The sequence below is a fragment of the Lampris incognitus genome, chromosome 20 (assembly GCF_029633865.1).
Source record: "Lampris incognitus isolate fLamInc1 chromosome 20, fLamInc1.hap2, whole genome shotgun sequence".
Taxonomy (NCBI): Eukaryota; Metazoa; Chordata; class Actinopteri; order Lampriformes; family Lampridae; genus Lampris; species Lampris incognitus.
This window is the reverse complement of record NC_079230.1, coordinates 15768385-15890280: the sequence shown is the minus strand read 5'-3', so window position 1 is coordinate 15890280 and position 121896 is coordinate 15768385. Positions and strand designations below refer to the sequence as shown.

At 43.5% G+C, this 121896-nt stretch overlaps 2 protein-coding genes across 2 annotated transcripts; one reads left to right on the top strand and one right to left on the bottom strand.

Annotated features, from left to right (window-relative positions):
- Positions 1-6145: 6145 nt before the first annotated feature.
- On the top strand, positions 6146-47626 carry LOC130130447 (uncharacterized). Its single transcript, XM_056300156.1, has 29 exons — positions 6146-7057; positions 7919-8173; positions 10146-10207; positions 11055-11093; positions 11511-11771; positions 12796-12914; positions 14818-15164; positions 17480-17514; positions 17944-18866; positions 18997-19139; positions 19744-19905; positions 22159-22284; positions 24033-24159; positions 24387-24536; positions 25636-25684; positions 29032-29149; positions 31848-31886; positions 32532-32672; positions 33560-33684; positions 34822-34857; positions 35202-35577; positions 35983-36216; positions 38830-41361; positions 43008-43113; positions 43973-44077; positions 44524-44673; positions 46061-46177; positions 46336-46457; positions 47331-47626. Exons 1-29 carry the CDS (start codon positions 6146-6148, stop codon positions 47361-47363), a joined length of 7944 nt encoding a protein of 2647 aa, XP_056156131.1. The 3' UTR covers positions 47364-47626.
- Positions 47627-56547: 8921 nt separating this feature from the next.
- LOC130130564 (uncharacterized) lies at positions 56548-104426 on the bottom strand. The gene is made up of 36 exons (XM_056300273.1): positions 104334-104426; positions 95733-97995; positions 93350-93411; positions 91641-91679; positions 90899-91126; positions 90485-90619; positions 90218-90334; positions 89254-89426; positions 88399-89054; positions 87791-87928; positions 86895-86993; positions 86680-86714; positions 85126-86366; positions 84829-85020; positions 84585-84619; positions 84105-84266; positions 81890-82018; positions 81735-81773; positions 81340-81465; positions 80932-81058; positions 80569-80721; positions 80058-80092; positions 77748-77909; positions 74691-74828; positions 72317-72355; positions 71783-71923; positions 70107-70222; positions 68947-68982; positions 67312-67693; positions 65020-65235; positions 63730-63786; positions 62740-62853; positions 59683-62649; positions 58990-59086; positions 58383-58487; positions 56548-57262 (listed from the first exon to the last, which is right to left on the bottom strand). Exons 2-36 carry the CDS (start codon positions 97692-97694, stop codon positions 57207-57209), a joined length of 10509 nt encoding a protein of 3502 aa, XP_056156248.1. The 5' UTR covers positions 97695-97995; positions 104334-104426; the 3' UTR covers positions 56548-57206.
- Positions 104427-121896: the final 17470 nt, after the last annotated feature.

Genomic DNA, 121896 nt, shown 5'->3' with positions numbered 1-121896 from the left:
TCATAGGAATCTATATGCCAAATATAGCTTGGTCCTTGGGAAAAATACTACCTCCTGTTCAGTCGCCGTCTCCAATGGGCAGTACAACTCACAGGGTCGAGCTCTGCCAGAATCAATCGCACGTCCTCTTTCCTTACATGAATACCATGTTCCAAACACTTCACATATACATCCACCTTTAACCACGAAGTCTCCCAGGGCCTCTTAATTGATCCACAATGAAGTCTATTACTTCCTGTAGCTCAGAATACTGGCCATGAAAACATCCATAACTTCTAAGAATTCTTTTCAGGTGTCTCTTGCTTATAATGAAACCATGTAACGCTATGCTTGCGAGTATGTCTTGATGACTCAAACCCAAACTGAAATAGAATACAATGAGTTTATCTTGATCCATGATGAAGACACTGGTTATTTCCAGTCAGGTCCAGAGGTCCGAAATCCTGCGTTGCCACAAATACGACAGGGAGAAGACTAGTTAGGAAATGTCATTCTGTTGAAGTGAGTCCATAGTTATACAGTACTTATATACACATTTTATTTACACTGAGCTAAAACGTTACCAGTCCAGCTTCATTAGGCCTAGCCTACAATGAATGTTGCTTTACATAGGCTACAATCAGTAGCGCTGGGCAGACACCAACCACCACTTGCCATACACTGCCTGCAAGTGTGCACATCTCCGAAAGTGTTGTGTGTTAAAACATACTCGTCGGCTAGGACAGCAGCCTCTGCAGCAGTCTTAACTTTATGCTCATTAATGTGGGTGGCTATGTAGCCAGGGACTGAGTATTTGAACTGTTCTAACGCAGTAAGATCGGCCAAGCCCTCAAACGTTTCCACTTCCAAAATGGCACACCACCGGTGAAAATGAGTGGCTAGATCCCTAGTGAACTCACCATGCGTCTGCTTATTTCCCTTTCTCCATGACCTAAACTGCTGCCGGTAAGCCTCGGGCACCAGTTGATACAGCCTTAACACAGCGGACTTAACTTTATCATAGCTACGACTATCGACTGAACTGAGAGCAGCATATGCCTCTTGCGCCTTACCAGTCATGATGCACTGCAATAACAATGTGCGCTCCGCATCAGGCCACTGCCTAGCATCAGCAATGCGCTCAAACAAAGAAAAAAGGTGTCTGGATCCCGTTCACTGAATGTGGGGACAATATGCAAATTGCTGGCATCAAACCGGTCTGGAGAATCACAAGGAGATATATGAAATATATGAAAGTCCATACTTGAATCACCTGTCATTCTGCCCGTCTTAATTAAATCCAGCTTAGCATGTTGCAGCCGTAACTTTGCTTGCTCCAATTTCAACTTGGCTTCATGTTTTTCACTATCATACTCTAGCTGCAACAAGAGCAACTGTTTCTGCTGCTCAAACGTGAGATTACTACCTACGGGTGGCTGGAGAAGCAGACCAGGCCTCTTCTCTGCCTTACTTAACAAGACCTTCCAATCCAGCTGGGGCTTCACTGTGGCCCTAACAGCATCTCTACTTTGCCTTCTATCACCAATATCCAAAGAATAATAATCTGCTATTTTAGGCAACTGCACCACTCTATCCACTCCGAGGGACTATGGACAAACTCATCAATATCTTCCATGCTGGATCAAACTATGCAAATTTACACAAGGACAGACAAAAATGGGGAAAACATGTACAAAACAAATTCCAGAACTCCCCCTCTAACTGCCTAACCATGAAGCTATCCAACTCTCCCCTAGTCTTCAGGTGCTTTTGCATCTGGGCTCTTTAAACACGAAGCCCCATACCCTGTGAAGGCAACCAGTATCTGGCTTCCCCAGCAGCTATGGAGTGTCCCCGAGACAACTGCTACAAACCGCATCCACACCACACTACCGGTTGTGTATATATATATATATATATATATATATATATATATATATATATATGTGTGTGTGTGTGTGTATGTATGTATATATATGTATGTATTAAAATCTTTTTTCCTGTATCAGTGTTGATATATATATATCGATCGACATGCCCCAAAGGAGACACGCCAGGCGAGAGGTCTGAAATGTATTTACACACAGGCGTAATTACATTTCCCTTATCTACCTTGATCAAATTTGCATAGCGCACAATATAGCTACCAGCAACAATACACCCACCAGCAACTGGATTTCTTACTGTCACCCGTAAGAAATCCAGTTACAGACTTATAAAGTTGATCAGCCACAGCATGAAGATATGGGAAAGAGTAATAGAAGCTAAGTTAAGAGGAGAGGTGACGATTAGCGAGCAGCAGTATGGTTTCATGCCACGAAAGAGCACTACAGATGTGATGTTTGCTTTGAGAGTGTTGATGGAGAAGTATAGAGAAGGCCAGAGGGAGTTACATTGTGTCTTTGTAGATTTAGAGAAAGCAAACGACAGGGTGCCGAGAGAGGAGGTGTGGTATTGTATGAGGAAGTCGGGAGTTACAGAGAAGTATGTAGGAGTGGTGCATGATATGTATGAGGGAGGTGTGACAATAGTGAGGTGTGTGGTTGGAATGACAGATGGGTTCAAGGTGGAGGTGGGATTACATCAAGGATCAGCCCTGAGCCCTTTCTTGTTTGCAATGGTGATGGACAGGTTGATGGACAAGATCAGGCAGGAGTCTCCATGGACTATGATGTTCGCGGATGACATCGGGTTCTATAGCGAGAGTAGGGTAGTCAGAGGATGCCAGAGGAGTGGAGAAGAAGCATACTGGTACCGATTTTCAAGAACAAGGGCAATGTGCAGAACTGTAGCAACTACAGATTTATAAAGTTGATCAGCCACAGCATGACAATATGGGAAAGTGATGGAAGCTAGGTTAAGAAGAGAGGTGACGATTAGCAAGCAGCAGTATGGTTTCATGCCACGAAAGCGCACTACGGATGCGATGTTTGCTTTGAGAATGTCGATTTGAGAAGTATAGAGAAGGCCAGAAGGAGTTACATTGTGTCTTTGTGGATTTAGAGAAAGCATATGACAGGGTGCCGAGAGAGGTGTGGTATTGTGTGAGGAAGTCGGGAGTTGCAGAGAAGTATGTAGGAGTGGTGCAGGATATGTATGAGGGAATTGTGACAATGGTGAGGTGTGCAGCTGGAATGACAGATGGGTTCAAGGTGGAGGTGGGATTACATCAAGGATCGGCTCTGAGCCTTCTTGTTTGCAATGGTGATGGACAGGTTGACGGATGAGATCAGGCAGGAGTCTCCGTGGACGATGATGTTCACGGATGACATTGTGATCTGTAGCAAGAGTAGGGTGCAGGTTGAGGAGAGCCTGGAGAGGTGGAGCCATGGAAGTGTGCACTGGAGAGAAGAGGAATGAAAGTCAGTAGGAGCAGAAGGAGGGAGGACAGTGGAATGGCCAGGATGCAAAGAGTGGAGGTGATCAGGGCAAATGAGTTTAAATACTTGGGGTCAACTGTCCAAAGTAACAGGGAGTGCAGTAGAGAGGTGAAGAAGAGAGTGCAGGCAGGGTGGAGTGGGTGGAGAAGAGTGTCAGGAATGATTTGTGACAGAAGGGTACCAGCAAGAGTTAAAGGGAAGGTTTACAAGATGGTTGTGAGACCAGCTATGTTATGGGATTTGGAGACAGTGGCACTGACGAAAAGACAGGAGGAGCTGGAGGTGGCAGAGTTGAAGATACTAAGATTTTCCCTGGGAGTGACGAAGAAGGACAGGATTAGGAATTATTATATTAGAGGGACAGCTCAAGTTGGACGGTTTGGAGACAAAGCAAAAGAGGCAAGATTGAGATGGCTTGGACATGTGTGGAGGAGAGATGCTGGGTACATTGGGAGAAGTATGTTGAATATGGAGCTGCCAGGGAAGAGGAAAAGAGGAAGGCCAAAGAGGAGGTTTATGGATGTGGTGAGGGAGGACATGCAGGTGGCTGGTGTGACAGAGGAAGATGCAGAGGACAGGAAGAAATGGAAACGGATGATCCGCTGTGGCAACCCCTAACGGGAGCAGCACAAAGTAGTAGTAGTAATAGACCAATAAGAAATCCAGTCCATGGTGGTGGAAAAGTCATGGAGAATAAAAGCCTTATTGGATAAGGATTTTACGTTGAACAGAGCCACTTTGACCAGGATAGCTGTATAATCCGACAACGGCTCCCACACCAGAGGCCAGAGATTCTGGACGACTACACCACCCGGCTTCGCAGTTAGGCTGGGAGGGAGACCGCAGGGCAGCAGTCCTGTGTCCAGGTCTGTGTCTGGAATAATTATAATCGGTTGGAGAAAGGCGTACCGGTTCTCGAGGGAGCGTCGAGGAATGAAGCGACGTGCTCGACCAGGTCCTGACTGCATACCTGCAGTTAGCTGAGACTGAACAGGGCACTTAGATGGGTGATGAAACGTTGTGTCCAGATGAACTGATTCAACTTTGTGTGAACGAGAATGATGTGAGACAAGAATCTAAGGGAGACAAGTCAGCCAGGAAACATGCGGAAATTTGCTTTTGGAAGAACCAGATGATGTTTTTGGCCTTTTTAGCAATGGCATTAACTGTGACGCTGAAGTAGAAAGAAAATCTGAGAGAGAACTTTATGCAAGTGGACGCGCTGGTCCGCGCTCCAGTCCAGTTGGTGGCGGTAAAGTGACCAATCGTCCTAAATAAGAGGAAGAAGAAACGCTTTCAGGGTAGTAGACAAAGTGTTATTGAATGACGGAAAACAGTTTTGCTAATCAAGAAACGACGCTATCGTTGCTTTTTTTCATGTTTTTAATATTGGAAACCGCGTTTGTTGCATGTCGACAGCGAATGTTTGGTTAAAGGTCGCTGTGTCGTGCTTCGTCCGATGACGCTTGCCTGTTAGCTGGAGCAGGACGACAGTGCCCCCATATATATTATTTATCTTTTTGCAGCGTTGTAGTGAAGGGTTCCTAATGTGACAGGCTAGTGGTTAAGCGCACATGTTATTTAAGCGTGGACTTTATTTGACTGTTAAATGTATACCCAAATTTTCGACCCCACTCAAAAGTTGTCGACCAACGCGCACGACCGGACAAGAAGCTAAGTAGCGCTAGCATGCGATGGTTTTGTGTTTGCTTGGAGTTTTATCCGAAAGGTTTAACACGGGATGAGTATCCAGGACTTTTTTATTTTGCTTATAAAGGGTCAAATCGGTCAACTTTGGACACAGGCGTGCTCTTCGGAAACAGGGTCGTGGTGACTCGGAAATAAAATGTCGACGCTGCGGATCCGTGCCAGCCGGTGAGTAGACAGGCTGTTAACAGTTGTTATTTGGTACAGTACAATGTTTCCCTATCGGACAAGATCACAAAAGGGATATGAGTAGCACGATTTTGATGGAGTTTTTTCTCTCATAACTGTTAAAAACTACGTTTAATGGAAGTTCAAAGTCGAGAAATTTTGCTCGATTTACTGTTGTTATCAAGTTGCTCAGCACGCCTTCTGAGACAGCAGCTGACAGCTCTAAGCGCACCGTCCCAACCGGTTTGTGCGGCGCGGCGCGCCGTTCATTATATTCCCCGTGAAGGGTCGTCAAGACAGCGGCTTTGGGAACTACACCAGCAAAGCGCAAGACACCTACCCACAGTGGGCCTGCACGGGCATGTTTGCTGGGTGCTTTTGTCTGCTCCATGCTCTGTCACCAATGGAAGCAAGAAGTGCTCTGAAACAAATGACTGATCTGGGCATTGTAATCAAGATAGGAATTACTGGACTGGACCAATATGTCAAATAGCTTCCATGATGATGGTGGTGATGATGATGATGATGTTGTTTTCATGCTTCTCAAATGCTGAGGTCCAGTCTTATTGAATAACAGTTTTTCCCTTTTTTGTGTTTGCTAACTTTTTCAGCTTTGTGTTGCTAGTGGACCGTTGTGCACCTTCACCTGCCCCCTGGCCACAAACGAGCCCCCTGATTGGATGGTGTACGGGGAGCTCACTCCTGATTCGCCAGCAGGCTGCTCTTCTGTAACTGGTTCAGATCAAAGCTCAGCTCTCCCTTGTGCAGATAAACAACTTTATCATCGCTGGTATCTAAGCTGTTGCCTCGACTACCAACCCTAACCCTTCCACCCCTTTTATACCAACAATACCTGCCTCTCCTACTGCTGCAGCCATCAATCTCCTAACCTTTTGAAGGTTGCAAACACAATGGCCCATCCTCTGTACAACCCTTATACTTCAGGGACACAGAGATCAGCACAGGGGCAGTATGGACTCACTAGTGCTAAGGCAGGGATAGAAACTCAGGGGACGTCCAGGTACTTGGGCCCTGGGTCTAGCCTAGGATCATCCAGGGCCTATTCTGGGGCTTTCAGTAATTCTGGGGAGCGGCACTGTTCCATGCTTTCTCAGTCAATGGCTTACAGGTCTGAGCAGAGTACATCAATGTTGCACACAGAAATGGAACACACCATACACGGTGATATCAGCAGAGCTATAGAGGAGGTTGGACATCTTACCCAGTCAAAGCAGCAGAAAGAGCTGCAGACCACACACCAGGACTCTCACCTAACTTCCAGAGATGAGATGTACGTCTTTGCCACAGGGATAAAACCCTATCCTGTGTCTTCATCCTCTGCCTCCAAAAAGTATTTGGATGGACGCTCAGATGAGCAAATTACTAGTGGCTCCTCGGACTGGTTGGAGAGCCACCAGACACCATCCAGTGTTGCCACCTCAAATTTCTATTCATCCTCATCCTCCTCTTCAATGCAAAACATGCCCCGATCCTACTCCTCCCAACCTTCCAGCTTTGTAAGTGGTAGTAATGACAGCAGTAGTGCTTCCAGTGCAAGAGAACATGGTATGAGTTCTATTCCCGGGTTAGGGGATTATTCAAAATCCAGACAGCCCTACTCATCAACCACCACCAACTCTAGCCAACCCAAATATACCTCTAAATCTGCTACAGACATCCTTCAGCGCTTTGGCCTCTCCAAGGAAGACATGGAGTTTTTCTGTGCTTATCCTGAGGATCAGATTACCCCGGCCAATTTACCGTTCCTGCTACGTGACATCCGCATCCAAAAGACCAAGAGAGCAGCAGCAGCCCACAAGACAGTTATGTGTCTCCAGCCTTCCACTAGAGGGAGCATTAGTGGTTCTGATCAATTGGGTGTTTCTGGAGGGGTAATGAAACATCAAGAAGAAGTAGCCCATACCATTCGCCAACCAAGTAAAGTGATTGACTATGGACATAGTAGTAAATACATTAGAGGGTTTGGAGATGAGATAAATGGAAGAAATAGTAGTGTTGGAGCTGGTAATAATAAAAGTGAGAGCATATTGGATAGTTACTTGAGTAGCAGTCATAACCAAGAAACCCTGCCAAAAAAAACAGGATTGGAATCTCGCACTGTGGCTTCTCGAAATCAGACAAGCTCTACAACAGGTCCTCATTTTTCTTTCACTTCAATGCTGAGCTCTATCACCCCTCTAAGCCAAGACCAAATCACTCGAATCCAGATACCGAGCCAAGACCAAACCACACAAACTCGAAGACAGGACCAGACCAACCATCCGACCTTGAGTCCCATTCTGAAGAAAGACTCAAACATGAGAAATATAGAGCTCAAAACTTCTGTTCCGGGGAAGAAACCTGGAACTGACCACCTGGCACAGACAGTGAAGTCAACTCGTCCAATCTGCATTCTTGTCAGTGGAGTGAAACCTAGTCGAACCGGACCAGGAGTGAAACCTAGCCAAACTGGACCAGGCAGTAAAGAGGACAATGCAGCCAATAATCAAACCCAGGGTAAAGGGTCTCTGGTCGGACATAAGGTACAGCAGCAGCATCAACAGCAGCAGTATCTGCCTCAGCAGCAGATATGGCCTCCAGTTTTTGCTGTTCCTCCTCCCTCTCTTCCTCCTCCTCTTCCTCCCCCTGCTCTTCCTCCTCCTCCTCTTCATCCTCCTCCTCAGGTCCTTGGTCTCTCTGGCACTACTGCTAGCGTCCAGCCACCAATGATTTTCCCCAGGCCTCCCATGGTTCCACCTCCATTCTTTCCAGGACAGATGCCCCCTTTCACACTGCAGCCTACCCTGTTGCCCCCAGAAAAGATGATGATTACCAACAAGTTTCCAACACAGACCATGATTAATGACTATACAGCGGCCACACCAAGGATCTTTCCCCATAACTGTTCTTTGTGTAACAAAGAATGTGCTCACATGAAGGTGAGTAGAAGGCTGCACTCTGTTATTCCTCTAGGAATTTGTGGGGTTTTTTTTTTGGTCTCCAAATGTGATTTAATTTTCCCGAATTAAAATTGCAAATTTTTGTTAGTTTTTCCAGTTTACTTGTAGATCAGGATATTTTTTTGATGCTGCTTCAAAATTGATCTAGTAATTTTGTTAATGAGTCGTTAATGAGTCATTTTGTGATACACAGAGAACGGAGTGCAAATTCTTGAAAGGATTATTGAACGTTGATTGCGTAAGTTTTATACAAGACCAGATGTCCAACACGAGACTACATGTAATGTATCAAAATGTTTCAGTGGGTCCACACATCTGGCTGTATGCCACATCTGCTGTATGTTATGTGCATGTTTTTTTTAAATTAAAAACAGGATTTTGTGTTATTTTAAGCAGCAGTGTGTCATTTGACTGAAGTGAAAACTAACAGATTCTGAATTTAAAATTTAGGCTGTTGAAGATCACTCTGATGTTGGCCACTGCTCGACTGACAAGTGTTGTATTTGAACAGTTTCGTGTGAAATAAAAATAAAATTGAAAAATAATTCAAGAGAGACCTTTTTTGGAAATGTCAGCAAAAGCATGAAGAAAATTCAAATCTTACATTTGCAATATTCAATTTTTCAGTGTTATTACATTAGGTTTTTGAGACCATTATTGTCTCTTTTTTACATTTACAGCTTTTGTATTTTGTAAATTTAGTCATTTATATTCCATTTTGATAAAATGAATATTCATTTGCTTTAATTGATATTTTCCATTTTCAGGTTTTCATTAAGGGCTACTTATTAATCTGTTTTTGTATTTTCTTTTAGTCTATATTGCTCTAATGTGCATTTATTGTGGGTAGGTGGAGTCATTCATTCATGCTCAAGTTTAATATTATATCATGTTAAACGTTGATAATCCATTTTGTGAAAGTGATGCTCATATATCAACGAGGAACCTCTGTTGCCCACTGTATTTAAAAGAAAATGTAATTGCCTTTGATTTTTATTTTTGGTTCATATTCATTTTTTCAAATCTTTGTGTAATTCGATTTTTTATTTTTTTATTTTTGCCACAAAATGTTTGTTCAAAAAGAAGCTCTTCATGTTGAAAATAATCTATAAACTTCGTTAGAGTCACCAGGAAACATCACCACCCTACAACCTTTTTCTTTTCTTTTTTTTTAATTCATTTGTCGTTTTTGGAGATTTTTGTCCCCATCCCACACTTTACAGCGAATTTAGCTGAGACGAAATTAACCAGAACACAGTATACATCAACTGTAGAACTACATGTAATAGGATTGAGAACCTAAAGACCCCCCCCCCCATTTATTTGCCTGTTTTCACAATTATTGACCATGATTGTTGAATTAGCCGCTTCACAGGTATCTTGCATGACTGTAAGTGGACCTGCATTTCCCATGACCAACGAGGGGGAGGTAGAGGGATCAAATATGGTTGAATGTGTTATCAGGTGCATTTTTGGCCTGCTGGTCAGATGTGACTGATTAATTGTAAACCATAAGAAAAGCATGGCGTCCTAAACCTCGATGGATTGTCACAACTGCCCCTACACTTTTTCCCCGGATGATCACCTGACAAAGTTTTGCTGTACAACAATTTGTTCTCAGCAGATGTTTGTTTTAAAATGTCTGAGGAATTTGAGAAGAAAAGATGAAAGTCAAAATGTTTTTTTGTCATCGGTTTTACAAATATGTTTCACATGGATTTTTTTGGACTTTATCCATCTGCTGAAAATGAAACACTTTATGTTAAACTGATCTTGGAAAGCCATCACTTAAAAGGAAAAACTAAGAAGACTTGGGAAATTTTGAAGATGCTTGATGTATGGTAAAAGTTAACCATGTTTTCGCTGATTTGTGATAGTGATGCTTGTATTGGTGAGGATGATTATCATGATGAATGCCTGCCATAATGCTTTATTTATGTTTGGTTACTAGGATTGGGTCACCCATCAGAACACCAGCCTCCACATCGTGAGCTGCAGACTCCTCCGAAAAAAGTCAGTTGTTTTGTCATTGTTTTGATTGTATTTGTTCATTAATTTATTTTTTATTTTGGGGGCATCCGGGTGGCGTAGTGGTCTATTCTGTTGCCTACCAACAAGGGGAGAGCTGGTTCGAATCCCCATGTTACCGCCAGCTTGGTCGAGTGTCCCTACAGACAGAATTGGCCGTGTCTGCGGGTGGGAAGCTGGATGTGGGCATGTGTCCTGGTCGCTGCTCTAGCACCTCCTCTGGTCGGTTGGGGCGCCTGTTCAGGGAGGAGGGGGAACTGGGGGAAATAGCGTCATCCTCCCATGCGCTACATCCCCCTGACGAAACTCCTCACTGTCAGGTGAAAAGAAGGGGCTGGCGACTCCACGTGTATTGGAAGAGACGTGGTAATTTGCAGCCTTCCCCGGATCAGCAGAGGGGCTGGAGCAATGACCAGGACAACTCGGACGAGTGGAGTAATTGGCCAGATACAATTGGGGAGAAAGGGGGGGTGGGGGAGAGAGACAAATCTGGCCAAGGTTAATGTAGAAATGTTTTTTAAATGTTTAGTCGTTTTCCTACTTTAGTTTTTTTTTCTTGCCAACCTGCAAACAGGATTTAAAAAAAAATCTAAACTAAGGTTTTTTTTTTTTTCTTTGAATGTTCCTTTTTATTACTTTGGCTCAGACTGTTGTACACACTTGAAGATAAATCAAAGGACAAAAGCACAAAACTAGTTTTGGCTGTGATGTGGTAAAGATTTTCAGTGTTCACTTGAGAAAATGTTGACTTTCTAACATTGTGCCACTCTTATGGAGCCAAAGGTATGATGAACTGTTGACATGACATTTATTGGGGTTTTTTGCCTCCCAGGTACCCAGGCTGGGATGGTACGGAGGCACATTTGCCAAGGTGAGTTCATATCAGATTAGCAAAGTCAGATTACATTACATTTTGCTCACTGGGAAAATTTGTGATCGCAGCAGTCAATAAAAGAATACAGATGAAATAGGTTGTCAAAAGAAAGGTAGCAATGGGGGGCATTAAACATAATACAATACCTGAACCACTGAATAAATTTCATAAATGAAGGTGAGAATTTGAATTGGAATCTTTTCTAAGTCAAATAATTATACACAAAATAAATTTGACTTGGTAGTGGGCAAGGAACTAGGAACTAAAGTACATTTAGGGATTTACTGTCTTCTACATACAAGATTATCAATGCATTACTAACCTATGATTTTGCATACATAGGCTTGGCAACAAAATCACATCCTGCTGTTCAACTGTTTTTTTTAGCCCAAGTTTCTCTCCTCTCTCCCACAGTGCTGTTTCATCTTCAGCAGGTAGAGACACCCAATCCTCCACTTCTTCCTCCCAGAATTTCAAGCAACGTTACCAGGACAGCAGCCACAGAAGCCATTCCCGTTCTCGGTCCCGTTCTCGGTCCTGTTCTCGGTCTCGCTCTCGGTCCCGCTCTCCAAGTCCTCGCCGCTACCGTGGCAGCTTCTCATCATCAAGCAGGACATCAAGGGACTCCCGAAGGACCCGTTCACGATCACCCCGCAGCTCCAGACACAGGCGCAGGTCTGCGAGATACACAAACACCCAGACACTCACTCTTCTATAAACATCTTACTTGTGTGCAGTTGTGTTGACAAGCAGCTTAGCACCATCAAAAAAATTACTTCAAAGAAAACATTCTAGGCTTTGAGCATTATCTGTCTATACGTTGTGTTAATAACTCTCCCTTAGCAACCATGATAGTGAGCAGTCTTCTGTGTGTCTCTGAAACATGGCTCAGAGTGCTGTTGTAGTGTGGTGACTGAAAACTTAATTCCAGGTTTACTGATAAGCTGCATTGTATAAGAAAATGTGAATATCGCGACTGTACACAGCTGTATAATGGTAGTGTTGTAAATTCACATTTTCTTATAAAATGCAGGAAGTAAGTTTATTATAAAATGCAGGAAGTACAGTCATGGATGGTCCACCAGTGACGTTAGTGGCAGACAGTTCTCCACATAATTTCGCCACCGTTTCAGAGACGCGGAAGACTATGTAGTATTATGGCTGCTAACTGTCGAAGTGTTATTTCTACAGCATGTAATTGAGATAATGTTAAATCATGATGCTTCCCTTTATACTTAACTACTACTACTACCTTCGGCTGCTCCCGTTAGGAGTCGCCACAGTGGATCATCCGTTTCCATTTCTTCCTGTCTTCTGCATCTTCCTCTGTCACACCAGCCACCTGCATGTCTTCCCTCACCACATCCATAAACCTCCTCTTTGGCCTTCCTCTTTTCCTCGTCTCTGGAAGCAACTTTATACTTAACTCACTCACCAAAATCACCTATCTCCCTTAATCATAACCTCCAGCATTTTACATACAAGATTTTTCAACTCAGTCAGTCAGTCAGTCAGCTGACTTGCTTGCTTGAGCACACCCAGAGCGCTATATACAGACCCTTGGTGCCTCAGCATAAGAAGAGAATGTAAAGGAAATGCAAGAATAATTAACTTAATCGATCAGCTGATTTTATAACCACACCAGACTGTGATTTCGATCCCCTCAACGTGCGCCCTCTTCCTCCTCCCCCTCCTCCAGTCGCCGTCGCTCCCGATCGAGGAGCCATGAGAGACGCTCATCATCAGAGAGATCGTCAAGCTACAAACATAAGGAGACCAGCGCAGAGAGACTTGCCAAGAAACGGCTGGAGACATCAGGTTAGAGAGTGAAAAGAAGATCAGTCAACCAAGTTGCATTTTCTATAGTGCTTTTCTAGCTGCAACAGCCACTCAAAGCGCTTTACAAGGGAGGGTATGCGGGTGATGTCACAGATGCGGCACTCACAGCAGTAACGCGGCACTGAGTGGCAAAAAGACTGAGTGGCAGCATTAACGTCCAGCTTGAATACAGCAAAAATGCATCTAAAATGGGAAAGAGCTGTTGTGCGATAGACTGCACTAATAGATTTCACAAGAAATCGGGAGTTATCTTTTTACAGACTACCGGGAGACCAGCGCAGAGAGACTTGCCAAGAAACGGCTGGAGACATCAGGTTAGAGAGTGAAAAGAAGATCAGTCAACCAAGTTGCATTTTCTATAGTGCTTTTCTAGCTGCAACAGCCACTCAAAGCGCTTTACAAGGGAGGGTATGCGGGTGATGTCACAGATGCGGCACTCACAGCAGTAACGCGGCACTGAGTGGCAAAAAGACTGAGTGGCAGCATTAACGTCCAGCTTGAATACAGCAAAAATGCATCTAAAATGGGAAAGAGCTGTTGTGCGATAGACTGCACTAATAGATTTCACAAGAAATCGGGAGTTATCTTTTTACAGACTACCGAAAGATAAGGTAAAGAGAAACAAATGGATCGCTGCAATTCGCAGAAACAACTGGAATCCAGGCACCGAATCGTGGATTTGCGGTTCCCATTTTGTGTCAGGTAGGCTAACGTTAGGCTATGTTGGATTTCTGAGTAACGTTAAATGGTAAAATCATAAAGTCATATACTGTATTGACTACTCCTCAATTACATATTTAGCATCTTTCATAAGTTTTTGTCAGCATATTTTTTTAAAAATATCCTTGTGTTGTGTTCTACAAAAAAGGGGAGAATGGTTGGCTTAACATTAAAGTTTTCACAGTTGTAACTTAATAAAATAAAATAAATATTTGTACAAACCTGTCCACATACAACCAGAATGTCCATCGGTGTCCTCATCACTTTAATTTTGCCAACAAATCCCGCCTTGAAGTACAACCAAGCGTCAAGACTTTTGTCTACCTTCAGGCTTTGCTTTGTGTATTTCTCTGGCGTAGAAATCAAGTACATATAAATATCAGGAAACTCGATTTGTGGCCAAATGTTAATGTCCATGGACCACTGGTTATTTGGTAAACTTTAAGGGTCACTGTCAAGTCCAACTTCCTTTAATTTAAACAGATAATCTTGCGTTATAATCCCAGTTTCACTGTTTCCCCTACTAGAAGCAGCCATGTTGCGGGATGCTTTGCCACTCACTGCGACTGATGAGGAGGCGTGTTCCAGTTGGAAAGTGACATCAATGCATACCCTCTATTAATTAATTCACACACACACACACACACACACACACACACACACACACACACACACACACACACACAGGTTTGGCCCTGCAGGGACGGGGGTGGGGGAGAGGCTGTGGTTAGCATGGGCTGATGCTAATGAATGGGGAGAGCCTGCAGGTTCTCCACTGTACACTTCTCCAGTGTAGTTCAAAAGTGCACTCCTTCTGAAAGGTCTGATTGACAATAGCAGCTGCTAACAATTTAACACCACATCTGATATTTTGGTTCTGTTCTGAGATGTCCGTACTTAGAGTTGTGTGTAAGTTGGGGAACTCTATTTCAGCTATGTATTTCATTTCATTTCAGCTTTTCAGAAGATGCTAGGGGTGGTGGTGGGGTGTTTGCGGACTCATCGTACAGTACCTGATCTTTCTGATAAGAAATTCTTGGAAATATCTGGTTTGAAAAGTTGAAATTTAAAAAATAAATAAATTCAAAGAGGTAGTTGGGCACCCGAAGAGTTTGTCTAATATCGCTTCTTCGTTTCCCGTCTCCCTCTCTCATCCCTGCAGCTGTCCATTCCAAATCTGACAAGTCAGAACTGGAAGCCATGGTTCAGTCACTGGCCCCCACCTTACTAGCTAAGATAGCCAAGTTGAAGTCTTCCTCTTTGTCTCCTTCCACTATAGGAGGAAGATGCTCCTCCACTCCCCATATAGGAGGAAATCATGCTTCTACTGCCTCCTCCAAAGAAGGCAGGGAAGGAAAGAGTTCCTCCTCTATCTCCTCAAGAGAAGAAAAGAGCACCGCCGCTCAATCCACTGAAGAAGAAAAGAGCTCCTTCTCTGTCTACTCCAAAGAAGGAAAGAGACCTGCCCCTCTGGCCTCCTCATCATCCACACCCTGTTTATCAGCAGAGGTTTGTCTTTGAGTTTCCTCATGTTGAGTGTTTGTGTGAATATTTGTCTCATAACCAGGTGTGTGTGTGTGTGTGTGTGTGTGTGTGTGTGTGTGTGTGTGTGTGTGTGTGTGTGTGTGTTTTATATGGGTGTAATTTTTTAAGTATGCCTGTGTTTGTTGTTTACATAATGAAGCTGATGATTTTTTTGCAACTACCAGCCAGGAGTTAGATGAGTTTTCTCACCATCTTTTTTTTTTCTTTTTTCTTTTGTCTTCTTGTTCTGCCCATCCATCTCTCCTATTTCCCTCTGAAAAGTTCCTCTGCTGATTTCTTATTTTATTCCTCCTGTCACCGTTCATCGTTCCCGAGTTTTCCTCCTTGTGTGCCCATCCATCCTCCATCTTTTTCACCTCTCTATGCCTCTTACCATTTCTGGGGTCCATCCTCATTGTTTTTCCCTCTGTTTTTTCCCCACACTTCACTCTAACCCTTTCACGCTCGATGGTGTTTTAAGCCGCAAATGTACTCTTCAAGGCAGCGCTGCATGGAAGGCACTCCCCGCCCCCTACAGTTTCAGCCAATCACAGCACTGGCGCTAACCCTAAACCTAACCCTAACCCTAACCAGTGCTGTGATTGGGTGAAACTGTTGGGGGCGGGGAGTGCCTTCCATGCAGCGCTGCCAGAGCCCTAGAAAGAGTGAGTTACGTCAACTCCGTAGACATCAATGGGCCAGTTATTTAACAGCAATGGCGGATCATGGGCGCCCCGGATAGTTCCAAACAGTGCGACCCGGGGCAATAGGATTTCTATGGCGAAGGTATGTTTCTCGCATTAATCAAAGGTTAATTTACACGTAAGAAGCTACAGTTGACATTTTAATGTTGACCATTTTACAAGCACGTTTGAATCAAATTAACGATGTAATTTAAAGCGTGATAGCTCATCAATTTCAAACAAAATATTAGTTTTAATGGTCCTACACATGCACATAGAATATGTATCACGTTGGAATATATCTATATCTATATATAAAGGTAAAAATCTGAAAATATTGGTTAGTAGTTACCAGAAATCGCGGCTAAGCAGTTCATTTAAATGACCTGCCAAGCTTCGTTTGGAACTATTCGGCAGCTGCATGAACCACATGACCCTCTCGCGTTCTGACCCCTCATTGACGTAACTCTCTCTTTCTAGGGCTCTGAGCGCTGCCTTGAAGAGTACGTTGGGGGCTTAAAACACCATCGAAGCCCTTTCACCCTTCATTGCCCCATCCATTGTTACATCGTTCTGCTTTTTCATTCTTCTGCTTCCTAGGTTTGTAGCGCCCCCCCCCCCCCCCCAAGCCATGTTGAGACTGAAAGGGATTCCAACATTTGACACCTATGTCCTATCGGACTTGAACCTGTTTTTTTGGCACTTAGTTGTGTTGTCGCCCCCTGACTAGATCCTTGCTTGGTTGTATGAACTCTCAGATGTCTGCTAAATGAAATTGTAATTATAATATAACAACAATGAGCAACTGCTTGCTGCCCTGGAGTGCTATGGCAAAACCACCATGGCTTTATTGCTCACTTCCCTGGGGGAAGTAGGCCAAGTGTGTGTGCGTATGTTTGTGCTCTCCAACTAGCAACACGTTCATTTGCTTGATAGGAAAGTTCCACCCTGAAAATGGTGTTACACTTCAAGAAAATATAACTATGCAAAATGTCATGCATACCAGGCTTTCTCTTTTGGTTTTTGGTCTTGTAATCTCCTTTTTGGCTGTGTTCCTTTTTCTCTCATCTGTCCTAACACATCTAGGGACATTTTGGTTTGCCACTTCACAAAATGCCCAGAATGACCACACATAATGCAGTCTTCTCACCATGTGAGCTGCACTACCTATTGGGATCATGAGGGTATTGTTGGTTGAAAAAAATCCAGGCTACCCCTTGTTCTGTTGATTTCTCTGAGGAATGTCCTGTGGCATTTCTTTTGAATGTAGTTATTAGAAGGTCCTCACAATAAGCAAAGAATAAATGTGATGTACGAATGTAATTCTGTGTGTTTAGGCATCTGTGTGTTTTGGGAGAACAGAGGATGCTAACACTTTGCTCAAATGCAAAAACTTCATCAATGGCGCTCCAATCAAGGTTGTTACAGAGGAGGTCAAAGACTGTGTTACTTTTTCTTGTTTTTCCTTTCTCCTGCACGTTTTCTCAAACTCTTAATATTCCCCCTCTTTTTGGTAGTTCTCCCTTTTCCTGTTTTCCACTATCACTCTGGTTTTATGGCAATATTAAAACATTAAGAGTGATGTCTTACAATGTCTAATTGCCTGTCTGTCTGCAGGAGAACTTCACTGAAGAGCAAAAGATGCTTTCAAAGTAAGTTCTTGTTTTTCTTTTGACTCAGCGTATTCTCTGGTGGCTTCTGTAACATTGGAGAGCTGAAACCGAAGCTCATCTTACTGTCGTACTCATGTTCGCTCACTCTGTTACTTCAGCCATACACTAGAAATGTAAATGCAAGTCAGATGAGTGAATGATTTGTATGTGAAAATGACAAAAATATGTCTAAAGAAGAGAAGTTTGCATCATATGATAACTAGTTTAAACTGTGATCTTGGAAAATATGTATCTACTTTTCTCCTCACTGTGGTTTCTTTGCCTCAACTCTCTGTATCTCGCTATACCATCCAGTCCACTCAAACCAAACGCCAGCATAGTCACCACTAAAAAAAACAAACAAAACATTGCTCCCAATTCCCAACATTACCACAAAAACCAACACCTCTATCTTCTATTTCTTCAAAGGAACCTTTTACCTGTACCCATTGGCAATAAAAATGTGACCTTGCCCAGGATCAAGGGTGGATCTGGATCTACCATCGCCAAGGCGAAAGTTTTGCTTTCAAAAGCAAAGACTTTTGCCAACAAGAATAAAAATAAAACACAGGCAAAGAATCTTGTCAAGATGCCTGTAAAGATGCCTGCTAAATCACCTACAAAGACCTCGATAAAAGGGACTCTGAAGAAGACCAAGGCTAAAGGAGGGACTACCAAGATGAAGTTCTTAGTCAGGGTCCCACAAATTCAACTAGACTATTCTGCTCCTATTGCCAAAAAATCAAAGAATCCCATACCAGATGAATCAGAAACCCAGGTTCAGGATTCCCTGGTGCCAGTGATGACTGGTAGTCAATCAGGAGGGGAGGCCGTGTACGAGACAATTGCTGACACACCTACCACACAGGAACCTCAAGTCAAACATGATAACAATGTCAACATGGACACAATTCTCAGCGAAGCATTTGCAGTATTGGACAGTGCTGAAAAGCAAATGCTACTTAAAGAAATGGACCACAAGAAAGCTGAACTTAGAAGGATGGATCTTGACAAGATTGAAGTTAGGGCCCCAGATGTTAAGGAATTGGAAATTGACGAGACAAAGAACATTGAAAGCGCTCTCAAGGGTGAGGAGTCAAATTCAGAAAGTATGGAAATTACACCTGCGACTCTTGCCATGAAGTCCAGTGACAATCCACTTCTAACAAGCATAGATGAGTCCAAATCCACTGCACCGGAGTGTCCCATACCTCCCCCCAAGGCTGTAGAATCTACACCCACAGGTTTGGACATTAGTCACCAGAGCAGTCAGACGTCCGCCAAAAGTTTGCTAAGCACCTCACAAGAGGTATCCACTGTAGCAGGGTCAGAAACAACCGTGTCGTCAGAAGGTACGTTTCAGGCAATTTATTGAATGGTGATGTAACTTAGTTATAACTTTGAAATAAGCTAAATAACTATATGACTGTTTTTACACTTGTTGAATTTTTTGCCCTTAATTCAATAAATGTCGCTTTTCAGTTGTCACAAACAAGAAGGCCTCCAAAAAGGTGTGCCAAGACTTGACAGAGTTTGCCAAGTCTGCATCTGCTGAAACCAAACAAACTGCAGTACAACCTGGAACCACCCAGCAACCAGACACCACCACAGCAGCTTCTCACACAGTTGATACAGCATCAAAACCTGAAGCCCAAAAACTACACTTACGAAGACTAAGTGAGAAATTTGTGTGTGTGCGTGTGTGTGCACGTATGAAATATATACACTGGAGAGCATGACAATAGATTTATTTCACATATGTATTCATGAAACAAGCTACAATAGTTCTCTCTCTCTCTCTCTCTCTCTCTCTCTCTCTGAACAACCCCCTTCCCTTTTGCTTGCACAGAATGCTTGAAAACAACAGGATGGAGCAAGTTTCGGGTAAGTGTCATTAAATCACACTTGTAAATCAATAATTCATGCTGATAATATCTCTTTTAGCACTGAATTTTATTGAAGTTTTGCTAATCAAATAATTTACTAAGCTTATTCCATTGTATTCACAATAAATGTGTCTTGATAAGTCTGGTAAATAGAATGTAAATCAATACCAATGTTGTGTTTTTCGCAGTAACATGGTTTGGATTGGGACCTCAATTTATATCACAGGTGTTACTCTGATAGACACCCTTCCAAATAAAGTTTCGTGCTGGTAATGACAATTTTTGTGCCCAATACGCGCACACTCTCACTCATTCTAGCTCCCTCTCTCGCCCTTTTTTCTAGTTCAAACGTTACTTTAGCAAAAAGGGTACAAAGTTGCTGATGATTACACAGCTGCCCAAGTGGCCCAAACAGACCTACACAGAGGAGGACCTTATCAATCTGCTCAACAAGCATGGTTACACACACAAGGACTACCTCTACATCTTGCCACAAAAGCGAATTGTAAGTGGGGACCAGGGTGGAGGCTTCTGGTGGTCGCAAATTCACCTATGTACCCTGTGGACACTACTGCTGATGTCAGTTCATTTATTTGTTTATTCATCTGTCAGTTCTGTTCATCTGTGCACTGCCTGCCCATTTGGTTGTGTCTACTGGAACTTCCCTTCTTTATCTTTGACTGTGTTTAATGCGTCCATCTCCCCTAAATGATCTCTGTCCAGTTACAACAGACTTTAATGTTTGCTGTGGCTGTTTTTGTGTGTGTATACAAGTTGGAAGATATGTGTTTCAGTGTATTATTGGCCCGTAAACAATCCTGGCTATATCGCCCGTTCAGTTTGTGTTTGTCTGTCTGCCTGCTTGCCTTGTGTATCTCCTGTACGTTTCATCTTTCTGTCTGTTTCTGATTGGTGCCTGCCATATCCTTTCTGCATGTCTACTTTGAAAAAGAGTTGAGATGTTTGCACTCAAGGATTGATGGTGTAACAGCTACACATCTACTATCCATGAATGCTTACAGCACATAAAATATACAGTACATGCATCTGTCAATCCTTCATCCATTTATCTATCGATTCATCAATCTGTACAGAATTTGTAATAAATCCACTCGCATATTGGGCGGCATGGTGGCGCAGTGGTTAGCACTGTCGCCTCACAACAAGAAGGTCCTGGGTTCGAACCCCAGGGTTGTCCAACCTTGGGGGTCATCCCAGGTCTTCAGGTTGTCCTCTGCGTGGAGTTTGCATGTTCTCCCCGTGTCTGCGGTGGGTTTTCTCCGGGTGCTCTGGTTTCCCCCACCATCAAAAAAGACGTGCCCGTTAGGGTTAATACTCCTGTCTGTGCCCTTGACCAAGGCATGGCAAGACAAACTGGAGTTGATCCCCTGGTGCTGCACGGTGGCTGCCTACTGCCCGCAGCTACACAGCTAGGATGGGTTAAATGCAGAGCGTAATTTCCCTATGGGGATCAAAAGAGTATATATATATAAAAAAGAAAAATAATTTTTCTGTAATTTTTGCCTCATCCACCTGTCATCCATCTCTACCTGTCTATCAGTCTGTCTGTCCATCCTTCGATAAATGTTCATCTCATCTTGTCCATCTGTTCATATCTGTTCATATATATTCTCTGTCAGTCAGTTCACAAATCTATCCAGCCTTAGGCATAAAAAGTTCCTTAGTATTGATGGTTTGAATGGCTTATTTGTCAAGCTTACTGGTGGGGGACTCAATTGCAGACTGGAGTCAGGTGATGTTTCAAAATGTTCATGTTTAATGACATGCAAACATCCAAAGAAACATGGTCCAGATTACAGGCAGGGTCAGGGGTCAGTCAGAGACAAGTACAAATCCGGTGGCAAAAGTGAAATCAAAAATAGGCCGAGAACATTATCGTACAAATTAACAGACTAGAAACGACACTGGCTAGGACACAGAGACGATCTCATATACACACACTGCAAGAGCTGGGGTTAAATAGACAGGTAAGGATGATGGGAGACAGGTGTGCAGGTGAGGGCTAATAGGTAAGAAGATGACAACGTATCAATGAGCAATGGCGGAGAAAACAGGAGATGGAGCAGCAGGCTGAGTTCAGGAGATGCTGGACAAAACACACACAGGGCGACAGAAAAGGGAGCACAATTCAGGAAGGACAGGCAGGAGTTTTGACATTATTTTTTTATTCCAGGCCTTCGTTGGAATAAATTCACCCAAGAAGTTGTTGAACATGATAATGGACCACTGTCAAAATCCTTGGCACTTAAGAAACTGTAAACTCAAATTCCACATACTGCCGGAGGAGGTTCACATGGCGCAGGTAGGCATGCACACACATCTGGACAAGTATTTATTCAAATTCATAACATCTTTACCTAGCGTTTTTGTAGACATTTTCATTAAAGGAATCTTTTCTGACGTGTCCTCCTTCAGGATTGTTTATATGAGTCCCTGATGAGTCTGTCTAAGACTGTAAGTAACACACACACTGAAGTGTTGGTTCTTTAATATATATAATCAAGTTAAAACAAATATGTTTTAGTTTTTTCATTTATTAGTTGTAATGGCTAAGAATGACAGGGTCCAGAGAGAAGGTGACATGGAACAAAGGTCCCAAGCAGCCCTTAAGTGAGGCTGAACATTAATGAAAAAAGGGTGGCTGTAGAAGTACATTATAAAAAGCAATTTATGGCAATGTTATGAAATTGTCTTGACCTTTGTGACTTAAGCATTTGCATCCTTTCTGTTTGTTAAGCCTTTGGTTGAAGCACAACTGAAGGAGCGGATGGTTCTTGTGGACAATGTGGACAATGCTGAGGACCTTGTGACACAAATGGCTGAGTTTGTAGGCATCAGCAGCTACCTGCCTCTAATGAATAAGGTACACCTGCACATGCTGACCATATTCTCTCACACACACACACACACACTCTTTGGTTCTCTTGCTCCCTCTGTCTTGCTCTCTCTTCGCTCTCTCTCTCGCTCCTTCTGCCATGTTTTCTCTCTCTCTCGCTCCCTCTCACAAACACAGTTAACCGATGATGAGCCTGTTACAAGGCTGACATTCACAATTTGTGCATCAGTCAATTTGTGTCTTTTAAGCATGTGACTGTCTCTGTGTCCTATACATGTTTATCTGTTGTGTATGTGTCTTATGTGTCTGTATCCCTGGTAAAGTATTTTTTATGAGTTTGTTGAACCTGTGACTTTATCTTGCTTTTTTTAATAGATTTTATTGTAGAGTTGGGTCAGTTTCCATTTTGCCAGCTCAGTGTACGAACTTAAACTGGTTTGATTTCATGCCAGCCGACTGAACCGGCATTCGTTATAATGAGACGTTTTGACAAATAAAAAGTAGCCTACATCAGCAAGCTGTGCCGACGACGTCATGGCACGAAATACAATTTGTATTGCATTAGTAATAAGCAATATGACAACATGATTAACATATAATAGGCTTTGCCCCAATTTGTTGAATTGAGCCAGTACCATGCAATGGAAAAGCACCGTTAGTGCCAAGCCAAGGCAGGTGTTGTGCTGTAATATGCAGTCCCTTATTTAGCCATGTGAAACACTTTCAGCTTGCTAAAAAAAAAAAAAATCATTTTGTAGTTATAGCTGGTGTATATTTCCCCAGAATTTGGTGTTCCTTGTTTCTTTCAATGTTTCTGGGCTTGAAAAGCATTTTACAAATGCCTGTGAAAATGTAATGTGTTGTTTTACAGTGGTGAAATAATGAGCCTTTTTCCCTTCCTGCACATTTAACTCCTTTGCAGATACATGGTTTTTGCCCAGTATTTTTGATAATTACTACAGTGAAACTGATTGTAAACACAGCAGGTAACACCGGCTTGATTGACTTACTGAAATGATTGACGTGCATCAGGCACGCACTACAGTTGTTGAAAGAGGAGGCTCGCTCGCTGATGACAAGTGTGCACACAAATAGTTCTGTATCTTAGTAGCAGCTGGTAAAACAATATGTCTCAAAGAATAGAGATAACTTTCGTTGATTTGCTGATACTTTGCAGTTTTAATTTTGTTTGTTCAATTGGACAACTACCAGAAGTTTTCTACTTGTCCACTGATAAATTTGGCGTGTCCCAGATAAGCGGATCAGCGTTAATCTTGAGCCCTGGGGTCTGCGGTGGTGTAGCAGTCTAAGCATCGGCTTTGTGTCAATGCAGTTGCCCACTGGGGACCGGGGTTCGCGTCCTGGTCTCGTCAGATCCGACAGTGGCCGGACTCGACAAAGCAGCAATAATTGGCAACGCTGTCTTTGGGAGGGGGGCGGAGTCGGCTTGTGTTCGTCACATGAATGCGTCTCTGTGTGTGTCGGAAAAAGCAGTTGTTCGGCCTGGATTCGCCTTGTCACGAAAGTGGCGAGGCGCCTCCTTTGAGACTGCCGGCCGGAGAGATGCAGTTGGCGAACGTATGCAGTACGAGGGTGAGTGTTTGAACTAAAATAGGGATCGATTGGCCACTAAACTGAGAGAAAAAAGGGAAAAATCAGAAATAAATTCATAAAAAAAAATCTTAAGCCCTGTCTGGTATGTGACAACCTACATGGCATATGAAATGGTTTCAAATTCTGATTATGGGCATGCCATGTGTATGTGTTTTTTTCAGGTCTTTATCAAGTTTAAGACTGTGGAGGATGTCGATCAACTTGGTTATTTGGTATGCTGCTCTAGCTACTTTTCCCGCTGCCACTTCAAAAGACTAACAATACCATACAGCAGCCCTTCAGCATCTGGTAAGCTTGCTTGAATGCCATACATTATAAAAAAAAATGTTGGGATGTTTTTCTCATTTTAGTTTTCCCTGCTGGAAAAATCCCACCCTTCTGGTACTTTTTAGAGATGATCTAATGCCATAGCCACAAATTCACTGCTTGGGATATCTTAGTTAGAACGTACAGTTTCAGCCATTCTGTTATCACTATGTGATGTAGACCTATTACAATCTCTGCATCCCCAAAAGGCTCCCAGGGTGCACCTGGTAACGAGGATGCTGTCACAAATACAAATGTGATCGAGCCAGTTCTGCAAGGGGCCATCCCACCATTCTGGATGCCAATGAAAAATTCCCCATTCTGCTTCCCCACCGCCACTCCTCAGTTCAGCATCCCAGGTGAGGGGTGGGGAGAGAGGGAGCTAGTGAGTGAGCGAGCTGCTGAATGAGTCTGTTGTGAACTGATTGTCTAGTGCCATTTTTACGATTAAAATGCTAAACATATGGACAAATGTAGATTTAATGCGTAACATTAAAATGAGTTTTAGGTCAACTGCACAAAAAAAGAATTATAAGATCTACCTAAAATGACCATGACCGGTCAAAATGACCGCACATAATTGGCGCATGATCATGCGCGTCATGTCACTATTGATGACGTGTTTTGGTCGTTTCATTACCTTTGTGAAGTTCATTGCTCTGTCCTAGAAACACACTAGCGCTCTCCAGTGCAGTGTAATAGTCTAAACTTGATTTTTGATTATTGCCATCATGTCTGGGTACAGACGCCGTTTCAGACGCACCATGAGTACCACCGACGCGTTGCAGTATTTACAGGTGTTGGACAGCGGCGATTTTAAATTGTTTGAAAAATAGTATTAAAAGTTTAAAAATATTAATTTTGGTCTCAGTCATTTCTTAACAGACATACTAACATACGTAATGCATTAATATCTCAGTTGGGTATTTATCTTGACAGAATATAGAGTTTAAAAACTGTCGGCGGTCATTTTTGACCTCCCATGGTCGTTCTAGTAGTTTTTAAGTTCCAGTTATTGTGTGGGACTGTTTCAATATTTATTTTCTGTTCTTTTTTTACATTTCACGTTTTATGGGCCTTGGTACGTTTGTTAGATTAGCAATATGTGTTTTTCCGTTTTGTTTTTCAGGTAATATTTTCCCCTTTTCAATTTTGCTATTCAAGTTCGACCATGTCTCTCTGAAGTTTAAATTGTATAAAAATAGTATTATAGTTGTTAAAATGCATTAATATCTCAATTGGGTATTTATCTTGGCAGAATGTAGAGATTAAAAACCCACCATCATTTTGACCACCGGTTTTTGGTCATGGTCATGCCATGGCTGTTGCAGCTAGAAAAGCACTATATAAAATGCAACTTGATTGATTGATTGATTGTCATTTTAGGTCGGAGTGAAATCCCGGTCGTTCTAGTGTTAAGAATCCTCTTTATGTTTTACTCTTACATTTCTGTTTTAGGTGCCAAGCCAATGCCGTTTTGCCCTTTCGCCATTACTTCACAGTTTTGGTGAACATGATAATCCTCATACGTTTTTGTTAATCTTGACAAATTTTGATGGTACTTAGGCCACAAGTATCACTTACTAATGTGAATAATTTGAGGGACTAAGTTATATCCCCTGTTTTTTTACCGTCTTGCATTAACAGCTGGACTAGTGACAACAGAAGGCAGAATTGATATGAATCATTTCAATGCTGCTGAATTGTATAATGTACTGAGGTTGTGATGTACAACAGTATACTGTGTGTGTAGCCCTTGTAAGATATCTAATTATTTGTGTGTTCCGTTTTGGGCTGAATTTGCTAATATTCATGTATTTCTTTTTTAGCACACAAGACAATCAGAAGTTTGGATGATATTAGGGTAAGCTTATCTGTTTGCACTTCTTCCTTCCTGCCCTGGAATTCCACATTAAATATTTGTTAAATAGAGAGGATGGGGTGTCTGGGTAGCGTAGCAGTCTTGTCTGTTACCTACCAACACAGGGATCGCTAATTCAAATCCCCGTGTTGCCTCCAGCTTGGTTGGACATCCATAAAGACACAATTGGCCATGTCTGCGGGTGAGAAGCCGGATGTGGGTATGTGTCCTGGTTGCTGCACTAGCACCTCCTCTGGTTGGTTGGGGCGCCTGTTCAGGGGGCAGGGGGAATAGCGTGATCCTCCCACACATTATGTCCCCCTGGCGAAACTCCTCACCATCAGGTGAAAAGAAGCGGCTGGCGACTCCACGTGTATCGGAGGAGGCATGTGGTAGTCTGCAGCCCTCCCTGGATCGGCAGAGGGGGTGGAGCAGCGACCGGAATGGCTCGGAAGAGTGGGGTAATTAGCCAGATACAATTAGGAGAAAAGGGGGGGGGTAGAGAGAGGATCAAGTCTACCCATATGCTAAATAAACAGTAATTTGTGTTTGGTCTCTGAACATTTTCAACAAGTATTGGTGGATAGAAATTAAACTGCCGTGCCTCTTCTAGCATTTGGTGATGGTAGTTGTGGTCTCCATGGTGAGAGGATCTTATGCAATGTGACATCCATTTTGGCCTTTTGAAGCAGCCATTTAGTCCAACTGCCCAAAAATACTTGATGGTGTCAGCGATGTGACGGTGGTTGAAAAATTGTTGCTATAGTAACTGATGCTGCATGGCTAGCTTGCGTTGGAGCAGGCTACATTAGTACTATCAGATTCACACCTCATCTTCGATCATCTCTGTGACACTACCTAGATCTTAAAGGATTCTGTAGTTTGGGTGCGAATGTGAATATAGATTGATGTCAACATCACTTTTGCAGTTGACAATTTCAATGTTCTTGCTGACTGTTGTACGTAAACAGATACACTAGGCTTACAGTTCGGCATTCCTGTTCATTTTACCCATCAGCGCAATATTCTAAACAATGTGTCGCACAAGCTGCAGTTTTGTTGTTACTATGAAATTTTGTTTTTGCTTTTCTCACTCTTAATTTCATTATTGACTATCACTTTCAGATGTTCAACTTAACATTCTCATGTTATGTGCCCAATATGAGCAACCCACTGAATCAAATTTCCTTTAACTTGCAAATTTGCATTTCATTCTTGAGACTGATAATTATCCACGGCTGCCAATGCTGGGGTTTTTAGGAGCTAAAGCAAATGTAACCTGACAATGTTGTTTTTCCCTTTATGATACAGGCCCCAGATCTACATTCCAAACCCCACCCTTATTTCTTTTTGTAGTCCACCCATGTTTCCATGTCTTTTATTTGCCATAATTATGAAAGATATTGGCTGCAGTAGTGTGAAGTGCTGAACTTTTCCCCCCCTAACCACCATCTTGTTTATTCTTTTTTTCTGTAGGCAGTAACCAATTGCAATCCACCCCCCAAAATTGTCATGATAACTGGTTTACCAGTGGATGGATATACGCATGAAGACATAACTGTGTTGGCCTGGCCCTATCTTAATAAGACTGTTTACACCTATTTCTACTGTGTGGTGCCCTTGACTTTCCAGAGAAGGGTAAGAAAGACGAGATTACATTTTTAAACTTTTATTTTTACATACCAAGGTTTGTATTAGTCTGGGTTTCGAACTCTTCTGATATCTAATTTTCCTTGGTAGTAACGGGTCTTACAGTCGCCGCGTAGAAACAGCAGTTTTCTTCAGTAATGTGGTAGTCTGTGCTAGAAATGTCGAACGACATTTTTCTCCCTCCACAAATCCATGAGCCTTGCGATCAAATCTTGGGTCCAGTGATTAGTCAAACAACATTTGTTGGAAAACAACAAAGCTTGTTTGTATTCACACATCAACTCCAAGCATCTGAGTAGCTGCCTGGATCCATCTCGCGTCACTCACTCACTACGTTTCAAAAGCAGCTGAAAGCAATTTGGTCGGCAATAAGGCGGCGACTGCAATAGTTACCCAGTCTGAATCTGCCTTAAGAAAAACGACCAATATTTCTATTTGTGGAAGTTGGCAACCCTAGATGTAGGATGCTAGCAGAGCTGTTAGGCACTTAGTCTTGATAGTTTGATTTTCCTCTGAAAACAGTTGTGTCCAAATTTGGGATCATTAAAATTCAAATTTGGGATCCTTAAAAGGGTTATATGCTATTCCCTAATTAAATGAGAAATTATTTGGAATATGAGATTAGAGAATCTATTTAAGAACGAGAGAATACAACACAAACAACTTTATTAATCAACTTTATCAATCAAGGTTTACAAGATGGTTGTGAGACCAGCTACGTTATATGGTTTGGAGACAGTGGCAATGATGAAAAGACAGGAGGTGGAGCTGGAGGTGGCAGAGTTGAAGATGCTAAGGTTTTCACTGGGAGTGATGAAGACGGACAGGATTAGGAATGATTATATTAGAGGGACCGCTCAGTTTGGACGGTTTGGAGATAAAGCGAGAGAGGCAAGATTGAGATGGTTTGGACATGTGTGGAGGAGAGATGCTGGGTATATTGGGAGAAGGATGCTGAATATGGATCTGCCAGGGAAGAGGAAAAGAGGAAGGTCAAAGAGGAGGTTTATGGATGTGAGGAAGGACATACAGGTGGCTGGTGTGACAGAGGAAGATGCAGAGGACAGAAAGAAATGGAAATGGATGATCCGCTGTGGCGACCCCTAACGGGAGCAGCCAAAAGTAGTAGTAGTAGATTCATTGCATTGGTATAGGGGGCAAGAAATAATGTTTCAATCACTTTTAATCCATTACTTTTCAACTCTTTTTTTCTCCTCCCTTTCTCTTTTCATTCTCTTTCTCAACTCCTGTTTGTGTTTTCCTCTGCTTCATATACTCCTCTTCATTTCCTCTCCTCTCTTTCCCTCCCCTTTCTTCCTAAAGGCCTTTGTGTATTTCCCCAGTTGGTTGAAATGTGAAGAATTTGTCACAGCCCACGTTAAGAAGCCATTTTCCGTCAAGGGCTGTGAGCTCACCTTACACATTGTTGTTGAGGCTGGTATGTGGGTTAATACTGATGAGGTATGTAAACACACACACACACACACACACAAATATCTGTATGGTTAAGCATCTGTATATACACTCAACAAAAATATAAATGCAGCACTTTGTTATTTCCCCCATTTTTCATAGGTTGCCATAAAAATTCTATTGAAAACTGAATATGAAGGTGCTGATTAAACTGCATTAACACTTAACAGGTGTTTCGTTAGGATAAGGAAAGTACAAAGATACTGTACAAAGATAAGATGGGTAGTTTGTGTTGTGCAGCTTTTTGCCAGAGATACCATAAGTTATACAATGTGCCCTTGCCATGTTCGCTGCAGGAATGACCACTAGTGGGGTTTTTCTGTTGGTACTTTGCATCACACCAAGTCAAACCATGCCGTGTTGATTTGCATTTCCATTACCAGTTTAAACATGCCGAGTTGTGCCGAGCTGCGCCCGAGATGGACCATCTCCGGAGTTGGGCCAAAAGGTTGCAGATCCACCTCCAAGCGGGCTGCAATGACATCAGATGGGCATCTTCAAGCTGATAGCCCTGTTGTAATGGAAATGCAAATTCCAGCCTTGCTGAGATGATGCGCCGAGTCAAAAAAAAAAAGCCACTTTATTTTGTCATTGTACAGTTACAATGAAATTTGTTCTCTGCATTTAACTCATCATATTATATAGGAGCAGTGAGCAGCTGCAGCACCCGGGGACCAAATCCAGTTCTTCTTTCCATTGCCTTGGTCAGGGGCACAGACAGGAGTATGAACCTTAACATACATGTCTTTTCGATGGTGGGAGGAAACCCACACAGATAGGGGGAGAAAATGCAAACTCCACATAGAAGGGACCTGGGATGGCCTGGAGTTCGAACCCAGGGCCTTGTTGCTGTGAGGCAACAGTGCTAACCACTGGGCCACCGTGCCACCCCCAAAACAGAGTCAAGCCAAGCCAAGCCAGCACATGTGTATGGAAAAGTGGCTTAGAGCTGTTGCCAGAATGATGAATGTTCATTGCTCCACCATAAGCCGCCTCTAATGTCACTTCAGAGCTTTTGGCAGTTTGTCCAACTGCCAACCACGTGTGACCACCCCAGCCCAGGACCGCTACATCTGGCTAATACACCTGCATAATTGCAAAAAGACCGGTAACACTAACCACACATGAAACAGTTGGTTGCACAGCCAAAGAATTGAATTTGCAAACCCTCAGAAATTGCCTCAGGTAAGCTCATCTGCATATTTGGTGTCCTTACCGCGGCATTGATCTGAGTGCAGTTTAGCATCGTATCTGACATGCCTGGGCAAGAGTTGGACACTGGCACATTGGAGACAAGTGCTCTTCACAGGTGAATCCCGGTTTCAGCTGTACCGGGGAGATGGCAGGCAGCATTTATGGCATCGTGTGGGTGAGTGATTTGCTAATGTCAGCGTTGTAAACAAAGTGGCCCATGGTGGTGGTGGTCTTATGGTATGGTTTGGTATAGCTTATGGACAACAAACATAAGTGCATATTATCATTGGCAATTTGAATGCACAGAGATACTGTGATGAGATCCTGAGGCCCGTTGTCATGCTATTTATCCACCTGCATAACATCGTGTTTCAGCAAGACAGCGTATGGCCCCATGTTTCCTGGCTCGCTACACAATTTTTGGCAGCTTAAAATGCCCCAGTTCTTCCATGGCCTGCATACTCACTAGACATGTCACCCATTGAGCATCTTTGGGATGCTCTGGAATGGCACATACATGAGTGTACTCCGGTTCTTACCATGATCCAAGAACTTGGCAGAGCTGTTGTAAAGGAGTGGAACACCACTCCGCAGGTCCAAATTGACATTTTGATCAACTCTATAGTATATGAGAAGGAGGTGTGCTGCGCTGTGCCAGGCACACCAGATACTAATGTGTGAATTCTGTTCCATGACAGTACTTTGTTTTTTGTTTGTTTTGTTTTTATTCATCTCCCCCCCCCCATTTTCTTATCCCCAATTGCCAATTGTACCCGTCCAATTACCCCATCCTTCCGAGCCGTCCCGGTCACTGCTCCCTCCCCTCTGCCGAGCCGGGGAGGTCTGCAGACTACCACATGCCTCCTCTGATGCATGCCAGCCGCTTCTTTTCACTTTACAGTGAGGACTTTCGTCAGGGGGATGTAGCGCGTGGGAGGATCACGCTATTACCCCCCGAACAGGCGCCAACCGACCAGAGGAGGCGCTAGTGCAGCGACCAGGACACATACCCACATCCAGCTTCCCACCTGCAGACACAGACAATTGTGTTTGTAGGGATGCCCCACCAAGCCGCAGGTAACACGGGGATTCGAACCAGCGATCCCCGTGTTGGTAGGCAACGGAATAGACCGCTACACTACCCGGGCGCCCCGACCATACCTTGTTTTGAAGGAATTTGTTGTCCACAGAGCCAAATCTGTATCCCAAAAGCTAATGAAATTAATAGATGTGTCTAATGCATCTGTTTGAGTTGCATCTATTTAAGTTGACTGATTTTCATTTGTTAAATTTCAATCAAATTCTAATCAGTGAAATCTTTGACGTCTTTTGAGTGCTGCATTTATATTTTGGTTAAATGTGTGTGATATATTTTTTTGTGCAGAACATATTTCTTAATGTAAGCTAGGTATGCTCAGTGCTGAGAAACGCATGCAATTTCAAATGTATTCTTGAATCTATCTGTAGTAATATTTGACCCATCTGTTTGCAGGAACACTTGTACAGTGACATGTTGAAATGGCACAAAATGGTATGTTTGAGCTTATTCTCTGGGTCACAACCCCCCATGAGGACATTTTACATTCCTGTGATTCATCAAGTCATTGATGTCTTATTCATTCATCCAAACTTTTTAATGTACACCAGCTTTGAACATGGGAAATAAAGACATTTTTTACAACACACTCAAAAGGGGGCTTTTGGTGAACTCCTATCTTCCTGTTAACCATTTTCTCCACTTCTTAAACCTTTTTGTACAGTAATCTTAATGTTTCCTAGTCCATTGCTAGGATCTGCCTGAGTTTGCCTAGGCTTCCTCTGCAAGTCACTTATGTTGAGTTTTGAAATCTAATCATTGAGTATTAACCCTATGGCCCTAACAGCAACTGTAAGCCAACAGCAACTGTATTGTACTGTATTGTTTATAAGGGGTGGGGATACCTGCAGTCAGTTTAGACTGAAGAGGTCCCTTAGTTGAGTGATGAGATGTATCTGTCATTAAACATTCTATCCAGATGAACTGATTCAACCTTCTTTGATTTTCTTACCAGGATTATTGAGCATGCATCAAGACACCACAACAGTAATGTTGCATTTGGAAGCTTGGCCTTTGCTAGCAACTAATTTACAATCTGTGTGTTGTCCTCCTTTTTTTTCCCATTCTGTCTTCTTTTAGGATGTGATTAAGCCATGGACACTCTCAGAAAAGTTGCTCATCGTGTCACTGAAATGGAGTAGTGTGGACATTGTTGCTACGCTCATGGAGTTTGTATCTAATGTCACACCCCTCTTCTACTGCCTGCCATTGGCCAACAGGGTACGCAAACATAGAATTCAAACTATTGCATGTTAAGGCTGACTGTTTTTGCCATAATCTAGAGAAATTTGAAATTGCTGTTTACGTGTTGAAAACTGGTTGAAAATTTCTGCCCATGTTGGTGTTTTCAGGTCGTTTTTGAAAAGTTCAGCATCCACATTGGATTGCCAAAACAGTAAAAATAAATGCTTAAATACCATACAGGTATTTTTTTCAGGTTATAACCCATTTACAACAAATGGCAATACATTTACTACAAATTACCCAATTACTACAATAGCTTTACCTGAGATCACATGAGAATCTTACGTCATTGTTTTCAAAAAGCTCAATTTTTGCTGTCTTCACTACAACACAAGACCAGTGTCTTCAAATTAATCCACTTTGGAGAGCCCTTTCAAAAAGACATGTCTTTGTTGGTTGAAAATGCTGGCTTAGTGTGGATGGAAGGCCAAAACAGAAAAATTTGGGTTTTCAAATGTATCTGTTAAAGTGGACATCTCTCATCTGTGGGCATCTCTGGCCAGATTAAATTACAGGTGTGTGTGTGTGTGTGTCTGTCTGTCTGTCTACACAAATGCACTCTGCAGTTTAGTTTGTAACTCTCAGTCAGTTGCAACTGCTGGTTAATTAGTCTACTTAACAACTAGTTACTTTGACAGGTAACTAGGTTTTATAATGCAAAAATCCCTTTTACACACTTCTACATTCATACACAAATCATTCTAGTCTGTTTCTCAATTTTATTCATTGGTAAATCTGATTTCTCTTTTTTACCCCTTTTTCCCCCCTCTTCCTTTTCTGTCTTTTTTGTTCCATTTCCTTCTTTTTTATTCGTTGTCTCTTTGTGTCTTCGATAACTCTCTGTGTCTGTCGCTGTACACCAGGTATGCTTTGAGTTGCCCAGTCGTGATGCTGTGCAGCAAACAGTGATGGCATACCAATGCCAGCCAAATGTCAGAGGCCAGTGCCTCACCACAAAACAGTGTACCTTTTTCAAACTGAAACAAAGGTATGGGTGTGGGTTTTCTTGCTTCCTGCTGGATTTTTATAGTTTACTTGTGTGTGTGTTGGTTGTTTGTTTTTTTTTTTTAATGTGTGTTTTGTGTATGAGCTTTTTTTTTTCTAAGCTGTGTCTTTTGTTATGTGCTTCTTCGGGGGCTTTTACATTAAATACATGATTTTAATTTAAATTAGGAAAAAAGAGCATCTATTTCAGCGTTTTAAAATGGAAAGCTTTATTGATGATTTTCTTTTCCTTCTCACTCATGCACAGACAAATACACAAAACCACGCACACACACACCCTTCACTCAATTGTCGCTTTTCCATTGGACAAATTAACACATCTGTGCATCTGCCCAAGTTGTTGGAGGAGTGAGTGTGACACATACAGAGGTCAGGAGGTAGCTGGACTGCAGTTAAAACAAATAGGTTAACTAAGTAACAAAATGGCAGTTGCTGTGGATGAAGAGACAGCTTGAAAATCCTCCTCCTTTAAATCTGCAGTGTGGCAATATTTTGCTTTCCTTGTAAAAAGAGACATTAATGAGAAGTCAGCCTGATTTAACAGTGCTCTTACCGGGTTTTTTTATGTTTAAGTTCCAGTTGTCTCTACAGTTAAATTAATTGATTAATTTAGAAAACAAACAGCTGATTTTCTGTTTAATTCAAGACTCGGCGTGGAGCATAAAGAATCATAAATCAAAGGGAATCCTTCCCTCAAAATTGAAATTCAAATGGAATAATACAATATGCAGGTCATCACACCCCAAGACACAAAACGAATCTGAACTCCCCCAAATCCTCTAAACTGGAGGAGTACATGCACCCACATTTAACCTTGCCCATCTACTAAACTAGATTACTGCAGGGGATTTCTCATTAACCTAGGGTACTTACAGCAAAGTAAGCCAACAATGCACGACTCTCGTCTTCTCCTTTTTTTTTTGTCTTTGAAAACATGGCACATTTTGTGCACTTTCTCTACAGTAAAAGAGGAACATGACAAGTTGCACCTTTGACTATGTATTTTTTGTATGGTTTAGTATATTATGGATGGATGGACAGATATCTTAAATGGTTGCTCATGCAGTTTTTACAGCATAAAATGGATATCAGCAGACTTTTTTTTTCCTTCTCCCACCAGGCCTGGATTTATGGATGCGGTCATAGATTTTGAAGCGTGAGTTTAACACACAATCATGGCTATTATGCCTGCATAGTTTTTACTATACAGCCATAATATATAGCATGATATCAGTACTCTCACATTGTACTTTTTACAATGATCTGCACCAATAATTACGATAAATGAGTAACAGAATGTCATTAACGTTATAAGGATTATAATTTTGCAGTCCCATTCCTTTTGTGTATCTTGACGTATCAGTTGACTTTTTTTTCTTAATTGCACAACTGCATTTGAGAAAGAATTTAAGAAATTTGACATTTGTCCTAAGTTACTCAATAATGTCCTCTGAGCACGTGACTGCCTATTCGTAATTCTTGCATGTCCTGTTATTACAGTGTAAGAAATTATAGGAGACGTTTGCAACGACTAAAAAGTAAGGGTCCATTCCTGCCGGAGTCTCACCCCTTAATGGTTGAGATGACTGCCCAGCCCTCAGCCTTCATGAAACAAATTCAGCCTGATCCAACCCTCCGATTGGTCAAAGAGGGGTCAAAAGACTCAACACCTGCATCTGGGTCAGCCATAGGTTTGAAGTCTCCCTCTGTCAATGTCAGCAAAGGAAACGCTGTCGTTGCCACTTCCAGCACTGAACCAGCACAGCCTGAGCAGAGGGCAGAAGAGCAGATTCCTGTGAGTAAGGAGATGTTTAAGGTTTTGGCAGAGACAGTCCGCCAGCTCAGATTGGCCAAACAGAGCCAGACCCACAGCCAGGTGAGTGAGGTGAGGGCTGGCTTTACAGCTCTAATGCTTTATTTTGAATTAAATGCAGGGACCAAGATTTTTATGGTCTTTCTTTTTTCTTTTTTTTTGTGAGAACCATTTATTTTTGCATGTCTTGTTTTGCATGGTACGACAAACTAACCATATCAAAAACGATGTTAAAACGTGGACATTTCTGCTATTTTTGTGTTTTGTTTTTCTCAGAATGTTTGGTCAAAGTGGGAATGAAACCCCTAACCCTTGCAGCGTCTTAGTGCCATAGTTAGTTGTGTGTGGTCTGATAATGTGTAGAAATGGCATCTGTAAAGTAAATTATAAAATGATCGTTGAAGCTGTAAATTATATACTATGGCATAATTTAGCTTCTTGATTTCTTCAACCCTCCGTTCTTCCCAGAGCCCTGGAGCGAGGGACCAACAAGGGAAGCACTCAGCCATAAAGAAGGGCGGTGACTCCTCTGAACAGAGCAAATGCAACCATGCCCCATCTGTAGAGAACAAGTATCCTGGCCAGACCTCCTCAGCAAGAGTCGGATCTTCCAGATCCTCTCCTGGTTCCCACAGTAGCAGGAAGGATACCAGCCCTGCTCCTGCCAAGAGATCTAGGATGGAGGAGAACAAGAAGAGAGAGGTACAGTTGCTTTGGATAAAAGCATCTGCCAAAGGACTAAATGTAAATGTGGTAGTGTGGAATTTGGGAGAAAACAGAGATGGACAACTTCTCTCTGACCACCACCTTGTGTGTGTCATTTATTTCCTTATGTACACTACCCTGCCCTACCATATGACGTTGCGTCACAATGGCCACACCCTGAACCCTTAAAGTGAGCACGTCAACTTCATACAAACAAGTTATGGTGATTTATGTCCATAAGTCCACTGCAATAGATGCATAATCTGTAAATTTAAAAGATGTAAAGATGTAAAAAAAAGATTTAAAAGATATAAAGCATACGATGATTTAAAAGGTGCATAATCTGTAAATTTAAGGAGACTTGGTGGAATGAGGAAGTACAGCTAAATATACAGAGGAAGAGGTGGGCGAAGAAGAAGTGGGATAGAGAGATGAAGAAAGTAGACAGGAATACAAGGGGATGCAGAAAAGAGAGAGGTGGCAAAGGAAAAGGCGTATGGTGAGTTGTATGAGAGGTTAGACACTGAGGAAGGAGAAAGGGACTTGTACTAATTGACTAGACAGTGGGACCGAGTTGGGAAGGATGTGCCGCATGAAAGGACGATTAAGGATAGAGATGGAAATGTGCTGAAAGGTGAGGAGAGTGTGCTGAGAAGGTGGAAGGAGTACTTTGAGGAGCTGATGAATGAAGAAAATGAGAGAGAGAGAAGGTTGGATGATGTGGGGGTAGTGAATCAAGAAGTGCAGTGGATTAGCAAGGAGGAAGTGAGGGCAGCCATGAAGAGGATGAAGAGTGTAAAGGCAGTTAGTCCAGGTGACATACCTGTGTGGAGGAATGGAGATGTTTAGGAGAGATGGCATGGCACTGGAGTTTTTAACTAGATTGTTTAACACAATCTTGGAAAGTGAGAGTATGCCTGAGGAGTAGAGAAGAAGTATACTGTTACCGATTTTCAAGAATAAGGGCAATGTGCAGAACTGTATCAACTATAGAGGTATAAAGTTGGTCAGCCACAGCATGATGATATGGGAAAGAGTAATAGAAGCTAGGGTAAGAGGAGAGGTGATGATTAGCGAGCAGCAGTATGGTTTCATGCCATGAAAGAGTACCACAGATGCGATGTTTGCTTTGAGAAGTATAGAGAAGGCCAGAAGGAGTTGCGTTGTGTCTTTGTAGATTTAGAGAAAACATGACAGGATGCCGAGAGAGGAGGTGTGGTATTGTATGAGAAAGTCGGGTGTTGCAGGGAAGTATGTAGGAATGGTGCAGGATATGTATGAGGGAAGTGTGACAATGGTGAGATGTGCAGTTGGAATGACAGATGGGTTCAAGGTGGAGGTGGGATTACATCAAGGGTCAGCTCTGAGCCCTTTCTTGTTTGCAATGGTGATGGACAGGTTGACAGACAAGATCAGGCAGGAGTCTCCGTGGACTATGGTGTTTGCGGATGACATTGTGATCTGTAGCAAGAGTAGGGTGCAGGTGGAGGAGAGCCTGGAGAGGTGGAGGTATGCACTGGAGAGAAGTGGAATGAAAGTCAGTAGGAGCAAGACAGAATACATATGCGTGAATGAGAGGGAGGACAGTGGAATGGTAAGGATGCAAGGAGTAGAGGTGACGAAGGTGTATGAGTTTAAATACTTGGGGTCAACTGTCCAAAGTAATGGGGAGTGCAGAAGTGAGATGGAAGAAGAGAGTGCAGGCAGGGTGGAGTGGGTCAAGAAGAGTGTCAGGAGTGATTTGCGACACAAGGGTACCAGCAAGAGTTAAAGGGAAGGTTTACAAGATGGTTGTGAGACTAGCTATGTTATATGGTTTGGAGACAGTGGCACTGACGAAAGAACAGGAGTCAGATCTGGAGGTGGCAGAGTTGAAGATGCTAAGATTTTCATTGGGAGTGACAAAGGAGGACAGGATTAGGAACAAGTATATTAGACAGACCGCTCAGTTTGGACGGTTTGGAGACAAAGCAAGAGAGGCAAGATTGAGATGGCTTGGACATGTGTGGAGGAGAGATGCTAGGTACTATATTGGGAGAAGGATGCTGAATATAGAGCTGCCATGGACAAGGAAATGAGGAAGGCCAAAGAGGTGGTTTATGGATGTGGTGAGGGAGGACATGCACGTGGCTGATGTGACAGAGGAGGACGCAGAGGACAGGAAGAAATAGAAATGGATGATCCGCTGTGGTGACCCCTAACAGGAGCAGCCAAAAGTAGTAGTAGATAAGCTGTAAATTTAAAAGATTTAAAAGAAGCTGTAAAAAAAGCCGGATGTGGGTATGTGTCCTGGTTGTTGCATTAGCGCCTCCTCTGGTTGGTCGGGGCGCGTGTTCGGGGGGGAGGGAGAACTGGGAGGAATAGTGTGATCCTCCCATGCGTTACGTCCTTCTGGCGAAACTCCTCACTGTCAGGTGTAAAGAAGCAGCTGGCGACTCCACATGTATCGGCGGAGACATGTGGTAGTCTGCAGCACTCCCTGAATCGACAGAAGGGGTGGAGCAATGACTGGGCTCGGAATAGTGGGGTAATTGGCCGGATACAATTGGGGAGAAAAAGAGGGGAAAAAAATCCCCAAAAAAACAAAAAACTGCTTTGTCATCCAAACAGTCCTCAAAACAGAAGAGTACAGACAGAAGCTCCAGTTCTTCATCCAGCAGCAAACAGAGTGTAAAGGAGTCTGCCAAGGCCTCAAACACCTCCACTTCAAAAAGCAGCTCAGTTTCACACCCCTTGTCTCCATCATTCAGTCAGCTGGAAAAGTCCAAGAGCTTCTCTGTAACCACCCAATCCACTGCCATTCCCTCATCCTCCTCCACTTTATCCACCAGTAAGTCCTCCAACTCTTCTTCCCTATCTACTGAAATCCCATCCTCTCCTACTCATAAAAAACTACTGAAGAAGACAACCATTGATACCTGTGAATCTCCTACCAATGTATCATCGATCTTGCAGTCAACAGTGATATTTTGTGAGACGAGCTCTTCCATCATCACTACTGAAATGTCAAATATATGTCAGCCAGTTGCAGGTGACACAGGCAAAGTAAATCAACCCGCTGAGGATGTGTATGAAATGACAGACAAAAATTATGATAAACCTGCTGTTGAAGACCCCGTGTGTGGAGATGAAACATGTAAAGATTATGTCAAAATGTTGGACTTCGTTAGTATGCATTCTCCAAAGGACAAGGAAGGCAGAAGAACAAGAAAGATTAAAAGGGAAAATGAAAGCATAATAGCCTCAGCAGTATCCTCAGAAGATGCCAACAAAGCCACCAAAGATAATAAAGAAAACCAAGATGACCAGATCCTAAAGGACGTTCAGACTCTTAAAGTTAAGGATGGTAAACACCTAGCTGCCAGCCAAGATGGCGCCATAGCAGAGCAAGAAACTTTCCAGATATTGGATTCAGTTGATGGTGAAACCTCAACTAAGGATGATGGTGAGAATCTCTGCCCAGTTCATACCCAAGTCACTGAAGAACCTACTGGTCAGTTATTTGAAAAAGATGATAGGCAGATGGCAGAAGACAAAGAGGATAAAGTCATGTATCAAATAATTGATGATGTGGAAGATCAGCCAACTTCAGATCAATCAAGCCAAGATGAGAAGGAAAGCAGAACTAAGAAAGGGAAAAGGACTGTGACATCAGTAAACAAGCAGACCAAAAGGAGCAGCTCTATTGCTGTGACATTCAAAAACGAAGAAGAAAAACCGTTTAAGACTGAAAAAAGACCAGCAGGGAAGAACAACAGTGCCAGAGGAGCAGCTGGGAAAGGGGAAAATCTCGAAGAGTTGATGGAGGATGCTGATTATCAGATTGTGGATCCTGTAGAGGAAGAAGAGTATGTTGATAATGAGCCACCTGCCACAGGAATGTCTACCAGAAGACAGACGGACAGAACAACAAAGAAGGATACAAAAAATGAAAAGACAAAACCATCCAACAAGGAGGGGACACCATCAAGGAAGAGCCATACTCCTGTCAGAGATCCAGAGGAAGAAAACGGTGGAAAATCACTTAAGAGAGGCAAGACAACTAAAGTACACAACACACCAAAGAAGAGTTTAACCACTTCAGAAGTAACTGAAAACCTGGGTGAGCAGGGAGATGCCTATCAGATACTAGATTCTGTGGGTGATGAGCCAAACAGTGGAGATATTGCCACTTTAGAACCATCTGAGGGAAGAGAAGAGGACAGTGCTAGTATGGTAGAGGACAAATCGACTAAACTGGACAAACAAACAACGATTGAGACTCTTTCTGGCGTGTCTGGAAAAGAGGTTGGTGAGGAAGAGGAAGAGGTCACCTATGAAATACTGGATTCTGTGGCAGATGAACCATTAAAAGCTGGACCAATGTTCACAAGAGGGTCTGAAGGAAGAAAGGACAGAAAGAGAAGGCTCAAAATGCCTACAAAAAGCGACATGCTCCCTGAAGCATCTGAAAAAGAGGTAAGCAAAGAAGAGGAAGAACCCATGTATCAGATATTAGATGCTGTGGAGGAGGAGATGGTACATACTGACCCAACCTCAATAGAGGGTCCCAGCCGAGGACGGAGGAAAGGAACACAAAAGAGGGAGGCCAAAACAGAGGTCAAACTGACCAGGAAGACCCGCAGCAATGCCGCACTACTCGAAAATAACACAGAAGTTAAAACTAACAAAGAAGAGAAGACCATGGACACGGGAGATGCCGAAGTGACAATAGCAAGCGCCCCGGTGAATCTGGATGCGGTGACTGATGAAGGGAAAGATTATCTGGATGACACAGTTGAGGAGGAGGAGCTGAGGAAGAGGCAAGCTGCCATACAAGATAAACAGCAGTCCAAGGAGAGAGAGAGGGAGACGAGCAGAGGAGGGGAGGGAAGATGGAACAGGGGGAAGGCAAGAAATATGGAGGAGAAGGAGGTGTTGGTGACTTTGGATGACGTGGGGGCAGACGAGCCTGGAGATGGGGATGATGAGGAAGGAGTGGAGAGGAGCAGAAGACAGGACGCAGGAATTAGTGAGGGGGAGCTGCAGGCGCTGGTTACACTGGATGAGATTGTGGGAGAAGAGGAAAAGGTGGAGCCAAGCCCCCCGGAGGCCTACCTACCCAACCAGGAGAACGAGTCGGGAGGCACCATTAACCCTGAGGTGAGATGAAAATTTAAAAGGATGACAGTTCAACAAGTGCCACAGGGAAGTTTTACCACAGCTAGGGGCAGGATTATGTTGTATGTTTTTTTTTTCCTGCTTCTTTAGTTGACTGTTAATTATTTCTCCGTCATTCGTATCCCCTGCTTGGAAACTGTCTCCATTGCGTCTTTATGCATGCTCAGTAATCCAGGTAAGAACATTAAAGGAAGTTGAATCATTACATCCGGGCATGTTTATAGACGGATACGTTTCATATATGAAAATTGAAATTTCCCATGAAACCTTTGTCTATAAACATTGTATCCAGATAAACTGATTCAACTTTCTTTGATGTCTCCATTGCATTATGATCAACTTACTTATCAACAGTCACTCCAAATGGAGCAAAAGAATAAGCCAGTCCCACCAGGATTTCGTGCGCTTTTTTCGGGATTGTTGCGGCCTAAAATGCCTGATTTCACAGCAGCTTTTCTAACAAATTGCAGTGCATGTTACGATGTTTTTAACCTTTTTTTTTTCTAAATTCATTAAAAATCAAAGGCACCTCGTTCCAGTGAAAATAAACCGCACTGTTCCGAGTGTTATAAGTAACCTCACGAGAAAAGGCTCAGGGTTACAAATATTCTAACAAAATATGCTTTATTTGTAAATGAAGAAGTGCACCAAGGGGTATTCCACAAAGCAGCAAACGGGCTTAAACGTTAAAGTGCACAGAACCTTACCACTAACCATGCATATTGAATCTAACTCACGTTGATTCTTTCTGCGCTTATAGTAAATCTGGATGCAACAGCCTCTGTCATGGTGATTTGTCTTGTTTGTTGTCCACGCATTTCAGCCATTCCCCCAGGTGTGTTTTGCAGTAGAAAAGTGATTGTCAGTTGATGATTTTTGTTTGTGTTCCACCACAACATTGCATGTGGTGCAATACAGTTTACCCCTGCTTTCGTGCAGGACATCAGGGAACTGACTTGCACCATCTTTGGCAATAATTTTGGTTGGTAAATGTGAGACGCTTGTGGCGCACATGTCTGCATCTTCACAACCGGAAACAAGGAAGTGAGTTTGATGATGTGACATAGGCTCAGTGGTTTACGCGGGGGATTGCTATAATTGATGAAACTCGTGGGAAACTACGATGATTGGACAAAATGGTAAGGTTGCACAGAATTCACGGGGATTGGCTGAATTTGCGATAATTGTTGCGATTGTGACATTGCAAAATCCTGGAGGCACTGATAAGCAGTCGTCTTAATATAGGTTTGTTAACCAAACCTGATTCCTGTTAATTGTTTTTTTTTATGTATGATATTCAGGCTGTGTTGACGAGACATAAGTTGTGTTCATAATCCATTTACTGTAGGAAGCTATTGTCGTCATCATCAGGTTGATACTGCATTATGATGTTTGTAAAACTTGCCCTATGTTGAGGTTGTTTTCCAGGGTTAGTGTTTGTAAATGCACACAAACTCATCCATTACAGATAGAGAAATAAGTTTTTCTTGCACCTTCTGTCATAACTGAGTGTATTGATACCTTGACTAATTCAGTGTTTGTCCCCTTTCTTTCTCTCCTTTCTTGTCTCTTTATTTTTCTCATCTCTTTCTCAATATGTCTGTATCTTGCCTTATGGCTCTCATTAGACTCTGCTGACGTCAGACAAGACAGTTGGAGAGGAAGAAGAGGAAATAGAGGAAGAGCAGACAACCTCAAAAGCCGCTAAACGCAGGTTAAGGAAGGATGAGAAAGGTGTGTATGCATGTGTCTACCATTATTAGCTTGAATGTGCTTGTTGGATAATCTATTTTTTTAAAAATATGATGCCACTCTAGCAGAGTGACTGGGAGAAAGACTATCAAGGTCAACTTATCTATTTTCAAGGCAAAAATCCCGTCTCTGTGGAAAATGTCCCGATACCTGCCAAAAATGTTGATGTTTTGGCAGATAAAGAAGTACATTTTATTTTCAGTTGGTTTCCTTTCATTTTCATTTACAAGCACTGCCCTACAAAAACGTATTTTTGTTAATTTAGTTGTTGGTGCTATTAACACAGTGGCCCAGTGGTTAGTGCTGGTGCCTCACAGCAAGAAGGTCTGTCCCAGGTCCTTTCTGTGTGGAGTTTGCATATTCTCCCTGTGTCTGCGTGGGTTTCTTCCGGGTGCTCCGGGCTCCTCCCACCATCAAAAAGACATGCATGTTAGGGTTAATACTCCTGTCTGGGCTCCTGAGCAAGGTAATAGAAAGAAGAACTGGAGTTGGTCCCCGGGCGCTGCAGCTGCCCACTGCTCCTACACAATAGGATGGGTTAAATGCAGAGAACATGTATTTGTTGTAACAATACAATGACAAAATTGTGGATTTCTTCTTATTGATGCTATTAACATTACTACCATTAATACTACTAAAGATTAGCTATCCTCCCCTGTACCAGCAACATTGTCCGGAAACTATAATGCCTGAATTTAAATCCGCATTCTCACTTTTACTACTTGCGCTGTCGATGTTCTTTGGCTCTGATCAGAGCAAATTTAAGTGTACGTGATCCCTTTCCAATTTGGCATCTGTGAGTCTGACGCCGATTCTCTCTCTGTCTGGCTCCCCTCTCTAGAAGAGAAGATTAACTTTGTGATGGTAGACAAGGTCAGAGAGGAGGAGGAGGTGGTAACAGCCAGGACGAGAGGCAGGCCCAAGAAGAGAGCCAGAATGGCCCCTGGTAACATGCGTTTGCTGCACACAGATATCTGTACATGCAGAGATGACAACACACAGATATAAACATGCACATGTACTCATTTTATTTTGTTTTCTCGCTAATTCTCCATCTCTTTCACTCACTCACATGCACACACATACATAGTGGCGGAGTAAGAGGAGAATATGAGAGTTCTCTCACATTTTTTGCAAAAAGCAGAACTATCCCCTAAAGCTCATCATTCTGTAGAAGTAAGATTTAGCATCATTTTTTTTTATCTTGAGGACTTAAGCCTCCTTAGAAATTCCACACTGCTCAATTTTTTTTTATCAATTTTAAAGTTTCTCAAGTTTTTTCACGTTGAATATCATATTTCATAAAAGTCACAAACACTTTGAACAGCCATTTTATTTTTTAGATTCTTTTGTCGCTTGGCCTCTAAATTGATCTTTTCCCTCCTTTTGCAGTGAGAAAATCCACTAGAGTAAAGCAAGGGAGCGGAAAAGGGGTGCAGGAAGATGAGAATATACCTTCTGAAACTGCCTCTTCCACTAAAGACTTTGCCCCTCCCACTACCCAGAATACCTCCTCCTCATTGGACGATGGCGTGCCTACAGGTCCGAAAGAATTTGTAATACATTTCAAAATATGTCAGCTCAGTGTAATCGTCTGCTCATTTCCATATCAGCCAGTTGTTGTTGTTGGAGCCGTATAAGGATTGCTGCATGCATGATACAACCACTCTTTCAAATGAAGCCTGTCTCTCTGTGTAGTGTTTTAGCCTTTCAGGCTGCTATTCCCATGGCAATTTAATGATGCTAATACTGAATTTCTCCACCATATTTTGTAATTCATGTTTGTCCTAGGCCCTGTTCAAATTTAAGGCTAAACATTTATAAATGGGGTAGGATGACCTATTTTACCACCCATAAAAAGTATTTTGAGGTGTATGCGTTGGACAACAGTGAACTAACTGCCAGGTATTAAATAGAAGTTCACCACCCTATCTTAATACTAACTGTGGCTATTGTAAGCTAGATAAGAGGGGAAATCTTATACACTGTAAATAAATTGTTTGAAGAATAGTCCTCTAGATGCATATCTTGCTACAATACTCAACGGGTTTTTCAGCAGCTTATGAGTCAAAACCAGCCCTAATATTAGATTGCAGTGTGGCATGTCAGTGTCACCCGTCATCGCCGTTGTTTGGCGGCGGCAGCGTCTCTCGTGTCCGAGGATCCATTCCAAGAGATAAAAAAAAAACTCTTGGAGCCATTCGCTAAAGCCTTGATTAAAGTGGTGATCAGGTCGCGACGCTGGTCTACACTGCTTGGCCCGGGAGGATCTAGTTCCATGGCAACACAAGAGTGAAGACGATGGGATCCGCCACAGGTTGCACCCAAGTGATCGGATTGGGAGTCCGGACTGCCCATTTGTTAGGCACTTACGAGCCAGGGATGTATGGGATTTTTATTATCGCCAGTCCGTGGTCCCGTTAGGCTTTAGCCAACTGAGTGCTGCCCAGGTTACGCCAACTCCACAAGTGAAGTCCAGTCAATACCGCAAGGAAGGGCCTATCCGGGGTTAGTCATGCATGCAGGAATTGGTAGCCTTAACCTTTCAGCCTACATCACATGATGCTTCAGCAACCCAGTGTCACCCACATTGATATTAAATCATGATGTTTCAAGAATTAGGCTTCTACATGGTCCGTTAAGTACAATTTTGTGAAACCCACAGACACCCTGGCCAAAGCACCGTCAGTGCTGTCCTGTGAGAGCCAGAAGAGAGAGGCTGAGCTCAGCGCAAGCCAAACTGGCCAGCAGCCTCAGCACTCTGAGCTGTCAGTGTTGGACAATGTGAACTAATATGTTTATGATGTAACTAAAAAAGGTTGATGTTTAATTCCATGCATGTGCCTAGCACATGCCAGATTGCTCGTTTTCTGTTAAAACTATTCTCTCCCATTCCGCTCCACCTACAGCATGTCTCCTCTGTCTCTAGATATTAGTAAACAATGGTGGGAGTCTGCAGGACTGCAGGTGAAGCGATCTCACTCTCAATCTCCCACTGTCCCTGCTGACGTTAAACTGCCCCCCTTCAAACCCAACAACCCTGTCGGTGAGGAACACACAGAGACAAAAACGTACACATATCCAGGGAAGATGCAAAACAGGTGCACACCTTTGAGTGAGCTTATTTTTAGGAATTTGATGTTGAATACTAATGTCACATTTTCCCTCTGTCCCCCCCCCCCCTCTCTTTTTTCATCCTTCCAGGTCTGGAGTTTGTGGTTCCTAAGACGGGGTTTTTCTGTCACCTTTGTTCAACCTTTTATGATGATGAGAGCACAGCAAAAGACCTCCACTGCAGCAGCCAAGAACACTACCAAAACATGGAGGTATATATACTGGGGCAGAGGCGATTCCTTGAGTTGCTTGAATAACTTGTTTGAGGGGGAAAAAAAATCTTGAACATGTTTTCATCTTTAAGTAATCTACAATATTGCAATTTAATGGCTCAGGCAGAAAAACGTGGACAGGGGCGTCCGGGTAGTGTAGCGGTCTATTCCGTTGCCTACCAACACGCTGGTTTGAATCCCCGTTTCTTCCGGCTTGGTCGGGCATCCCTGCAGACACAATTGGCCGTGTCTGCAGGTGGAAAGCCGGATGTGGGTATGTGTCCTGGTTGCTGCACTAGCACCTCCTCTGGTTGGTCGGGGTGCCAGTTCGGGGGGGAGGGGGAACTGGGGGGAGTAGTGTGAGCCTCCCACGTACTACCTCCCCCTGGCGAAACTCCTCACTGTCAGGTGAAAAGAAGCGGCTGGCGACTCCACGTGTATCGGAGGAGGTATGCAGACCTCCCTGGATCGGCAAACAGCAGAGGGGGTAGAGCAGCAACAGGGACGGCTCAGAAGAATAGGGTAATTGGCCGTATACAATTGGGGAGAAAAAGGGGGAGGAATGTGAATGGGAGTGGATGTGGAATGACCATTTTAAAACATGGTCATGGGATTTACTCAAGATGCTCTGGGTGAAAAGTAGGCTTCTGGTCCCTGTTAACTAGCTTGCTGATTATGCAGTCGAATCCTGTGTACCTTTTCAGTATTAATATTCCATTGCTGAATTATTTAAATTCGATTAACCGTGCATTTTTAATGTGGCATCTTCAGTAGGCTTACAGCACAGAACATGACAGGCTGCGGGACATTCACTTCCTGTCCTATTCCCATGTACAGCCAATTCTTAGCATTGTTAATCTTCTCTCCCTCCAGAAATATTACCAGAGGCTTCAGCAACAATTATGAAGAAGCTCGATGGGAAGTTCCTCTCAAGGCTCCACCGCCGACTGACGGCTTATGTCGTTGAGTCTCATTTAGATTATTTTTATTCATTAGAAAATATGAAAAACACCACAAGACTTGGCACGAAGGTTACTATCGTTAACTAAAACTAACGAAACAACAAAAACTAGGTGTTGAAAAAACTTTTTTTTCAACTAAAAACTTAAAAAGGGGCTTTACAAAAACGGATAACTTAAACTGTATTGTGTTCACAAAACTGAATAAACTGTTTTTAGTTTTCATCTTTGTCAGTTTATTTCATTCGTAAGCCTAATATTGGGTGGATATGACAAAAGAATCCGCCTGCAGCCTGCAAGACCGACTTAAAGTTACGCCCCCTTCTTTCTCAAAGGTGTATGACCCTCCGAGGGCATTCTGGCATTTAAGTTTTGAGTAGCTACTTCAAGGGGAAAAAAATGATGAAGGAAAAATTAACTTTGAAGAATAAGATGTGAAGTGAAACTCAGAATTTGCATAAAGAATGAAGCATATAACTATTTGATAGGTCAAAATGTCTGGCGGCCTGTCCTGGGTGTCTCCCCGCCTGCTGCCCAATGACTGCTGGGATGGGCACCAGCATCCCCACGACCCTGAGAGCAGGATAAGCGGTTTGGATAATGGATGGCAACATTATGCAACTTTTGACCTTAAAATAACAGCTTCAAATTCATTTTGATGGTACACTGGCAAGCCATCCAAGCATCTCCCCAGGTGTTTTCTCTCTCACCTCCTGTGTTTGGTAAAGTCCAACTAAGTCTGCCTTAAATCTGATGAAATAGAAGTGTTTAACACAACACTGCCAGGCTCTCAAATTTGTCATCGTCAAAATTTTTTGACATTTGGTTAAACTGCTTGTTAACGAGGCCAATTAAATTCAAATTGTCGAAGTTGCTAAATCCAGCCTTCATTTGTGCGAGCGTGTTATTCAAAATCCTGTGGAAAAGTGTCTTTCTCCCGTCTTTGATGGACTGGTTGGGTTCTGCTCGCCCCTCCGTGAGGCTGAGCAGGCTGCATTTCTGGTCAAGTTGCGCATCAAAGCCCTGCCGTTTGTTTCCCAAAGCTGTCATTGGGTCTTGTATTCTAGAACAACAATAACCAATGTCCATTCCCTTGTTTTGCAGCACTAAACAGCGCATCGGTGACATTGAAAGTGTCCTCATAGGTGTCGAGGCCCTTGCCAGCCAGGCATCATAGCCTGTAGCCATCGTTAGGGTTTCATTATCCCAGTCAGAAGGATTATCGATCATCGACAGAAACATGGTCCTTAAACCCGAGTAGTGGTGGCTAACTGTCCGCACGAGGCGTGAGTGCGAAGACCACGGTGTCGGTGCAGCTCTTGGTATCCGTCGTTTGAGGACCTCATCCGGGAGTTTCGTGCGCTTTGTGGATTTGTTGAAGAATGAGGGAAGCCCTGAAGAATAAGATGTGTGAAGAATGAGGAAAGCCCTGAGGGAAGCCCTCCCGCTGTTCTAAATGGACCTGGCCGATTGTGACGTTACGAGATTTAATTTACGAGCGTAGCAATGCGTGAAAAATAGTCTCTGGTATTTTTTGTCTGATCTTGGCCTGAACTCCCATTTAAACTAGATGCCATAACGGCGCCTCCGTCGTATGTTTGTGCAACTAAATTTCAAAGCAGTTAAATTTCTCCAAAGTGCTCAAAACATAACCGGCGATGGCCTCAGCAGTCCTATCGCTGCTCACGTCATCAAACCCCTTATAGTGCTTCTTTCACCTCTTGATTCAGCACGCAGAGCAGAATGGCTGATGCCTGTGCTTTGTTTGTGACGTCTGTTGATTCATCAACGTCTACAGCGACAAAGGGGGCTTCAGAAATCTCATCGTTAATGTTGTTGATGATAACGTCTCCGATTGCCTCAATCACATCGTTTTGGATCGTATTGGAAAGGCCAGAGAAAACAGTAGACTGTGGAGTTAGAAAACAACGAGACAGGAGACGTGAGAGTAGACGTAGTCGAGGTAGTTTACTAGCTCCAACTTTACATGTCATATATTCGACAACGACACTGAACTCTCTGGACCGGAAGCGGAAGTGCATTCTCTCTTAGGTGAATGTCTCTAGTTATATAGATGTGGGTCACCACACAGGCCCCCCCAGAATTCACCTACACAAAACAATGCAAAACAGCAAAAGCGCAACTCATGAACATAAAAATAGACTCTACAACAGAACAGCCAATGACATAGTGCAAAGTCACGGGGAAAACAAGTGACGAGTCGGGGGGTGGACCCTGCGGCCATAACGGCTGCGCTTCACAGGAGGGGAAACAGATGGGGCCGAAACCCGGGCCATAGGCGGGGCCGAAGCAGGAACAGAGGCAGGTGCCGGGGCCGACCTAGGAGGGCGTCCCCGCCGCGGGGGTAGGGCCAATTGCATTGGCTCCCCAATGTCCAAGTGAGCAGGCTTGAGACGGTCTATAGCGACCCGCTCCGGCCTGCCCCCCATGTCCACCACAAAGTTCTTATCCCCCGCCTCCAGGACGCGGAAGGGCCCGTCGTATGGGGGCTGCAGCGGGGACCGATGGCTGTCGTGCCTAATGAAGACGTACCTCGCCGATGGCAGATCCTTGGGGACGTAGGACCGGGGGAGGCAGTGTTGACACATCGGAACGGGAGCGAAGGCACCGGCAGCGCTCCGGGACGCACTGAGGTGAGAGGCGGCCGACCAGGGAGTCGTAGCATCCGGAAGAAACTCCCCCGGAACTCGCAGGGGCTGGCCATACACCAGCTCAGCGGAGGAGGTCTGGAGGTCTTCCTTCGGGGCCGAACGCAGGCCGAGCATGACCCATGGGAGCCGGTCCATCCAGTCGCAGCCAGTGAGGCTTGCCCGCAGAGCGGCTTTCATGTCCCGATGGAACCGCTCACAAAGTCCGTTGCTCTGCGGGTTGTACGCCGTAGTGCGGTGGATCTTCATCCCCAGGTGCTCAGCGACCGCCGTCCAGAGCTCCGAGGTAAACTGGGAGCCCCGGTCGCTCGTGATGTCACCCGGTGTGCCGAAACGGGCCACCCAGCAGCCGATGAACGCCCGTGCTACCTCTGCTGCCGTCGTGGAGGACAAGGGAATAGCCTCTGGCCACCTGGTGGCCCTGTCCACAATAGTGAGGAGGAACGTATAACCACGGGAGGGGGGCAGGGGACCCACCAGGTCAACATTGACGTGGTCAAACCGCCTCTCTGGAACCACAAACGGCGCCAAAGGGGCCTTGATATGGCGGTGCACCTTGGCGCGTTGGCACGCCACACAAGAGCCGGCCCAGGCTCTAACATCCTTACGGAGCCCAGGCCAAACAAACTTGACGCTCACCAATTTGGTCGAGGCCGTCACTCCCGGGTGGGAAAGGCCGTGGACGGTGTCGAAAACTCGGCGCCGCCAGGAAGTAGGCACCAGGGGGCGCGGTTGACCGGTGGAGATGTCACAGAGGAGGGTGGTGTTGGCCGCGTCGAACGTCACGTCCTCCAGCCGTAGCGCCGTAGGGGTCGACCGGTAGTCTTGAACGGTCGCGTCCTTGGCTTGGTCCGCTGCCATAGCGGCGTAGTCGAGTCCCAAGTGAACGGCGTTAACAACCGCCCGTGAAAGGCAGTCGGCGACGGAGTTATCCTTGCCCGACACGTGTTGTATGTCCGTGGTAAACTCGGAAACCGCCGCGAGATGACGCTGCTGACGCCCAGACCACGGTTCTGAGGTTTTGGCCATACAGAACGTCAGCGGTTTGTGGTCCACGAAAGCGGTGAACTGTCGGCCCTCCAATAGGAACCTAAAGTGTCTGGTTGCGAGGAAGAGACCCAGTAGTTCCCTATCAAAGGTGCTGTATTTGCGCTCGCTCTCACGGAGTTGTTTACTGAAGAACGCCAACGGCTGCCAGCCCCCCCCCCCACCCACCCACTGCTCACACACGGCCCCCACGGCGTAGTCGGAGGCATCCGTTGTAAGGGCTATGGGGGCGGCAGGCGACGGGTGAGCTAGCAGCGCAGCGTTGGCCAGCGCGGTCTTGGCGGCCACAAAAGCCTCGTCCATCCCCGAAGACCAGTCCAGCTCGTCCTTAGACTTCTTACCCCGCAGGGCCTCATACAGGGGACGCATGATGTGGGCGGCACGGGGCAGGAAACGGTTATAAAAGTTCACCATGCCCAGGAATTCCTGCAGCGACTGTACAGTGCGGGGGCGGGGGAACATGGTGACAGCCTCAACCCTGGCAGGGAGGGGAACGGCCCCCTGTGGAGTGATGTGGTGCCCGAGGAAGGTGATGGACGACTCCCCGAACTGACACTTAGCTGGGTTGATGATGAGGCCGTGTTCGCTGAGCCTGTCAAACAGCTGTCTGAGGTGCGTCATGTGTTCCTCCGCCGACGCGCTGGCCACGAGGATGTCGTCTAAGTACACAAACAAAAATGGCATGTCACGGAGCACAGAATCCATAAGGCGCTGAAACGTCTGCGCCGCCCCTTTAAGGCCGAAAGGCATACGTAAAAACTCAAAGAGCCCAAAGGGTGTGATGACAGCCGTTTTTGGGACATCCAGTGGGTGGACCGGCACTTGGTGATACCCCCGCACTAAGTCGATTTTGGAATAGATGGCAGCGTCCGCCAGGTGGGTAGAGAAATCTTGTATGTGCGGTATGGGGTACCGGTCGGGGGTCGTGGCATTGTTTAGGCGACGGTAGTCCCCGCACGGGCGCCAACCCCCGTTGGCCTTAGTAACCATGTGAAGAGGGGAAGCCCACGGGCTGTCAGAACGGCGGACAATGCCGAGGCGCTCCATAGTCGAAAACTCCTCCCTGGCTATTGCGAGCTTGGCCGAGTCGAGGCGTCGGGCCCGGGCGTAAACTGGGGGCCCCACTGTGGTGATATGATGTTCCACGCCGTGCTTGGCCACCGCCGAGGAGAAGGTGGGTGTGGTCAGCTCGGGGAAATTTGCGAGCAGGCGTTGGTATGGATCCCCGGTGGAGAGTGTGTTAGCAAGGCACAGCGCTCCAGCGCCCCCAAGCGTGCAGGGGTATGACGCAAAAGAGACGGCATCAATCACGCGACAGTTTTTAACATCCACCAGCAGGTTGAAAGCACAGAGGAAATCCGCACCTAGGAGCGGGGTGGATACAGCAGCCATCACAAAGTCCCAGCCGAAACGTCGGCCGCCAAAACACACGTCCACATGTCTGATACCGTACGTCCGAATGGACGTGCCGTTGGCGGCGTCCATCTGGGGGCCGTGACTGTCGGTCATCGTGTCCACAGCTTGTGCTGGTAGTGTGCTGCGTTGAGCGCCAGAGTCAACCAGCAGCCGCCGGCCCGACAAGGAGTCTCTGATGAACAACAGCTTGCAGTCACGGCCGGCGCCCATAGCCGTTAACGAGCGCCGGCCTTGGCGTTTCCCTGAACCCTGTAACTGCAGGGTTTGCGACACCGTTTTGCTTTTGCCCCAAACCTGGCATGGTAATAACAGAGCCCGTCGTCAGGTTGGCGGCGGGCTGTCACCGCAGCCGCGGTGTCCATATAGTCGTACACAGGTGGTGGTGGGGCGGTCTGGTGGGGTAGCAGGGCATGCACAAACTGTTGCCGGTTGGCCAGGAAAACCCTGTCTGCTTCAGCAGCCAGAGAACGGTAGTCCTTGGAGGCGGCGAGAGGAGAACTGGCCAGTGCTGTGCGTACAGGTGCGGGGAGCTGCCTCAGAAAAATGTGTGTGAAAAGAAAGGCCGGATCAGCCGATCCCAGCACAGACAGCATTTTTTCCATTAAATCAGACGGTTTGCCGTCGCCGAGGCCATTCGGGGACAGTAAACGGTCTGCCTTCTCCAGCTCCGACAGTTCAAATAGTTTCAGGAGGAATGTCTTTATAGCATCGTACTTGCCAGCAGCTGGCGGAGCTTCCAACAGCGTCATTGCTCGCGCCGTTGTCGATGCGTCTAACGCCGCCACTACGTGGAAGTACTGCGTTGCATCCTGCGTTATCCCTCTCAGCTGGAACTGGGCTTCCACATGTTGAAACCACGGCCGTGGATTATGCTGCCAAAAGTCGGGTAGCTTCACAGTAGCGGTGTAAATGCTAGCGTTAGCAATAGCCATGTTGTTAGCACCGGCGTCGTCGTTGTCAGACATACTCGTATTAGTTGTTCGATCACGTCGGGGTCACCAATGTGGAGTTAGAAAACAACGAGACAGGAGACGTGAGAGTAGACGTAGTCGAGGTAGTTTACTAGCTCCAACTTTACATGTCATATATTCGACAACGACACTGAACTCTCTGGACCGGAAGCGGAAGTGCATTCTCTCTTAGGTGAATGTCTCTAGTTATATAGATGTGGGTCACCACAAGACGATCTTAAACGGGTGGCTAAATTCGCATCACACTTGGCAATGAGATGAATGAGTTGCACGTAGTTGCCATGGTTCCAGGAGTCCTTGCCTTCCTCGTCGCCCCGAAGTGCTGTTTCTAGCTTAGCTAAATAGCAGCTGGCATCAATCAGTTTGTTTAGAATATCTCTGTTCTCCCTAACCTTTCGATTGTGAAGATAGATTGATAATCTCGTTTGCTCATCGAGAGCTAAATCGATACGGCTGGTGCCAAATGTTTTCAACGCTATTTGGCCTCTGGTGTGTACTGCGGCCTTCTGGTGTTTACTGGGCGCGTTTGTCAAGGTCCCCGTAGCCCGCCTGAGTCCCCACACTATAACCACCCGTTGAAAACAACGGACAGGTCGCTGCACAGCCACACAGCCATTTCTTACGTTCGTACCAGGCTTGTTGGACTCCCCTCACGACCCTTCCCTCCTGTAGGGTTGCCAACCGTTCCTTAAGGAATCGTTCCTTATTTTATATTGTAGCGGATTCGGGGGGGGGGGGGGCAACGTAGCCACAGGAACTGCCGCGGCCGGGACGCGAACCCGTATCGCCCGCACCGCAGGAGGCATCGCTAACCGCTCGACTAAAGGGTCAGACCCGCGTGTCTTCTTATCCATGCACGTTACACTATATATGGGTGTGTGTGTGTATAGTGTAAAGCACATTATATTTGTTATGCCCGCACCGCCCCGTCCATCCAACCCCCGTCCCTGTTCCTTATTTCCATTTCAAGGAGTTGACAAGCCTACTTTTAAGTGTGAAGGTCTTTCAACGCTGGTTTCGGGCGGCCTTTAGAAAGTTGACTCCCACTCTTCCGAGCCGTCCCGGTCATTGCTCCACCCCCCTCTGCCGATCCGGGGAGCGCTGCAGACTACCACATGCCTCCTCCGATACATGTGGAGTCCCCAGCCGCTTCTTTTCACCTGGCAGTGAGGAGTTTCACCAGGGGGGACGTAGCGCGCGCGGGAGGATCACGCTTACCCCCCCCCCCCCCGAACAGGCACCCCGACCAACCAGACGAGGCGCTAGTGCAGCGACCAGGACATACCCACATCCGGCTCCCCACCTGCAGACATGGCCAATTGTGTCTGTAGGGACGCCTGACCTAGCCGGAGGTAACACGGGGATTCGAACCGACGATCCCCCATGCTGGCAGGTAACGGAATAGACCGCTATGCCACCCAGACGCCCAGGAAGATTGAGGTCAAAGAAGCACAGTGGAAATTTACTGCTGTGTCAGATCAGCACAAATAGAAAATTACTATTTAAGAATCACCAATTTTATCCTTACAACCCCCCCCCTTTTGATAATTTATCGATCACAAAATAGTAAAATTGATGTCAAACAATCAGTTAACACAATGTAAAATGTTGAGGGTGCTGCTGCTGTGGGTGGAAACCCTAAATATAGTAGAAAGCGGATACACATAGTTAAGATCGTCTGGTCAGTGGTAGGCTGGATGTTGATGTACTTCAGCTCAGGTGAGGTGACCCCACCTGGCCTTCAGCCCTAAGAACACCAGGCAACTGCAGTGAGTGCCGGCCTGATGTGGCGAGTCCCACGTCGTTGTGGCACATCCTCTTCGTCCCTCCTTCCAGCAGTGTGAAGGCCACTCATCTTGTAGCCCAAACATGTTTATTGTCACGGTCACAATGGTATGTACCCAAAGTTTCTTCCTAATCCTGGTTGGAAGTAGCTCATCTTCTGCTGGACTGTCATCCTAATGGATAACAGAACTTGCTCACAGAGTTCTTAGGTCAGGTCTCCCCTCATCCTTATCTTCCAGCTGGTAATTCTCCAGGACTGTTCCTTCAGACCTTGTTACTCAGTGAGTTTCCCACACATTCCTCTGCTGTAAGACAACAGTTAGCAATAGGCCTTTATTAGTTCACATGGAGAAGACACTTTATAGCACCACCTTCGATTTGCTACACATGAGCTTTAAGCACTGTGGCGGCCAGTCCAAGGTGTCTCCCCGCCTGCCGCCCAATGACTGCTGGGAAAGGCTCCAGCAGCCCCGTGACCCTGAGAGCAGGACAAGTGGTTTGGCTAATGGCTGGAGCTTAAGGCATCTATCTAAGCAAATTGGATAAAATTAGTGATATCGAGCTTGGAACACAAAGGTGATTTGGGTTTGTTTTTGTTTTAAACTATGTGTCCCAGATTACAGTGACCTGTTCCAGATTATCAAATTCAGGCAATTTTTTTTTCGCTCAAAGAACACTAGTAGGTGTTGGCATGTCTCCTCTGGGTATGATCGCTACCTTCTTTCTTACGGTGTGTTTAGAAAACACCTTAAGGATTTCAGATAGGTATGTGTTGGCTTATTGTGTTGTTTTGACCTCCAGATATCGGCATAAGTAAAAAATTGCAAAAAATTTCTGATTACCCGAATTCATTCAGGCCCTTATCCCCTCCTTTACATATTTCACATTAACTTCTATTCATTTGTCTTAGAAGACAGCAACTGTGCACTTGAGAAAACTGAATCCAACTGCAACTTATGAATCATCTCCCCCTCAGAGCCTTACGCCATCGTTTCCTTCCTTCATCAGTCCCAGAAGAGGGTGACGGTGCGTAACACCCTGAACCCCACCTGGGACCAGACGCTGATCTTCCACGTGGTGGAGAGCTTCAGAGACCCCGAGCAAACCATGGCAAACCCACCCAACATAGTGGTGGAGCTGTATGATCACGACACATACGTGAGTATCTGAAGGAGTGAGTGTGGTAGATCGCAGTTCATACACATGCCAGTTCAATAAATTACAGTTCAAAAATGTTGTCTTTAGAATAGTGCAGTTTTAAAATTGTCAGAAACAAATACAGAGAAGGTACAGAAAGTCAGGGTGTGGCTCTCATTAGCAGAATTAAACCAACAGGAGTAAGGCAATAAGAGAGAAGGGAAAATGTTCCCATATAAACCAAATATAAGGTGGTGAAAAACAGTAAAATAGTCTGTGATTGATTGCACAAGCTGTCCTAGGTGATTGATTACTTATGTCTTTAAGTCAAGTCAATTTTATTTGTCTCAAGGGGCTTTACAACAACACAACATCCCATCCTCAGACCCTCGCATTGGATAAACAACTCCTTAAAAAAAAAACCTTTAACAAGTCCAGAAGCAGGAGCTCACGCCATGGCTGCTTCATTCTCCATAGAGAGGGTACACCATTAGCTGGGTCTTTATTGATTTTCTCCCTTTTCAAGGCCGTCACACAGGCAACCTGTCAACCAATGAGGAGGAGGTACTCTGGGTAATGGGAGGGGCAGAGTGGTCACTGGAAGAGGCCATTTCAGAACTAACATTCAATTAAAAAAACTTTATTCCCAAGCGACAATTCCTGAGGCAGGCATAATTACAGGACATAGACAAACGGTGGCCACGTTGCAGAGATGTACAGTACACAGCACGGACAAGGGCTATGTAGCAGTCAAAAGGTAACACTCTAATCTTCCAGCTCCCCTTTTCGGCTCGCATGTTTTCCTCTAGTGGATTTTCTCACTGTGAAAGGAGGGAAAAAATAAATTTAGAGGCTGAGTGACAAATAAAATGGCTGTTCAAAGTGTCTGTGATTTTATGATACGCGATCTTCCCTGTGAAAACAATTTGGGGAACTTTAGGAAATAGGGCTGCTTTTTGCATGTAATGTGAGAGAACTCTCATATTCCTCCACTGTGTGTGTGACAGATGGACAATTAGAGAGAAAATAAAATGAGTACATATGCATGTTTATATCTGGGTGATTCTTCAATTAAGGGAGTTTTTCTGCCCCAAGGGTAATTAAAAAAAAAAACCATTTCATTGTATGTGTTAGCTATGAAAAAAAAAGGGTTTGTGTCTCAATGATGACATTTTAATTCTTTTTCAGTATGTTGAAAATTCAAATGTGCCAGAATTTCACTGATTTGGGCTTGTCCCCAACCCAGAGTTTTTAACTTCCCCTCTATAATAAAGTAATAAAAATGGTTTAATTCATTAAAGCTTTACTTTGCACTTTCTCATAATAATTTTTCAAATTCATATGGTTTATATATGTGCAATTTGCACATTTTTTTATACTTACATATCACTGTCCCTCATACATCTGTCATTACCATCACACCGGACATTTTAGAGAGCAATAGCATTTTTTCCAAACAACAACAATGTGGTTGCCAGTGAAATGAGAAGTGCCAGAGGCGCATGACCAGTCATGGCCACAAATGTAAGTAATTTGAAGATTTATATGTCCTAATCTGAGAGTATATTTATTCAGCATCATTACCAAACAAGTTACTAATTGAGTATTTTAGTTCAGAAATAAGAAATTTCACTTTCTATTCATTGTATGCTAGCTAACAAGTTAGGTTAAGACTTAGCCAACTTTTTCTCCAAAAAGTAAAAATTGTCATCACTACCACATTTTGCTGTTACAAAAGCATCATAATATCAAACTTATTTTGTAGAATGATCAAAGCAATGCTAAGATATTTGTTCCACACCACCACTTTTGAAAACAGATTTTAAGAAATTTATTTTTTCAAAATTTCAAAAGCCAAAAGTGCCCCAAATTGAAGAATCCCCTATCTGTGTGTTGTTGTCTCTTAGCATGTACAGATATCTGTGTGCGGATGTGTGTTACCAGGGGCCACTTTGGCTCTCTTCCTGGGCCTGCCTCTCGTCCTGACTGTTACCACCTCCTCCTCCTCTCTGACCTCGTCTACCATCACAAAGTTCGTCCTCTCTTCTAGAAAGGGGAGCCAGACAGAGAGAAATAGTGTCAGACTCACAGACACCAAACTTGCTCTGCACAGAGCCAAAGAACATCGACAGCGCAAGTAGTGAGAATGCGGCTTTAAATTCAGGCATTATATTTTCTTGACAATGTTGCTGGTACAGGAGAGGATAGCTAATCTTTAGTAATATTAATAGCAACAATACCTAAATTAACTTAAAAACAAAAACTTGTTTTGTCTTTCTAGGCAGTGCTCATAAAAAAATGACAGTAAACCAACTGAAAATAAAATAAGACTTTATCATCAACATTTTTGGCATTTATCAGGACATTTTCCAGAGACAGGATTTTTGCCTTAAAAACAGATAAGTTGACCTTGATAGTCTTTCTTGCAGTCACTTTGTTAGAGTGGTGTCATATTTTCAAATAGTAGAATCTCATATTAAAGCTGTGCATTAAAATAGATTATCCGACAAGCACAATTAAGCTAATAATGGTGGACATGCATACATACCTTTATCATCCTTCCTTAACCTGCGTTTAGCAGCTTTTGAGGTTGTCTGTGCTTCCTCTTCTTCCTCTCCGCCTGTCTCATCTAAAGTCAGCAGAGTCTGATGACAGCCATAAGGCAAGATGCGGACATATTTGATAAGAAGGAGAGAGAAATTGAAGGGGACAAACACTGAATTGGTCAAGGTATCAAAACATTCAGTTATGATAGACGGTGCAAGAAAAACTGATTATCTGTAATGGATAAGTGTGTGTGCGTTTACAAACACTAACCCTGGAAAACAACCTCAACATTGAGCAATTTTTTAGAACATCAAGAATACATCATCAACCTGATGATGAAAATAGCTTCCTACAGCAAATGGATTGTGAACAAAACTTATGTCTAGTCTACATGGCCCATCACGGATAAAAATAAATAAACAAACAAAAACAATTAGCAGACATCAGGTTTGGTTAATAAAACTATTGTTGATGAATGCTTATTCTTTTACTCTATTTGGGGTGGCTGTTAAGTAGGTTGATCTTATGGATCAATGGAGACAGTTTTTTAAGCAGGGTATACCAATGACGGAAAACTACCTAAAATTCAGTTAAAGAAATAGGAAAACATACACAGCACAATCCTGCCCCTAGCTGTGATACAACTTCCCTCTGACACTTATTGAATTATCATCCCTTTAAATTTTCATCTCACCTCAGGGTTAAAGGCACCTCCCGACTCGTTCTCCTGGTTGAGTAGGTAGGCCTCTGGGGGGCTTGGCTCCGCCCTTACCTCCTCCTCTTCTCCCACAACCTCATCCAGCGTGACCAACGCCTGCAGCTCCCCCTCGCTAATTCCTGCATCCTGTCTTCCATTGCTCTCCACTCCCTCATCGTCCCCATCTCCAGGCTCATCTGCCCCCACCTCATCCAAAGTCACCAACACCTCCTCCTCCTCCATATTTCTCGCCTCCCCCCTGTTCCGTCTTCCCTCTCCTCCTCTGCTACTCTCCTGCTCTCTTTCCTTGGCCTGCTGCTTATCTTGTGCGGCAGCTTGCTTCTTCCTTAGCTCCTCCTCCTCAACTGTGTCATCCGGATAATCTTCCTCTTCATCACTCACCTCATCCAGATTCACCAGGGCGCTTTCCATTGTCACTTGGGCATCTCCCATGTCCAGGGTCTTCTCTTCCTTGTTAGTTTTAACTTCTGTGTCGTTTCCGAGTAGTGCGGCATTGCTGCGGGTCTTCCTGGTCAGTCTGACCTCTGTTTTAGCCTCCTTCTTTTTTGTTCCTTTCCTCTGTCCTCGGCTGGGACCCTTTATTGAGGCTGGGTCACTATTTACCATCTCCTCCTCTACAGCATCTAATATCTGATACATGGGTTCTTCCTCTTCTTTGCTTACCTCTTTTTCAGATGCTTCAGGGAGCGTATTGCTTTTTGTAGACATTTTGAGCCTTCTCTTTCTGCCCCTCTTTCTTATTTCAGACCCACCTGTGGCCGTTGGTCCAGCTATTAATGATTCATCCTCCACAGAATCCAGTATTTCATAGGTGACCTCCTCCTCTTCCTCACCAACCTCTTTTTCAGACACGCCGGTAAGAGTCTCACTCTTCGTTTGTTTTTCTAATTTAGTCGATTTGTCCTCCACCATACTAGCCCTGTCCTCTTCTCTTCCCTCAGATGCTTCTGAAGTGATAATATCTCCACCATTTGGCTCATCGCCCACAGAATCTAGTATCTGATAGGCATCTCCCTGCTCATCCAGATTTTTGGTCACTTCTTTTCCACTGTTTCCTTCTCCTGGATCTCTGACAGAAGTTTGGCTCTTCCTTGATGGTGTTCCCCCCTTATTGGATGGTTTTGTCTTTTCATTTCTTGTAGTCTTCCTTGTTGCTCTGTCCCTCTGTCTTCTGGTAGACATTCCTGTAGTAGGTGGCTCACTATCAACAGACTCTTCCCCCACAGAATCCACAATCTGATAATCAGCATCCTCCATCAACTCTTCAAGATTTTTCTCTTTCCCATCTGTTCCTCTGGTACTGATGTTCTTCCCTGCTGGCCTTTTTTCAGTCTTAAATGATTTTTCTTTTTTGACAGTCAGAGCAGTAGAGCTGCTCCTTTTGGTCTGCTTGTCTACTGATGTCGCAGTCCTTTTCTCTTTCCTAGTTCTGCTTGCCTTCTCATCTTGGCTTGATTGATCTGTAGTTGGCTGCTCTTCCACACTATCAATTATTTGATATATGACTTCCTCCTCTTCGTCTTCTGCCATCTGCCTATTATCTTTTTCAAATAACTGACCAGTAGGTTCTTCAGTGACTTGGGTACGAACTGGGCAGGGATTTTCTTCATCATCAACTGAATCCAAAATCTGGAAAGTTTCCTGCTCTGCTATGGCGTCATCTTGGCAGGCAGCTGGGGGTTTACTATCCTTAACTTTAGGAGTCTGCTCTTCCTTTAGGATCTTGTCATCTTGATTTTCTTTATTACATTTGGCAGCTTTGTTGGTGTCTTCTGAGGATGTTCTGTCTTCATCTTCCCTTTTATTCTTTCTTGTTCTTCTGACATCCTCGTCCTTTGGAGAATGCTTACCAACTGAGTCCAACACTTTGAGATTATCTTTACATGTTTTATCTCCACCCATGGGATCTTCGGCAGCAGAGTTATCACTTTTGCCTGTCATTTCATATACTCCCTCAGTGGGTTGATTTACTGTGCCTGTGTCACCTGCAACTAGTTGATTGTCTGGGACAGTCTCGACTTCATCATCAATACTGTCCAAGATCTCATACATTTCCTCACACAAAGATTGGACTCCCTGAGTTTCGGTTAGCTGACCTTCAGGGAGACCATCTCTGCCGTCAGGATAACCATGCTCTGCCTTCCCATTCACTTGATCATCCACTGAATCAAGGACTTGGTAATTATCACTTTCATCCTCAGTTTTACATTTTTCATTATGGTCTGCAGTCGGGTCAATTTTGACAGTTTCTTCCTTATTCTGATTCTGATTAGAACTTGGCTCCTGTGGCAGCAAAGAACCACTCTGGTCCTGGTCATCCTTCACAGGGACATGCAAATCTTTGCTGGATAAGCTTGCCACCCCTTCTCCTTGAGAAGACAGATGCATCTCTGATGCAGTGGCCCCTGCTGACAACCCGTGGTCAGACTTTGCCTCTTCACCCTCTTTGGTTAGTACTGGTTCTTTAACCGGCTCAGTTACAGCCTCTCGCTCTGTCTGAGAAGAAGGCTGAGATTCCGCATACTCCGTTATTGCACTGGCTGTAACCTGCTGGATGGCTGTGGTTATATTTGACATTTCAGTACTGGTGTTGGAGGATCTAGTCTCACAAAATATCCCTGTTGACTCCAAGATCGATGATGCTTTTGCAGGAGATTCACAGGTATCAGTGGTTGTCTTCTTCAGTTGTGTCTTACGAGTAGGAGAGGATGGGATTTCAGTAGATGGGGAAGAAGAATTGGTGGAGGACGACGAGGGAATGGCAGTGGATTGGGTGGCTACAGACAAGCTCTTGGACTTTTCCAGCTTACTGAATGATGGAGACGAGGGGTGTGAAACTAAGCTGCTTTTTGAAGAGGAGGAGTTTGAGGCCTTGGCAGACTCCTTCGTACTCTGTTTGCTGCTGGATGAGCTGGAGCTTCTCTCTGTATTCTCTTCTGAGTACTGTTTGGATGACAAATCAGTTTTTGCAGAACTTTGACAGCTGGACTGAGTGGTTGACTTGGGAGATGAGGGGCAGCTTGTATTTCCCACCTCTCCAATCTCGTCTACAGTGACAAAGTCGTTAAAGTCAAAGTCTTCGCAATCCAACATGTCGGTATCTGAAGGAAATGTGTCTTTGGTAAACTGTTCCTCAAAGTGATGACTCTAGATGGAAAACAGAAGAAATTATCAGGGCTATAACCACAGCACCAATCAGTGACAATATAACTAACAGATTATAATTGCCAATTAACCAGTTCAGGTGTAACCGTTTTTAAATCCAAATCAAGCTTACATATTTGTGGCCAATTCTCCTACTTTCATAATATGCATTAATATCAATAATATGGCGTTAATAAGGATTTAACTGTAGCCACGGTTATGGAATTTATGAAAAATAATTACACAACTAATGCTAATTGTGCGCAAAAATTACAAAGGACCTTTATCTTTTTCACAATTGTATCTTTGTATGTATCTACTTTTTTTTTTTATTAGATGTATGCTCTTGCAAGATAGCAAAGAGTTCAAAGTAGAATGCCATGTTTAAAGTAGGATGCTCTTCGTAGAACTGGATGCTCTGCATAGGTTGTGCAACTGGGAGTGGGCTAACTGTCTGTTGCAAATACAGTTTCCAAGCGCAATGTCCCCTTTCTGTCTGCTAAAACTGCACAAATACTATGTGACATCTTAGATTGCGGCGCTCATCCTCTTAGAGGTTGTGGGGTCCATATGCATATGCTACCAACAAAATCGTGTTGAAGACATAACTGTTGTAGAACTGGGTTCTTCGTCTCACTCTGTTTTGAAGGTTGATCAGATAATTGATGTAACACATTTGAGGCATTTAACATTAAGTTTTGAATATCTGACAAAAATAATTTTAATCATTCTACTGTGTGTCAAAAGCTTATTTTTAGTTGGCTGGAGGATGCCTAAAGTGTGCCATCTTGGTTGGCCCATGGAAATTCAAGTTGTCAGAGACAACCAATCAACCGTAAAATTCAAGAACTGCAAGTGCATGTGTGGATGCGTGCTCACCTGTCCATGTAGTTTGTTTTTAGACGTCTGGGCCTTGGTGTTTCTTCCAGTGCGACTCTAGAAAACAGGAAAAAAATGTAATAAATATGCATATCATCCAGCATCAGGAACAGTAAAAAAACCAAAAAAAAAACCTACATTTCATTTTGAACCAGTGTCTGCTCCATTAGGCAAACATGACATCTAACCTAAATTAACTGATAACTGAAAAGGTCAAGACTTTGTAAATTGTACTTTAACATTTGATTAAGTGTAAAAGCTATAGATTATATTCATTATTTTTTTGTTCTTGTCAGATTCTAGATCTGCATTTTTCTTTGAAGCCGTTTATGATAATCATGCTTATTTGGTTATTCAAAAGCACTTTAAATCTTGACTCAAGTAATCACACTACATTACCTAGATTAAGTATTTCAGGCACCTACGCTACTGTACACATTTTGCAGAATTTAACAAGTATCAGTCAAGCCGTCTGCCTCTCCAACCCTTTTGAGAGTCGTTAAAAAGGTTGGGGAATTTCCTCCTAAATATATTTACCTGATTATCCCCTATTTTATTTTAATATTCTTGCTTTTTCATTTCCTTTTGTACAGCACTTAGCAAACTGCAAAACTGTTTTAATGAATTCCACTGATTTTTCTATTCTAGTCCGCATCAACGTAAAGCATTTAAGAAAAGTTCAATATTTTAGAGGAGCACGCAGGACATATTTACTTTTTTATGAAACAACCAATCATAACAAAGTTAAAGTATGAGTTCTGAGTTCTCTCTCCACAATTGTTCCTAAGAGCAGACGGGGTGTGTGTGTGCGCGCGCGCGCGTCACAGAGAGAGATAGAGCTGGCCCCGCCCCTCAGCTCGCACATACGACAGGCTGCAAGAGAAATGTCTCTTCTGGATTGGGAATATCAAAAATGCATCTTAGACAAATGTCTTAATCTTACTGTGAATTAGAAACGGAGTTGGCGAGATGTAAAAAAAAAGGCGCACAATAACGTTTATGTAGCTTAAATAGGAAATTTATTTTCTTAATTTCTCCAATACCGATAGCAGAACCGTTAATGTCAGAGCTTATGAATACTACGTTTTGTTTTTAAAAAAAATAATTTAGCACCAGCGCCCATTTAATACCGCGTTTCGGTACCCATCCCTATCTTCAGTACGACCCATTCTACTACCGATGTTTGTCTATGGAGACTGCATGGCTGTGTGCTTGATTTTATGCATCTAACACATATACATTTATGTTTAGTCATTTGGCACTTTTATCCAAAGTGACTTCCTCATTTACCTCTCTCTTCTTGTTCTCCTCTATCCTAGGTCTCTTGGCAGCAGCAGGGCTGGTATCCTTCCTTCTACTGTGGGAAACAGGAGAGGATCTGGAGGAGGTTTGGCCAGGATACTTGTCCTCCACAGAAGGGGCATAGTTGCATTTGCTCTGTTCGGAGGGGTCACCACTCCTCTCTATGGCGGAGTGCTCCCCTTGTTGGTCCCTCGCTCCAGGGCTCTGGGTAGAAGGGAGGGTTGAAGAAATCAAGAAGCTAAATTATTTACAGTAGCCATATATAAATTTACAGCTTCAATAATCATTTTATAATTTACTTTACATATGCCATTTCTACACAGACTCAAACCACATACAACTAAGTCCAGCACTAAGACACCAAACAAGGGTTAGAGGTTTCATTCCCACTGAGACAAACTTTTTTTTTTTGGCCCCCTTTTTTTCCCCAATTGTATCCGGCCAATTACCCCACTCTTCCAAGCTATCCCGATCTCTGCTCCACCCCCTCTGCCGATCCGGGGAGGGCTGCAGACTACCACATGCCTCCTCTGATACATGTGGAGTTGCCAGCCGCTTCTTTTCACCTGACAGTGAGGAGTTTTGCCAGGGGGACATACACTCACCGGCCACTTTATTAGGCACACCTGTCCAACTGCTCGTTAACGCAAATTTCTAATCAGCCAATCACATGGCAGCAACTCAATGCATTTAGGCATGTAGACATGGTCAAGACGATCTACTGCAGTTCAAACCGAGCATCAGAATGGGGAAGAAAGGTGATTTAAATGACTTTGAACGTGGCATGGTTGTTGGTGCCAGACGGGCTGGTCTGAGTATTTCAGAAACTGCTGATCTACTGGGATTTTCACGCACAACCATCTCTAGGGTTTACAGAGAATGGTCCGAAAAAGAGAAAATATCCAGTGAGCGGCAGTTCTGTGGGTTAAAATGCCTTGTTGATGCCAGAGGTCAGAGGAGAATGGCCAGACTGGTTCGAGCTGATAGAAAGACAACAGTAACTCAAATAACCACTCATTACAACCGAGGTATGCAGAAGAGCATCTCTGAACGCACAACACGTTGAACCTTGAGGCAGATGGGCTACAGCAGCAGAAGACCACACCGGGTGCCACTCCTGTCAGCTAAGAACAGGAAACTGAGGCTACAATTCGCACAGGCTCACCAAAATTGGACAATAGAAGATTGGAAAAACGTTGCCTGGTCTGATGAGTCTCGATTTCTGCTGCGACATTCGGATGGTAGGGTCAGAATTTGGCGTCAACAACATGAAAGCATGGATCCATCCTGCCTTGTATCAACGGTTCAGACTGGTGGTGGTGGTGTAATGGTGTGGGGGATATTTTCTTGGCACACTTTGGGCCCCTTAGTACCAATTGAGTATCGTGTCAACACCACAGCCTACCTGAGTATTGTTGCTGACCATGTCCATCCCTTTATGACCACAGTGTTCCCATCTTCTGATGGCTACTTCCAGCAGGATAACGCGCCATGTCATAAAGCTCGAATCATCTCAGACTGGTTTCTTGAACATGACAATGAGTTCACTGTACTCAAATGGCCTCCACAGTCACCAGATCTCAATCCAATAGAGCACCTTTGGGATGTGGTGGACCGGGAGATTCGCATCATGGATGTGCAGCCGACAAATCTGCAGCAACTGCGTGATGCTATCATGTCAATATGGACCAAACTCTCTGAGGAATGTTTCCAGTACCTTGTTGAATCTATGCCACGAAGGATTAAGGCAGGTCTGAAGGCAAAAGGGGGTCCAACCCGGTACTAGCAAGGTGTACCTAATCAAGTGGCCAGTGAGTGTAGCACGTGGGAGGATCACACTATTCCCCCCGGTTCCCCCTCCCCCCGAACAGGTGCCCTGACTGACCAGAGGAGGCGCTAGTGCAGCGACCAGGGCACATACCCACATCCAGCTTCCCACCCGCAGACACGGCCAATTGTGTCTGTAGGGACGCCCGACCAAGCCGGAGGTAACACGGGGATTCGAACCGCAGATCCCCGTGTTGGTAGGCAACGGAATAGACCGCTACGCCACCCGGACGCCGATGAAACAAACACTCTGAGAAAAATAAAACAAAACACAAAAATAGCAGAAATGTGCACTTTACCAATGTGTTAAACATTGTTGTTGATGAGCAAAGTTTGTCATAGCACACAAAACACGACATGCAAAAGTAAATGGATTGCGTACAAAAAAATCGGTCCCTGCATTTAATTCAAAATAAGGCATCGAGCTGTAAAGACAGCTCTCCCCTAACTCACCCGGCTGTGGGTCTGGCTCTCTCTAGCCAACCTATGCTGCCGGACGGCCTCTGCCAAGACCTTAAACATGTCCTTACTCACAGGAATTTGCTCTTCTGCCCTTTGCCCAGGCTGTGCTGGTTCGGTGCTGGAGGTGGCAATGACAGCGCTTCCTTTGCTGACATTCACAGAGGGAGACTTCAAACCAATGGCTGACCCAGATGCAGGTAATGATGTTGAGTCTTTTGTCTCCTTTTTGTCCAATCGGATGGTCGGATCAGGCTGGATTTGTTTCATGAAGGCTGAGGGCTGGGCAGTCATCTCAACCATTAAGGCATGAGACTCCGGCAGGAATGGACCCTTACTTTTTAGTTGATGCAAACGTCTCCTAAAGTTTCTTACACTGTAATAACAGGATACACAAGAATTAATAATAGGCAGTTGCGTGCTCAGATTAAAACTAGCACCAGAAAATGGTTGGTGAACTAATTGTTAAATGTTGATAACTGGACATTATTAAGGTAACTTAGGACAAATTATGTTTAAATTTCTTAAATTCTTTCTCAAATGCAGTTGTGCAATTAAGGAAAAAAAATCAATTGGTATGTCAAGATACATATAATAAATAGGACTACAAAATTATAATCCTTACATTGCTGATGACATTGTGTTATTCATTTATCATAATTATTAGTTATAATAATTATAAAAAATACACCTTGAGAGTACTATAAGCACACTCGAATTTTTGTCCACAACTTGAGAATATTGAGAAAATTAAAAACTTTATAATCCACTGAACTTAACATTCAACTTTATGATCTATTGGTACCATATGATTTTTTTCCAAACTCAAAACTTTATTGCAAACTCAGGGTCTATATGATTAAAAATTATATATATAGCTGCAAGTGGCAATTCCAGGGTTCAAGCCAACAATGAGTTAGAAGCTGAAAGCTTCAACAGCTTAATTAAACATATCCATCGAGTTTGGTAAGGTTTGGACGAGCTCATTGATTTATGGCCAAATTTGCGCCAGACCCATCCCGTTTGGAACTGGTGGCACCCTCTATTGAGTGATTTCAAAATAGTTTTATACACATGGTTCAACATTGTTATGAAATATATCCTGCGAGTTTTGTAATGATTGGAAAAACAATTTCCAATTTGTGCTATGCCACGCCCAATTTTTTCTCCATTTGTAGTGCCCCCTAGCGGTCGATTTGAATTAAACTTTCAGAGTATGTTTCGGGTACTTATGTGGACATATGTGCCGAGCCATGCCCTTTCGAAGTTCACTGGTCAATACCTTGAAAACTAAAAAAATATATCAACAAAAATTCTAAAACTTTTAATAAGCTTAGTCCAATAATGATCAACAGAAAATTTGGTAGCAATCGGACCTACGTTTTAGGAGGAGATGTGAGGATGTCTGTACCAAGTTTTGTGTAAATTGGACTTACGGCATAGGAGTTATGACTTATCAAATTTAAAAAATATGAAATTTGATAAGTCATATTTCTTGGACAGCACTCTCATGAGAATTTGTGCAAACATTTCTGACAAAAAATAATAATACACCAGCAACTACTACCAAATCCGCGGTGGCGACCCCTGGGAAACGGAAGCCGAAAGAAGAAGAATAGATTAACTCACGTTTCAAAAGCTACAACAGCATCCATAAATCCAGGCCTGGTGGGGGAAAAAAAAGGAGTTAAGTCTGCTGATATTCTTTTTATGCTCAAGGCTCAGCGTTTTCGGTTTTTACCAATTTTCACCAAAAAATACCCAGATTTATGTTTCCACGGATCCAAAAGTTGTTCCTGTTCATGTGAGGTTATGTAACAGTGTCCTCTTGTGGCGAAATTCAGCATGCTGGATGGCTTTGAAAAATAAAAACCGTAAACACTGAGCCTTGTTTATGCTGTAAAAACTGCACGAGCAACCACTTCAATCATCCATGATATACTAAACCATGTACAAAGGGATTTCACATTAAGGCGCAACTACTGTTGGGAAAGTGCACAAAATAGGCCAGAAAAAAAAAACCCAAGGAAGACGGGAGTTGTGCATAGTTGTTGGCTTGCTCGACTATCTAAGTACCATAGGTTACAAAGAAATCTTGATTCTTTACGCTCCACGCCAAGTCTTGATTTAAACAGAAAAATCAACTTTTTTTCTGAATTAATTAATTTAACTGGAAACTTGAGCTGCAACTTAACACATAAAAAACAGTAAGAGCACTGTTAAACTGGGTTGATTTCTCATTGTCTCTTTTTACAGGGAATGCGAAATACTACCACACTGCAGACTTTAAAGGAGGAGGATTTTCAAGCTTTGTCTCTTCATCCACAGAAACTTCCATTTTGTTACTTAGTTAACCTATTTGTTTTAATCTGTCTCCTGACCTTTGTGTATGTCACACTCACGCCTCCTACAAACTTGGGCAGATGTACAGATGTGTTTATTTGTCCAATGGAAGAGCTGCAACTGAGTGAAGAGTGGGTGCACATGGTTATATGTATTCTCGTGAGCATGAGTGAGTAGGAAAAAAAAAAATCATCAATACAGCTTTCAACTTTAAAACGCTGAAATAGACACTTGTTTTTCTAATTTGAATTAAAATTGTGTGTTTAAGGTAAAAGCCCCTTATGAAGCATACAACAAAAGACACACAAAGGATGACACACATGAGAAAGCATGAAAAAAAAAAAGCTCATTCACAAATCTCACACATTAAAAGGAAAAAAAAACCCAAAAACAACAACACAAAAAAAAAGAAATCCACCAAGAAACATGAACACACACACCTATACCTTTGTTTAAGTTTGAACAAGGCGCTCTGTTTCTCGGTGAGACATTGGCCTTTGAAAAGTCTGTACTGCATCACTGTTTGCTGCACGGCATTACGACTGGGCAACTCGAAGCATACCTGGTGTAGAGCAACAGACACAGAGAACGTTATCGAGGGCACAAAGAGAAAACGAATAAAAGAGAAGGAAAATGGAACAAAAACTAAAAAGACAGAAAAGGAAAAGGACAGAATCAGAAATACTATATTCATCCCCGCGGGGAAATTGGGTCCTATTACAGACACCCACACTCTAAGAAAAACTAACAAGATACAAGATGACAAAAAACAAAAATAAATAGAAGATAAAATAATAATAAAATATGTAAACATGTACATCATGCTCCAGCATACAACACCCTATCTGTACTGTATTACTGCAGCATGAAACAAATACCCCACAGGGTAAAATAAGTGGAAGGGCCAGTCTAATGAGTACTGACTCAAGAGTGTCTGACAATGAGGGAGGAGTTGTAAAGTTTGATGGCCACAGGCAGGAATGAACGCCTGTGGCGCTCTGTAGTGCATTTCGGCAGAATAGAGGGGGGGGGGGGGTCAGATTTACCGATAAAATTGTGAAACAGACTGGAATGAGTTGCGTATGAACGTAGAAGTGTGTAAAAAGGACTTTTGTATTATAAAACCTAGTTATCTGTCAAAGTAACTAGTTGTTAAGTAAACTAATTAACCAGCAGTTGCAGCTGACTGGGTGTTAATAACTGAACTGCAGAGTGCATTTGTGTAGACAGACATACACGTACTCGCCTGTAATTTAATCTGGTCAGAGATGCCCACAGATGAGAGATGTCCACATTAACAGATACATTTGAAAACCCAATTTCCACCCACACTAAGTCAGCATTTTCAACCAACAAAGACATGTCTTTTTGAAAGGGCTCTCCAAAGTGGTTTAATTTGAAGACACTGGTCTTGCGTTGTAGTGAAGACCGCAAAAACGATGACGTGTGATTCTCATGTGATCTCAGGTAAAGCTATTGTAGAAACTGGGTAATTTGTAGTAAATTAAGTGCCATATGTTGTAAATTGGTTATAACCTGCAAAAACACCAATATTGTCTTTAATTAAGGCTTTAATTAACTGCAAATTAACCCATCCTAGCTGTGATCTGTGTGGCTAGGAGCAATGGGCTGCCGCCTTCATGCTGCGGCCTTCATGCTGCGGCCGGGGACCAACTCCAGTTCTTTTCCCATTGCCTTGATCAGAGGCACAGACAGGAGTATAAACCCTAACTTGCGTGTTTCTTTTTGATGGTGGAGGAAACCGGAGCACCTGGAGAAAACCCACTGCAGACACGGGGAGAACATGCAAACTCCACACAGAGGACGACCTGGGGTGACCCCCAAGGTTGGACAACCCCGGGGTTCGAACCTAGGACCTTCTTGCTGTGAGGCGACAACGCTAACCACTGGGCCACCGTGCTGCCCATTGAGCATTTCTTTTCACTGTTTTGGCAATCCAATGTGGATGCTGAACTTTTCAAAAACAATCTGAAAACTGCAGTATGTCAGAAAATCTTGGACCGGTTTTCAACATGAAAACAGCATTTTCCAATTTCTCTAGATTATGGCAAAATGGAGTCAGCCTTAGCATGTAATAGTTTGGAAATTTATGTTTGCGTACCCTGTTGGCCAATGGCAGGCAGTAGCAGATGGGTGTGACATTTGATACAAACTCCATGAGCGTAGCAACAATGTCCACACTACTCCATTTCAGCAACACGATGAGCAACTTGTCTGTCAGTGTCAATGGCCTGATCACATCCTAAAACAAAAACAACAAGCAGAGATCATAGATTAGTTGAAAGTGAGGGTTAATGGTTAATAATGATTAAATTTCAACATAAGTGACTTGCAGAGGGAGCCTAGGCAAACTCAGGTAGATCCTAGCAATGGACTAGGAAAAATTAAGATTACTATACAAAAAAGTTTAAGAAATAGAGATTAGGGTTAACAGGAATATAGGAGTTCACCAAAAGCCACCTTTTGAGTGTTGACAAAAGTGTCTTTTTTTACCATGTTAAAAAGTGATGTAGCCAAAACATGGAATAGATTGGATAAATGAAAAGGGATTGACCAAACTGGAATTAATAACACATCAGTGACTTGATCACAGGAATGTAAAATGTTGTAAACCAGGGAACAAGCTCAAACATACCATTTTCTGCCATTTCAACATGTCACTGTACAAGTGTTCCTGCAAACAGATGAGTCAAAAATTACTAAAGATATATTCAAGAATTCCTTCCACCCAATGAATGCTGGGATAGGCTCCAATGTCCCGCGACCCTAATTAGGATAAGCGGCTTGGAAAATTAATGGCTGGATGGATAGTCAAGAATATATTTGAAAAAATTAAATGCATTTGTCAGCACTGAGCATATCTAACTCACTTGAAGAAATGATGTTCTGCACAAAAAATATCACACACTTAACCAAAATATACACATAGCACTCAAACACTTCAAAGATTTTACTTATTAGAATTTAATAGATGGATTCGACACTTCTCTAGTAATTTCGACAGCTTTTGGGATACAGATATGGCTCTATAGGCAACAAATTCCCTCAAAACAAGGTATTGTCATAGAACAGAATTCATACATTAGTATCTGGTGTGCCTAGCACAGCGCAGCACGCCTCCTTGTCAGAGTTGATCAGAGTGTCGAATTGGACCTGTGGAGTGGTGTCTTACTCATCTACAACAGCTTTGCCAAGTTCTCAGGTCAGGGTGGGAACTGGAGTACACTCACATACATGCGGTTCCAGAGCATCCCAAAGATGCTCAATGGGTGACATGTATGGGGACTATGAAGGACATAAAAAAACTGGGGCATTCTGGGCTGCCAAAAATTGTGTAGAGATCCAGGAAGGATGGGGCCATGCGTTGTCTTGCTGAAACATGAGGTTAAGCAAGTGGATGAATGCCGGCCGTAACAATGGGCCTCAGGATCCCATCACGGTATCTCTGTGCATTCAAATTTCCAGTCATAGAATGCACTTGTGTTTGTTGTCCATAGGATATGCCAACCCATATCTTAAGACCATCGCCACCATGGGCCACTCTGTTTACAACCCTGACATCAGCAAATCACTCACCCACAAGATGCTGTAAATGCTTTCTGCCATTTCCCCAGTACAGCTCAAACTGGGATTCATCTGTGAAGAGGACTTGTCTCCAGTGCGCCAGTGTGCACTGAAAATGAACTCTTGCCCAGGCATGTCGTTTATGATGCCGAACTGCGGTCAGATCCATACCGTAGTAAGTACGCCAAGCACGCAGATGAGCGTTGCTGAGGCAATTTTTGACGGTTTGTGAATTCAATTCTTTGGCTGTGCAAACCAACTGTTTCATGAGCGTGTCTGTGAATGTTCTCATTCATCCAGGTCATGGTTATCCAAAGGAGTTGAATCAAGTGCAACTGGACTTGGTATATATTTGTGAAGATGTTTCGCCTCTAATCCAAGAGGCTTCCTCAGTTCGTGCCTATCTGACCAGACCAAGCTAGTCTGACTGGTTGGTGATGAGACTCAGAATTTATCCTCTTTGAGTCGTTGTCAGAGCTATAGATATGTGTGACTCTTTGTGATCCGATGTTTACCAACGCCCGTCACTAACAGAGCCATAGATATGAGTGGCTCTTTTGTGTACCGATGTTTGGCCGCGCCCGTCGTTATCGGAGCTATTGATATGCGTGGCTCTCCTGTGCTCCGATGCCATCGGAGCGACGGGCACGGCTGGCCAATTACCGCACTCCACCAAGCTGTCCCGGTTGCTGCTCCACCCCCTCTGCTGAGCCGGGGAGGGCTGCCGACTACCACATGCCTCCTCCGATACATGTGCCGCTTCTTTTCACCTGACAGTGAAGAGTTTCGCCAGGGGGTTGTAGCGTGTGAGAGGATCACACTATCCCCCCCCCCCCCCGAACAGTTGCCCCAACCGATCCTAGGAAGCGCTAGTGCAGCGACCAAGAGTCTAGGGCACATACCCACATCCAGCTTCCCACCCGCAGACACAGCCAATTGTATCTGTAGGGACACACCACCAAGCCAGATGTAACACAGGGATTCGAACTGGTGATATCTGTGTTGGTAGGCAGCGGAATAGACCGCCATGCCACCCGGACAAACATTCATCATTCTTGCAACAGCTCTAGTGGTCATTCCTGCAGCAAACATGGTCAGGGCACATCGCATAACTTGGGGCATGGTGTTGCACAACAAAAACTGCCTATCTTTTTACTGTTCTCATCCTAATGAACAACTGTGAAGTGTTACGGATGGATGTTCATTTTCTTAAAATTCTAAACATTTTTTTTTTCACTTTGTCAGCCAATATTTGCTAGATATAATCTCATTGTGCACATACAGAAAATCCTGGATTTTTTTTATTGCAACCTGGGAAAAATGGGAGCAGTAACAAAAGTGCTGCGTTTATATTGTTGAGTGTATGTTCCTATACAGTTGCTTAATCATATGGATATTTGTGTGTGTGTGTGTGTGTGTGTGTGTGTGCGTGCGTGTGTGTATACCTCATCAGTTTTGGCCCATAAACCGGCCTCAACAACAACGTGTAAGGTCAGTTCACAGCCCTGGACAGAAAATGGCTTCTTAACGTGGGCTGTGACAAATTCTTGACACTTCAACCCACTGGGGAAATACACAAAGGCCTTTAGGAAGAGAGGAGAGGGAGGAAGAGCAGAGGAAATTTTGAAAGAGAAGAAAACACAAACAGGCACAGAAGAACAGGAGAAATGGAGGAGAAAAAAGTTGAAAAGTAATGGATTAAAGTGTTTGAAACATTATTTCTTGCCCACTATACCAATGCAATGAGTGTGTGTGCATAGCATATACGTTAAGGCTGTCTCACACCCCAATCCCATCTTGGCTTTACAAAAAGGGTTATTGAACATCTACGTACACTACCGTTCAAAAGTTTGGGATCACCCAAACAATTTCGTGTTTTCCATGAAAAGTCACACAGGTACTATTTAATGAAGATGCCAGTTGGGGACCTGTGAGGCGTCTGTTTCTCAAACTAGAGACTCTAATGTACTTATCTTCTTGCTCAGTTGTGCAACGCGGCCTCCCACTTCTTTTTCTACTCTGGTTAGAGCCTGTTTGTGCTGTCCTCTGAAGGGAGTAGTACACACCGGTGTAGGAAATCTTCAATTTCTTAGCAATTTCTCGCATGGAATAGCCTTCATTTCTAAGAACAAGAATAGACTGTCGAGTTTCAAATGAAAGTTCTCTTTTTCTGGCCATTTTGAGCGTTTAATTGACCCCACAAATGTGATGCTCCAGAAACTCAATCTGCTCAAAGAAGTGCCCATCCAACCAATCCAACTTGTGGGAGCTGCTTCTGGAAGCGTGGGGTGCAATTTCTCCAGATTACCTCAACAAATTAACAGCTAGAATGCCAAAGGTCTGCAATGCTGTAATTGCTGCAAATGGAGGATTCTTTGACGAAAGCAAAGTTTGATGTAAAAAAAAATCTTATTTCAAATACAAATCATTATTTCTAACCTTGTCAATGTCTTGACTCTATTTTCTATTCATTTCACAACATATGGTGGTGAATAAGTGTGACTTTTCATGGAAAACACAAAATTGTTTGGGTGATCCCAAACTTTTGAACGGTAGTGTACATACAGCAGATGAACACTGAGTCAGGAATCAGGAACATTTGTCAAAGACCCTTGTTTAAAAAGATAATTTTCTGGCAACACTTACACTGAAGAGCCAAAACATTATGACCACTTACAGATGAACCAAACAAGGGCACATGTCAAGGTCTGGGTAGATTAGATGGCAAGCGAACAATCATTTCACGTAGTCAACGTGTTGGATGCAGGAGAAATGGGCAGGAGTAATGACGAGCAACTTTCAAGGCCATAACATAACGTCTCGCCGAGATGACCAGGTCAGAGCATCTCAGAAACGGCAAGGCTTGTGGGGTGCTCTCGTGTCGGCAGCATTGGTGAGTACTAACAGTGGTCTGAGGAGGGACAAACCGGCGACAGGGTGTTGGGTGCCCAAGGTTCATCAACGTGTGAGGGTAACGAAGGCTATACAGTCTGATCTGAACCGACAGAAGTCTACTGTGGCATAAGTAACAGACAGTTTTAATGATGGTTACGGGAGAAATGTGTCTCAACACACAGTGCATTACACCCTGCTGCGTATCAGGCTGTGTAGCCGCAGCTCGGTCAGAGTGCCCATGGTGACTCCTGTCCACCGTCGAAAGCACCTAAAATGGGCACCCGAGCGTTGGAACTGGATCTTGGAGCAGTGGAAAAACATCGTCTGGTCTGATGAGTCCCATTTTCTTTTAGATCACGTGGATGGCCATTTAAGTGTGTCATTTAACTGGTTAAGTGATGACCACTAGGATGCATTGTGAGAAGACAACAAACCAGTGGAGGGAGTGTGATGCTCTGGGCATTGTTCTGCTGGGAAACCCTGGGTCCAGCAATTCATGTGGATGTCAATTTGACACGTGCCACCTACCTAAACATCACTGCAGACCAGGTACACTCCTTCATGGCAATGGTATTCCCTGATGGCGGTGGGCTCTTTCAGCAGAATAACGCGCCCTGCCACACTGCAAAATTTGTTCAGGAATGGTTTGAGGAACATGACAAAGAGTTCAAGGTGTTGCCTTGGCCTCCAAATTCCCCAGATCTCTGATTGAACATCTGTGGGATGTGCTGGACCGACAAGTCTGATCCATGGTGGCTCCACCTCGCAACTTACGGGACTTGAAGGATCTGCTGCTAATGTTTTGGTGCCAGATACCACAGGACACCTTCTTGATGTCCTGTGGTATCTGGACTCAATAACACACCGTCTTATTGAGTCCATGCCTTTGCAAGTCAACACTGTTTTAGCAGCACATGGAAGACCAACAGCATATTAGGGCAGGTGGTCATAATGTTTTGACTCATCAGTGTATATAAGAGGAATCTTGCTCTTGATTTAATGTGGAATTGTACAACTACACCATACATGGGGAGAGAAAATCAAACTAACAAGACTAAATGCGTAACAGCTCTGCTAGCATACTATGTCTAGGGTTGCCAACTCCACAAATAAAAATACAGAAGGGGGAGGTTTACTAGTCGTGTTTTTTAAGGCAGGCTCAGACTGGGCAGTTACTACGGTCACTGCCTTGTTGCTGACCAAATCGCTTTCAGTTGCTGTTGAAGTGTGGCACACTCCTATAAGTGAGTAACGAGACATGGATCTAGGCAGCTACTCAGATGCTTGGAGTTGCAGTGTGAATACAAATAAGCTTTGCTGTTTTTCCAACACATTGTGCTGTTGTTCAACTTGGGGAAAAAATGGCTTATCACTGGACCCAAGATTTGAATGCAAGGCTTTTGGATTTGTGGAGAAAGAACAAAAGTCATTTGACATTTCTAGCACCGACTACCATATTACTGAAGAGAACTGTTGTTTCTACATGGCCACTGGAAGACCCATTACTACCAAGGAAAATTAGATATCAGAAGAGTTCTAAAAACAGACCAATATAAATCTTGATATGTAAAAATAAAAGTTTAAAAATGTGATCTTGTCTTTCTTACCCTTCGCTGGAAAGTTAAGGGCACCACACAGTAGAAATAGGCATTAACACTTTTGTTAAGATATGGCCAGGCCAACACGGTTATGTCTTCATGCGTATATCCATCCACCGGTAAACCAGTTATCATGACAATTTTGGGGGGTGGACTGCAATTGGTTACTGCCTACAGGAAACAGAATAAACAAGACGATGATTAGGGGGGAAAAGCACTACTACAGTCAATGTCTTTCATAATTATGGCAAATAAGAGATGGAAACATGGCTGGACTAGAAAATGAAAGAGACAAAAACAGAAATAATGGTGGGGTTTGTAATACAGACCTGGGGCCACTTTCATAAAGGAAAAAACAACATTGTCAGGTTACATTTGCCTTAGCTCCTGAAAACCCAACATTGGCAGCCATGGTCTCATGAATGTAACACATGTCTATTTTCAATTTGATTTCTAAAATTATATCTAAATTCCAATCTTTTGAGGCTCTTATTCTAAGTCCATCTCCCTCAGCCATGAATAGACTACTCAGTCCAGATTGCGATACTGCATCGACCTCCTGGCCCTTAATATTTCTTGAAGAATTTGTCTCAGGTCTTGTTACTCCTACTGACGACATTCTAATTCTTGGTGATTTCAATATTCATCCGAATAAGGCTGCTGATCCTCTAAGTAAAGCCTTTCTGGCACTAGCTGATACTTTTGGGTTCACTCAGTTTGTTCAAGAGTCAACTCACTGCAGTGGTAACACCCTTGATCTGGTTTTATTTAAAGGGATAGCTGTTTCTGATCTGAATGTCTTGCCAACCACATCTGCTGTGTCAGATCGTTTTCTTATTAAATTTGAAGCATTACTGGCCTGTCCTTTTAATGTCGGCACATATGTAATTGACACTGCCACATTGGTCCCTCCACTGTAGCTGCATTTGGCCAGCAGCTGCCTGAAGTCTTGGCTCCTTTCACTGTAGAGACGGACTCTTTGAAAATTTCACTAGTGACTTAAATGTGGCCCTCTCTAGTCTCCTCAATTCAGTTGCACCTCCCACTACCTGAGAAAGGCGACTAAAGAAGCCTACACCCTCGTTTAATGACAAGACATGTGCTCTTAAGCAGGCCTGCAGGACACTGGAACGTAAATGGCGAAAATCAAAATTAGAAGTTTTTTTCTTAACCCATCTTGACATGAGTGTTTATTGAAATACAAACATGCTTTATCTGCTGCAAAAGCAGTGTATCCCTCACACTTAATCAATATTAATAAACATAATCCCAGATTTCTCTTTGACACTGTAGCTAAATTTACTAAAAAGCAGCTGTCTATTAGCTACAAACCATTTACGGCCCATGAGTTTCTAGACTTTTTCTGCAATAAGGCCGATGAGATCATTAACAAAATTAGTTCTTCCAACTCAAGGTACTCCTGCAGATCTTGTCTTACCAAACTCATAACTATAAAATGATTTGCTGATAGTCCCTGTTATCACAGCTTTTGAGACTCTCTCTCTTGATACTTTGACTATGCTCGTGTCAGCTTCTAAACCAACTATGTGCCTACTTGACCCTTTACCAGCAAAACTTTAATTTAAAGACCTATGGTCTTTCCTGGGAACTACAATGCTGGATATTGTTAATTTATCACTTACTTCTGGGACTGTTCCCAGTAGTTTTAAGACCACTGTGGTCAAATCGCACCTCGATCCAGGGTCTCTTAACTATCGACCAGTCTCTAATCTTAAGTACTAGAGAGAGTTGTGTATTAACAACTTTCGACCCACATAGAAGAAAACTACTATATGAACCTTTTCAATCAGCTTTCAGGGCCTGTCACTCCACTGAAACGGCTCTGACCAGAGTGGTGAACGATCTTCTACTAGCTATGAACTCTGATTCCACCTCTGTGCTTCTACTACTGGACCTCAGTGCAGCCTTGGATCACATTGATCATCAGCATCAGTTACTATAGCCACACTTTTCAACCACTGTCACATCGCTGACACCATCAAATTTTTTGGACAGTTGGATTAAATGGCTGCTTCAAAAGGCCAAAATGGGGTGTCACATTGCATAAGGTCCTCTCACCATGGAGACCACAACTACCATCACCAAATGCTAGAAGAGGCACAGCAATTTAATTTCTATCCACCAATATTTGTTGAAAATGTTCAGAGACCAAACACAAATATTGAATGTAGAATTCCAGGGCATTGTTTCATTCTCAACATAATTATATGGAGTTGTAAAGTAAAAACCTTCCAAATGTCAGATGGAAAAAAAATCCAAGTAAGACAGGAAGGAAGGAGGGCCAACAGATGAGCTTACCGTAATATCATCCAAACTTGTGATTGTCTTGTGTGCTAAAAGAGAAATATATAAATATTAGCAAATCCAGCCCAAAATGGATCACACGTCTCACAAGGGCTACACATACAGTATACTGTTGTACATCACAACTTCAGTACACTATACAATTTGGCAATATTTAAATGATTCATATCAATTCTGCCCGCTGTTGTCACTAGTCCAGCTGTTGATGCAAAAATGCTAAAAAAACAGGAGGTATAATTTAGTCCCTCAAATAATTCACATTAGTGACTGATACTTGTGACCGAAGTACCATCAGGATTAATAAAAATGTGTCAGGATCATTGCATTCACCAAAACTATAAAGTAATAGTGAAAAGGTAAAACAGAAAATCACTTATTCTTAATGTTCTGCATTAAATCTACATTTATCCTAGCATTTACATCATAAAAACAGCACTAGTCGGTTCATAACGGACTCATTAAGTAGCTCGCTCGCGCACTAGCTCCCTCTCTCCCCACCCCTCACCTGGGATGCTGAATTGAGGAGTGGCGGTGGGAAAGTAGAATGGGGGATTTCTCACTGGCATCCAGAATGGTGGGACGGCCCCTTGCAGAACTGGATCGATCACATTTGTATTTGGAACAGCATCCTCGTTACCAGGCTGTGCACCCTGGGAGCCTTTAAGGAATGCAGACATTGCAATACGTCTAAACCACATAGTGAGAATAGAATGGCTTATTAACAACTAGATTCTAAGCTATCCCAAGCAGTGAATTTGTGGCTATAGCATGACAATTTCTCGAAAAAGTACCAGGTTAGGAGTTTTCCAACAGGAAAAACTAAAATCAGAAAATCATTTTACAATGTATGGCATTTAAGCATGCTTACCAGATGCTAAAGGGTTGCTGTATGGTACCGTTAGTCTTTTGAAGTGGCAGCTGGAAAAGCGGCCAGTGCAGCACACCAAATAACCAAAATGATCGAGATCCTCCACAGTTTTAAACTCGATAAAGACCTGAAGGACACATACACACGCATGGCATGCCCATAATCAGAATTTGAAATCATTTTATTGGCCAAGTAGGCTGTCACATACAGACAAGGCTCAACATTAATGTTTATCCACTTATTTGGGACAAGCGACTTTATCAATGGACAAGTGGAACACTTTTGGTAGCTGTTCGATCAAACAAGTAAAACATAAAACTGTAAACAATCAGCAAATCAACTAAAGTTTGTTTGTTTGAGAGAAAGAGAGCGAGAGCAAATGAATATGGTCAGCATGTGCAGGTGTACCTTGCTCATTAGAGGCAGATAGCTGCTGATGCCTACAAACTCAGCCATTTGTGTCACAAGGTCCTCAGCATCATCCACGTTGTCCACGAAAACCATACGGTCCTTCAGTTGGGCGTCAACCAAAGGCTGGACAGAGAAAGGATCCAAATATTTAAGTCACATAGGTCAGGAAAATTTCATAACATTGCCATAAGTTGCTTTTTATAATGTACTTCTACAGCCACCGTTTTTCTTTAATGTTCAGTCTCACTTAAGGGCTACTTGGGACCTTTTCTTTCATGTCACCTTCTCTCTGAACCCTCTCATTCTTAGCCATCACAAATAATAAATGAAAAAAAAAATCTTGTTTACACATATATTTAAATAACCAACATTTCAGTGTGTGTGTCACTTACGGTCTTAGACAGACTCATCAGGGACTCATAAAAACAGTCCTGAGGAGGACACATCAGAATAGATTCCTTTAATGAACATGTCAACAACAAAAAAAGCTAGGTAATCATGTTGTGAATCTGAATAAATACAAGTACAGATGTGTGTGCATGCCTACCTGTGCCATGTGAACCTCTTCAAGCAGTATGTAGAATTCCAGTTTACAGTTTCCTAAGTGCCAAGGATTTTGACGGTGGTCAGTTATCAAGTTCAACAGCTTCCTGGGTGAATTCATTCCAACAAAGGCCTGGAATACAAAAATAATGTCACAACTCCTGTCTGTCCTTCCTGAATTGTGCATGCCCTGAACTCCGCCTACCACCCCAACTCTTGTTTTTTCAGCCATTGCTCATTGACATGTTGTCATCTGCCTACCTATTAGCCTTCATCTGCACACCTGTCACCATAATCATTACCCGTCTATTTAACCCCAGCCCTTGCAATGGGTGTTTGTCAGAGCATCTCTGTCATAGCCAGTGTCATTCCTAGCCTGTACTCCGTTATTTGTTTGATAACATTCTTGGCCTGTTTTTGAATTCGCTTTTGGACTTTTCTCCGATTGACCCTTTTGTTATTGACCCTGCCTGTAATCTGGACCATGTTTTTTTGGATGTTTGCATGACATTCAACTTTAACATTATGAAACAACATCTGCAATTGAGTCCCCTGCCAGTAAGCATGACAAATAAGCCATTCAGATTGTCAATACTAGGCAACTTTTTATACTGAATGTTGGATAGATTTATGAACTAACAGATTTAAATATGAACAGATGGACAAGATGAGATGAACATTTATCGAAGGATGGCCAGACAGACTGATAGACAGGCTGATGATGACTCATTTGCATGGACAGGTTGATGAGGCAAAAATTACAGAAAAATACTTGTGTGGGTGGATGTAGGCTTAGGCAGTACCTATTTTTTCATACTTTCCTGACATTTCACCCGGGTATACGGTATATGACAGAATTTGTAGCATCGATGACATTGTCTAGCCTACAATACTGTGTGTCTAATGTGCGATTAGCCTACTTAGACAAGTCTTGCTGAGTTTAAACACTTATGGCATATTCAATAATGAATAGATGGGAAATAAGCGCCATTCTTCTATAGATTCCGCATACCTTACTGGAGGACCCAATGACACTTGTTGCTGCAGCGGACATATCAGTGGGGTGAACGGAGATGACGTGTGGGTGGCAAACTGACAGTTGAATAAAATCATGTCACTAATAAACTGCTTTTGTAGGTGGAAGAAGTCATCTCAAGATAAAAGTTATACGTGGCAATATTTTCATGATTCCACATCTTGTCATACTTAATTGATTAGCTAGGAGACTTACAGAGCAGAAATTACCAGCTAATTATTTTTCTACTTCCAAATAATTCTTCTGTCGGCTTTCATCCTAGTTGGTTGGCTCACCTTTATCATCTGGACTAAACCCCAAATACTCTCAAACAAGGGCAGAGGCATTTTTCTTTTTTACTAGTCCTGTAACATTATCCCCAACACTGGCAGTCCCCATCTTTCTCAGCTTAGCTGCCTGTTCCACCAGTAGAGGCTGACCTCTGGTGGCGCATGCTGTGCACTATAACACATCGCCTCAATACAGCATTATCAGTTAAATAGAAAGAGAAGTGTCTGTATTTTTGATGGTATTGAAAATCATCATACCTTCGGGATTTCTAAACACTCTGGTACACCGTAATACTGCCCAAGACTCGGTGGATGTATTACAAATTCATGGACAGATTAATGAATCAATAGAAATGGATGGAGGATCGACTGATGCAACTACTGTATATATTGTGTGCTGTATGCATTCATGGATAGCAGATGTGTAGCTGTTACACCATCAATCCTTAATTGCAAATATCCTAACTATTATTCATCAAAGTAGACCCACAGACAGGCAGATGGCAGAGAGGATACAGCGGGCATCAATCACACACAGACAGAAAGATATAAAGTACAGGAGATACACAAGGCAGGCAGACAAAGACATACAGAACAGACAATAGAGACAAGAGTGTTTACAGGCAGATAATACACTGAAACACATATCTTCCAACTTACACACACACACACACACACACTCACACAAACCACCACAGTGAATGTTAAAGTCTGTCGTAAACACTGGACAGAAATCATCTAGGGGAGATGGACACATTAAACACAGCAGACACTACACACGGGCAGACAGTGGACTGATGAATAGAACTGACAGATGAATAAACAAACAAGTGAATTAACATCAGCAGTAGTTTCCACAGGGTAAATATGTGAATTTGCGACCCCCACAGGCCTCCACCCTGGTCTCCACTTACAGTTCGCTCTTGTGGCAAGATGAAGAGGTAGTCCTCGTGTGTGTAACCATGCTTGCTGAGCATATTGATGAGGTCCTCCTGTGTGTAGCTCTGCTCTGGCCACTTGGGCAGCTGTGTTATCATCAGCAACTTTGTACCCACATTGCTAAAATAACGTTTGAACTAGAAAAAAGGGAGAGGGAGAGACAGAGGTAGAATGAGTGTGTGTGTTGGGCACAGAAATTGCAATTACAGGATCGAAACTTAATTTGGAAGGGTGTCTATTACAGTAACACGAGTGATATGAATTAAGGTCCTGATCCAAATGATGTTACCATGCAAAACACAACATTCTATTAACCACACTGATCAAGAGACATTTATTGTTAATACAGCAAAAGAATAAACTTAATAAATTCTTTGATTAACAAAACTTCAATGCTGAAAGAGATATTAACAGTATTCATTATTGATTTAGAGGTACAATTTAATGACGCTTACCTGAAACTTGTTCCATTCTGTTGTTTTGAAACAGTCTAGAACAAAAGGGGAGGGGGTTGTTAGGAGTACTGAATACTGACAGAGTACTGACACATGGGGAGCAGAGAGAAAGAGAAATATTGTATCTTAATTGCTTCATGAATACATACATGAAATAAATCGACTGTCATGCTCTTTAGTATATATATATATATATATATATTTATACCGGGTGCGCGCACGCGCACACACACACACTTCTCACTTAGTTTTCTTAAATGTAGTTGTCGGGCTTCAGGTTTTGGTGCTGTATCAACTGTGTGAGAAGCTGCTGTGGTGGTGTCTGGTTGCTGGGTGGTTCCAGGCTGTACTGCAGTTTGTTTGGTTTCAGCAGATACTGGCTTGGCAAACTCTGTCGAGTCTTGGCACACCGTTTTGGAGGCCTCGTTTGTGAAAACTGAAAAGCAACGTTTGTTGAATTAAGAGCAAAAATGTCACAAGTGTAAAAACGGTCATATAGTTATTTAACTTTTTTCAAAATTATAAATTGTCTGAAACGTACCTTTTGGTGACACGGTTGTTTCTGACCCTGCCACAGGGGATACCTCTTGTGAGGATTTTAGTAAACCTTTGGTGGCCGTCTGACTGCTCTGGTGACCAACGTCCAAACCTGTGGGTGTAGATTCGACAGCCTTGGGCGACGATATGGGACACTCAGGTGTAGTGGATTTGCACTCATCTATGCCCGTTAGAACTTGATTGTCACTGGACTTGATGGCAAGAGTCGCAGGTGCAATTTCCTCAGTTTTTGAATTTAACTCCTCAACCTTGAGAGTGCTTTCAATTTTCTCTGTCTCATCAATTTCCACTTCATTAACATCTGGGGCCTTATCTTCAGTTTTGTCAAGATCTATTATTCCAAGTTCAGCTTCCTTATGGTCCATTTCTTTAAGTAACATCTGGTTTGCAGCACTGTCCAACACTATGTATGCTTCGTTGAGAGTTGTGTCCATGGGCATGTGTTTCATTTCACTCGTCAGAGTGCTTTCAATTTTCTTTGTCTCATCAATTTCCACTTCCTTAACATCTGAGGCCTTATCTTCACTTTTGTCAATTTCCACCATTCTAAGCTCAGCCTCTTTATGGTCCATTTCTTCAACTAACACTTGCTTTGTAGCACTTTCCAACACTACGGTTGCTTCATTGAGATTTGTGTCCATGGGCATGTCGACACTGTTACGTTTGACTTGAGGTTCCTGTGTGCTAGGTGTGTCAGCAATTGTCTCATACACGGCCTCCCCTCCTGATTGACTACCAGTCATCACTGGCACCAGGGAATCCTGAACCTGGGTTTCTGATTCATCTGGCATGGGATTCTCTGATTTTTTGGCAATAGGAGCAGAATAGTCTAGTTGAATTTGTGGGACCTTGACTAAGCACTTCATCTTGGTATTCCCTCCTTTAGCCTTGGTCTTCTTCAAAGTCCCTTGTATCAAGCTCTTTATAGGTGAATTAGCAGGTGTCTTTACAGGCATCTTGACAAGGTTCTTTGCCTGCACTTTATTTGTGTTCTTGCTAACCACAGTCTTTGCTTTTGAAACCAAAACTTTAGCCTTGGTGATGGTAGATCCACCTTTGACCTTGGGCAAGGTCATATTTCTATTGTCGATGGGCACAGATATAAGGTTCCTTTGAGCAAACAGCGATGGCTTTTGAGAGGTGTTAGTTATTGCGGTAATGTTGGGAGTTGGGAGCCTTGGGTTGTTTTTAGCGGTGACTATGCTGGTTTTCGGTTTGAGTGGACTGGTTGGGGGAAAGAGCGAGCGTAGAGGCAAAGAAACCAGAGTGAGGAGAAAAGGAGATACATATTTCCAAGGTCAGTTTAAACTAGTTAATATTTGATGCAAATGCCTCTCCTTTAGACATATTTTTGTCAGTTTCATATGCAAATCATTCACTCATCTGACTTGCATTTACATTTCTGGTGTATGGTTGAAGTTACTTAGAGTGAGCAAACATGAGCACATCAGTAAAAATAAGCTTTGGTTTCAGCCCTCCAATGATACAGAAGCCACCAGAGAATGGGTTAAGAATCAAAAGAAAACCAAAAACTTACTTTGAAAGCGTCTTTTGCTCCTCAGTAAAGTTCTCCTGCAGACAGAGGCAATCAGACATTGTTAGACATTGCTATGAATGTATTAATATCGCCATGAAACCAGAGCAATAGCTGAAAAACAGGAAAAAGGGCAACTACCAAAAAGAGGCTGAATATTAAGAGTTGGAGAAAAAGTGCAGGGGAAGGTAAAATAAAACAAAGTCACTGAGTTTTACCTCCTCTGTAACAACCTTGATTGGAGCTCCATTGATTGTGAAGTTCTTGCATTTGAGCAAAGTGTTTGCATCCTCTGTTCTCTCAAAACACACAGACGCCTAAACAGACAGAAATATTATATGCATTGTGACAAAGTGGGTGAGAACACAACCATTTGTCCTATCATCATCTCAATTGGTACCAAGCGTTGGCTTTCCTTGCTGTAGTGGTGCAGCCTAAACTCAGGTGCTGCTGATCAACTCAGGAGTATTTAAGCAGTAGCTTTGGAGTTGTTAGTGAGCGGTGGGACGTCAGGGTGTAGATGTGTGCACAAGATGTTCCAATTGTTATGTGTTGAGTTTTGTTAATTTATTTGTTAATTTAATGCTCAATTGTTCCACTCAGGCCAGACTTCCCCACATGCATACATTACATTTATTCCTTGCTAATTGTGAGGACCTTCTAATGACTACAATCATGCCCGATCTGCTAACCGCGCTCTTAAAATAAAATTCCACAGGATATTCTTCAGAGAAACAGGGGGTAGCCTTGATTTTTTTTTTTCAACCAACACTAGCCTCATGATCCAAATATAATGCAGCTCACACAGTGAAAAGACTACATTATGTGTGGTCACTCTGGGGATTTTGGGAAGTGGCAAACCAAAGTGCCCCTAGATGTGTCAAGGCAGATGAGAGAAAAGGAAGCACAGCCAAAAAGGAGATTTCAAGACTGAAAACGAAAACAAAAAGCCTGGTATAACACTTTGCAGTTATATTTTAAGTGCAACACTGTTTTCAGGGTGGAACTTTCCTATCAAGCAAATGAATGTGTTGCTAGTTGGACAACACGCGCACACACACACGCGCACACGCGCACACACACACACACACACACACACACACGCTTGGCTTACCTCCCCCAGGGAAGTGAGCAGTAAGGCCATGGTGGTTTTGCCATAGCACTCCAGAGCAGCAAGCAGTTGCTCATTGTTGGTAAATGTTGGAATCCCTTTTAGTCTCAACAAGGCTCCAGATGGGGGGGGCCTACGAACCTGGGCAGCAGAGGAATGAAAAGCAGAAAGATGTAACGGTGGATGGGACAATGAAGGTTGAAAGGGTTAGAGTGAATTGTGTGGAAAAAAAACAGAAGGAAAAACAATGAGGATAGACCCCAGAAATGGTAAGAGCCATAGAGTGATGAAAAAGACAGAGGATGGATGGGTGTATGAGGAGGAAAACTCAGGAAGGATGAATGGTGACAGGAGGGATAAAATAAGAAATCGTCAGAGGAACTTTTCAGAGGGAGATGGGAGAGATGGATGGGCAGAACAGGTAGACACAGAGATGGTGAGAAAATTCATCTAACTCCTGGTTGGTAGTTGCCAAAAATCACCAGCTTCATTATGTAAGCAAAAACACACGCATACTTCAAGTACACCCATAGAAAGACAAAAAACACAAACCTGGATATGAGACACAAATATCCACACAACACTCAGCATTAGAAAATTCAGAGACAAACCTTCTTCTCTGCTGATGAAGGTGTGGATGATGAGGAGGCCTGCAAGGCAGGCCTCTTTCCTCTGGTGGAGGTAGAGGGGAAATTATTTCCGCCTTTAGAGGAGCTCTTTCCAGAGGACAAGCTCTTTCCTTCTTTTGAGGAAATAGAGCTTTTTCCTGTTTTTGAGATGGAAGAAATTTTTCTTTTCATGGGGGAAAAACTCTTTGCTTCTTTTGAGAAAGAGGAGCTCCTTCCTTCTTTAGTGGAAAGAGAAGAGGTGCTCTTTCCTTCTTTAGATGAGGCACTCTTTCCTTCTCTTAAGGAGCTCTTCCCTTCTTTAGATGAGGAGCTCTTTCTTTCTTTTGAGGAAGAGCTCTTTTCTTTAGATGAGGAGCTCTTTCCTTTAGATGAGGAGCTCTTTCTTTCTTTTAAGGAGGAGCTCTTTCCTTCTTTAAAGGTGGTAAGCGTCAATCCTTTACCAGAATAAGAAGAGGAGTGCCTGCCTTCTTTGGAGGCACTAAAAGTGTGCTTTTCTCCTGTAGAGGGAGAGGAGGAGCATCTTCCTCCTTTAGTGGAAGAAGAGGAGGACTTCAACTTGGCTATCTCAGCTAGTAAAGCAGGGGCCAGCGACTGAACCATGGCCTTCAGTTCTGACTTGTCTGATGTGAAATGGACAGCTGCAGGGATGAGAGAGAGACAGGGGAAATGACGAGATGTTAGACAAACCGTCTGGGTATCCTACTTCTTTGAATCTTCTTTTTTTTTCAACTTTTCATACCAGAGATTTCCAAGAATTTCTTATCAGAAAGATCAGGTACTGTATGATGAATCTGCAAATACCCCACCACCACCCCTAGCATCTTTTCACCGTCTAACCTGATGTCTCCAGCAGTTTCTTGGCCAGTCTCTCTGCACTGGTCTCCTCTTGTTTGTAGCCCGAGGATCTCTCTGGTGCCAAACGTCTCTCATGGCTCCTTATTTGGAAAAGACGGCCACTCGAGGAGGAGGAAGAGGGAGGGGATGTACGTTGAGGGGATCGAGACCGCAACCTGGTGATGTCATGAAACCAGTCTGTCAGTTAAGTTAATTATTATTGTATTTCCTTTACATTCATTTAGCTACACAGATTCTGTTCTTATGCTGAAGCACCAATCGTCTTTATTAAGTGCTCTATGTGTGCTGAAGGATTTTGTGATTTAGCGAGCGAGTTAGCTGGCTGTGACCAAGTTGAGAAATCTTTGGAGTGTAAAATGCTGGAGGTTATGTTTAAGGGGGATAGGTGATTCTGGTGAGTGAGTTAAGTTTAAAGCGAAACAATTGTGATTTAACATTATCTCAACACATGCTGTAGAAATAACACTCCAATTAGCAGCCATAATATTGAGCAGTCCTTTGCGTGTCTCTAACAACTGTGAAACTGCAGGAAAACGTCCACCCCTAATATCACTGGCGGACCATCCATGACCTAAGAACTTACTTCCTGCATTAAATAAGAAAATGTGAAATTACAGAGCTACGGTATATAGCTGTGTATAGTAGCGATATTTGCATTTTCTTACCCAATGCAGCTCATCAGCAAACCAGGAAGTACATTTTCATATTTGCCAAACTACAACAGCACTCTGAGCCACGTTTCAGAGACACACAGAAGACTGCTCAGTATTACGGTTGCTAACGTAGTGTCATTCACACAACATATAGACAGATAATGTTGAAAGCCTTAAATGTTTCCCTTGAGGTAATTTTTGTGGTAGTACTAAGCTGCTCATCAACACAACTGCACACAAGAGAGGGTGTTTATAAAAGAAAGAGTGTCTGGGTGTTTGTGTATCTCATAGACCTGCGGGTGTGTCTGGAACTGTGGGGCGAAGGCAAACGGGTCCTTCGCGATTCTGAGAAGTAGCCATGGTAGTGGCGAGGATTTGGAGAGGGGGTCCGAGAACGGCTTCTGCGGCTGCTAAAGGAATGTTATTTAAACAACATATATAGACAGGTAATGTAGAAAACCTTGAATGTTTCCCTTGAAGTAATTTTTATGATTGTGCTAAACTGCTCGTCAACACAACTGCACACAAGTGAGCAAGTGTTTGGGTGTTTGTGTATAGACCTGCGGGTGTGTTTGGAGCTGTGGGGTGATGGTGAACGGGCCTTTCGCAAGTCCCTTGATGTCCTGCTTGATGATAAGTTGCCATGGTAGCGGTGAGGACTTGGAGAGCGGGACCGGGAACAGCTTCTGTGGCTGCTAAAAGAGTGTTATCAAACACACACACACACATATATATATATATATATAAAAATAAATATGTATGTATATGTATGTGTGTATATGTAAGTGTGTGTTATAGTACATATATATATTTGATATATAATATATCAAACATATATAGACAGATAATGTCCAAAGCCTAGAATGTTTCCCTTCAAGTAATTTTTGTGATGGTGCTAAGCTGCTCGTCAACAGCACACAAGTGAGGGTGTTTATAAAAGATTGAGTGTCTGGGCGTTTGTGTATTTCACAGACCTGTGGGTGTGTCTGGAGCTATGGGGTGATCGCGAATGGGCTCTTCGTGAGTCTGTTGATGTCCTGCTTGATGAAGAAAAGTTGCCATGGTAGCGCTGAGGACTTGGAGAGCGGGACCGAGAGCGGGAATAGAAAAGGCTTCTGTGGCTGACATCCTGGTAACGTTGTTTGGAATTTTGGGCAGAAGTGGAGGACTGGGCGTCTCTACCTACAGAAGGGGATACAGCACTGTGGGAGAAAAGAGAGATACTTAGCTAAAGAAGTTGTACTGCAGGATGTGATTTAGGCTGCCAAGCCTCTGTATGCAAAATGATAAGATTGTTAATGCACTGATAATGTTGTATGTAGAAGAGTAAATCCCTAAAAGTACTTTAGTTCCTTGCCCACCAACAACTCAAATTTAATTTGTGTAAATTTATTTGGCTTAGAAAAGCCTTCAATTCAGATTTTTCACCTCCATTTATGCATTTTATTCAGTGGCTCTGGTACTGCGTTATGTTCAATTGTTGTTAGATTATGTTGTTACCTTTCTTTTGATAAAAGAAAGGTAACAACATCTGGGCCACTGTGTTAGCAACCTTCAAAAGGTTAAGGAGATTGATGGCTGCAGCAGTAGGCGAGGGAGGTGTTGTTGGTATAAAAGGGGTGGAGGGGTATTCTTTTATTGACTGTTGTGGTCACTAATTTTCCCAGTGAGCAAAACTTAATGTAATCTGACTTTGTTAATCTGATATGAACTCACCTTGACAAATGTGCCTCCGTACCATCCCAGTCTGGGTACCTGGGAGATGCAAAAACCCAATAAATGTCAACAGTTCATCACACCTTTGGCTCCATATGAGTGGCACAATGTTAGAAAGTAAATATTTTCTCAAGTCAGCACCGATTTTTTTTTTTTTACCAGATTACAGCCAAAAATATTTAGTGCTTTTGTCTTTGATTTATCGTACGGATGGGCAACATGATCCAGAGAGGGCTGGTGTGGGTGCAGGTCTTTGTTCCACCCAAACAGTTACACACCATCCATCCATTATTGAAACTGCTTATCCTGCTCTCAGGGTCGCGGGGATGCTGGACCTATCCCAGCAGTCATTGGGCGGCAGGTGGGCAGACACCCTGGACATGCCGCCAGTCCATCACAGGGCTGACACACACACCCACACATTCACACCTGCGAACAATTTAGTACGGGCGATTCACCTGACCTACGTGTCTTTGGACTGTGGGAGGAAACCGGAGCACCCGGAGGAAACCCACGCAGACATGGGGAGAACATGCAAACTCCACACAGAGGACGACCCCAAAGGTTGGACAACCCTGGGGCTTGGACCCAGGACCTTCTTGCTGTGAGGTGACTGCGCTAACAATGCACCACCGTGCCGCAGTTACACACCTCAGTCTACAAATCAAGGTCCTTAGCAAAGACTATATTGGTTGACTATTAGACTTAGGCGTTTAGCTGCTTGGTTGGAACAAAGACCTGCACTCACATCAGCCCTTTCTGGATCATGTTGCCCATCCCTGGATGAAAAGGAACATTCAAAGAAAAACCCAGACCTGAAATTAGTGTTCAGGTAGGCAAAAAGAGAAAAAAAATTACTAAATATTTAATTTAAAAAACACTTCTTATTTTATTCCCCCCTTCCTTTTCTCCCAAACTGTACTTGGCCAATTACACCGCTCTTCCAAGCCGTCCCGGTCGCTGCCCCACCCCCTCTGCCAATCCGGGAAGGGCTGCAGACTACCACACGCCTCCTCCAATACATGTGGAGTCGCCAGCAGCTTCTTTTCACCTGACTGTGGAGTTTCACCAGGGGGACGTAGCGAATGGGAGGATCACGCTCTTCCCCCAGTTCCCCCTCCCCCCCGAACAAGCATCCCGACCAACCAGAGGAGCGACAACATCCAGCTTCCCTACCCGGATGCCCTTAAAAAACATTTCTATGTCACCTTGGGCCAGGTTTGTCTTTTTATGATTTCAGTTTCGTTAAGAAATTCTACAAGGCAATTCCTGGATAATTTCACACCTGGTTACCTTCGACCTTCCAGGATTTCACAAGAGACTTCAGCCTCTTGTGAAATCTAATCTATTAATTAGTTAGCACCTTATTTTTTGTTTATTTGTAAAGACTCAAAATTAACTCGGACCCCGTTTCACCTAGCATTTTGCTACATTATGTAGGCTTGGGTCTTTTTTCAGGTGAACCGACAATGTAAAAACAAAAAGGACTGATCCAATATGAACGGTATGTCCACTTAAAAGAGGGCAAATTTCAGCTTGTTTTAAGAGCACCGGAAAACACTCCCAGTGTTACACTGACTAGTACATTATCATTACTGATAAACCCTCCATCCAAAAAAAAAAAAAAAAAAAAAACCATACTGCAGAGTCCCCTTGTCTTTACAGAGGATAAATAAATAAATAAAATCAAAACATAGTCAACAACTGACTCGTTTCGGAGGCGTCTGCAGCTCACGATGTGGAGGCTGGTGTTCTGATGGGTGATCCAATCCTAGTAACCAAACATAAATAAAGCATTATGGCAGGCATTCATCATGATAATCATTCTCACCAATAGTACAAGCATCCATCCATTATCTTTAACCGCTTATCCTGCTCTCAGGGTCGCAGGGATGCTGGAGCCTATTCCAGCAATCATTGGGCGGCAGGCAGGGAGACACCCTGGACAGGCCGCCAGGCCATCACAGGGCCGACACACACACACACACACACACACACACACACACACACACACACACACACACACACACACACACACATTGTCCTAGGGACAATTTAGTATGGCCAAATCACCTGACCTACATGTCTTTGGATTGTGGGAGGAAACCGGAGCCCCCGGAGGAAACCCACACAGACACGGGGAGAACATGCAAACTCCACACAGAGGACGACCCGGGATGACCCACCAAGGTTGGAGTACCCCGGGGCTCGAACCCAGGACCTTCTTGTTGTGAGGCGACTGCGCTAACCACTGTGCCACCGTGCTGCCACAATACAAGCATCACCATCACAAATCAGCAAAAACATGGTTAACTTTTACCATACATCAGGCAATCTTCAAGATTTCACAAGTCTTCTTAGTTTTTCCTTGTAAGTGATGGCTTTCCAAGATTAGTTTAACAGAAGTGTTACATTTTCAACAGATGGATAAAGTCCCAAAAAGTCCATGTGAAACATATTTGTAAAACCGATGACAAAAAATTAACTTTCATCTTCTTTCTTCTCATATTCCTCAGACATTTTAAAACAAACATCTGCTGAGAACAATCTTGCTGTACAGCAGAGCTGTGTCAGGTGATCATCAGGGGGAAAAGTGTAGGGGCAGTTGTGACAATCCATTGTTTATGACGCCATGCTTTTCTTGTGGTTTACAAGAAATCAGTTGCATCTGACCAGCAGGCCAAAAATGCACCTGATAACACATTCAACCATATCTGATCCCTCTACCTCCCCCTCGTTGGTCATGGGAAATGTAGGTCCACTTACAGTCATGCAAGATACCTGTGAAGCAGCTATTTCAACAATCATAGTCAATAATTGCGAAAACAACAGGCAAATAAATGAAAACAAAACAAAAAAAGAGTCCATCTTGAGTTCTCGATGCTATTGTATGTAGTTCTTCGGTCGATGTATACTGTGTTCTGGTTAATCTCGTTTCAGCTAGATTCACTGTGAAGTGTGGGTTGGGACAAAAATCTCCAAAAATTAAAAAAAGGTGGTAGGGTGGTGATGTTTCCTGGAGAATCTAACAAAGCTTACAGATCATGTTCAACACAGAGCGCTTCTCTTCGAGCAAAATTTTGAGGCAAAAATAAAAAGTCAGATTACACAAAGATTTGAAAAAGTGAATATGAACTAAACACAAAATCAAAGAGGTCCTTCACTGGCATCACTTTTACAAAATGGATTATCCACATTTAACAGGATACTTTATGAAACTTGAACGTAAATGACTCCACCTCCCCACATTAGATCAATACAGACTTAAAGAAAATACAAAAACAGATTGACTAAAAAATAGCGCTGAATGAAAACTTGAAAAAGGAGAATAACAAATCAATTACAACAAATGAAAAGTCATTTTATCAAAGTCAATATAAAATGACTAAATTTACAAAAAAGCTACAAATGTACAAAAGTGATCTCAAAAACCTAATGGAATAGCACTGAAAATTTTAGTTGAAAAGTTTTATTTTCGTGCTTTTTGTGACATTTCCAAAAACTGTCTGAAGATGAATTATTTTTCAATTTTATTTTTATTTCACACAAAACTGTTCAAACACAACACTTGTCAGTCAAGTAGTGGCCAACACCACTGAGTGATTTTCATCAGCCTGAATTTTAAATTCAGAATTTGTTCCAGTTTTCAGTCAACTGACACACCGCTGATTAAAATTAACATGAAATCCTGTTTTTATTAAAAAAAAAAAAAAAAGACAACATACAGCCAAGATGCGGCAGGACCGACTGAAACATTTTGGTACATTAGGTGTAGTCTCTTGTTGGGGGACACCAGAATCTGGTGTTGTATAAGACTTGTGCAATCAATGTTCAATAATCCCTCCAAGAATTAATTTGCACTCCATTCTGTGCATTAATAAATGACTCGTTAACAAAATTACTAGATCAATTTTGAAGCAGTATCAAAACAATATCCTAAACCACAAGTGCACTGAAAAAAGTAAAAATCAGCAATTTTAACTCGGAAAAAATAGGTCACATTTGGAGACATTAAAAAAACAAAACAAAACAAACAACAAAAAAAACTCCACAAATTCCTAGAGGAATAACAGAGTGCAGCCTTCTACTCACCTTCATCTGAGAACATTCTTTGTTACACAGAGAACAGGTATGGGGAAAGATCCTTGGTGTGGCTGCTGTATAGTCACTAATCATGGTCTGTGTCGGAAACTTCTTGGTAATCGTCATCTTCTCTGGAGTAGGTGTAGGTGTGAAAGGGGGCATCTGTCCCGGGAAGAGTGGAGGTGGAACCATGGGAGGCCTCGGGAAAATCATTGGTGGCTGGATTCTAGTAGTAGTGTCAGAGAGACCAAGGACCTGAGGAGGAGGATGAGGAGGAAGAGGAGGAGGAGGAGGAACGGCAAAAACTGGAGGCCATATCTGCTGTTGATGCGGATACTGCAGTTGTTGCTGCTGCATTTTATGTCCAACCAGAGACCCTTGACCCTGTGTTTGATCATTAGCTGCATTGTCCCCTTTACTAGGTTTCATTGCACTGACAATGCAGGGTGGATGAGTTGATTTCACTGTCTGTGCCAGGTGGTCAGCTCCAGGTTCCTTCACCCGAACAGAAGCTTTGAGCTGTATGTTTCTCATGTCTGTGTCTTTTTTCTTCAGAATGGGACTCAAAGTCGGATGGTTGGTCTGGTCCTGTCTCGAAGTTCGTGTGGTTTGGTCTTGGCTCGGTATCTGGATTTGGTCTTTACTTGGAGGGGTGATAGAGCTCAACATTGAAGTGAAAGAAAAACTAGGACCCGTTGTAGAGCTTGTCTGATTTCGAGAAGCCACAGTGCGAGATTCCAATCCTGTTTTTTTTGGCAGGGTTTCTCGGTTACGACTGCTACTTAAGTAACTATCTAACAAGCTCTCACTGTCATTACCACTAGCTCCAACACTACTACTCCTTCCACTAATCTCATCAACAAACCCTCCAGAATATTTACTACTATGTCCATAGTCAATAACTTTACTAGGTTGGCGAATGGTTGGGGCTACTTCTTCTTGATGTTTCATTACCCCTCCAGAAACACCCAAATGGTCAGAACCACTAATTCTCCCTCTAGTGGAAGGCTGGGGACCCATAACTGTCTCGTAGACTGCTGCTCTCTTTGCCTTTTGGATGCGGATGTCCCGCAACAGGAATGGTAAATTGGCAGGGGTAATCTGATCATCAGGATAGGCACAGAAAAGCTCCATGTCTTCCTTGGAGAGACCAAAGCGCTGAAGGATGTCTGTAGCAGATTCAGATGTATATTTAGGTCGACTAGAGTTTGTGGCAGTTGATGAGTAGGGCTGGCTGGATTCTGAATAATCCCCTAAACCTGGAATAGAACTCACACCATCCTCTCTTGCATTGGAAGCACTACTTCTGTCATCACTGCCACTTACAAAGCTAGAAGATTTGGAAGAGTAGGATAGGGGCATGCTTTGTATTGAAGAAGAGGAGGGTGAGGATGAATAGAAACTTGAGGCGGCAACACTGGATGGTGTCTGGTGGCTCTCCAACCAGTCCGAGGAGCCACTAGCAATTTGATCACTTGAGCGTCCAGCCAAATGCCTTTTGGAGGCAGAGGTTGAAGACATAGAATAGGGTTTCATCCCTGTTGCAAAGGAATGGGTCTCATCTCTGGAAGTCTTCATTAGAAGAGAATCCTGGTGTGTTGCCTGCAGCTCTTGCTGCTGCTTTGACTGGCTAAGTAGTCTAACCTCCTCTCTAGCTCTGCTGATATGACTGTCTATGGTGCGTTCCAATTCTGTGGGCAACATTGATGTACTCTGCTCAGACCTGTAAGCCATTGACTGGGAAAGCATAGAACAGTGCAGCTCCCCAGAATTTCTGGAGCTCACAGAATAGGTCCTGGATGATCCTAGGCTAGACCCAGGGCCCAGGTGCCTGGATGCCCCAACAGTGTCCATCCCTGCAATGTCCATCCCTGTAGTGTCCATCCCTGCCTTAGTACTAGTCATTCCATACTGCCCCTGTACAGATCTCTGTGTCCCTGAAGCATAAGGATTGTACAGAGGATGGGCCATTGTGTTAGCAACCTTCAAAAGGTTAAGGAGATTGATGGCTGCAGCAGTAGGCGAGGGAGGTGTTGTTGGTATAAAAGGGGCGGAAGGGTTAGAGTTGGTAGTTGAGGCAACAGCTCGGTTGCCAGCGACGATAAAGTTGTTTATTTGCGCGACGGCGAGCTGAGCTTTGATCTGAGCCAGCTGCAGAGAAGCAGCCTGCTGGCCAATCAGGAGTGAGCTCCCCGTAAGCCCTCCAATCAGGGGGCTTGTTAGGGGCCTTGGGGCAGGAGAAGGCTTACAACGGTCCACTAGCAACGCAAAGCTGAAAAAGTTAGCAAACAAAAAAGGGAAAAACTGTTATTCAATAAGACCGGACCTCAGCATTGAGAAGCATGAAATCACCATCATCATGAAAGCTCTCTGACATATTGGTCCAGTCCAGTACTTCCTATCTTTATTACAATTCCTATAGCAGGAATTTGTTTCAGAGCACTTCTTGCTCTCCACTGGTGACAGAGCATGGAGCAGGCAAAAGCAATAGAGCATAGGTAAAGAAAGAGGGAAAAAGGTCAAAGCAGTTAAACAAGAAGTTACAAGCTGTATGATTAATTTCATCTACATTCTTACTGTTGAGTGAAGTCAGTGAGAGTGACAACAAAATGACAACATAGCTAATGCTCCAATTTGTTGTATCTTTGACACAATTATTTTCAAAATAAACATTTAAGCATTTTGAGAGTTCTGGACAATATACAATAGCTTCCCGACATTTAAAATGACAACTTGAGACAGGTAGAACAATGCATATCAGTTAGACATTACATCATTATTTATTGGGTTAGATGTTAGGGATTAGAAGGCGTTGGAATCATGAAGCAATCTGTCCTCACAACGCCTATTACATACTACGTACATCAGCTTAGGAATCATTCGAGTGTTGCCCAAAAAATAAATATATAATCTTGGAGAAATAGGTTATCTATACTTCACTTGGAATTTGTCTGCTAAACAATTTTATGCAACGTCACACAATTTATAACTGCCCATCTAAATTAATGGCAGGAGATTCAACCCTTCTCAGAGCACATTATATGGAGAAATGGAAAAGTTTTTTTCTTCTTTTAGTTCCCTTATAAGCTCAAAGTCAGCACAGAGCATGTCAACTTGTTCATGACAACACTGATGGAATGGAAGAATGCACTACGTAACGTTGCTACCAAACTACATCCCAGTCTATTGCAAAGCACGTAGAACTGAGTTTTAAGGTGTTGAATGTAGAATTCTGGATCAAGTTTTTCCTTTTACTTTGTTGATGCTGTAGAACATCAAAGCCTGTGGTTCCCTATTTGCAAGTTTCTCTCCCTTTTCCTGTCAGTGTCTGCCCTTACAGTCCCAATGGAGTAGGCAGTGTGGAGACCCTGGATGACAAGACAAAGTGTCTTCTTCAGGAGAGGGATGGCCCCGACATCGACGAAGAATGGAACAGCATGGTGAGAAAGATTGCAGTGGTGCTGGTACTGCGGTCTCAAATGCACGTTCATGTGCTGGATATCAAGCGCGCATTGCATCCCGATCCCAGAGGATGGCACAGTTCATTACACTCAATGTGCACTTGACATGCCCTTCTGCAAATACTGCTCCCAAAACCGAACCCATCTTGTGGCAAGTATATATCCCTTAATGCATAACATCAGTGACTTATATATAGATGACACATGCCAACAGTGAACTGAAGTGTTAAAAAACATCATCATGATCATCATCATCATCATCATCATCAACAGTGCCAAATTACCAGTGGCTACTTAAAAAAAAAATGCAGGGAAAATAATACATATTTTCCATCTTAATTCTTCCCTTTTTTATCTTGTTATTGTATCCTATTTTTATGTAAAGCACATTGAATTGCACATGTATGAAATGCGCTCTACAAATAATGCTGCCTTGCCTTGCAGAGGGCTTGCTTAAAGACCGTCACTGTCAGAATGAGGCTTTAATGCATATTGGTGAAGTAAACCTCATTTGAGTGATCAGATACTTCTCCCATGTGTCTGTAAAAAAATGTTTCTAGTTCCAAGATGTCAAGCACTTCAAGTTGGAAAGTTTAGTCTTGTCTTTACTGTGAAAAACGCCAACATACAGAGTGATAGTGATCTTTTTTCCAACTTGAAAACAAGTTTCAGCAGACCATGGTCTAGAAACACAGCTCCGATTTATATTGGTGCCATTTTGTGCTGGTATGCAGTCTACTTTCGGAGTCAAACTGACTGCAGGTATTCCCACCCTTATGAACAATACAGTACATTACAGTTGCATAACAACTGAAACCAACAACCAGTTTCATATGCAAATATGGTGGTGACCATTAACTAGAGCAGGGATGACTAACCATGTGCCATGGAGAGCCATGTGTATGCAGGTTTTCATTCAAGCCGGACTCCACACCAGGTGATTTCACTGATCAGCAACGCTTCAACCAAAGAGAAAGAATGCATCAGTGAAATCAACTGGTGTGGAGTCAGGATGGAATGAAAACCTGCATACACATGGCTCTCCATGGCACATGGTTAGCCACCACTGAGCTAGCGCTTCAAAGGCCATGTGTACTATTCAGAGGACCAGGGAATGTTGCAATCACAGCATTGTAAGATGGCGACATGATTAATGTGGGAGAAATCCCACATCAAATAGGCCCTGGTTAAGTGTGGTTATCCTAACTGGGTGTTTGTCAAAGCCAGGAAAACTCCCAAACAGTGCACCAGCCAATCGAACAGAGGAGAAGGACAACAGCTGCCTACACGTAAACCAGTGGCAGGAGTGTCAGAAAAGCTGAGACGTGTAGTTGCTTTCAAACCCCAAAACACACTGCGCCAGAAGTTGGTCCACCCCAAGGATCGGGTCCCCTGGCACAAACAGATCAATATAGTGTATGCGGTTAAGTGCCAGGAAGGGAAACTAAACAGTCGCTGGCCAAAAGAATAGCACAACACAGGAGAGCTAACGTGTCGGGGTGGGGGGTTGGGGGTCTAAGAGTAACATCTGTCGCCATCTTACAATGCTGTGATTGCAACATTCCCTAGTCCACTGTGAATAGTACACATGCCCTTTGAAGCTCTAGTTAATGGTCACACCCATATTTGCATATGAAACTGGTCACTGGTTTCGGTCGTTATGCAACTGTGTTGTTTATAAGGGATGGGGATACCTTCAGTCAGCTTTGACTGAAGATGTCACTTAGCTGAGTGATGAAACATATGTCAGTAAATGTTGTATCCAGATGAACTGATTCAACCTTCTTTGATTTCACATTCAGAACATTATGGACTTTGTGGATAAGGTGAGGGACATCATTATGGTCTCTTATGATGTTAAGTCTTTCTTCACGTGCGTTCCTGTTCATGAAGCAGTGGAGGTAGTCCATATGAAATTACAAAACGACCCCACCCTTAGCAATAAGACCACCCTTAACAATGACACAGTGTGTCTGCTCCTGAAACTGTCTTTAGTCCACGTACTTTACACACAGGGGGCAGTACTATAGGCAGAGGCATGGGTGTGCTATGGGTTCCCCAGTCTCACATGTACTGGCCAACTTGTATATGGAGGAAACGGAAAAGAGGGCTCTGATGCCCTATCCTGCGACACCACCTAGCCATTGGTTCAGATTTGTGGATGACACCTGGGTTAAAATTAAATCTCAGGATGTACCACATTTCACCGACCACATCAACTCTATGGACAACCACATCAAGTTCACCAGGGAGGATGTGAAAAATGACAGGTTAGCCTTCTTAGACTGTGAAATTGCAATTGATGATGGGGAACATTTGATTGTTGGCGTTTACCATAAACCAACACATACTGATCAGTACTTAAGGATTGACTCTCATCATCCACTGGAACACAAACTAGGAGTCATCCCCACCCACACAGCGTCTGGTGAAGGGGAGAAATCCCACATTAAACGGGGCTTGGTTAAGGGTGGATATCCTAACGAGGCATTTGTCAAAGCCAGGAAGACGCCCAAACAGTGCACCAGCCGACTGAAGAGAGAAGGACAACTGCTGCCTAAGTGTAAACCAGCGGTGATTCCGCATGTGGTGGGAGTTTCGGAAAAGTTGAGATGCATATTTTCCAAACACTGCGTCTCAGTTGCTTCAAACCCCAAAACACGCTGTGCCAGAAGTTATTCCACCCCAAGGATTGCCGTGACTTGTACATTGGGGAAACTAAACAGACGCTGGCCAAGAGAATGTCACAACACAGTACAGCCAACACGTCAGGACTCCACAGTCTACACCCATCTACAGGCCAGTGGCCACTCGTTCAAGGATGAGGATGTGCACATCCTTGATACGGAGGAACGCTGGTTTGAACAGGGAGTCAAAGAGGCCATCTATGTTAAGAGTGAATGGCCATCCCTGAACCGGCGGAGGGGGGCAGCTAAGAGTACATCTGTCGCCATCTTACAATGCTGTCGTTGCAAACATTCCCAAATCATCTGTGAACAGTTGACATGGCGACTGAAACTCTAGTTAATTGTCACATCTATATTTGCATATGAAACTGGTTGTTGTTTTGGTCATTATGCAACTGTATTGTTTATAAGGGTGGGGATGCCTACCAGTCAGTTTTGACTAAAGAGGTCACTTAGATGAGTGATGAAATGTATCTGTCAATAAACGTATCCAGATGAACTGATTCAACCTTCTTCAATACTTTTTAACAGTTACAAGAAAAAAACCGCATTACATTCCCGTTCTTTATATCCATTTATGTGACCAATGTGAAGACACTGTACTGTGCCAAATGACAATTTTTAAAACAAGGGTGAACTTGGCTTATTATTCAACAACTTATTTGAATTTTCCGAGCCACTTTAAAAGTAACGTTATAGCACCTATAGGGGGCTCCTTTTTAATATTTTTGAAAAGAATAAGGACTACAGTAACCATCCTCGGTCCCTGATCAAAAGAAAAACCGAAATAAACAGTGACTGTACAGTTTGCATTTTTGTACGGAATGCATTTCAGAATCTGGAAAATCTATATTAAAAAGTTCAGAATGACAAAACATGGCATGTTAAACTATACATAATAACACGATCAACGTTACTGCACTTTTCTGCTTACTTACCATGGTTGTCTTTTCTAAATATCAAAAAGTCTCAACAATCTGGCACTGTAGTCACACTGTATAACTGCCTACAAAAATTCGGAATTTTAAGAAATTTTATTGCAGCACTTCTTTATTCAGACCCTCTGAAGATGGCATGTGTGATTATATGGTCATAAAACCATGTGCAACGTCTGCTTAATTACAATGGTTTTCCCTCCTTAACATAAAAAAATCTCAATCTGACCCGTGTCACACTGTATAACTGACTACCAAAATCCTGAACTATATGGTATTTTACTGCAACATTTTTTCTTATTAGGACCCTCTGAACATGGCATATGTGATTATACAGTCACAACGCAGTATGATTACACTTTCTGCTTAATTAGCATGGCTCCTCCCTCCTTAATATCAAAAATTCTCAACAGTCTGACACTGGTGTCACACTCTGTATAACTGACTACCAAAATCCTGAATTATAGACTATTTTACTGTAGATTTTTTATTAGGGCCCTCTGAGCATGGCATGTGTGATTATACAGTGACAATACAGTGTATCTTTGTGCATGCTCAATATTCCAGGTAAGGAAATCACGGAGAGTTGAATCAGTTCATCTGGACACAGCGTTTATTTAGAGAAACGTTTCATCACTCATCTAAGTGACTTCTTCAGTTTCAATTGACTGCAGGTATCCACACCCTTATAAACAATACAGTGGCATAACGACCTAACCCCCCTCCCCCCATTAGGACCCTCTGAACAAAGCATGTGTGATTATACGGTCATAATGCGGTGTAACTGTACATTGAATAAATCATGAAAGTAAATCACGGTTAATTACCACGGTTCTCCCTCCTTTATATCAAAAAGGCTAAACGATCTGACATTGCTGTGTCACACTGTTTAACTGACTACCAAAATCCTTTCGAGTCAAGCTCAGCGTCGTACTTAAAACAGCCCGTCTCTCACCAACTGGCAGAGATCCACACCGTTTACATTTCCGAGTTATCGCGACCTTGTTTCCAAAGAGCATGTCTGTGTCCAATATTGACTGGTTTTAACCCTCCATAAACGAAAATAAATAAATCCTGTATACTCATTCCGTGCTCAGCCCTTAGAATGGATCCCCAAAAATACAAGACCATCGCAAGCTAACGCTATTTAGCTTCTAGTCAGGCCGTGTTGCGTTCGTCGGCTACTTTAAATGGGGTCGCCATTTTGGGTATGGCGAATGCATTTAACAGCAAAATAAAGTCCACGACTCTGTAACATCGAGACTTCACTAGCATATTAGCACAGCACACCTTCACTACAATACTGCAAAAGGATATATAAAATAAACGGGTATGGTCGGCCGAAAGCCGCGGTCTGCCCTGTTTTCCAGCACGACATGCGTCACCGAACAAGGCCAGACACAGCGACCGCTAACCAAACATATGCTGTCGCCATGCAACAGACGCAGCTTTCCGCATTAAATAAAAATAAAAAGCAAAGGCAGCATCGTTTATTGATTAGAAAACCCGTTTTTCGTTGTTCAATACCTTTAGTCACTTCGTTTGTTTTCGCAGCTTTGGACGACCCATCTTTCGCCGCAGACGGAAACGTAGAGTCGATGCAGGAAACCTCAACCCCCGTGATAGCAGGCAGGCAGGTTTGAGGTCTTAATTCTTCTTCTTTGGGTTTTATATGAGGTTCGCGTCCGAAACAGTAGAAATAAAAGTACAAGTGGAAAAAGGCATTACCGCCACCTACTGGACCGAAAATAAAACAATTCCATCCATCCATTTTCCGAACCGCTTATCCTGCTCTCGGGGTCGCAGGGATGCTGGAGCCTATCCCAGCAGTCATTGGGCGGCAGTCGGGGAGACACCCTGGACAGGCCGCCAGACTATCACATAGGGCCGACACACACACACACACACACACACACACACACACACACACACACACACACACACACACACACACACACACACACACACACACACACACACACACTTCATTCTTTTATATATAAATATATATATGTTCCGCTCCTCATTTGTCGAGCACTCACAACACCATTGACAGTTTCGGAAAAAAAACCGATGTATATAGTATATATAGTATATAAAACAGATTGACATCTGATGATTGCTTATGGCATGAAACAGGCTTGTACTGTCTACTGTCTCATAAAGAATTTACTCGACTCCCCGGATTATTTTGCTCCTTCTTTGTTGAGCACTTTCCCTACCGCTGATGGTTTCTTTTAATAAAGTTTTATATATATAGTAAAAAAAATAAATGTTAAGAAAAGTTGTGTAAACGAAATATATGTTGGCTCAGTATAATTGTTGTGTCAAAAAAAGAAAAATGAGCTCTATCAATTATTGCATAATTTTGATCATTCTACTTTAAAAGTTGCATCAAGTGAACGAGTATAACTGTGCTCAGGCAACTTTTAAATTTGCACAGAAATAATTTTTTTCCAACTTTTTTTATTCATTTTTTATCATGTACAATTGGTTTTTTTTACATTGCAACAATACAATGTCAGAGTTTCAGTATAGGGGAGAGTCAAAACATAAAGAGTAATGATTATAGTCTAAAAATAATAGCACAATGTGAAAAAGAGAAAATAAAAGGAATAAAATAAAATAAACAAGGAAAGACTGACACAAAAATAAACTTTGAGGTCATTTTGACCACCCATGGTCGTTTTAGGTAGGAGTGAAATCCCGGTCGTTCTAGTGTTGAAAACAATTTCGGCATAATTGAACCTGTAGATTATGTAGGGCACAAAAGCACATGTTTGTTTATGTTCCTCTTCTGAAGGCCCTGAAGACTCTGTTGGATAAACATGAAGTACTTAAGAGGACGTTTCCTGTCAAGGAGAGTATACAAGGATATTACAGTTCATCTTTTGATGGTAAATATTTTAAAGACAACAAGCTTGTTGGTGGCCAAGGTTTCAGACTTTCACTTGGGTTTTATATTGATGATTTTGAAATAGCCAACCTTATGGGAACTTCTCGAAAAAAGAAAAAAGAAACAAAATTACAGCAGTCTCTACTGGATCATTTTGAACTGGGAATCACAATACTGATCAAGTCTGAATTCAATCTAGTTGACACTGCTTGGGAAAAGTTCTGAAGTGAGAGTGTATAGCTATGAATAATGTTTTGAACCACTTTTATGTGACTTAAGGAGCTTGGAGGAGGATGGTGTGTTTCTCGAACAGATTGGTGAGAATATCAGGGGAACAGTGCTCACTGTGTCTGCAGACAATCTTGGCACTCATTGACTTGGAGGATTTCAGAAAGTTTTCATGTGGAAAAATTTTGCAGATTTTGCTTAGCATCTTTGAATGACATTCAAACTACAGGGGTGAGACAGGGACTCTTTCCACTTAGAAGTCCCGAGCAACATGACTGATGCATTGTTGAGTTGAAAAGCAATGAGTTATTGACAAAGTGAATGGTGTGAAATCTGAATGTGTTCTACAGAAACACTTATCCTTCTTTCACACCATTACTGGCTTTCCTCTTGATGTTCTGCATGACCTGTTTGAAGGGGTAATACCTTTTGAATTGGCTCCATGTCTGCAGAAATTGATGGATGCCGAGTGTTTGACCTTTGAGAGGCTCAACATCATTATCCACTCATTTCCATGCTCCTTTTCAGATAAGGTTAACCAACCTCAAATAATTCCTAAGACGTCTTATTTAAAGAAAACAATTGGAGGAAATGGTCACGAAAATTGGGCTCCTACAAAGTCTACCCCAAGGACTCTAAAATAGAGAAGGTTGCATCTGCTTTGATAGAAAAACACCCATGTCTGAAAGTCCCAAGGTCTGGCACTGGATGGGCATTGGGTTTGGGGAAAAAGTGCCTTACTGGGTAATTGATATGATCCAAGAATACTTTGTCAGGCAGGATTTCTGATTCAAAATGCAACATAACAGATCTTGATACCGACCTTTCTCTGTCAATCATCCTGAACATTCTCTGACTGTCAACAACTCTGTTACATTCTTTGAATCTACTTGCATAGACCACAAACGGTACTCCATCAACAATGCCCTTTACTGGAACTCTTCTATTAAGTGGGAAACAGGACAATTCGTAACCATCTAACTCAAATATTTCAAATGCCTTTTTCAGTTGTCTGTCCAGCACACATCCAACACCAACTAAACTGACATCGCCAAATTTGTCCCTAATCCAACTCGCAACTTCATGTTTGTCTGACAGAACTCCAAATCACAGAACAGCAGTAATACTGAAATTCTCAGCTTGATTAGTGACCGAGCAAAGACAAACAACTGCCCTGGGGCTCCGAAGGCTCCAGGTCTACCATGTGTCAGTTAGTTTAGGGTAATGTAATTACGGGCAAATTAGGAATATTCAGGAATATGCACCATTTGAGTGCAATATAAACTGAAATGATTGTGGCCTCAAGTGGGACCCTGCATTACAGTCTTGAGGCCCTGTTGTGCGGAGGAGTTTTTTTCTCACTTGATTGCATTTATCAACAAATGATGTGTGACAAATTCGATAATACATATGTCCATATAAGTATACATTATTAGTGCTTCCTGGTGAGTCACATCATGATGTATACTGGGTCAGTGTGCCAAGTCCTGCTTTCTCTCACATATTTGTTGATGGCTACCCCAAGTCTCTTCAGATGCATTAACCCATGTACTCCTACCTTTACTAAATTACTCTGTCACATCTGTACCTATAACCCTATAAGTGTGCCTGATCGGTGCTGACAATTTCTCTTGTCTTTTTTGTATTCTCTGTTGGTGGGTACTTGAAGGGGAAAGGGTACATGCACAATGCTCAGATGGTAGACTGTTGTTCAGGCTGGTAGGGGTACATAAGCTCCCTAGCGAGTCAACCCGTCCATGCCATAAAGCTGTGACCTTTAGTCATACTGCTTGAGATATTATTTTTTGTTTCGTTTTGATACATACAAACAAGCTGTCTTGTCAACCGGTTGGATGCATTGTCAGTTGTTTGCCAGGCGGGGGCGCCATTCTCCTTCTCCTTTCTTGTCCTCATTTATACTAACTTGGGCTGCCAGTATCTGAATCACCACGTCTGCCCTCAGTTAAATCAAATGTCATATAATTTATAATAAGTTCTCTCTCACAGTGAGTTGGCTTTTTTGTTGTTTATTTACTTATTTACTTATCAAGACATCAAAAACAGAAGACATTGTACATAGTAGAAAATGGTAAGCATCAAGAAGTATTTTTACATATTACATTGACTATACTTGCATAAATACATGGAGAGATAGATCTTCATTAGGAAAAAATGCCCAGAAACAAAGTCAGGTATGCAAGAAGTGGGAGGTATTATAACCTAGTTTCTACATAATCACTGAAAAGTTGACACATACTGTAGAATTTATCAGTAGAATCCTTAAAAGAGAGTAAAAGTTTTTTTGTAATTTAGGATGCTGCATAACATCATTGATGACCATAATATAAAGTAGTGGGTAGTGACTGCTTCCAATTCAAAAGGGTCAATCTGTGTGCCAGAGCATAATTAACCTTGGGATAATAAAATAACTTCCTCTGAGATGACTGTCCTCTCCCCATATCCCTAATATAGTCAACAATGGATCTGAATCAACATTTTGTCTCACTATCAAAGATAACATTTAAAAGAGAGAGTTTCAGAAATGAACCAGCTGAGCCAAAACAAATGCCCCAGAGAAGCAGGAAGCATTCAGCATCTATCACAGAAGACGCAACAACAACAACAACAACAACAACAACAACAACAACAGCAACAACAACAACAACTTAGTTTTGTATAGTGCCAAACTAGCTTTTGAGCAGCTTTGCTAGGATAAGGGGCTCAACTCTTTGCATAGGGCAATGTGTGCAGTATTCATGACGGAGTACATTTTTCACTCACTTTCTGCACCTACACGCACCCACTTAGAAACCTGACTCGTCCTATGCCGAACTACTGTCATGTTATCTTGTTGTCATGTGCCAAACTATGTTTGAATTTTTTTTTGAATTTTCCCAACCTATTTCTCCCCAGTTGTAGCTGCCCAATTACCCCACTCTTCCGAGCCTTCCTGGTCACTGCTGTACCCCCTCCGCCGATCCGGGGAGGGCTGCAGACTACCACATGCCAGCTGCTTCTTTTCACCTGACAGTGAGAGGTTTCGCCAGGGGGATGTAGTGTGTGGGAGGATCACGCTATTCCCCCCCCCCCCCCCCCAGTTGGTCCTCTCCCCTGAAGAGACAAGAAAAACAACCAGAGGAGGCGCTAGTGCAGTGACCAGAACATATACCCACATCCAGCTTACCACCTGCAGACACGGCCAGTTGTGTCTGTAGGGACGCCCGACCAAGCCGGAGGTAACACGGGGATTCGAACCGGGATCCCCATGTTGGTAGGCAACAGAATAGATCGCTACGCTACCTGGACGCCCCATATGTTTGACTTTTGAAGTTGCTTCCATGATGTGAAGGGATGACAGTAGAGTTGTTGCGATATACCCGTATGTTCTTTTTTTTTGTAGCCACTTCATTTATTTTGCCATTGTATTCTTACAACAAACTGTATTCTTACAATGAATGTGTTCTCTGCATTTAACCCATCCCATTGTGTAGGAGCAGTGGGCAGCTGCAGCGCCCGGGGACCAACTCCAGTTGTTCTTTCCATTGCCTTGGTCAGGGGCCCAGACAGGAGTATTAACCCTAACATGCAAGTCTTTCTGATGGTGGGAGGAAACCGGAGCATGCGGAGGAAATGCACGCAGACACGGGGAGAACATGCAAACTCCACACCGAAAGGACCTGGGACGGCCTGGGGTGATATACCAGGATTGAAGATAACCGTGACATTTAACAATTGAAATATTGATATCATGTTGATAACACGCATATGATGATATCATGTAAATAGTCCAGTGCCTCTTAAATCATTTCCATTTCTTGCCATCCTCGCTCTCTCTCTCTCTCTTACACACACACACACACACACACACACACACACACACACACACACACACCTGATGTGATGCCGTGACGCAGTAACTAGCTAGCTAGCTACTACCACAGTGTGGCTACTAGTGCCATGCAAAATCCTGTCATGAAAAATAGAAAGAGGAAAAAATTATATAAGGACATGGTCAGTGGAGGATATTAAATCACAGTATATCAGAGTGGTTAGTCGTCAGCCTGTGGTCCCACACCCTGATCCCCGTGAGTGGTTTTGGTTCAGTTGACATTGTATTGATGGCAGATGTTAGGCCTTGTGTTTTTTTTATTTATCAGTTCATCTGGTTGCCTTTTCACTCTCCATTATGTGTAATTGTTCTTTTTGGAGGCTTTTGTTCACTTATGGTTACAGACTCTCCCTACACTCATCTTTATAATTCATATATAATTTATAATTCATTTGCTAAAAAAGAGATCAAATGCACAATAAACAAAGTTAAAGATGAATTTGATTGACAGCATTTTTTTTTCCAAATTTTCCAATAATATCATAATAAAATCGCTATCGTGAATTCTTTTGGCCATGATAATTGTGTAGTGAAAATCTGATATTGTGACAGCCCTAGTTGACAGTGACAGTAAGAAAGGTAAAATGCAGTCAGGATTAAAGTAGGAGATGGAGAGATGAAGAACTGATAAGAAGGCTGAAGAATGGGGTGAGAGAGGACAAGAGGTGTTTGGATGAAGGGATGCATATGTCAGAGAAACAACTACAAACCGATGTGAGTTTTAGGTGTATGTTGATGTGTGTGCACCCTTTTCTATGTGCAAGTATGCACACCTGGGCATGAATGCAGAATGTGATCCGAGATGTGAGTATGCAGATTCGTACCACATGTCCCTCTCCCACCCAGTATCTTCAGTTCTCCAGAACCGATTAACATCTGTGGTTTTACCAGTTTCGACTTGTGAGATTTTGAATGATCTAATATCAAATAGTACTGCCTGAGATGAATGAAAGGTAATCTTATGGACTTTTCCATACTGCAAAAAAACTTAAATAGTGAAAGAAAAGAAGAGGGAACATCCAATTCAGCCCCACTTATCCGACAGCTCAAAACGTGTGCTTCATTCATTTCAGCCAGACCCTACATAAGTTATTTTACAAATGATCACACCTACGACAAGAAAAAGCATGGAAAAATGAATGAATCCATGCTAAGGACCGGCGAAGCAGTTCTCTGGATACCTTATTAAGACCGCACATGTTGTTTTGTTTGGCCCTGTGATGGACTGGTGGGCGGCCTGTCCAGGGTGTCTCCTCGCCTGCCGCCCAATGACTGCTGGGATAGGCTCCAGCATCCCCGCGGCCCTGACAGCAGGCTAAGCGGTTTGGATAGTGGACGGATGGATGGATGTTGTTTTGCCCTTTATGTCAGTTGTTTCAACTCATCGTTGCTTTACAGAATTTCTTGTTTCTCTGACTCTGTGTTACACTTCTGTCCTCTGCACCTCGTTTCCTTCCTGATATGCCTTGTCAGCAAGTCACATGATGGAAACAGGCAACCTGACAACGTCCAGTCATAACCAAGAGATTATCATTCCAAAACACTTTGACGCTCCCAATAAAACAAAGTGACAGATAACTCGGTCAGTCATAAAAAAATAAATGAATAAATAAAAACACTATACTTAGAACCGGCTTTGGCCTGTAATCTTTTATAATGAATTGCTATTGACCCTAGAGAGTGTTGAATTGACAGTTTATCAACAGGTGATGATAAGTATTTCGATTAAAGGATAATTCTCTGGTGGGCTTTGGTACATATTACTGATATATCCTTTTTATCCCCCCATAGAGAGCAAGACTTAGCACCTGACCACAACATAACAGCTGAGTGGCGGTGCTGCCTGGGTGTGTGTGTGTGAGTCTGCATGGTTGAGCAAGTGGGAGGGTGTACACATGCATTAAAGCCTGTGTGAGAAGGCTGTGTGTGTACATGTGTGGATGCGCACGCGCGCACCTGTGTGTGTTTTCATGTAAGTGCTGAAATGAGCCCAGGGAACTTGAGCCAAAGAAGTACCAATTTTATTTTTGGTCTATCATCGCTATCCTGTCTATCAGCAGTGACCTCACCACAGAGCAGACAGTGACACACACACACACACACACACACACACACACACACACACACACACACACACACACACACACACACACACACACACACACACACACACACACACACACGTGCGCACGCATGTATATCTCCAATGTTCCCGAATGTAATTCCCCAAATCTTTGATTGCTGTCAATCCCAGTGAGTAATTATGAACTCCGGGTTTTATTTCCCTCCAGTTGGCTCTAGAACAGAGTAGAGACATCTGCAACAACTAGAACTTGGTTTGAAGACTTAAGTTTATAGACCTCACAGAGATGACGAGAGTACTTTGGCTTAGTCTTGGCAGGGTAAAGGTAGGTTCTCCCGATTATCCACAATGTCAAAAAAGAAAAAGAAAAAGAAAAAAACAACTTTCTCTAAAGTCATGTTATCTGTCTAGACCAAAATCTCAAAGTCGTCCCAAAGTACTTTACAATCAGTGCAATATATGACACCCCCTATAGACCCTCGACTCGGATTAGGACACCCCTCATGACAAGCATGATATTTTCAGTTTTGATTCTGTCTGTGATCACTTATTTTATGTTTCAACATGACATTTAACACAAAACAGGTGTTAATTGACATATCTTGATGTTTCTGTTGTCAGACCGCTGCATGAATATAAAAAAGTGATTTGGTCAAGGGCCACAAAATAATAACAGCCCTGGAATTACGGCTGGCCTTAGTCAGTTAGCCAGTTAGCATTTTGTGGCCTTTGATCAAATCCCTTTTTTTTACAGGCAAATGCTGGGGACATGGAGTCTGAAAGGACCCCATTCAATACCTCCATCGTGGTAACAGCTGGTAGGAGCTGCGGTCAGAAGGTGGACGTTTCCTGTCATGGTGGCAACTAGTGATGGGAAGTTCGGATCTTTTTACTGACTCGGATCTTTGAATGTCGTTCAGTAAAATGAACGAATAGCGTGATCCTCCCACGCGCTACGTCCCCCTGGTGAAACTCCTCACTGTCAGGTGAAAACAAGCGGCTGGCGACTCCGCATGTATCGGAGGAGGCATGTGGTAGTCTGCAGCCCTCCCCGGATCGGCAGAGGGGAACGACCGGGACGGGTCGGAAGAGTTGGGTAATTGGCCGGATACAACTGGGGGAGAAAAAAATGGTACAAACGTGTTTTGTGCTAGTTTTGTTTAATCATATACGGTACTTCTGTCAATTCATATATCTACAAAATTAATCTGCCGTCTTTTCTGTTTTGTGATGTGCTACGTTAACCCCGCCTGTAAATTCCGCGGCAAAAAAGTTAAAATATTTTAACTTTGGGCGGCAGCGCCATCTGCTGTTGGCGGTATATTTCGCCGGTGTCATCTGGTTTCACCGTCCTACTCTCATCTACAATAAAGACTTCCAGTTCGCTATCTGCCGCTTACCAGATTCCATGTGAATGCCGTATCAGACCCGTTCGTGAACGAATCCGGGCCTGTAGCTCTCACAACTGATATGTGTAATGATCTGTGCCCTCTGGCTATGTTAACTTATAACATTAATAAAGCAAGGACGACTTCTCTCGTGCTGGGTGTTTATTCACCGACCGGATTCCGACTGACGTTGTTACGTACATCACGTGACTTTGTTGTGGCGCTACGGAAAGCCGTAAGGGACATTAGCAAATCAAATATTACTAGCAAATATTACATCTCCCTTTTTCTGAAAAGTGCTGCTTTCTCTGCAGAGATACAGACCACGTTGAGCACGTTTATAAACGAATACAATCTTAATAAGAAAGAATATGAAAATGGAACTCTTATATAACTGGACTGCAACAAAGTAGTGTAAAACATTTCCTTCCCTGTCTAAATGTGACACCGTAATAACATTTCATCTTTTTTTTTTTTTTTTTTTACATTCATAAGTCAAGGATTTGTCTTGGTTTGACCGTGCGACCTGACCTCGTGGTGTAACCAGGCTGTGTGTCTGGTTGTCGCTGATTGTTCGTGTCTGGAGGTTCAGCATGCTCTTGCTGATGGGCTTGTGTGTTGTTGTTAGCGCTGGTAACAGTCTGCTGTGAAGTGTGTGTGTGTGTAGTGTGAGTGTTCACTCTGCTTTGTCGCAGGTGTTGACGGTTGCGTCGGTAGATCTGACCTTCTTTGGTTTGGATGTGGTAGCTCCTGTCTGTGTTCGCTGGTCTTTCCACAGTTGCAGGTCTCCAGGATCCATCCTCCTGCCGGAAGCGGATTGGTGTGCCTGCGGGCAGGTGGGGCAGAGGTTTGGCTGTTCGGTTGTAGTATGCCTGCTGGCGCTGTTGACATACCTCTCTCCTTTTGTGAACATCCTCCTGACTGGCGATCTGTGGCTGCAGGTGTTTTGCTGTTGATGGGAGAATGGACCGCAGCCTCCGACTCATCAGTAGCTGTGCCGGTGATTTCAGGTTGTCCACCGGTGTGTTGCGATACTCCAGTAAGCTCATGTAGGGGTCTTTGTTCTCAGCTTTGGCTTTGTCCAGGATGCGTTTGGCCGTCTGGACAGTCTTCTCGGAGAGGCCGTTGCTCTGTGGGTAGTGGGGGCTTGTGGTGGTGTGTGAGAAACCCCATGTCTGTGAGAAGTTGCGGAACTCACCAGAGCTGTAGCACGGACCGTTGTCGCTGATGATAGTCTCGGGGATTCCGTGTCGAGCCATTGCTGCTTTCAGCTTCATGATGACGGCAGATGAGGTGCAGCTGTAAAGTCTTTCTAGCTCGAAGAATCTGGAGTAGTAGTCCACAGTGACTATGAAGTCCTGTGAGTTCCATGTGAATAGGTCTGTGCCTATCACTTGCCACGGCCGCTCGGGTATGGCGTGTGACATCATTGGTTCCTTTGCATTTGCGCTGCGCCGTTCTTGGCATATGCTGCAGTCTGCTACCGCATCCTCGATCTGTTTCCCCATGCCAGGCCAGAACAGTAAGTCTCTTGCTCGGCATTTGCTTTTTTCCACGCCAAGGTGGCTGGCATGGATGCGCTGTATCATGTCCTTGCGAAGCTTTTGGGGGACAATGATTCTCTCACCTTTGAACAGGATACCGTCCATTTCTGAGATTTCTGCTCTGTGGTTCCAGTATTCCTGGATGCTGGGCGGGCACTTTTTCTTTGTGTCTGGCCAGCCAGTGAGTGTGGCTCGTCTGAGTGCGGTGAGCTGTGGATCTTGCGCTGTTTCCTGCTTGATTTCTGTGAGTCTTGTGTCGCTCACAGGGATGTTGCTGAGGACTGTGTGCACTTGGGCCTCCATCCCTTCCTGTAGGTCACTGTCGTGGTGTTCTATTGACTTGCGTGACAGTGTGTCGGCCACCGGTATGTCCTTACCGGGGCGGTGGATGATTTGGATGTCGTATTTTTGGAGCGCCAGGATCATCCGTTGCAGCCGGGGTGGTGCTGCTGCCAGTGGCTTTTTTAGTATTGCCTCCAGAGGCTTGTGGTCTGACTCCACAATCACTTTTCGTCCATACATGTACTCGTGGAACCTCTTGCAGCCGAAGACCACAGCGTAGAGCTCCTTCTCTATCTGTGCGTAGTTTTCTTCAGTGCTGTTGAGTGACTTGGACGCATAGGCAATTGGTTTGCCATCTTGGAGCATGACAGCCCCAAGGCCACTTTTGGATGCATCCACTTGGAGTCGCAGCTCTTTCTGCGGGTCGAAATATGAGAGTACTGGACCTGGGTGCTGTGTAATGAGATTCTTCATCTCTTGGAACGCCTTGTCGTGGACTGCATCCCACACAAACTCACTGTCCTGTTTCAGAAGCTGTCTGAGGGGTGAGTTTATCTGTGAGAGGTGTGGAGCAAATCTGGCGAGGTAGTTGATCATGCCGAGGACTGTCTCCAGCTCTGCTTTGTTCTGTGGGGGTTGCATGTCCTTGACCGCCTTCACCTTGTGTGGGTCTGGTTTGATGCCTTCGTGTGAGAGCGTGTGGCCGAAGTAGCTTACCTCGGACACGCATATGTGACACTTGTCGGGGTTGAGCCGCACCCCTCGCTCCCTTGTGCGCTTCAGCATCGCTCTGAGACGCTGGTCATGTTCCTCTTTAGTCTTGCCGAACACTAGTATATCGTCCACTATGGCCGTCACACCGTCCAATCCTTCATATGTTTCATCCACGCGTCTCTGGAACTCGTCTTGAGCGGACACGATTCCGAATGGCAGTCTGAGGAAACGATACCTGCCAAACACTGTGTTAAATGTCGTCAACATTGAGGATTCAGTGCTCAGTTTGATGGCCCAATAGCCTGACCGCGCGTCTAACACGCTAAAGTACTCAGCTCCAGCAAGCTTTGTGGTGGCGTCCTCCAGCGTGGGGAGGGGGTAGTGAGGTCGTTGTATCACTTTGTTAAGAGCTCTGGGGTCTAAACACACTCTAAGTTTGCCTGTCTTTGGCTTCTCAACAATGACGAGTGCGTTCACCCATTCTGTGGGTTCTGTTACCTTACAGATTATGCCGCCTTTCTCCATGCTGTCAAGCTCGTCCCTCAGTTTGCTGCGTAGGGCGATGGGGATTCTGCGTGGCGGGCAGACGACCGGCGTTGCATCTGGTGTGACGCGGAAGGTGCATTCGCCTGGGAACTCTCCTATTCCCTGGAAAACATCTGCATACTCATCCATTATGCTCTGTGATGTGACATTGTTTTCCTCGCTCACAGCCATCACTATTTTTACCAAGTTTAGGTCACGGCATGTTTTCATTGCCATGACTGGTGGGGCGTTTGTGTCAATGACGTAAAAGTCCAGCATCATTGCATTGTCTCTGTACTTACATTTGAGTTTGCATGTGCCTTTCACGCTCAGCGCGCCTCCTCCATATTCAGTGAGTCTGTGTATTGCTGGTTTCAGTGTCACATTTTTGAACAGCGCCTGGAACAGGTTGGTGGGAATAGTATTGGCCTGTGCCCCAGTGTCTAGTTTAAACTTTACCTTCTGTGGAGGTGTGCCAATTCCAACCTCTACGTAAGCCTGCTCGTTGCTTTTTCCGTTGTTCTCTATTGAGATGCAGTCTATGTACAGCTCTGTCTGTTCTCCCACAGCGGTGCTCTCCACTGTAATGTTGTCGAAGTACAGTTCTTCCTGCTCTCTGTCAGTGGTGTACTCTTCTGGGTTCTCTCCGACGGCATGTACTGTGCCGCGGTAGTACTTTGTCTGTCCCTGGGAGCTAGACTTGCATACTTTAGCAAAATGATTGAGCTTCTTGCATTTAATGCATTGTTTACCCTTAGCTGGGCAAGTGGCTTTAGCGCCGTGTAGCCCTCCACAATAGCTACACGCCCTGGCGGCGGTGCTAACGTCCCTTTGTCTGAAGTTAGCGTTAGCTGCTTTGGGTGCGTTCGGTTTGTAAGTCTTTCTGCCTATTGCGTGCACCGTTTCATGTGTGCTGCCCTGGCCCATAGACTTTAGCTGTTGCTTTGCTAGCTCGTGTGAGCGGGCTACATCTATGGCCTTTTCTAGCGTTAGCTCAGCTCCCTGGCTAAGTAGCTTTTCTCTCACTCTGGGTGAGTTGGTGGCAAACACGATGCGGTCCCTGACCATCTCGTCGGCATTTGGGTAGCCACAGTCTTTGACTAGGAGCTTTAGCTCTGTTATAAATTGTTCGAAGGATTCACTCTCTCCCTGCATCTTTTCATGAAATTTATATCTGGCATAAATCGGGTTTGCTTTGGGGGTGATGTACTCAGTGTACTTATCGTAGTACGTTTCTAGCTTCTTGGCTTGTTCTCCGCTGAGTGTCCAAGTGTTGTGCACATCGCGCCCTTTTTCCCCTATCCAGAGCAGGAGGTAGCTGCATTTCTCCTCTTCATTCTTCCCGCGCAGGGGGCCCGTGAACATTAGCTCCGTTGTTTGTCGAAATCGTCTCCATGCTTCAGGTAAGTTCGCCGATTCCCAGTCCATCCGTGGAGCTGGAACGCCGTACGAATCCATATTGGGTATTTAAACTCCGCTACTCTGACACCATGTAATGATCTGTGCCCTCTGGCTATGTTAACTTATAACATTAATAAAGCAAGGACGACTTCTCTCGTGCTGGGTGTTTATTCACCGACCGGATTCCGACTGACGTTGTTACGTACATCACGTGACTTTGTTGTGGCGCTACGGAAAGCCGTAAGGGACATTAGCAAATCAAATATTACTAGCAAATATTACAATATGAACAAAACGAGTGGCGCGCACGCACAGCCCAGGGAAAATATAACGAATCACTCACTGAGTCGACTCATTATAGGCGTACAAAAGATTAGTTCAAAATGAACGAATCGTTCCCGAACGACACATTGTCTAGCGGCAACCCAAGAAACCACTGGTGGACGCTGGTGACATCAGCACAGCATCTCTGCTGTCTGCAGATGATATTTTCCTTTTTTGGCTTCATCGGATCTTCATCCTCGCCGTGCACTAGAGCCATTTACAGCTGTAGCTGGGATGGGGAACTTCTAAATCCGAGGCCGTGTTGAATCTACATTTACAAATCCTAACACACGTGTGGCTTGCCTTGCACTGATGTACAGTGTTTTGATAGAGACTTCTCGCCTCTTGTTCAGAGCTTGTTGATTAACATAAACTGCAATCGCTGTTGTGTATACACTAACCACCACTTTGAGGCTCCCCCGTCTCAGCTGAACGAATGTAGCACACACACACACACACACACACACACACACACACACACACACACACACACACACACACACACACACACACACACATTCATCATTGTGCCCTCGCATGAATTTGCAGCATGTAATCCCCCCACCCACCCACTGACATGGGGCCAGACATTAATTTCATCCTCGCTAATGTTCTGTGCTCTTTGACTGTTGGTAACCTGACCCTAGATCAGTGGCGATAGATGGCAACTACTGCCAAGACTGAGCAGGAATGTGCAATCTGAAATTAATATCCATCTTCAACCTGCAAACTTTTCAAAAAAACACGGATCCAATTTCCCTGCCTCGCAGCTTTGCCTTTAGCCCCCTAATAAAGTAAGGGGAAGTTGTCTTTAACCTTGCCGAGGAGGTTGTTACAGGTTTCACTTGTCACAGCAGCCGTGTGCCTCACTGAGTCGCTCCTCGAGCAAGTCGTGAGGCCCCTTCAATGGTTGTGCGATGTAAAACACTCGCAACGATGGCGTATAAAACCCTCACCATTATCTAATGATAATGACGTGATGATACACTGAGCCCAGCGGTGAGTGTCAGAAATGAAACAATGCACCTGCTAGGGGCTGCCAGGGCCTTGGCATCTTGCAAAAGAGAATTTTATCACAGCCAATGCTTGACATCATGAGGGCTTAAACACAGGTGCTCCGGCTGAGGGACAGTGTTGCTCTGTTCCGTGTCCCTCATACAGGCAGCTCGGTTAGACATCACACTGTTGAGACTGACCAAAAGAAGAAAAAAAAAGATGGTACAAAAGGAGGAATGCTGAATAACCCTCCATGCCCCCAAGGTACCCTTGGGCAAAGTCATTGAAACTGCTCAAATGACCTCTGCAATTGCTCAGCAACAAACAGCAGAAGACCGTGGAAGCATTGGCCTCCCCCCCACTGCCCAACAGTAGACGACTTCAATCCTGGTCAGTTCCCATTTAAGAATGCTTGTAACTGAAGGAAAGTGAAACAGCACGGCGGTAAAAACAGTTCAGCACTTATTATTCACTGCATAATTAGTACACTGGTCATGACTCTGACCAGTGTTGCAAGTCGTTGTCTCTCGCTCCTGTCTATCTTGGGCCCTTCTCACTATCAAATAAATCAGAAATAAAAGGCGAACTTATAAACACACTCTGGAATCTGTTAATACGATCATACTTGAAAACAATGCATCCATACTAATATTGTTGATTGTTGTTTAATAATTTGCTCTCTTCTCTGTATCGTTCCAATTTTACGATATGCATTGCCGAAGCAATACTTGCCCTGTGATGGCCTGGCGGCCTCTCCAGGGTGTCTCCCCGCCTGCCGCCCAATGACTGCTGGGAAAGGCTCCAGCATCCCCGCGACCCTGAGAGCAGGATAAGCGGTTTGGATGATGGATGGATGGATGGATGGATGAGTTTGCTCTCTTTTTTATTCTTCTTCTAAATGTCTCATGACATCAAGCAAAGTCTTCCTGTCTCACTGCATAGTTGGGTGCGAGTTGAAAAGACAGTAAAAGTGGATTTCAACTGAACATTGATACCCGAATCAAGACGAGTTTACTGTTGCCCAAAGTTGTCTTACTTTGGTAATGTCTGTACTGACCTCAGTTTTGCTTGATTGACAGCCCCCCTCGGGTCATGTGACATGGGTGTGGAGTTACCTCAGCGGCTCCCGGGAGTCAAAGTACTCCGAGCTATGCCCTCAATGACACGCCCTCCACAAAACACAGATGGTGGCACATCGCGCCCCGAAACCACACCGGACAAACCCTGCCTGCCACATGTGTCATATTCATAAATCACTCTGCAGTGATGGGTCTTTAATACGTGACAACCTGATGGTGTTTTGACCCATGATTTGAAAGAGGGGGGCGAATGGGAGGTGACAGAGACTGTGTCTACCATAAAAGAGCAGGTGATTCAGTACAACTGTCTGATTGTCTGCTGATAGAGTGTGTGTGTGTGTGTGTGTGTGTGTGATTGTTGTATTGAGTGTACATGCATGAATGCATGCCTCTTTGCAGATCTTTGTGTGGTGGGTCTCATATTTTGATTGCTTGCATGTGTGCCACACTGGAGCAAATTAGTAACTGTAAACATGTTTTTGGTTATCTTGGGTGGTGGGTGGGTGAGTTTTTTTGCACAAGACACTGCTTTTTACTTTTATCCTACTGCAATGTGGGATAAAATGTTTAGGACAGTCTATGACAATCCCTACTTATCTTCTATGCTTTTCAGTGGTGGCAACTTAGCTAAGGCTCTCTGAATTGCCCCACTGTGTTGGAGTACAACAGAGTGTAAAATGGCGCAAAACCTTTTTTGCAAATATCATAATACCCTGGTGGTGTGATCCCAAGTTCATATATATATACATATATATATATATATATATATATACACATACATATATATACATATATATACACACATATATATATATACACATACATATATATACATATATACACACACACACATATATATATATATATATATATATATATATATATATATAAAATCCAGTGATTCAAGTAAATGCTTTATGAGACAGTACAAGCCTGTTTCATGCCATAAGCAATCATCAGCTGTCAATAAAGTTACACACGAAAGAACATAACATTGACTGCCTCGTCATGCACATCACGTGCACAACATCCAATGGGGAAGGGGGAATAGCCTACATTCAAAAATTCAAAAACACGTGATCGGTAACGATCCGGGGGGGGGGTTGCATGCAAGGTTAATTGTATTTGTCTATTGGCATGATTTATTTATAATTACAAAATAGGTGTTTATATCTCTGTCTGCAACTGCTGGCCAATTCATTCCTGTTATTCCGTGTGGACATTTCTGGTTTGCAAATGATAAAATATTTTTCAGTGAGACATAGATTGCACATTTTACTACTGGTTGAATATGCTTTGTTTTTTGAGAAGATTTTCCAGGTGGTTGAATAATTAGTGTTTCTGCCCGCCAATGACCAAATATAACGGCTTAAAGATGTTACATTCTTTAAACGGTTGTTTCTAAAGCTACGCATGTGAATTAAATCTCTTTTTGAATGTTCCCTCTGTTAGACCGACGTATGTCTCTATTTTGCCATTGTCCTTTCTCGTCACCGTAGATGGGTAGATAACTCCTTCCGTCTGGGATTTTCTTTCGAGGGGGCACGAGGGCGGCTACAATTTTAAAGCTCAAGTACAACCCACCATTAAACACTGACTGCCAGCAAATCAACAAATGTAGCAGAAAACAAAACATCACCTGGTACAACCCACCCTACAATGACACCATGGCCACAAACATCGGAAAGCACTTTTTTAAAGTTTTGGATAAGTGCTCTACCCCGGACGACCAACTGAGGAA

Coding starts and splice junctions, on each gene's coding strand:
- LOC130130447 (XM_056300156.1), top strand. CDS start 6,146: ATGGCCCATCCTCTGTACAACCCTTATACTTCAGGGACACAGAGATCA. Junction 12,915..14,817: donor GAAACGGCTGGAGACATCAG/GTTAGAGAGTGA, acceptor TCATCCCTGCAG/CTGTCCATTCCAAATCTGAC. Junction 19,140..19,743: donor CCACAGCAGCTTCTCACACA/GTTGATACAGCA, acceptor CCTTTTTTCTAG/TTCAAACGTTACTTTAGCAA.
- LOC130130564 (XM_056300273.1), bottom strand. CDS start 97,694: ATGGCCCATCCTCTGTACAATCCTTATGCTTCAGGGACACAGAGATCT. Junction 85,021..85,125: donor AACAACCGTGTCACCAAAAG/GTACGTTTCAGA, acceptor GTTGCTTTTCAG/TTTTCACAAACGAGGCCTCC. Junction 82,019..84,104: donor TCTTGCCACAAGAGCGAACT/GTAAGTGGAGAC, acceptor TTTGTATTCCAG/GCCTTTGTTGGAATGAATTC.